Source organism: Podarcis vaucheri, assembly GCF_965113315.1.
Source record: "Podarcis vaucheri genome assembly, chromosome: 7".
In the NCBI taxonomy this organism is placed as follows: domain Eukaryota; kingdom Metazoa; phylum Chordata; class Lepidosauria; order Squamata; family Lacertidae; genus Podarcis; species Podarcis vaucheri.
The window spans coordinates 60,600,263-60,743,768 of record NC_138765.1 but is presented as its reverse complement, the minus strand read 5'-3'; the positions used below and the strand labels follow the sequence as shown (position 1 = coordinate 60,743,768).

The window sequence follows — 143,506 nt, the reverse complement described above, 5'->3', positions numbered from 1 at the left end:
AAAGAAGCAAAGGAGCTGCAGATGCTAAAAGCCTGAAGGAACAATAGCTGGGGAAGAGAAGCAAACTCAAGTCATCCTGGGGGGCACCTTCTTGCTCCATGCTAACCAATTCTGCCTGGGGAGTCACGGGTCCAGAAGGGTTCTCTCCCCCCCCCCTTTGTAGGTATATTCTATAACATGTGACTGCCTCAGTAATGATGGATTTATACTGGACCATCCATACATCAATCCACTTTACTAGTTGTTCCGCAGTGCTTCCCCAAGGTTATCATATTTTTGCTGTCTGGGGAGGCACTCTTTGTGCTACAGCATAAGAAAAGCAGGGGCAATCAGTGCATGCCCCATAGCTTCCTGCTGAAATACTGTAGCAAAAAAAACAAAAAACAACACTTTTATGATAACAAATAATATTCCAAAACAATGTATACAGCATGTATGCATCAAAACAATATAGCCATTTATAGCAATGCATGATAACATCAAATCTCAAGTGCAAGCAAAGAGAAGGATTTCTAAAAATCATTTTTATACCACACTAATGTTCTGGTTTATTTGTTCTGCTTTTGTTGCACTATAACACAAGAGTGCTCCTCCAGAAAGATCTCTGGAGACTCAAAAGAGCAGTACGGGTTGTCTGAAAGTCCTTTTGCAATCAGTCTCACGCTGTTTTTTGAACCTCTGGTTTTTGGCGGTATACGGAGTTGTGCAGCGCTGTTTGCAGACCCCCCAAACGTCCCAGCACTGTGCTTTAAAAGTCCCCAAAACCGGGACATCAATGTGCAGCATCACCTGGCATCACAGTTACTTCAGGTGACTGACAGGTGGCCACTCACCTTGTCAAATTTGCCTTTCCAGGGGTGGGAAGATAAGGATTTGGCCTGCTGTCCAGTAAAGTTTAGTCACCCCTATTCTATAGACAATATGGATCAATAGACTAACTCTGTGTAAGTCAGGTTTGTGTGCCTGCACAGAATATGGATTTGGAGCAGGAATAGCACCATTCATGCCTTGTAAGAAAAGCTACACCTGTGGAAATCCTCTTTTCTGGAAAGCCAAGAAAGGCATAGGGACCCCTATCCTCCTTTCCATCTGCTTACCCTCAGCAGCTGTTCAGAGACCCTTTATGCCCCCCCTCCCTACAAGCCAGGAAAGGGATTTTGGCAGGTCCCTACAATGTCTGCTTTCTTGCTTTAAGACAATCATTAAAATTCCATTTGGAGAGGCCTGGATTGAATCTCTATTACCTCCACTCTTTTTAAAAAGATTCTCCTGGTTTTAGAGGAAACTTTCTGCATGTAAGAACTCTGAGCCACATGGATAAATCATGAGAAGCAGGCTGAGCAGAAGCCCTAAACCAGGGAGATAGATAATGTACTCCAGGAATGCAGGAGATCTACAGGAATCTGTGATCTACATTAGTTCCTTGCTTAAGGCCACCAAGCGAAGGAGCACAAGGCTAATCCTCCGTAGGCTGAGCGGCAGACAGCACCAGTCAAACAGAAAAACAACACATTGAAGGGATTAAGGGGGGGAAACAACCCACACACCCCACAGACAAAAACCAGCATTACAATTTTTGAAAAAGGGTGGAGGAAAATATGGCAAGCAAATAAAGAGCAAATAACTCCCATATTTGCTGAAACCGGCTCACACCGGGGGTGAGCACAAACATCAGTGTATTATGTATATGTGTGTGGTGGATCACCACCACTGTAGCAATGAGGTCTAACACAGGAAAAGCTTCCTGTCCTTCTCGCATCATGGCACAAAGGCGATTTTTTTTCCAGGGGGTGCCAATGGCACAAGGGGCCCTAAATATGCCTCTGCATGCTCACACATCATTTGAAGAGAGCCTTGTATTCTAACCATCTCTCAGACAAGCAGATCTGGCCCTTCTGGCAAAGTGATGCAGATGCCTCCAGCAATAGGTAACTGGGGGAAACAGAGTGCTTGCAAGGTGTTGGAGGGCATCAGAACATGAGGCCAGCCTGCTGGATCAGGGCTGGTGCAGCCGTTAGATGGGGTAAGGCTGCCACCTCAGGTAACGAAAGACCCTGAGATGGCACCCCATGGGCACCTTACCACCTCTGCCGGTGGCAGAGAAGTGCCACAAAATCTTGCAGAACACATGAGATCTCGCTCGAAATCAGCACCAATGCCACTTCTCCACCAGAAGTGGAGGTGGCGGGGCAGGTGGTACAGGCACCAGAGCAGCACTTCCTGTTTCGCCTCAGGTGGCAAAACAGGATGTACCGCCCCTGCAACGACCCATCTAGTCCAACATCCTGTTCTCACAGTGGCCATCCAGATGCCCTAATGTTCTGGTCTGCCCTGACCCCGCAGTCAAGTATGGCACATGTCCAATGGCTAAGTCCTTATTGACAAAGAAACACTTACAGCAGCTCCCACGGTGCTCCGGACACACACACACACACACACTTCTTATCTCTAGGCAGCTGTCCTCAGGTCTGTGCCCTGTGGAGCAGTTGCAGCAACAGGGGGACCATGCCCCTGTTGTAAGCCAAAAATGGCTTATCTCCTGGGTTTATGCCAATAAAAACCCAGAAGCTTGAGGAGTTAGGAGTCCAAGGTTTATTGCAAAGCAATAGGTTACAGTTGAATCGTTCTGCAAAACTGCAGCCACGCCCAGTGGTTCTGGAAGTAGAATTTATAAAGTTCCAAACAAAGGATTTCAATTTTCAGCAATGATGTACCTCATTACCTCATTTTATGTTTAATACACATGCGCAATAAGCACTGGCAATTTATGCTGATTCAAGTTTGATTCTCGCCAATTTCTGTTGGCTAAGCTTTGATTCTCACCTTGTGCTGTTACATTGTGTTAGCATGCAGGTTGGGAACCTGTGTTACATGTAGCCATTTGCACCGTGTAGCAACTTATGTTCTAGCCTTGAGCTGCAACTTTGTGATTCACATATTAGCTGTATTTCTGCCCCAATTGGGGGGGGGTGCGACAACTTGCAAAATCATCAGCTTCATAAAGCAACAGTTTACCATAACTTCCCTATTAGAAGTACACATTATCACATTTATTGTGGCCCTTTGGCTTATGTACCCTCGTCTGACGGATGCACACACACACAGCCTGAGGCTTGTCCTACATGGAAGTCATCTCTGCCGTTCCTCTTCAAACTCCTCCCGATTCTAGAAGACAGGGGGGAGGAAGATGTCGGGGAGCCTACTGGACCATTCCTTACCTGAACAGTCTCTTGCTCCACCACATCCTGAGCACCTCCCTCCATCTCAGACTGCCCTGCCCCTTCCTCCTCTTGCTGCTGTCCTGACTCCTGCCTTGCAGGGAGCACCAAGCCCCATTAATTGCCATCACCCTTCCCTGGGTCATTCCCTTGCCCTCCACACAACTCTTCAGAACCCTGCCAGTCCCTGGCAAGCTGGACATGAAGCATGACTTGGGCCAGCCACTGTCTCTCAACCTAACCAGCTTTGCAGGGTTGCTGTGAGCTTAAAATGGAAAAGGCGGGTGGGTGGGGGGAGAGAAGAACCATGAATGTTATTTTGAGCTCCTTGGGAAAGATGGGATCACATGCAGTAATAAATAAACACAGCAATGCCTGCGTTCTAACACATAGGTAGCAGAGTCATTCAAGCACATTGCTTGGCCCTGCAAATAACCATTTTGGAGGCAGGTCCTGAGCGTGTGCCTTACAGATGACATTATAGCTCTTCCAACAGCAAAAAAAAAAAAAAAAAAAAAAGTTGACGTGACTAAATGGATCAGAGGAGGCAGAACTCATGGTGCAATTATCATTAATAGCCTGTCTTCCGGTTCTTAGCAAGACTCTGGCGCTGCAGTGCTTTACCTGGGTCTCTTATAGATCCTTGAGCTGGGGGAAATCAATGGGACAGGGCTCTCTAATAACAGCAGGCTCTTCTATTATTTATTTATTTATTTATTGCCGCATGAGGATCCAGAGATACTTCCTCCCCCCCCCCTGCCGTACCAAAACAAAGAGGCAGCTAGTTTTAGTCTGTTTGCCTGTTTGATTTGCTAGGGTGCAAATAAGGGCGAGTATATGAGGAACCTTTGGCCCTCCAGATATTGCTGAACTTCAGCACCCACCAAGGATGACATGCATTGCAAGATGCTATTTGGATTCCTTAAAAGAAATTTCCCATGGAAGAGGCACTGAATGCACTGGCCTGCGTAAAGTTGGGCTGCATTAATTCATCAGTCTGATTGAGAAACTTTTTATTGACAGTAGTCTGAGCTGTCCACCAGTGAATGAAATAAGTAAAAGAAGCCACCAGCCTCTTAAGGTGGTTCCTGGTTTCACCTAGCCTAAGAAAGGAGTGAGGAGCGTCCTGTTTAGTAAATCAAAGAAGCCATGCCAGTTTATTCTAGCATCTCTTTTCATTCTGGATAGTGATGTATGGTCAACAAAATTTCTAATGAAAAGTAGCCTAGTGGCGACTAAAATAAAACGGTGGTCAGTCTCCTAAAATAGTCACTTAGCCATGTTTTCTGCAATCAAATATGTGTATTTCCCCCTGGCAAGATAAACCCCTCCAAAGAAAGTTTCCTTGGAGTTCTACCAAATTCTTCTAGCACTGTCATTATGCTGAGAAAGATTAATTTCACTTTAGGATGAAACTTAGGGCTCCTGGTAGCCTTACTTGCAACCCCATATTTCAAAGACAAATTTTGTTTTTTGTTTTGCCTGCCCCCAAACAACAAAACAAAACAGCTTGGAGGAAACGCAGGAACTTCTCTGTGTTTTGCCTTGTCTTCAGTTTGTTAAAAAGAAGAATAAAAAGAGGTTCTCCGTGGCTTTCCTAAAGGTACAAATTCCTCAAGGGCATTGAAACTTCCGAGAGAAGCACTGTAGCTCGAAGATGTTACTTGACCTAGCATAGCACTCTGCCCACCGAGGCCGGTAGAAAGATTATGAAATTTTAATTTGTCTGAGAGCAAGATACAAGAATAATTGGAGCCCAAGTGTCTGCAGAAGGCTGAGAACCAAGAAGAGGATGGGATGCCGCAACGCTGAAGCTTTTCTAGGGCCACTCAGCTTCCCTCTGCTATAATATTAAACACAAAAGCCAGGTATTCCTCTTCAAGTTGCTATCTGGGGCGCCTTTGCAGAATTAGGAGAGGCAACCTGTAAGGCTATATACATGAATTCTGCCTCTCTTCAGGCCTGTGTGTCTTTCATTTCTCCACCCTGGTTTGAGGTTATTGGTGCCAACGCAGAAACAGAAAGGCCTTAAAAGAAAACCTGCGTCAGAGCTGAAGCAAGCAGAAAACAGAAAACTCAGCAAGGCCCATAGCTAGAAATCTTGTGCAAACCAGCTTAATGGGACAGGGAATCATCAAGCAGCCAGCATTTTAAGTAACATAGGCTGTGTAAATACTATACCTTTAAAGCAAATCCAAAGCATAGTCTTACCCACAGAGAATTATGGGCACTGTAGTTTGTTAAGGGTTGCTGGGACCTGTGACTCTAAGAGGGGTAAACTACAATGCCCAGAATTCCTTGAGGGATAGAATATGCTCCATTCCATCACCACCCCCAAACAGTAGGTGGAGCCACAGCAAAGGAGAGGCAGAACAGAAGTACAGTGGTGCCTCGCAAGACGAAAATAATCCGTTCTGTGATTCTCTTCGTCTAGCGGTTTTTTCGTCTTGCGAAGCAAGCCCATTGACGGATTAGCGGATTAGCGCTATTAGCGGCTTTTAGCGGCTTATCTGCTGATCGGATCAGCTGATAAGCGGCTTAGCGGCTTAGAAAAAGGGGGGGAAGGAAAAAAAACCAGCAGGAACTCGCAAGACATTGTCGTCTTGCAAAGCAAGCCCATAGGAGATTCGTTTTGCGAAGCACCTCCAAAACGGAAAACCCTTTCGTCTAGCGGGTTTTCCGTTTTGCGAGGCATTCGTCTTGCGGGGCACTGTAATTCTAGTTTTGTCCCTAGCTACCTCTGCTGAGTTTAAAAGGGCAACACCAAGAAGGAGGAAACAGACAACCAGGGCCACCTGTAAGCAAGAGCAGTGGCGTAGCGTGGGGGGTGCCAGGGGTGCCGGCCGCACCGGGCGCAACATCTGGGGGGCGCGAGTCCAGAGGGAAGGGACAAACAATCAAGGCTTGTTTGCGGTGGGGGGTCGTCATCTCCGTTTGGCCGCCCCCCCCTCAAGGAAGCGGGAACCTCTCCAAGGCGCAGCGCGCCTTCGGTGGAGGGAAAAGAGCCGTGCAGCAGCAGCAGCAAAGCCAGGAGGAGGAGGAGGTGGAGGCGCCGCCTGCCACAGGATCCGATCCGAGCCTGCTAATCGCTTGCTGGGAATTAAGCGGCTCAAAGAGGCAAAGGAAGAGGTGGAGCCGCTGGCCCGGCCGGGAGGAAGCTGGAGAGAGCAGCGCGCCTGGGCGCGGCGAAGTTGGGTAGGTGCGCCCTGGCTGGCTACCCGCCTCCCGGGCTCAGTGCCTCCATGACCCCTCCAGCGGCGATGGGAGAGATGGGGGGGGGGAGTCTGGAGCAGCCCCGGCTGGCCTGCTCCTGCTTCTCCCCTGCCTCCTTCCCGTTGCCGGCGCCTTGATCTCATCCGGATCAGGGACGAAACACGCCCATCCTTTGCTACTCCTTGTCGGGTCACTGCTTCATTTCTCCAGGGAGAGAGAGAGCAGAGGAGAGGTCCCGGGGATTGCCAAGCGCGCGTGACGCAAAGGGCCTGCCCACGCGCAGGCTGAGCTCCGCGTGGCGGGGGCGGAGGGAGGCGCTCTGCACATGCTTAGGAGGCGCTCGCCAGTGGCGTAGCGTGGGGGGTGCAGGGGGGGCCGGCTGCACCGGGTGCAACATCTGGGGGTTAGGGTTAGGGGGCGCAAATCCACGGGTTAGGGGGCGCAAATTACTTGCCTTGCCCCGAGTGCTGACAACCCACGCTACGCCACTGAGCAAGAGTGCAGGAAGGTGGGGACTGGGCTGGCTGAGGACAGAATGATGTTGGCTGGGCACTACCCCATTTGCCCAAATGGATCAGCCTCCACAGCCACTCCAAAGACAGGGTAAAACTCATGTGTCAAAACTGGAAGCTGTGCCTGACAGGCCCCTCCTAGTATGGCCAGCCAGGAGGGCCAATACAGCTCATTTTACTAAAATAAAAATTAAAATGTGTACCTCTGCAAACTGGGGTTTTTTCCCCCCAAGCTTGCTCTTGTGCATAGGTGGTATCATTTTGGCCACATTTAAATGTCCACATTTGAAGAATGATTTCTGTATTAGTATACTGACGTTGTAATTATATTTGCCTTACCTGCTTCTTGTAATTAAGTGGATTTCTTATTGTGACTGTTTAATTTGGGCAAGATTTAATTCTGCTGTATTCTGCTCTGAGATCAGTAATGATGAATGGAGGATTAGAAATAAACAAACACAGGGACAAAGCCATAAAGCTGGAGGGAGTCTTGTAAGCCATTTATCACCATCATCTGTTTGATTTCTTGCTCACCCTTTGCCATAATGTTTCAGGGCAGGTTACAACAATATAAAAACACAAAGTTAAAATACATTCTAAAATGCATAATCAAGAATTCTCGCAAAGGCACTCAGGAGGGGAAGGCCCTGCCCACCTCTGCTCCCCTCTCCCAATTAACCTCTGTCTCCAGGACCCACCCTGTAGGTCTCAGATTTGGGTCCTGAAATCTCAGGATCTGGGATGCTCCTGACTTGGCAACCCAAATTCCTAGTGGATATGAGCCATGCATCTGAGCCATGGGGGGGACCACTAACAATGACACCCCTGGAGACCCCACCAATCGGGCAAGGTTATAAGGGCTCAGGCAGTCCCTGAGGCATCCTGGGCCAAAGTGTTGGGCCAGCCCTGTCTAGAAGCAGGTAAAACACAGGCTCCAAAAAGGAAACTATTATATGGCTGGTTAAGCCAGGTGCTTGCTATTGTAATTACCATTTCCATACACCGTCTGCAGGAGCAGTAAATTAAGCAAGAACTGCTCCCCACAAGAATCCCAGAGGGAGCTGTAACATTCCAGGGCACATACACTGAACCTCCCAGGTGTGTTTTTTAAAAAAGAGAGAGAGAGAGAGAGAAGGCAGACTTAATGAAAGGCAGCTACCCAGATGTAACTGTCCCAACCTCAGGATGGCAAAGCTGTTAATGCCAAAATATATTAGGAACATGGCTTTCCTCTTTCTGGAAACGCCCAGCTTAGAGTGCTTGGAGAGTGCCTGGAACAATAGACAGCATTATCTCCACCAACCAACATGGAGGCCAGAGCTTTTCCTTTTCTTTTTTTAGGCTCAATAATTCAATTTTGTTTGGATGATGGTGGTGGGTCTGGTTTGTTTCAGCATCGCAACAGTAAAGTGGGGAAAGAGTAGGAGCTGGAACAGATTCGGCTCTCCTGTGCCAAGGTGAAGTTTTGCTGAAGAGGCCGGCCGTCAGTCGCCTTTGATTTTACAAATGGCCTGTGATAGGAAGCAGGCAAACTTTGAAGGTAGGTAGGGAGATATCAGAGGCAAGATATCAAGCCCGCCCACATTAACCGTGAAGAGGGTTGTTTGTTGTGCTTGTTGACAGCTGGTGTAACACCGCAGCGGCTAATGTTGTGCGAGCTGTAAGGCGGAAAATCCCTGCATTAAAATCTCACCACAGCCACAAACAAACCTGCTACTATGCTTCATCTGTTGTATCTGTGATACGCGGATAACAACACTCAACTGCCTTTGCATCTTGTTGTGCAAATAGCAGAGATAGAATATGAAATACCCTTAAACAATCTTAAATTCTAAGGGCAGCTTGAGATGACCTGCTTATTCAGCATTTACCGTATTTTTCGCTCTATAACACGCACCAGACCATAACACGCACGTAGTTTTTAGAGGAGGAAAACAAGGAAAAAAAATATTCTAAACGAAATAGTGGATATATGATTTTTGTGGTTCATGCTGTGGCCACAAACATGTGATCTGACAGCGAGTTTGGAGTAGCCCAATGCAAAAATCCTGAGGATCCATGTGGATCCATGCTTTGTAACCACAGAGGAGGGAAGGAAGGGGAACCATGGATCCTCTGCTCACGACTGCAGCAGATCCCCCCCGCCACCCGCAGGCATTCGCTCCATAACACGCACAGACATTTCCCCTTACTTTCTAGGAGGAAAAAAGTGAGTGTTATGGTGCGAAAAATACGGTATCCTAATTTGCCTTCCACAAACGTGACATGATGGTTAGATTGTGTCTGGTCTTTGTTGAGCATTTGTGCAGATTTGTTTAAGGGGCTCTTTTAGGACAATAAACACTCATCCTATGTTCATCCTAGCTTGCTTGTGGAATGTCCACACCAGGGTCTGCCAGTCCATTCTCAAAGGCCTTCACTTTTGCCTGGAGCAGATACCTCAGACCCTGAGCTTTCTTTAAAAAATAAATAAGTTTCTAGTCTTCATAAGAATAAAGTTATGGGGCAAAATGCACAGGTACCTTCTAAGCGTGTTCTGTGAAATGAGAGTGAGTGTGTTGTGGCCACCTGGTATATTTTCCCCAGTATAATACTGAGGAATGTTGCCTGTTGCTCTTAGACAATCTCTCTCTCTCTCTCTCTCTCTCTCTCTCTCTCTCTCTCTGTGTGTGTGTGTGTGTGTGTGAGAGAGAGAGAGAGAGAGAGAGAGAGAGAGAGAGAGAGAGAGAGATCAAAATTCGCCAGCAGGATATAGCTGACTTCCCATTGTAAGCATAACATTGTTGTGGATGCCTGTCTGATTTTGTGTCACCATGGCAGCCATTTGGGGTTATGCCATGATCTCCATCAGCCATTTTGTGACTGGTGTCCCCAGCACACACATTTGAAATGTGCCCTCTGATCCAAAAAGGTTGTCGACCTGTCAGTCAGTTTTCCTGTTAACCATTTTTTCATCCCACACTTTTCAGTGCATTTCCCCATCACTTTCCAAACTGGGAAAGGTGCTTAAAACAAAAAAAGGTAGATTGTTACACTAGTCCAAATACCACTTTGAATGTGCGCTTGAATTCATCCTACGAAGTACTTACAATCTGGAGGCATCCTTATTGCAATGATAACAAAACAAAAAGGCTGCAATCATATGCACACATACTGTGTGTGTCAGTGGCAAATTTATTCAAATCTAGTTTTCCTGGCCAAATGGTGCTGAGAGTAGCTAGCAACATAAAATCTATTCATATCCAGTATACAATAATTTAAGTGACAGTCACGACAATTGTTGTTGCTGTTGTTTAGTCGTTTAGTCGTGTCCGACTCTTTGTGACCCCATGGACAATTACAATGACAATTACAATGTCTAAAAGTGAGCTATCTCCCTTCCAAATACAGTGGTACCTCGGGTTACATATGTTTCAGGTTACATACGCTTCAGGTTACAGACTCCACTAACCCAGAAGTAGTACCTCGGGTTAAGAACTTTACTTCAGGATGAGTACAGAAATAGTGCTCTGGCGACGCGGCAGCAGTGGGAGGCCCCATTAGCTAAAGTGGTGCTTCAGGTTAAGAACAGTTTCAGGTTAAGAACGGACCTCCGGAACCAATTAATTACGTAACCAGAGGTACCACTGTAGAATGAATGAACAAATAGAAATGCCTTCAAATTCTGCCTGAATATGGCCATCAAATAGGGTGGCCTGATCTCCCCCAGAAGAGAGTTCCAGTGGTGGAGACTCAGTGTTCCCAAGCTATAAAATGGGACTTTGTGCTTAAAAGAGCACTTTCAATTTTTCTGTTTCATCCCAGCATATGGTTTATGGAAGTTACTTGAACAGTGTATTGCTTATGGGATCAATGCCCATCCCCTATGTATGACTTGTGGAGGGGTAGCTGGGCACCCCCTCAGCCATCATTTTATATCTGGATTCACATCTTATGCCACAATTGGGTACCTAGTTTAAGTCAATTTACCTCAGGGTTTCAGAACCCTACCACCACCAAAGTAGTTCCTGAAAACCTAGTGTATTTTATTTATTTATTTATGATCTAGGTTTATATTTCATCCTTCAAATTTATTAATGGGGCCTGCTCTTGATACAATCACCCTACTTATATCTGCTGTGGGACTTCTAAGCTAGGCAATGTGAGAGGAAAAGTCATTTGTACAGGAACAAGACTGGGCATGCGCTGCTGTTGAAGAGGTCAGGGGCGGCTCTACCATTAGACAGAGCGAGATATCCACCTCAGAGCAAATAGCTCCTGGCTCCTAGCTGCTCTCTCTGCACCCCCTAGCTAATTCCCATTCACCTGAGCCAGTGCCCCGCTGGCAGCAATGGTTTCTTGTCACTGTTCTGAGGTAACTGAACATGTCAGGTCTAGTCATTTTCTCCTAGCATACCACACTTTTTAAACATGTAAAGTGATGCCCGTTGACACACAGACAAAAAGCATCAATTTCCTTTTTGTGTTCCTGGGGTCCCAACTGGAGGTGCGTGAGTGTCTTGAATCCTTGGCCTACCCGGCAACAAGTTCAGTATGCCAAATCCAAAGTTCAGTTCACACAAGCAAAGTCCAGAAGTCAAGAAACGGAGTTCAGAGTCAAACCTGAAGCACAGTCCCTTAGAGGCCCAGGAGCATCCAAGTCAAGGTCCATCAACATGGGAAGTTGAGCAGCTACAGTACCTCAGCTCTGCTTCCCTTTTGTAATTTGCATGCTGATCGTAGGATCTGGGCTTAACGAAGCATGTGACCCTCACCTGTCTGGAGCCTACCTCAGCTGAGGGATGACACCTGGCCCTTGTCTGCCTCAGCCTCCCAGAGCACCCCTCTCACTGCTTCCTACGGCTCAGAGCCTGCTGTGTTCGTGGGGATAAGACCCCTCTGGCTCTGGTGATGGGTCCTGCTGCTCTGGTTCCTGTGCACTGACTTCCATCCCCTGATCATCCTCCATTGCACTGTGAGTACTTCACCCCTCGCTGAGATTCTTTTCCTCCTCTCCGTCGTCCTGCCAGTTCATGACAGTGAGCAGGGATGAGACATTGGAGACCTGACAGATCACTTGACTAAGATGTTGGCTGTCTGGTAGCAGCGGGGGACATAATCTTGTCCTTTGCCTCAGCCAGCAACATGCCTTAGCCCTACCCTGTGAGAAAAGCCACTTTTTTGCATTTTAATTGAACACAACTAACAAAATAACTTTTTTGCATTTTAATTGAACACAACCAACAAAATAACTTTAGCATAGATTAGGGGGTTTCCAGCCCAGAGAGGCCCACCCCATCCCCAGGTATTGTGGAGACCAGAAGCCAAAGGTTCATAACCAGGAAAGTGCAAACTGTACCTCCTCATTGATTAATACCATTCCTTGTCCTAAATGAGAAACTCTGAGGAAATCGGAGACGACAGGGATCACTGCTAGGTTTTATCACTATTATCTTCCATTATTGCCAGTTCCCCCCCTCCTCATTATTTTGCTCAGTAAGAAGCATGCTTTGCTTTTCCTTTTTTTAAAAAGGAGGGGAATAAAGACAGATTTAAATGAGTGTCTGCAAAACGTGGGTTACGGCGAAGCAATTCAAATAACAAGATTTTTTTTTAATTGCAGAAATAAATGCTATTAATACCTCCTTTCTAATTAAATTCCTTCAGAAATAATACAGGGGTATTCTTGTCCTCCTGCTCGTTCTTCTCCCGTCATCTTTTGATTAACTCTCTTCATGCGCAAGGAATTAAGGCATGACCTCTAACTTTGCAAAAGATGTGCTGTTTTTAATATTAACATTGGCCAGCCCTCTTCACTGTACTTCGGAAGGGTGTTGGGAGGAGAAATCTAATTACACACAATGGGGGTATGATTCATACATTACGAGCTGCATTAGAATGATAGGCAGCGAAACATAACAACATAACACCTTGCCTATTGTCCTTTTTAGTGGATTACAGCACCCTTCCGACTCCATTACAAACCGTTCTCTCTCGAGCGGATACGTTGCACAGATCGCACAATATATATTAAAGCTGCCCGGAGATCCTTGGGGAAAGGCGCTCAATACTTTGGGGATCCCTTGTGCAGAAGCTTTCAGGCCATCTAATTTAAACTTACTCTGAAACTATATTTCACCCTGAAGCTCCGTCTGAGGAGCCAGGCTGCAGGATTCCCCATGGTACGCGGGGGGATGCGGGGAGGCAAGGCGCACCGTGACATATTTTCTGATACTCTCCCTGTATTCAATCCTTCTGGAGGGGGTGTGACAGACCAAATATTGCAAATTTCCTCCAGTGTAATCCCAGTGCTCCTATTAGGAGAGAACATTATGCAGTTTGATGTATCTGGGGCATCAAAGGCCCTAGTACATGCGTGACTTTTTTCATTTGGAGGAGCAGACCCCCTTGTCCTGGACATATTCTCTTTTACCAAAATAACATAACTGAGCAGTCTTCAGCTGCCTGGAAAGGTAAATTTAGCTTTAACAGTGAACGCTTTTAGAAAAACAGAAGGGTCTCCTTTTTTATAAAAAAAACAAAACAAAACACCACCACATATACCTGATACATAGCCTTCTTCCTTTAGTTTAGATCTGTGTATCTATATGACTTTTGTAGTTGCGTATTAGGATTTCAGAACACGATTTTCACATTTTAGCGTAGCAAACTATGATGCTATTTAATTCAGCCAGTTTTCAGCATAATCTACCCCTAATTCAGGGTAGCCAGCATGGGGTCTTCTGGATGTTGTTGGATTTACAGTGCCATCAGCCTCAGCCAGCATGACCAATGGTCAGGGATGATGAGTAGCTGTTCCAACTTACTTAGTGTACTGGGTCAATTATCTGTGGACAGCACCCTCTCTACAATTCTATGATTCACTGCTGGTGGTCCATATTTTTTGTGGGGGGGGGGAGGGCACATTAGCCCAATACAGTCTTGTGCTTTTCTACCAGATTTATTGATGCAAACATTATCTGATGCAATATTTTTGCAAAAGGCAATTATGGGCTTTAGTGATTTCTTTTTACACAATCAGTCTACAGGGAGTAACAGCACCAGGCTTAGCAATGCTTCCCAAGGGGTGACGTCATGTTTGGGTGCTGCTATGGTTGACTGCAAGCAACTGGGCGAAGTAAGAGCCATTGCCTAAGTTGAAACAACTCTCTAACTCAAGCCCACATAATATAAATGGGATGAACTGCGTCTAGTCCTTGACATCTCACCAGCTACTTTGAAAGCCTGTTGAAAGCGTGATCTGCTCACATTTTAATATCCCTCTTCAGCAGAGGCTTAATATACCTTTAGTTCCATGCCCTCGTCCCATTGATGAGAGGTTTAAGGTCAATGCATGGATAAATCCTTTCTGGTTCAGATTCTTAAAATGTGCAAGCCAAATCTTTGGCACATCTGCCTTGTCAGAGGTTAGAATGGAGAAATATCAAGGTCTCAGAAACTTTAACATCTTCTGCCCAGGTTTCATCAGCATTCCTTTAGGTGTCATTTCTTGTGGTTTTGACATTTTCCTTTTAAGAGCTTCTAGTTGTTTCTTTTTCTCAATGTATGTGAATGCTATTGGAGCCTTAGTAAAGGAGGTTGCCTAGAAGTGGGTTTTTAGATTTGCTGTTCTGGTTACTGTGAAAAAGCATTATCACGTATCAATTTTATTTAAAGGGACGACTGATCAGAGTCTGAGTGCTGACAAAATAATGTTAATTTTCTTTAATGGATGGTTGGTGTCTTTTTTTAATGAGAGCTTAATTCTTAGAAGATGCTTCTTAATACAGTGGTACCTCTGGTTATGAACTTAATTAGTTCCGGAGGTCCATTCTTAACCTGAAACAGTTCTTAACCTGAGGTACCACTTTAGCTAATGGGGCCTTCCCCTGCTGCCACACTGCTGGCACACAATTTCTGTTCTCATCCTGGGGCAAAGTTCTTAACCCAAGGTACTACTTCTGGGTTAGTGGAGTCTGTAACCCAAAGTGTTTGTAACCCAAGGTACCTCTGTTCAGGGATCTCCGGGGTATATTTGAAATGGGAAAGCCTTCAGAGTTGGGGGGAGCTGGATACAGCATACGAAACTAAGTGGGGGGTGCAGAGGAAGAAAACAAAAAAGAGAATTTGGAGACGAGAGAGGTGTACTTAAAGCTAGAAGCATCTCTCTGAGCATCTGATGGATCTGCTGCCTGTTTTAAGTGTGCCCAATGTTTGCATCCATTTATGCTCTACTTCTAAATTTGTGAATGAAGCAAATATTACCAATCAAAATGCACATCCAAAACAGTTACACAGAAACACAAGGGATGGTCACCCCAGCAAGTGAATAGCCAGTGCTATTTTTTCTAGAAAATGAGGTGCTGGCGCTCATCACAAACTTCTCTCTTCTTCTTAGAATGGCATTGGTGCCCACCTGAGAGGTGCTGGAGCTCAGCTGATGTGAGCTCTGGCTGAAAAAACCCACAATAAATAGAACTTAGTTTTACACACTCCAAAAGCGAACCTTTTCAAGTATAAGGGTGAATCATGTCTCCATTATTAATTAAGGAAAAAAGCTGTACAGGTGACCCTTTGAAAGATAATATTCACAAGGCTCTTATTGACTGCATTTGGATGTGGCAATAAACCATGTCTTGGCATGATGGGAATGAGTCTAACTAAGCCTTAGGCTCGTGCTGCTCTTCTCCTCTGACAGAGCCATGTAGAGGTGTATGGAAGTGCTCCCCCCTTTCCTTTTTTATTAAGTACAGTTTGCTGTTTTGCCTCCCTTAACTATGGTTTGCCTCCAATCGTTTGACTTTACCCCCAATGGCACACTCTTCCATTGTCTCTCGAGACAGATGGATGCCAACATGCTAACATCTGTATATGTCTGTATAGCTGTCAAGGATAACACTTCGCATGTCTGTTGAACTGAGCTCTAGTCCATGAAAGACCATGTCTGTTGGTCTTTAATGTGCTACAAGACTCTAATTACATTTAAATTTTAACTGTGTAGCATAACAGTTCTGTTAAATGAAATTGGTTGGTGTTTCCTCTTTCCCGTTTAAAGGGGGGAAAGGCAAGGAAGGACCACCCATAAGAAAAAAAGAAGAAATTGTTTTTTAAAAACACTAATAAAGAATTATTTTTTTAAATAATTTCAAGCAGAAAATATATAGGATTTCAATTTTTAAAGCTATTTTCTGCTTGAGGCTATTACAATATTAATTATTCACTTGTGTGGTTTCCAACACTTTCTATGGTGTTTTTTCCTTTTTTGAAAAAAAAACCCAAAACAGTTGATGCAGAATGGGAACAGGAAATTAAGTTTTGAATGTTTCCTTCATAAAAATAGGACCGTTTACTCAAGGTAACAGTCCACCTTCACCTCCAGAGCTTAAGGATATCTGATGAGATGAGTTCATTGGCCCTCTCAACTTGCCAATTGACTAGACATAGATCTGTTTTCTTCCCGCTACATGTATAAATATACTATCATGGAAAGCTGATAAGAAACACCAGTCAGGAAGCCAAGTAAGAACTTGGTTGCCTCTCTTCAGAACAGACAAGTGGCAGAAAAATTCTGACACCACCCAGAGAAAATTAAGTCCAGTGCCACCTAGTGATAAACGCCACAATGATACTATTCATTCATGCATCTTATGAGGCTTAGTGAGCGGCACTCAACCCTGGCTTCAGGCAAAGTTTATTCTTGGCCTCTTTCTTCCACCTCTCTCATCTTCTCCTGCTATCTCTTTCTAGAATGAGAAGATAAGGTAGACCCACACAATTTAAGGAAATTGAATAAGGGTTGACCTTCTGTTCCTAGGTCCTTTCATCTTTGACCCATTTATCAGCTGAAAAGTAGAAAACGGAATAAGCGATGTATCTACGGGTGGAGGGATTGAGATTGTTAAGAATGCAGAGAAAGGAGGAAGACAATCTGAGGTAGACCTCTTGCCACTTGGGTGAACATAGGTTACTTCCTGTTCATATTTCACAGCCCATGGTTTCTTCCTTCATCTTGACCTTCTCTTTTCCCATCCTGTTAATGTCTCAGTTCCTTACACTATTGGGAGTGGATTGTGTGCGGATCACTGTAACTTCTGGACAGGTCAGCCATCTCAGCCTGAGCGCTAACTACATGGATATCACTAATAAGAAGAAACGAATGCATCAAACGCACGACTCTCTTTATCTTCTCCTACCCCTCTCCATGGCACTCGGCTTTCTTCTGCTCTTGTTGTTCCTGCCCTTTCTTTCTTTGTCCTCTGATTTTTTCTTCCGCCCTTGTATAGATGGTTCTGTAACAAGGTAAGGATGGGAAGTTGACTTTTTCCAGGGCTTCGCTGACACTGCCTGAACAAAGTCTGTCTGTTGCCAGCAATTCAAAAGGGAGGAGAGAGAGAATGGCAAGTGTCAGATAAACAGGCATTCACATGCACACAGGGTACAAAACTGTTCCCATTCTTTTCCTGCCCTGGCTCCTAGGTCAGTTGAAGGCAATGTGGAGAAATGATAAAGGGATGCACTTGTGGAATTTCAAAATGGCTATCTGAAAGGCGAATGTGAATCCCGAAGGTCCTATTGTGCAACTGAAAGCAATAGATGCAACACCGGCCCTACCATTTGGGAGCATGAAGCAGCTTCCTCAGCCGGCAGGTGCAGAGCAGAGCTGTGTGTGCCAATGGTCCATGGCCAATATCATAAGGAGTTCAGGCAAGATACAACATGGCAAGACATGAAGACTAGACTTGGACATTAGAACCCAGAGTTGTTGTTGCTTTCAACAACTGGAAGGTTCAAATGCGAGGCCTCATATACTCAGGCCTCCTAAACGACACTCTAACCACAGCTGCTGGCCGTGAAGGAGTACCTTGCTCACGACAGTGATGGGATTGCTTACTCATGAATAGACTGACAGCTCTGGGTTCACAAATGCATACTGTACCATTACTCTGTGGCTTGACGTAGAAGCTTTTGATACCCGTGCTCAGAAGGGCTGGGCATGGAGATGCTCCACCTCTTCCTGTGACAGTTCCAGGAATTCTTCATTGATAACAACCTAGAAGGCCCCTCAAAGGGATCCTCAGGATTGGATCCAGGGTGCCCTATGACCTGTGGAGTATCTGGTTCATCCTGTGAGGACTCTTAAGTCTGCTATCAGGTCAGGGCTGGGCATGACATTTTAATATGAAACTAACTATAGTAGACTTGCAGCTTATATGGTGTTTATGTTCTGGGGATGGCACATAAAGCCAAACTCACGTTTAGTCAAAACTGACCCCACATGAGCAATCTTGCCTTCCATTGCTTTTAAGTTCTCTGCCTTCCCTACCAGGCTCTGGGAGGCTCCCATGAGAGCCTTGGTGAGCTAAGTAGAGAGCTTAAAAGCTCTTTCTGTGCTGGGAAAACCAAGTGCTTAATTTGTACAATTTCAACTGGCCAATCACCAAGCGCATAAAGTTGAAATCACAAAAGTTAAATGCACGTAAGTTGCACCTCAACTGTAATTCACAATTCATTACACAACATGTGACGTGAAACAGCACTATCCTTTGAAGTTCAGATTTTGCAGTGCATTTCTCCAATCAAAAGATGTTTAGGAATGTGTGTGTACTGGAGGAAAATATGCACACAAATGCATATACTAGTGAAAATGCAAAAGTGCATTATCTTAGCATAAATTGCTATCATAAATATGTGTGTATTAGGCAAAAATTGTGTATGGAAATCCATATCAGGAGAAATGCACAGAATATACTGATGAATTTTTATGATGACTTTTTTTTCCAATTAAAGCAAACTGATGCAGAAATGTGCCAAACTCTTCTTAAGACTGGAAAAATGAAAAAATTAAATTGACGGATTTGAGTCCTTATTTCTGTAGCTTGTCATTCCACCAACTGACCTCCCCCAATGAGGGCAAAACAGCACTTGCAGAGTTTTCGAAATCTCTTTAGACAACCTCCTGGGAAGGTTAGTATTGCAGCATCAATCACAGCCCTCTTCAAATTTCCAAACCATTTTTCTAATTATTTTGTTATCTTTTTTCCCTTTTCCTTTTGCTGTTTCTGAGTTAATCTGATTTCCGTCCTTTTTCCTCTATTATCAGAGCCACGTTTACCTTAATTAATTTTCTTCTTTCTTTTGTACCCCTACCTACATGGTATTAAATTTTATAGTGATTTACAAGAGATACAATTTCAAACTCTAATACAACAAATTAAATATTTACCCAAACAATGAAGATTTAATTGCCTTCAAAGCATGTCAGATATATTTATTCATCAGCAAAATAGAAATAAATTTCATATTAAAATACAGGGGTTTATAAGTAGATTTAAAAGCAGTATAAATATTAACAAATTGTTCCGGACATTAGAAATGAATAATATTGTTTTTTATCTTAAAGTCCAATTGTTACTAAGTGCCACAACCCTGGCCTAGGCCTTAAACTCAGAAGAGGAACCTGGGAAGATTAAGTCTCCACCTGCACTCTACATTTAAAGCAATACAGTGGTACCTTGGGTTAAGAACTTAATTTGTTCTGGAGGGCCGTTCTTAACCTGAAACTGTTCTTAACCTGAAGCACCACTTTAGCTAATGGGGCCTCCCGCTGCTGCTGCACTGCCAGAGCACAATTTCTCTTCTCATCCTGAAGCAAAGTTCGTAACCCGAGGTACTATTTCTGGGTTGGGGGAGTCTGTAACCTGAAGCGTCTGTAACCTGAAGTGTCTGTAACCCAAGGTACCACTGTATTATACATCCTTTGTGGGATCCTGGTTACTGCAGTTTATCAAGGGTGCTGAGAGTTGTTAGGAGTCCCCTGTTCTCCTCGCAGAGCTACAGTTCTCAGAGTGGTTTAACTATCGATCCCCCAGTGCAGGTAACTCTGGAAATTGCAGCTCTGTGAGGAGAATAAGGTAAAGGGTAAAGGGACCCCTGACCATTAGGTGCAGTCGTGGCCGACTCTGGGGTTGCAGTGCTCATCTCGCTTTATTGGCTGAGGGAGCCAGCGTACAGCTTCCAAGTCATGTGGCCAGCATGACAAAGCCACTTCTGGTGAAGCAGAGCAGCACACAGAAACACCGTTTACCTTCCCGCTGGAGCGGTACCTATTTATCTACTTGCACTTTGACGTGCTTTCGAACGGCTAGGTTGGCAGGAGCTGGGACCGAGCAACAGGAGCTCACCCCGTCGCGGGGATTCGAACCGCCGACCTGCTGATCGGCAAGTCCTAGGCTCTGTGGTTTAACACACAGCGCCACCTGCATCCCGTGAGGAGAATAGGGATCTCCTAATAACTCAGCTTCCCTAACAGAGTTATCAGAATTCTTTGGGGTGGGGGGAGCCATAACTATTTAAAGTGATGTGATACTGCTTTAAAATGCATAGTGGAGATAGGGCTCAAGTCTGCCATGCTACTGACTGGGGAAATAGACCAGGCTCCTGATACTGAACCTAAGGCTGGTGATGGAGACTGTGCAGAACTGGAACCAGGACCATCACAAGCACCTTCCCCTGCCCCCAAGAATCTGAGTCCCTCTTGCACTTCTGCTGCTGTCCAAAAGCATCAACACGCTTGCACTGGGAGAATGTTAGCTAGAGCCAAAAACCTACAAAAGACAGAGCGTTGCCCCCGTGGCCTAACACGGCCAGCAACAGAGGTGTTTAGATTTGATCAGGTTGGGGCAGGTGGCCAGGGTTCCTCCTGTGACTTTCTGTCTCAGTAACGGCAAGGCCAGCCCAGTTCACACATAACAATGAGTCAGTCTCCTACAATGCAAACAATGCAATGATCCTTAAGAGCATGTGCCCCCCTTCTCATTATCTTTCGTGTGCCAGAGGAGATTGGAATCTTCCCGGTTCTGTTTTAAACAAGGCACAGCTGCTTGTTACATCTCAGCTCAGGGAACTGTGATTTAGTTAAATTTAGCCCAAAGGTGGGGAATCAGTGGCCCTCCAGATGTTGCTGGACTCCATGCCCTAGCCAGAATGGCTGAGGATTATGAGAGCTGTAATCCAAAAATATCTGAAGGACCACAGGTTAAGCTCTAATTCTCCAGCTGTTGAGAAGCTACAACTCCCATCATCCCTGACCTTTGGCCATGCTCAAAGAGGCTGATGGGAATTGGAGTCCATCATATCTGGAGGGCACCATGTTGTCTAGCTTTGCTGTAGCTGGTGATAGCACATCACATCGGGATCCAGCTCTGGTTCCTGACCATGTTTGCATTCTGGTTTTTTTTAACTAACTTCTGAGTCACAGCTGAGCAGGGATTTGAACTTAAGGGATCTCAGTCTCTTCTCTCACAGGCATAGCAAACCCTAATGACCTTTGATATTCCTTCCCCTCCTACAGTTCATCTGCCATATTTGTCAGCTATATTAATTATGCCAGTCTGGGAGCTTCCTAGCAAATGCTGCCACTTGGACGTCAGTAGTTCAGTAATAATGATGACTGACAGCAACCAGTTCCACTTCACACAGGCGGCCAAGTTCTCGTAAGCTTCATTTGACAAGAAAGCTGTTAAACAAATCAAAGGCCTTTATAACACCCCCCCCCCAAATGTTCTAAACATCCACCCACCACACATTTATTAAGAATTCACTGCCATGCCATCATTGGATATTCAGGTGAGAATTTAAGTGAACACCCTGAGAGCCTTGACAGTAATTCAGTATTAGTTAAGCATTATTTGACAGCTGTACAAAGCAAAACCATTATCTGTCATATATTCTGCTGGGACCTCCCTTTAAAAAAACACCTAAGACCAGACTATTGTCATTCTCACCCACTGAACTGCATCCCAGCAGGTGATCCAGGCTAGGAGCTGCCAAGAAAACAAATGGTGTCAATTATTCTAGCGTTGTTCTTTCTTCAGAATTTAGGGGTTCAAACGTCCAGGATAATTGTGGGGGGCGGGGGAGAGAATTGCTTGTGTACATGTTTGTTTCCATTTGCCTCTTGGCTTGAATTGTCCACTCTCTCCTCCAGTGGCGTAGCGTGAGGGGTGCCAGGGGTGCCGGCCGCACTGGGCGCAACATTTGGGGGGGGCGCGTTTGGCCGGCCCCCCTGGAGGAAGCGGGAACCTCTCCAAGTCGCTGCGGGAGGAGGTCTCTCCGCCCCACCGCCAGCCTTCGGAAGGCTGCTCCAAAGCCTGGCGGTGGGGCGGAGAGACCTTCTCCCCGCCCCAGCCTTCGGATGGCTGTCCTGAAGACTTGTGGTGGGAGCAGTGGCGTAGCATGGGGGTGCAGGGGGGGCCTGCCGCACGGGCGCAACATCTGGGGGGGGGCGCGGAAGAGACTCAAGTGCTAAAATCCACGGGTTAGGGGGCGCAAATTACTTGCCTTGCCCCTGGTGCTGAGAACCCACGCTACGCCACTGCTCTCCTCCTCTCTTATCATGTACCGGTATTTATATTTTCAGAACGTAACTCAATCCAGAGCTAAAATACAATCATAAACAAAGTTGTCAAGTATTATTGGCTTTAGTAATGCATTATCAGTGGTTTTGTTGTTGTTGTTTCTTCTAGATGGATGTTGTAGAGATAGGTGTATTACATTCAGTCCACTTACAACCCTAGATTGCAAATCCTTGCTTATTCTCCTTAAACTTCCTCTTTCTTCCTTTCTTACTTACCTCTTTAATACACCACCTTTTCATCAAATGAGCTCAAGGACCCGTACACATTACGCCCCCTCCTCATTTTATCCTCACAACAAACCTGAGAAGCTGGTTAGGCTGAGAGGCAAGTCATCCAGACAGCATCATGTCTGAGTGGGGATTTCAACCACCATCTCCCCCAGGTTCAACACTCTATCCATTAAACCACACTGGCTCACTGGTTGTCGCTTGACTTGCCGGTGTACAAAATAGAGTTGTGCCAGTCCACAGAGAATCTGTATGTTTCTTTCCTTTTAAGAATGCAATGATTGAGGGAGGTTTTTTGTTAAGTGTGATTTGCAACACTTTGGCACCATCTTGCTTTGTGACATGGGTGGAACAGAGTTGCCTGTGCCACTCTAGAAAACAGTAAGGCTGGGAGTGGGCAGTGGTGGCTGGTGCCCTGTGTGTGCACTTTCTAATATTGCCATTGAAATATGTGTAATAGATTTTCCCATCGCAGTGGAATTTGTGTACTAAAGTAAAACAACACACAGCAGCATTAAGAGATTCCTGCATTGCAGGGGGTTGGACTAGATGACCCTCAGGGTTCCTTCCAACTCTACAATTCTATGATTCTATGTATGTAATAAATTTATGAAATTCAGCTGCTCCCCACTCAACCCAAAGTTTCTTTACTTTGTGGTGCAGTTTTGGGCACTATACAGAAAGGAAAGTTTAGAAATGGGGAAAAAAATGCCTTTAATAAAAATTTCTCCAGCTTGCTTGCTCCTTTTTGTTTACTTTTACACACAAACTCAGTGGAACAAGAAAATCAATTAGGCAAAATTAGCTTGCACAGCTAAGCCATAACCGTTTATTGAACGGTTATGCTCAGAGACCTGAGTTCAGGGGATGACCTTGAAATTCCCAGTCTGTTGGCTAGTGGAAAGCCAGATAATTTTGGAGTTTAATGTGTTTGATTTCCAGGAGGATTAAAACACAAAGTATTTTCAGATCATTTCCTAGGAGTGTATAACAGTACTGCATGAATGCAGTTCTTAAAGAGGCCGCAACGCCTTTGGACTAGTTAATACTAGAGATGGTGGGGAAATTCTGTTTGGTTTGGTTTTTAACGCGAACCTACCTAATTCACACTTCCTGAAACAATACACAAACCAAAAACACAGCTATCCTTCAAAATCAGCACTTCTCTGAATTTTGTGATGCAGCTCCCCCCTTTAAAAAATGCACACAAAAATGTATATTAGAGGAAAACGTACATAAAAATAATTCATAAAATAAACTCTATTAATTAAAAGTCATTGCAAAAAGTAATATATAGGGCAGAAGTGAATGCAAAAATGTTGCATATTAGGAGATATTTGCACTAAATTGCTGACAAATTTTCAAAAGGACTTACAAAAAACCAATTTCATAAACTGCTGCAGAAATGTGGGGAACTAAACTCAAGGGTGGAAAAATTATAAACTGGTTGTGTCATTGGACTCTGATCATTCCTCTTGCTTGTCTCAATGGAGGCTAGAGAGTGATATGTAGAAACTAGCTTACTGCAGAAAAGTAAAATTTACAAGTGTTGTTTCACCCAGTTTTTCTTCTGCCTCCACCCACCACTGGTATATGGCTCTTGGAAGGTTGCTCAGAAGGAAATGTGGCCCTCCGGCTAAAGTGGTGCCTTTGCCCCTGAGCTAGGCTCTGCTTGTATATTTATGAATAAATAAAATACTGTAAAAGACCGGTGTGTCTCCCATGAAGGAAGCCAACTCCTGCTGAGTGCTGGTTCTAGAATTTGCAGGAAAATGGGAAGACGTAACAGCATATAACTATTATGTAACTGATTGTTTAATTATATTGCTTGATTAGGGACGAGAGAGAAATCTGGTTCCATCTGCATTTTAATGCAAACCTACTTCATTCATGCTTCCCAAAACTATATGTGAACTAAATCACAACTTATCCTTCAAATACCTATAAGTTCTGCAGCATCAATTACCATCCCCTTTCTGCATTATGCTCAAAACCCATGCCTGTGAGCTGTGTGTGGCATGAGGAGACTTGAAGCACTGTCTTCAGAAAGGCCTGGCTATTTGTAACAGTGGGGTCTGGACAGGAACTCATTGAGTAGAGGTGCTACATTGTCCATTGATGTGTTTTGTTGGGAGGAGACATGAGGCAATCCTGGGTGGGGGTATGCCCCTATTATTGTGAGCTCATTGGCTCCCTCCCTCTGTAGGTGGCATGTGGATGTTGTCACCACACCACAACAGCCCCTGAAATTTGCCTTGATCTGAATATTGCTTCTCCCATCAATGATTGCAAAAAAATGCATATAGCAGGGGGCAGTATGCATAAAAATTAAGGCATTATTGAAAGCAATGTGCAAAAAAATGCATTAAAGGAGGGGGAATTGCTTGCAAAAATATGCATCTTGGTCAAAACTGCATTTAAAAACGTGTTTGTTAGGAGCAATAATGAATTTCCACAAGGAGTTTATTTAAAAAGAAAAAAGGAAAGGAAATTGCTGCAAAATGTGGATAACTAAATTTAAGACTGGAAAAATAATAAACTGAGAGAACTAAAATGGACATATCGTTCCATCCCTGTTCTGGCTCTCTCTGCTGGATAGACTTGGGCTGTTGCACTAGTATCATGGTGGCACAATTCTCTCACCCCCTGTAAGATTCTCATCTGGTGGCAGCATTTTTGCCATTGTCAACCATTGGATTAAATTCACCCACAGCCATTCACCCCCCACCCCAAGTTATCGCTCCATGAAATAACAACATCCTCTCATCCTAGAAAGAAGATTTCCGGGAACCACAATTTCCTCCTTACCGCCATAGCTTAGTAATGTTTTCATGTGGCTCAATTTGCAGCTACAAATGGATGAGGAACTTACACTTGGGATGGGTACGAGTTTTTCTTGTACCGAGACACCGTAATCGCTTGCATCCCAGCGATGCCTCAAATTGTCTAAGTGATGGCGTCTCCGCCAGGCAGATGCTTTGAAGCATAGCAGAAGGTGATTCTAGTAAGATCTTAGCAGGCTTTGGTCTAGGAAAGAGAGGTTTCCAAGGGCAGCCTAAGAGGAGACAGAGTAAGTTATAATGAAGGAACTCCTGCTCTGGAGGGAAGGAGTATTCTGGGAGAAGTGATCCCTGCTGAATACAGAAGGAGTTTCAGACAGCTGTGAGTGCTGAAGGAGAGAACTGATGGTCGTCTCTTCCATGACCACAGGGTCGCCTCGAAGGAAGATGTCGCTCATGGACAACCCAACTCTAAATGAGGCTCTCTCTGCAACAGCTGCAAGATGCCCCCAAAGAAGGGTTCAACTTCTCAAAACTCAAAAAGTGATATTTTCCATTCCCCTTTTCTCACCCACTCCTGCTTGGATTTTCATTAAAGAGGAAAACAGACAGGAGACAGCTTCTTTTCTCCTTTTTATATATTTTCTCCAGCAGCACTTGCCTATCAGCAGCCCCACCCAGGGTTGGCAAATGCAACTGCGTTTGTGTCTTAACTACGGACTTCTGATAACTTTTGGCTAGTGATATTCAGTCCGTTAACAAATCCAATGACCGTGATGCTGTCCTGCAGGCATTAGGAAATGTTTTCATAGGGAAGTCCTAACATTTAATTGTGTCAGCTTTTAAGAGAAACTCAAAACGCTCCTTAAAATAGTGGTTATTATTTTTTAAAAAATAAATTGGGTCTTCCATTTGCATTTACAGCATCACCTGCAAGTTTCCACAGGAACATAGGAATCTGACTTATACTAAGTCAGGCCATTGGTCCATCTAGTTCAGGGGTCAGCAAGCTTTATCTTGCCTGGGCTGGATCAGTCCCGCGTAGATCCCTCCGTGGGCCGTATCACATTCATGTGTGAGCACACATGCCCGTGATTTTCGGTGTCTGCGCATGCCGGTTTAGTGCAGCACGCAAGCAGGCAGCTCGGTTCGGGGGTGGCTCGTGGGCCGGTCAAACGACCTCTGCGGGCTGCTTCCGGCCCATGGGCCTCAGGTTGCTGGCCCCTGATCGAGTTTAGTACTGTCCACACAAACTGGTAGCATCTCTCCAGGGTTACAGCCTGGGGCCTCTCCCAGCCCTACATGAAGATGCTGGAGATTAAACAAGGACCATTGAGCTGTGGTCCATTCCCACAATGACATCACACTAAACCCAGAGGGGGAGCCTGCGGCCCTTCATATCTTGCTGGAGGACAGGTCCTACATGTAGGTTGTGTGGAAGCATCTGACACCAGTCTCTCTTCCCCTCCCTGCATCTACCTGAATTTCCTCAAAAGTTCATACAGCCCCTGTGTATTTTTTTCGAGGTCACCAACCCCATATGCAAACTGTAAACACTTAGACACCCAGGGTCAGGTCACCCATGAAGTGGCCTGAGGCAGCCACCTCAGGTGACAGAATCCCATGGGAGGTGAGATCTCACAGGAGTTTTGCAAGATCTTTCCAGAACAGCTGCCACGCGACTCTAGTAAGTGAGGGGCAGGGCCGGCACTTTCCTGTTTTGCCTCAGGCGGTGAAATGGGATGGACCAGCCCTGCTGCCAATCCTTCCCACATTTACTCCATGTGTTAAGATTCATGTGAGCAGCATCCCTCAACAGGGCTAAGGACATCAATTACTTGTCTTAGAATAACCTCATTCCACATGAGCAGTTTCCCAATATGGGCACATAGGGGTGACTCTCCTAAGAGGAAAAAGTCCTATTTTGCGATGGAAGGAGGCAGGTCTATGATGGGAATAGCCAAAGAGTGGCTGGTTCCATCTGAACTGATGAAGATCCCTTGGTGTCTCCTTATTTGGAAGCGTACAGGTGGAACAGCTGCTGATGGTGGCAGTTCTGGGATGGGGGATGTTAAATGGCAGTTGCAGGTGTTTGGTATGGTCAGCATGTTTGCTTGTTCTTTTTGGTATTGCTCCTTTTAAATGTGGTTTTAAGGTGGTCCATTGATATCAGTAAGATTCATACAACTTGCTTGTGCAGTGATCATGTCCATGCAGAACAGCATCATCATAAAATACAGAGGGGGTCCAATTCCAGTTGGCAGTTCCAGGGATGTCCCGCACCACCACTCCACACAAAGTCCCTAACAAACTACAGTAAGCCCGCAACTTATGAGGAGATTATGTTCTGGGGATCACACCTAAAGCCAATATCGTGTATAGTCAAAACCCATTGAGTTCAATGGCAGATGGGATTGCCAAAGTCATTTTTCCTAGAACCTCATCCCCTTTCCACCCCTTTTAAGTAGTAGTAGTAGTAGTTGTTCTTTGTTGTTGTTGTTTTGCCAGGTGCATAAAGCCGACTGCACACAAGTTTAAATGAACACAAGTTGCAGCTTTACTGTACTGTAAACCCTTTGTCTAAATTCTATAATATTACACCTGCAATTTACCTGGGAGTAAATTTCATTGAACTCAATGTTTTCTTTTGAGTAAACATGTGTGGAGTATTAATACTGTCAATATGCTGTTTTTCAAAATTTCAGGCTGGTACTCAAAATGGATTTATTTCCTCCCAACATCTAAATGGATTATTTATGAAATACCTTTTTGGATTGCATATCCGTACACAACAGAAGGGAGGATGGAACCTGCTTTGTCCATTTTTATTCTATCTTCTATTTAAAAACAAAAAACCTCAATATATTGAAGAGATGTGTGCTTGTGTGTTTCAGGGTTAAATTTTGGAACAAATCTGCATCTGAATAGCCTATTTAATTCTCTCTTATGTCCTCAAGATACACACTGCGTCATCCCAAAGCATCCTCCTCCTTCATGTGAGGATTTGTGCAACATATCTAAGACCCCAGGGAAATAAAGCAGTAAGATCAGGGTGAATCTATGACAGGTTCCCAGGAGCAGATGCAAAACTGCTAAAAGGCTCTGCCTGAGGCCATCTGCAATGCACAACTCCTACAACATCTAAGCCCATTTGGCAGGAAGCAACTGGAAGCCTATAAACAAGTGAGAGTTTTAATTGACCACCATCTGAATGAAGTGAGCTTCTTAAAAATGGACCTTGACCATAGTTAGGAATGAAGAAAACTGTCTTAGACTGAGTCCTTAAGTAGGATGTGGACAGACTGGAATGTGACCAGGGAAGGATGATGTCACGGACTGGCTGGACACAGAGGAATAGTGGGAGGAACCAGCTGGGGAAGAAGGCTCAGAGCCCAGGGATTGTGGGGCGACAATAAGCGGTCAGAGGGAGAAGAGCGAAAAGATCCTGTCAGGTGTCAAACAAAATAAACAACTGACTTTTAGAAGACATCTGAAGGCAGCCCTGTGTAGGGAGGTTTATAATGTTAGGTGTTTTACTGTGCTTAATGTGTTTAATTTGTTGGAAGCCACTCAGAGTGGCTGAGGCAACCCAGTCAGATGGGAGGCATATAAATAAATCATTATCATTGGAGGAGGTGTTGGAAGCTGAAGAGGTAACAGGGTTTAGTGAGCAGGGAGAGTCTGTGGCAGAGAGAAGTCAAGCATCAGAATCAGAGGCAGCTCAAGAGGCAGAGTTGGCTCAGGCTGGTGAAGAAGCCAGGTTTCCCCCCCCCCCCCAATTGTTGCAACAAGCTTCCCTTCCCTCTGGTCTCCCAGAACCAGAAGAGGTATTAAGAGGAAGGAGCAGAGACAGGTGTGTCAGCATAGTTTCACTTTGCTTGGGAAGGAGCCAGGGAGGAAATTTAGGCAGCTGTGGACCTTCAGCCTCCACAACTGCCTCATAAAGGCAAGACCAAGAAGAGTTGCAGTACTCATTAGGCCTGGCACTCCTGAGCCAGCCATGCTTCTTCTAATAAAGAGTTAACTTCACTTACCCCGTGTTGCTGGCTGGCTCCCTGACAGATGACAAATATGGTGAAGGACTGGGAGACCAAGTTCTATGAAGAAAGGTTGAAAGAGTTGGGTATGTTTTGCATGGAGATGAGGTATAAGAGAGGTGATGGTAGGCATATTCAAGTAACCAAAGGATGATGGCCACCTGCTGTGATTTCTTCATGTGTGATTCCTGCATTGCATGGGGTTGGAAAGTACCCTGGGGTGGAGTGGGGTGGGGTGAAGGATCCTGGGCTAAACTGGCTCTTTGGGCAGGCTCCTGCCTTGTCTTCCCAGGTAAAGGACAATACACAGATGAGGACACATTAATAAAAGGACTTGGAAGAATCTCAAGTAAGTTAGCTCAGTGTAAGGTATAAAGGTAAAGGTAAAGGTACCCCTGCCCGAACGGGCCAGTCTTGACAGACTCTGGGGTTTGTGCGCCCATCTCACATCTATAGGCCGGGGGCCAGCGCTGTCCGGAGACACTTCCGGGTCACGTGGCCAGCGTGACAAAGCTGCATCTGGCAAGCCAGCGCAGCACACGGAACGCCGTTTACCTTCCCGCTGGTAAGCGGTACCTATTTATCTACTTGCACCCGGGGGTGCTTTCGAACTGCTAGGTTGGCAGGCGCTGGGACCGAGCAGCGGGAGCGCACCCCGCCGCGGGGATTCGAACCGCCGACCTTTCGATCGGCAAGCCCTAGGCGCTGAGGCTTTTACCCACAGCGCCACCCGCGTCCCTCAGCGCCACCCGCGTCCCTCAGTGCCACCCGTGTAAGGTATAGCTCCCCACAATATTATTCTAGGCCCTAGAACAATTGGAGAGAGGAGCAATTTACAATCTAGGGCAAAGGAAGAGAAAGGTCTTTTACCTGATGACTCTCCTCTGGCCCATCAGCCATGACTCTCCTCTGGCCCATCGATAGACTCCTTTCATAGATAGTTGAAAATACTTAAGACAACTGCTTAGAGATTAGCAGAGACTCTATGTGCTGTATAGTTCCACGTGTTTATTTCTATTACTTTAGCTTGTGAAGCAGTGAGAAATATGTATTGTTTGTATTTTAAGACCCTTGCGAACCATCTCTGTTGAAAAGCAGTTTATAAATAGCATGAATAAAGGCAGAAAAAGCATAATTGGTCAGTTTAAGACACCTGATTTTATATACAAATCCTGTATCTTTGTTGTTACTTGTAAGTGCAAGATTACATATTATTCGTATGATGGTTGCTGGAACAGAAATGTCACCTTTTCCTCTCATGCCTACTACTTTGGCAAATTCGGGAAAAATAGTTTTTCTTCTTCTTCTTCCAGTTAAAGGATGCCCCCTTCTGGAGAAAAGCAAGTGGCCCAGTAAGCTCAGAAATGCAAGAGGAAGAGAACATACCTTGTTTGTGATTAATTTTCAGGATTACTTGTATGAACTACAGCTCTTCTGTCAAACTAAGCTGGCACAGTTTGACAAAGCTGTACTAGACGCAATTGGAGCTGTAAAATACAATGCCAGTGATTCTTTAAAATGGAGATTGGCTGAGCTGTAAGTTCTGTTGGAAGGGAATTTCATGAGGAGAAGTGGGGGGGACGGGGACGGACAGAGATCCTTCTATTGTTATCATATGTAAAATGTAATCGCAAGTCCCTTAGGGATTTGCCATTCATTAAAATGGAGGGGCAGTGTGGCACCCTCATTCTTAATCTCTTCTAGGCATCAGCAACAGTGATTGTGCTAGTCCCCTCTATATGTATCACAAACCAGCAAGCCGTATGTCAGACTGAATGCATTTGATGTGTGTGTGTACAACAGTAGCAACAATGCAGAACATTAGTGGTGGTAGCTCCCCTCCTCCCCACGGCAACAGATGCGTCTTTTGGGAAGCACTTCCTGCTACACTTCCAGGTACGTGGCTACCATTGCAAGGGGACATGTAGAAGTCCTTTCAAGTGAGGAAGGGTATGTAGCCAACCATCCAGTTTAAAGGCAGCCAGGTGTCAAGCTTAATGCCGTGCCTGGTGCCCAACTATATGCACAGTGAGCTCAACAAGACCACTGTCTTCCCCAATAAGCCAGTGCAACATACAGGGGTTATGTTCAGGTTGGAAAGTATTTTATAGGACACTAAAACATCATGATGTATGAAATGCAGTAGGGCTGGCAATTAAATATGAAACAGAGAAAACTAATAAAGTGTTGACACTTGCAAGTGTCCTATGAAAATTTACATTTTGAATGGTAGTTACCACCAATAGTAGTGCATCAGGAAAGAAAACTTTAAAAAACCAGCAGCCCTCAATTTGTTGAGTAGAGGTTTGAAGCAGTTTTTGTAATTTATTATTTTATTATCTCTTGTGTTTTTAAGCACTGAATGCATCCTTGAATATTGCAAAAGCAGACCTAAAGTATTTGTTTCTAGCAAACACTGCAAACACTGCCTTAAAAACAAAAAAGAAAAAAAACACTGTTCCAACTGTTACCATTGGCCAAATATGTGATTTGTGTTTAAACAAGGCAAAATAGAAAGTGGAATTAGAGTATATTATTTCCTGCAATGCTTGAGAGAGCAGTAATGCATGCATATATATATATTGTAATATAAAGCAAGTTGTGGCAATGTTTAGTTTTGCGAGTCTATGGCTAAATGTCTGTGAGACAAGTTATTCCATAGTTTTTCTGAATCTTACAATGCCACATCAGACAAAGTGGAAACTAACTTATCTGGATCTCCTGGAAAAGTGAGTGGCCCAAAGGCTAGCAAAGTATTCATAAAGAGTGTTCAGGTCTGGCTAGGAGCTTACATACGCAGTGGTACCTCAGGTTACATACGCTTCAGGTTACATATGCTTCAGGTTACACACTCCGCTAACCCAGAAATAGTGCTTCAGGATAAGAACAGAAATCAGGCTCTGGCGGCGCGGCAGCAGCAGGAGGCCCCTTTAGCTAAAGTGGTGCTTCAGGTTAAGAACAGTTTCAGGTTAAGTACAGACCTCCGGAACAAATTAAGTACTTAACCTGAGGTACCACTGTATAGAGGAACAAGTTTATCACCAGACAAATTATCTAAGTGGAGCTTAAGTCACAAAGAAATCAAATGACAAACTGGAAATAAGTCATTTATTCGGGATGATATTGGTTTTTTAAAAAATGTTAGTACTGGGAATCTACAATACTGGTATTTCCACAAACACCTATTTTCACTCTGCCACTTAAGTAAAAAAAAGAAAGAAAATACCCAGGAAAGTGTACAACAGAAAACAATACACATTTAAGCTTGTCTGGTGTACTAACACACATTTGTCAGGTGCTGCTGTCTTGCAAGAGGGATGATGCAAGCAGGGACTGCCGTGTACTCCATTTAATCCAGGTGTCCAGTCAAGCTAGGAACTTTGGCTTGGGTACCCAATGATGCTGTGCCTTAGCAACTGTGAAATGAAGAACAGTTAAGTGGTGCAACACTCTTAGCCTTTAATTTTTATAGAACATGTTTAATGTTCAAAGTGGCCTTCTACATGGGAGAAAATAGCCTCTTGTCTGGACTAAAATACAATGCAATGCAATGCAATGCATAAAACAAAAAAACCCAACCATTCCTTTACTTCAGAACTTAGCAGTGCAAACTGGAAAACTGAAACCAGAATAGGGTAGCTGTCACTTTCTGCATGCACTTGTTTTTCCTACAAGCCTCTCTTCAACTCTCCCGGAATCCTAAGGGTGCTGAAAATTCACTGTATTTTCTCATTTAAATCAGTGTACTTCTCTCATTTATATTAGCTTGGACTCAGAGACAGAAAAACCAGGACAAATGAACAGTTATGGTTCAGTCACACTTGAGAACAGCCTGGATTGTGAAGGCTTGGGATCTCACAAAAGTTGCCAATGTGGACTTAAATTTGCACAATTTACTCCAAAAGTCATTTTGGGGCACTTCACGGAATTCTGAATGGTTCTCTTGGAAAATGAGGTAGCGTTGGGGAGGGAGGTGCGGATATGCTCCAAGAGCAGCAATTCCCCCATTTGACCTTTTGAACTTTAACAGACACTGCCGTGATATTTCTTGGCAGTCATGAAGGCTGCAGGCATGGACTGCACACAACCCTGGCCCACATCCACAGGACTGTACAGCTTGGTGTTCTCATACGCTACTTGATATGAAACATGAACTGCTGTTAGTGCAGTATAAAGAATATATGCATGCAAAAAGAACTGGCTCCTAGCTTAGCTCATAAATGAAGTCTGCTTCAGTTGACAATTACTAAGAGTTCAGAGCTTTGCAAAGCTTTTGGACTCAGGAGAATATCTAGAGAAGCAAGAGCCATAACAAGACTGAATAATATTCATCAAGCCAGGGAACTGTATAACTGGATAAAAAGAATACCATAGTGGCCACAGCAATCCTGGTCTTTGAGGCTCCTTATTTTATTAATCTTAGACAAAAGTCATGAACTCTGAAAGAAGTGCCAAAGTGTGAGAAGGATTGCAAACTATTTGTTTAGCACCTCCCTCCACTGAGCTTCAGAATAAAATTTTCTTCCAGCTTCCAAGTGAACACAGTTCTCTAGCCTGTAAATTCAAGGATTTACAGCCCTAGCTCAAGATTCCAATCATTATGAGGTAGGCATGAATGGAAAAAGAGAGGTCTACTTTCTCAAGCACTACCTCTCCCCAGTCCCCGGACCATGCAATCATCATCTGAGGCTCTGCTTTGTGTGCCCCTACCATGGGAGGTCCAGAGGGTGGAAATATGAGAATGGGCCTTTTCAGTGGTGGCTCCCCAATTGTGGAATGCCATCCACAAGCACCACTGTTACATAGCTTAAGTGCCAGACAAAAACCATCTTTCATCAGGCCTTTTGGCTTTTAATTATCTATGGTCCTTTTATATGGATGGACTATATTAATCTAGTTTTTAAAAACTGACTTGTCTTTTAGATTGGTTTTTAATGCTAGTTTTAATATGTGTTTGCACTTATATGTTTAAAAGAACTGCAAGTGGTTTCTAGTTGTCTTGGCAAAAAAAGTGATCAATAAATTTAATTAATAATACCACTTTGAAAGTAGTACAGAAGTTTGGCTTTAAGGTTTTAAACACATACAAAAATAGTAGAACACCCTCCTTAGTCCCCAACGTGGGCCTCTCCAGATATTGCTGGTCTCTGAACTCCCTTCAACCCCAATCAGTGCACAGAGATTATGGTCATTGTAGTCCAAAACATCTGGAAGCACCAGAAGACTGTCCTACAGCATCATGCAGTTGCTGAATTTTGCACACTTAAATTTTGCACACATCTTCTGCAAAGAAGGTCGCCATTAACCCAGGCAATCTCATAAACATCTAGAAATGAGAAATCTACGTTTGAAGTCTTACTGAAGTTGTTCCAAATCTATTGGGCAAGGATGGGGAAGCTTTTCTGCTCAGATAAAGGGCCAGATCTTTATCAGAATTGCCCTCTCAGTCCAAATATGACAAGTGGGTATGGCTGCCTACCAGTCAACACCCTTATGGTGTTCCCAAACATGCACCACTGCTGTGTGAAGAGCAAGAAAAAAATCTTTCCAGCGCTTCACATAGCAGCATCAGGCACTTGGGAACCCCAGAGTTTCCTTCTCACCCTTCCATTGGGGAGTGGTGGGATGACAATGAAGCTTTCTTTCTGTCCTTCAGCTCTGACAAAGGAGAGAAAGCAATCTCTCCCCCCCCCACCTGCCCCCAAGCAGAAAGGAAAGCAACATAACAAGCTATAACATGTGTATATCATTATGCACCTCGTATAATGGATGGAACACTTTTAATGACTTGTTCGCACATAATGCCAAGTTTGACTTGCGATCCTAGCTCTTGGAAAGGAAGTGCCAACCATGATTTGCCAGTTTTTATGCAACAACATAATACAGTTTGCTCCAAGCAGAAAATAGCAAATTGAATCGAAGAGCCGGGGTGGATGAAGAGAAGGGATGCTCAAGGATAAGGCTCCTTCCTGAGGTACCAAATGTGGGTCACCCAGGAGGTATTTGGACCCTTGGTGAAGTTCACCATGTTGCCCACTACTCCATACCCCATTTCATGAATTGGGGAAATGTTTACTGGAAGTGCAAAATGACCACCTTTCATTCCTGTGCATTCAGCACCAAGCTTACCCAGCTCTCACCTGGTGTTGGCAGCAAGCCTGGTCTGCCACTAAGCAGTGGCCGCTTTGCAGGCAGATGTGGAGATGGAGGTAGGTGGACTGGTCTTTTAGCAGACTTTATCAGAAGTGGCGGAGGGTTGCCCTTTGGGCCAGCCAGCCCTGTTTGGAAAGAGGGAAGAAGAAAGCATGGAATGGGGGAAAATGGCCAACATTTCTTTATTAATTGGTTACTGAACCAATACCCTAGAAATTATTATTTCATTTCACTATGGTTGCTATCCTGCCTTTCCACAAATATGCACCCTATGCTGCTAAGATATATCAATGATTAGTATGTAATAATATACCAAGAAGTTGCACAACTAGCAGCTAAGAAGCAGGGTAAGATAGAAACAGCAGCCGAGTATAAAGCACCTACTATTACCTACCACCAGAACATAATCAACTCAACAAGCAGTAGGCCTGTCTTAATAAATGTTTTCACTTAATGGTCAGCGGTCAGAAAAGGCACCAACCAAGGTTCTCTAGGAAAGAAGTTCCACAGTGTAGGTGCAACCACTGAAAAGGCCCTCTCTCGTGTGCCTGCCCAACTTGCCTCTGGTGCTAGCAGATGCAGAGAACAGCCTCTGCTGATTAACTACAATATCTGGGCATGCTCATATTGAAGGAGGTAGTTATCTTCCAGTAGGCCTTATCCAAAGGATTTTTTGTTTTTTAAAAAATTGATTCAAAGAGTGATTTTACACTGCATATGAAACATGTATGTATGTACAATGCATATTTTAACATATCTGGTGGACCAATTAAGTTTCACTGTTAGTTACCCTGGGTTTCTCATCTCACCTCAGGTCTTATCCCAGAGTTAACCATCAACCACACCCACCCTTCTATTTCCATTTCCCCCTGCTTCATTGTAAATCTTTAATAAAACATCAATACAGTTAACAGGGTTACCAACCTGGTGTGGGAAGAAGACCTGCCAACGGTCTTTCACCCAACAAAGCTGGCTTAGCTGAAGATACAGATGACTGGCCTAACACAGAATTCCGGCCAGGAGTTGGAAGAAGGGGTGGGGGTTTGCTTAGAGTCTGGGGGAGAGCACTAGTGCTTGGCCGGACACTTGCTGGATACACCGTGTCTTCAACTGCAACAGCTAAAGCGTCTGTTTCTGCAACAAAGCCTGGTTTAGGAGAACCAAGAGTTAGCAAGCAACACGCAATGATTAGTGAACACCCGATTTATTAAAAGCAAAGACTGCAGTTTGCCTCTGATTTATGGGAAAAACACACTCTTTAACTACCTAGTTCTTTCCCTCAGGGAAATACTTCAGATCTTTTAAAGACGCCTCAAGTTAGATTTACAGACGTAAGTTTTATTTATTTTAAGGACTGAGCTTCCGAACTCTTCAGTTTGCAGAACATAATAAAGGGGTCGGGGGTCAGACATTGTTTTCGCGAATATTAAGATTTCACATTTTAATTTAATAACTTGTTATAAGTGTAATGTCTTTTTGCCACGTGAAATGTGATGGTTACCAGAGGGTGGCAAGGAACAACGGAAGTGCTTGCTCTTTAAGACTGTTTTTCCACACTGGCCTGGGGCTCTTCCATGGAATACTTCTTGCCACCCCATAATGTGGTCGCTGCTCCTTAAGTAGCTTAATTCCCGTCTTCCATCATTAAGAACTTAGCAAGCAACAGTAAAACCCCTGCCACACGATAAAAACACGCAGTTTTCCCCCACTAGTGTATGAATGGGACTTTTAAAAACTGTCTTCTTGCACAGCAGTAACAACATGCTTTGAAGGCCTAGCTGGAAAAAAAGGGTCACTGTGTAAAAAAGAGCTGTGTGCATGCGTGTCGTGTGATGTACATGTGAGAGTCTGGATTCATTTTAACCACCAACACATACCCAGGCAAGACCTGCTGGAAATATTACCCACTAACACCACATTATAAAACTATGTCTACAAAGCCAAAAAAGGGCAAGGTAGTTTTAGGAAGTGTTCACATTCCAGTAAGACGTAAGATTTTATGGCTTGGGGATGGGGTAGGATTAACCTTTACATTCCATATTTGATTATTATTTTTAATATAAGGTTTAACCAAGAGCCAGTTTTAAAATAGTGGGATTTATAGGGACATTCTTGGGGAACAGGTGGGAAAGTAATGAATACCTTCAAGCTTATTTCTCCTGGTCTTCAGGAAGTCACTTATTGAGTTCAATTCTTCCATATACAAATGTTTTCCCTCACTTAACAGAAAGAGGAGATGTCTAATGCCTAGAGGCACATGGTAACTGTCATAGAGATCCCGCTCTAGGTAGTCATTCGCCAGATCAGCTGCTTTGTGTGAAATCTCTGTGCGTTCCTGTTGTTCGCGCTCAGCACAAATTTTCTCAAACGCCTTAGCTATCAGAGCCAATGCATCCTCCATGGGCATATTACGGTGTACTATAGAGAAGAGAGATACCTTGCTTTTTAAAAGGTTACATCAAGACAAAACCAAACACAAAACTGCTGTGTTCCTGCACCATTATTCTGAAGTTCAAAGTCAACGTCTGTTTCAATACGAGCAAATTTATATTTTTAGCTGAATGTTATATGTTCATGATTCAACACAAACATGCTCAGTTCTATTAAGTGTAATGTGTACATTTAACTATTGAGATCCCATTTGTGTGTTCATTTAAAGTAAGTTAATTTCATGCTTGGAACAATTTTACAAAAACTTTTCTACATAGAGGAACAGTTCTAAGAAATTAGTGTTGAAGGTGGGTTTGTTTGCTTTTTAAGATCCAGAGAAAATACCCAGTCCAATGGTTTACTTTATTGTTTCAAACAGAAAGCTAAATCTGAGAAGTGTAAAAAAACACCCTCCAGTAAGATGAAATAAATTTTGCTCAGTGTAAAAAGAGTTTACAACGGTATGAATATTTAATAAATGTAAAAAGTGTTCTTCAGCACATTCAGCAGTTTTGTGAAGCAGTATTAATTTTCAGTTAGAAGTATTATTCCAACTTGTGACATGTTTTAATATTGTATGTGTGTTGAGGAGGTGATCTAGATAGCATATTATGAATGGGGACCGTTTCTGAATGAATCTAAACTTACTTTTGATAGACTGATGAAGCACGATTACGGTGCAAGAGGAAAGTGTTACGTTAGATGGTTCAACAAGAACACAGAATGGGGAACCATCATTTTTAACTTCTTGTAGGGCACGTGTAAGACCTGATTCAGATGTAAGGTATATCATTTCCACAACAAGGCCATGATCCTGCAACCGATGGCCTATGGCTGTTGAATATTCCCTTGAAGGAAAAAAAGAAGAAGCAGGTTATTTTACAAATAATTCCTCCCCAAATATTAGTGCCAGTGTTCTAGTCGCTGCCATTATGTGTGCACGGCGAAGACTCAAGAGTACCAGACTTGTTATGTCAACAGTATTCCTTTGGGATTCAGGCAACCCACTGGAACTGGCAAGAGTGAGCAGATCTGGTTTGGATGGTAGACTTAAACAATAACTGAGCAGTTGTTTATGCAAATGGAAGCTTCAGTGTGAACAAGGCCTATCCCAACTGGAGGGTATAATACAGAGGTTAGGGTTTGAAGCTATAATTGAATGTTAAGAGTGTCTGACAACATATTATGATTTTCAATTATACTTTTAAACTATATGCTCTATACTGACAAACACTTGTTGGTGAGGCAATATTCTTCTTCTTTTCATTTAGTTTTCCCTTATGGGAAACACAGATTTGTTTATCATACCAAACTGAATAGCAAAGCCTTTGGTTGCCTGAGGAATCCATGCAAGCAAGGCTCCGTAGAGTCCTGGACTGGGATACATGGGTTCAATTTTCCAGTTACTGTTAAGCTGCAAAACCGCTTGGCGTCAAGGAACATTTGGACAAAATACACTTAAGTGTGGACTCATGAACACCTGTAAAATAGGAATTTTGGGGGTTTGGAGACAGGTGTGTATGGGAATTTGTTTATCACTGTGTGATTAACTGCACCATAATTGATAATGAGTATGTGAAGACATGTCAACTTTATATTCTGTTATTTTAAATGTATTTTTGAATCCAAATTGGTAGGACAGCAAGAATTAAATGTCAAAGTAATTAGGAAAATTACCACCTGGTTATGGCATTACATGTATTTTTTGACTTTTACTAGCACTTTAGAAACAAAAAACACCTTTCGTGTTATGAAATCATGGCAATGCAACTAGGTTCCCAATCTGGGTCATTCCGTGCTAAATATGGACAGGAAATCAATTTCAAAGGCTTTAATTTTACAACCAAGATAAAAAGATAAAATCATGTGGGCAAAACACCCAAGTTTATCCAGTTAGATGGCATTGAGTGACAGCCAGGGTGATATAATGTGATTAACTATGGGTACCCCAGCCTTTGTAATATATGTTGGTTCACATACCTGGAGCTTCAGCAATATAAAATATAGGTACTATGCACTCTGTATCTGTGATGTTAAAAGTCTGTGTCCATGAAGTGTAAAATGAATTGCCAGTGTTGAAATTAATAGAAAGTACAATATTAGAGAGCTTTAAAGACATGCATTAACCTCAGCTACCTGAGAAAGTATGAACAGTTGCTAACTAACATTTTATACATTTGTGCAAACGTTTTAGTAAGTGTTACTTTGCAATGAGTCTTCTGGATTTAAAAAGGCAGGCGGTCATTCAACCAGAAAGGAAGGTGCTCGTATTCTGAAGATTGTAGGAAGAGGTCTAACGAGAGACCCAAATGATTGATATCTCCAATATATCCCGCTCTATGGACTCCCGAGATCTGCTAGTGATATTAGCAACCCAATAGATGAAAGGCAGAAATGTATTCAACATTTCCATGTGCTACTGGATGGGAAATTAGAAGAGGTCATGGAGATAGCTTACTAAAGCAAAGCAAAAAATCTAATACAACCACCCTATATTTTTCTTATTAGTATAATATCCAAGGGAAAGTTAAGAATATTTAAGGCATGCTTAAACATCATCATGCAGATTCAATATACTTTCAGTGAATAAGGTGTTCAAATTATGCTGGTAACTCTTTCAGTGAAAGCCTACAGCTAACTGTGGCACTTTAAAAGAGATGGCCATTACTTTTTTGACTCAAAATATGCTTGGCCATTATGTAGAGAATCAGAAAATAGTTTTCAGTGGGGTGGTTTAAGAGCAAATTAAGAAGCTCTAGATAATATTATAACAGACTGAAGAGTCAGGTTGGAATGACAAAGTGAGAAAGACTTGGTTGAAATACCATGGAAATTTCATTGCTTAGAAGCAGAAGCATATGTCTTGCACTGATAGACACCCTTTGTATCAGAAAATATTCCGGGCAGGGACCACACCAAAATGTTAAAAACAATGAAAGGTATTAACAAGTAGTTGAGTACAAGACTATAAATATGTATTTTGTTTTAAGAAGAATATAAAAGAAGTAAAAGCTATTTTAAGAAGCAACATAGAATGTTAAATATCAGGTGCTGATATGCTTATTGAAGTTCCTAGCATTCCAAGTCGGCTTACGTAAAGACTCAGCACTCAATAACAGTACAATCTAATTAAACAATCTTACAGGCTGCCAGACTACCAACTTTATGAATACCCACAGTCCTGTAAACCTAGAGTATGCTTCGTGAACAAGATTCATTCAGCTTAGTTTGTCATTCAAACGTTAATCTTAAAAAGTGTTGAAATACTGAGAAAGTGTGTTGCTGTTTTTTAAAGTCTAATTACCAGCACTACATTATGGGAAGATCAAATTTATCTTTGGGCAATGAAGGAAAAGTGGGTTTATAAATGGAAATGTTAAGATTGCAGAATCTCTTAATGTAAGCACTTATAGTAATTAATATACAAAAAAGAGAAACTTATCTTGGTTCATATTGTACATTTAAGATTCAGAGAGGAGTATGGGGTGGGATATATGTGGAGAACTGGTTTCAAATGTAATTATTAATTTCATAAAATTTATAGACTGCTTGACTGTAAAAAAAAAAAAGCCTCAAAGCGGTTTACAGAAAGATACAAGAAAATGGGGGGATACATATATGCAACCTGCTAGTTGATGGATAAAGACTGTATTTACCGTGATACAAATTAACAACACTGCAACACTGTTTAAAGCGACCTTCCTGCTAAGTATAAACTGGTAATCAAAAGTAACAGCTTCAAGAAGCACACGAGTTAAGACCCAAACTGCACTGGATCATAGCAGGCCCACATCTTTAAATGCAGGTCTGCCAAACTATACAAATCAGGGTTGTTGTTGTTTTTTTTTGGGGGGGTTGTTTAAAAGGCACAAAGAGTGTGTGTGGTAGGAGCTGACCTCCATTACTTTTATCCCCACTGCCCATACCACTAAGTGCTTTTCCCAGGGAGGCTCCAATACCAACACAGCTAAGAAGAAAAGAACCTGAGGGAAAGTTTTGGCATGTCCCTTTAATCTCTCTCCTTACATGCAAATAAGGCAGGTCTAACTTTAAAGACACACCCCTGCTGATATCCCATGTAGTACAGGCTTTAGGCTTGCATAACTGTCACAGCTGGTACCATTTCAGGTAAAATTTTGGTACGGAAGCAGAGAAATCCTAAAAAGATTAGCTGTATTTGCTCAAGACCAAATTACACATTAAGATGTTAGTTCACAGCTCAGCTCAAATACTTAAGTACATCTTTAAAAACAAACTTACGCTTGATCCTTGCTGATGGAAACAATGACACAGTCTGAAGGTCGGTCTTTGTCATACTCCTTCTTTAACTGCTGGTAAAACTGCAAGTACAGCTTGTCCCGAAGAACGTCCTTTGTGTAGTCATCATCTAAAGAGATACCCAGACAGGCTGAAGTGGAGTTGCTTAAAGCACTGCACCCTCTCCTTGTTAAGACAATTGCAATTTCAGGGTAGGCGAGTCAATACATTTTAATAGCTCCCAAGTAAACAGTCAGAATTTAGGAATACATAACAGGCATCTTGGCCCACAGGACTGAGATACAGAAGCCAACAATATTTGACATGCCTATCACTGATCATCAGTGCAATCTGCCAGAGAAACTCTCTCTTACCTTTTTGAGAATATTGGTATCTCTCATAATTATCTTCATTCCCTGTTGATGGATGATATTGCTGCCCAAAGAGTTCTTCAAAGCTAACCATACAAGACACAAAAGTGAATCAAGCGGAGTTAAAATAAAACTTCCTGATATTGAAGAGGACTCTCTCTCTCTCTACCTTCTCATATTGGGGCATGTGATTAATGCATAATTATTATTCTTGATGAAGCACACTGTTGGTCACTTAGTGCAATGCTGATATCAGTGATACAGCTAATTGGGACACCAGAAGACAAGGGCATAGTGGGGTGTCCTGGTAATATTGTTGAGGGAGGCATTTGACTGAACATTTGAATCAATGTTTAATAATACGAAGGTATAAAATAAAGAATGAATAAATCACATGGCATTATATATATATATATATATATATATATATATATATATATATATATAACATGTGTGCATGTTATGTGTACCTGTGGCTCTTCGGCTGCTGCCCCCCCCCATTTGATTCAATTTGTTTAGGAGATTAACTGCTGGTATTTGCTTCAAATTGAATTGTAAATCACCTTCTAAACTTTCTAAGCTGAAATTATATAGTAAATAATTAGATGCAAATTAAGAGCACAAGAAATTAGCTTATAGCAGGCAAGACTCTGTTCGCATCGTCTGATTGGCAGCCACTTTCCAACATCTCAAGACAGCAGTTTTACACACCAACTGCTATCCTTCCTTTTCTAACTGGAGATGTCAGGAAATGCCCCTGTGACCTTGTGCATGATGAGCATGTGCTCTACCACGGAGCTCTCATGGCATGAGAAACTATCTTGTCAGTGTGGTGCTGGGCATGCTATGCAAAGGCCACAGCTTCACATGGAATCAGTGAATGCCTAAAGCCACCATCAACTGTAAGAGCCATGTGGGCTGGCTTTAGCAGTTATGCCCAAAGAGAGCTTGAGATCAGCCATTTCTAGCTGTTGGGAATAAATATATTATGGAAATTCAGCCTTTCCTAAAAGCTAAAAATAAAAGTGCATGTATGAACTTTTATATGATGTTATACCCTTAAAGTGAATTCATAAAGAGCCAAGTAAAAAGAAACCATACTTAAATCCTACATTCTAATTGAATACACTGAACTTTCAAAACACTGTTACGTGCTGAATCCATTGGTCAGTATCTGTTTCAAAATAGTATATAGTCCAGTTTTTCTGAAATGTCTCAATATATTTGATGAAAAGAAGAAATTTTAGGACGAGCTTATTTGTTAACATTGGGTTTCACATCTTCTTTGAGCTTTGGGGATGGGGTCAGGTTATTATTCAAATAAGTACTGAGGAAAAACCCTCTAACCTGTTAGCATCTTCATAGTCCTTCGAATAACCCTCTGGAGACGAGTAAGAGCTCTTCTGAAAGGTTTTGTAAGGATTTATGCTGTAAGGCACAAAAATTGTAACATATTTAAGATGCTGGATTGCCATTGTTTGCACCTCTTCTGAAGCTCAGTTCTCCTTTTACAATATAGTACAAGATTGCCAGGTTCATCTACATGCAGTTATTTACCAGAAATCCCACTAGGTGGTTGATTCCTCAGCCAGCTTTGCCTGCTGGCCACTCATGGAAATACAACCACACTCTGAAAAGAGAAAGTGTGATAGGCTAATGAGCTGCTCCACTCTACTGACTCTTTGCCCAACTGGTATTGGCTCCCTATGTTTATTTTTCTACCCAAAAAGGTGACTGTCAGAGAAATTGTGTACTCTTTCCCCTCAAAACATCTTCTTCACAAGGAAGGATACCTAGCTATCTATGTTCTCACACCAGTCCCAGATAATTACATGTGTTAAGAGAGGTAGACTACGGAGAAAACAGTCCTTAGCAAGTGTTGCCAATAGTAAATCACCGAGGCAATTGATGAGGAATATTGCAATCAACGGAAGATACAGCAATTCCTCCACTTGACATTTTGATTTCAGCGTTTGATGATACACCCTTCAGGCAAAGGAATAAGATTCTTAAATATTATAAATAAAAATATTTCCCAGTAAGACAGGTAGGTGTTCATTGTAGTACATGAAACAACTCACGTACAGAATTCAATACAATTTTAAAGGTAACTAAAAGGCTTCACTGGATTAGCAGCACCAAACAAAGCCAAATGTAAATTACTATTTAATTTGAATGTAAATAAAAAATTTAATCAGTGCTATTATTAAAAGGATTCAACTTGCCAGGAAAACATTTACTTCATCCTGCAATTCCCAGATATGACAGTGTTTGGTATACCAACCTCTACCAAAACATGGCTCAAATTAGGCATTCTCTTGATCCTAAATGTTGACTACCATTGTGTTAGATGGTCCATGGCCATCACTTAAAAGATTGGGAAAGAGCTATGCCAAACGACTCTTAACATGCAGACACACGTCTTTGAATGGATGTATATCGACTTTGCTTGCATTTATATCCAAGCGCAAAGTTAGCAAATTTGAGTACAGTCATACCTCGAAAGTCTAATGTTTTGGCTACCAAACGCCACAAATCCAGAAGTGAGTGTTCCGGTTTGCAAACGTTCTTTGGAACCTGAACGTCCGTCGCGGCTTCCGATTGGCTGCAGGAAGCTCTTGCAGCCGATCGGAAGCTGCGCCTTGGTTCCCAAACGTTTTGGAAGTCGAATGGACTTCCGGAATGGATTCTGTCCGACTTCTGAGGTACGACCATATGTGCATTCCAGAAAGGAATAGGGTGCTCCTTCAATATAAAGAGGACTTGCAAGAGAACCACAAAGTTAAACAACTGACCTAGGATAACAAATGCTAGAAGGGTAAATCAGAGAAGAAGCTAATTCAAAATAACAACAACAGCCCAAGCAATGTCTCCTTTTTATATTTAAATGTAAAAAGACAACCTAACCATCAAACTATTTGAAGGTTTTTTTTAAAAAGTATTTTAAATGATTAAAACATTGAGGATTACTTACTCTAGAAGTCGTGGAATCCATCCAGGTCTATGCCTAGACCCAAAGTGGAAAAAGTAGGTTAACTTATGCAGAAGATATGCTGCAAGCATCTGTCATTATTTACATCACTGTAGAAGTAAAAGGTGCAAATTGTCTTAGAATATGAAGACCTTATAAATCCCAAATGCTTTAAGACAGAATGATAAGCTGAAAGGATAAAATATGAAATTATATAATTTAAAAATGGCTGTAGAACAGAAGCCAGTGTTGCCTGTATTAATATTCTTTTTTATTATTACCTACCCTTCACCCTAAAAACACAATATTAAAAACAATTTTTAAAACTTAAAATCAGAAAAATAAGGTGCATGACTCACATACGCATAGAAGTTATAGAGTAACTCAAACATAATAGACTTTCAACAGTGTAAAGAAGAAACTATTAAACATCATAAAGATTAAGAGAAGAAAAATAATAAGAGATATGATGATTTAAGGAAGCTGCAGCATGCTACTCATGTCATTGAATTATGTCAATGATTCCCTTGAACCACTACAATGAAGTATTATATTTTAAGTCTAGAAGCCATATCACGGGGAAAGACACAAATAGTGCAACCACCCTTTCCTGCCCCCTTCCAGATGAACTCAGCAATCCAGCTGTGCTACACATATTTGTTTAAGCTGCTGGATTTGAAGTCTGCACAGGTTGGGTAGAGAACCCCATCCAAAAGAAAAAAGGACAACAGATGTATAGTCTGGAAAGTTATGTCAAGTATCAGAGACAGCATAAGGATGACAGCTGCTTGGTCTTGCCTCATTTGCTGTTAACTATAGCTAAAGGACAGATAAAAACAAATTCAGTTCTGATGAAGAAACTAGCTTAACTTTGAACATAAGAAGCATCATTCTGAACCCTTTAAGCAGAGCTTCCATCTAAATACACAAACATATAAAGCCCAAGACGCCAAGAAACTCAGTGTTCATTATACTGCCCAACAATGTAATGGTACTAAATATAGCACACAACTCCAATCCCTTACTCCAAGTAAAGTTACTCTTCAAGTAATCCTTGTTGGTACAGAAGTGTCCCTCTGTGCAAGACATTTATTTGGCATGCGCTAGTTGATGTACTGAAGCAACTAGAAAACAAGGTGGGATAAACCCCCCCAGGACAAGCAGTGTTGCCAAGGATTATGTGATAATAACAGCCATTTGCTGGTGCAAAGCAGCAACAGAGAGCTGCTTTTTCATGTAAGAAATATACTTGAGGAAACTACTTATGAGGTTCCATCTTAAAATGTCAAGGTTATCTCATCAGTGCACCAGTTGCTAGCAACGAGCTGAGAAAACTATTATTAGCTTCTAAAACAGAAGGGAAATGGTAGTATTATTCAGTAAACCCAGTACAGCAAATGCTTTTTCTTCTCACCAATAATTTATTTCAACTGCCTCAAATGTTTCGTACTAATGAAAGAGTCTCATTTTTTAAAATTCCACTTGCTTTCCTCATCTCACTCAATTCTAGAAGAGGGAGTAGTTGCAGAAGGCCAAACACTGTTTGGTGGTTGTTTATAACCTCACTGTGTGGTTACCAGTAATCATGGCAACTGATCATGCCATGAGATAAAGGCTTCAAGTGGAAGCCCTTTAAGTGAATCTGGCCTGTAGTTTCTAAAGGTTTTATAATTGTACTCACATTTACGTGCAGATTTCTGAATGACATCAACGGGATTATCTCTTGTATTATTAAATGTCAACTTCAAAGTATTTAGCAGAGCACTTAGAAACATATACTGTGTTGCTTTTAAAAGGAAATGATCATTAAATTGGGAGTAAAGCAGGGGTAGGGAAGTTCTGCCCCTCCAGATGGTGCTAGACCAGCTCTCATCATCCCTGAATATTACTCATGCAGGTTGGGGCTAATGGAAGTTGGCATCCAATAACATCTGGAGTGCCACAGATTTCCCACCCTTTGACTAAATAATTAAGAGCATTTTACTAACTCTGAAGTAGAAGTAGTAGTAAAACAATTTAACTACAGCTTCTGGGATTATTAAATTCCAACCAATCATTTTTAACTGTAGAAAAACAAACAGATAATGCAATTTTATTTTACCTCTTTTCTGGAACAGGTGTTTGTGCTTGATCCGTAGTTACTTTGACCCACGAAGACATTTCAGTTTCTATATGAGGAGAAAAAACTATTATTTTCATCAGGGTGAATTATTTCCAAAATAAAAATATTTCACAGACCTTCTCTTCACATGACAACCATTACACCAATAAAGACACAGTTAACCACATGTTTCCTTCAGACTATCACTTTATTCCTGAAATGAAACAAAGGCCAAATGCTCAAGACATTTTTTTACTCCAAATTAACTTGTTCATTAACTATATACACCTCTTCACTCACAAAAGAGTGAAGGAACTGCAAAAAATATTACCAGGATACTGGGTCAAGTAGACTTGCTTTCTAATGTCATTTATTTTGAGGGAGTCTCCAAGTTCACATTCAAAGTCTATTGATATTTAGTATTAGAAATGTCTTTTCCCAAGTCAGGTTAACTGAAAGGTTTATGAATTTAGAAATTCCCCCATGGTATGTGACCTTCTTGAAACTATATTTTTATGTGTTTATGTACCACGATAGTCTAGCTTACATGGGATATTCTTTGGGGGTGGGTAGATCCCACCTAAATGAAGAGACAGGTTGTGGACTGAACTTTCTGTTCTTTTCCACTCCAAAAAAAATATTGCTTCTCCAATAAGGAATGATGCCTTATGTTTTTCCATCACAAGAGCGCACAAAAAACACACTCTTACCCTCTCTGGGGAACTTCAGTCCATAAAATGCTGCATATAATTACAGGCTACCAGTTCAAACACGATTACATACATTGTGCAAAAAACACACAAAGCAGCACAAATATAGATTAAGATAGCAGGGAGGGATTTGGAGATTCTTTGATTAAGCAGAGGAAGAGGACATGTAATACAAATTCTGCCAAATATATAAATATTGTTACAAAAGCCGGGTGCCTGCCTCCCTCTCTCTGCCAATGGGTGGCAAGAGCCCATGGCTCACACCTGGGGCAAGAAACTCTGTTATATTTTAATGTCCTCTATTGTTCTCTTGATAGCCTTAGCTTAGCCAGGTAGGTTTGCATAAGCCAGCCCAGGAATTTGCTGTTAACAACTGCAATTAGTCCTACAGGAAAAAGCAAGGGATAGTATGCAGATGATCAGCATATGTAATGAGACAGAAATCCAATCTCTATATTGAGACCAGGTCTCCCCATAGTTTTCAGTTTAGTGGTAAGTTGACATTCATCAACTTCTCTTTCAAGTCTGTTTCTGAAATTCTTTTGTAATAAGACAGCTGCTTTGAGATCCTGTATTGAATGTCCTGGGAGATTGATGTATTCTCCTACTGGCTTCTCTGTCTTGTGATTCCTGATGTCAGATTTATGTCCATTTATCCTTGGATTCCTGTTCACTTGTTAACAGTCGTCAACAGGTTTACCATACCCATTGTCAATCACCCATCTCCTACTATGCTCCTGAGAAAAACTCCACCCCACCCTCTCACTATATATCAGGGTCTGGTGACTTCTGTTTCAGTGTATCTGAAGAAGTGTGCATGCACACGAAAGCTTATACCAAGAACAAACTTAGCTGGTCTCTAAGGTGCTACTGGACAAATTTTTTTATTTTTTATATATATTTTGACTGTGTCAGACCAACATGGCTACCTACCTGAATCTAATACCTAGAAAAGGCAGCTTAAAATAAAAGTAGCAATGGGTGGGTGTTGGGAGGGAGAGCAGGAGTGGAGCGCTTCCCACTCTAAAGCCACAAGGGTCTTTTTGCCAAAATATTTTTTATTTTTTAGCCAAAAAATTTCAGTATGGGTGTGGAGGAGAGGAATAGGAAATGGTTCACGTTGAGTTTCTTCAAAGGCTCATCGTTGGGAAAGATTTGCAAGAGTCTCATTCTGTTTTGCATTTTTTATTGTAGAGTATCTTAACAGTTTTGCTGTGGATTGTGCGTTTGTGTGCCTCCCCAATACCAAATGTTATTGAAAGCCAGCATGGTGTAGTGGTTACAGCACTGGACCTGGGAAACCAAGATTTTAATCCTCAGCCAGTCACTCCCTTTCAGCCTAACCTACCTAACCTACTTCATGGGGGGGGGGTAAAAAGGGAAGGAGGAGGCGGCCTAGGTACACCATTTTGAGCTCCTTAGAGGAAAGCTTAGATATAAAGACTAAAACAAACAAATAATGAGCCGATGCACCACTGCAGTTAAGCATGTGAGACTAGAAACAAGAAGACCCTACTCAAACCCACCCCCCCAAAAGCAAAAGCTCTCTGGGTGAGCTTGAGCCTGTCGCATTCAACTACCTCGCAGGACTGTTGTGAGAATAACATGGTAGCGAGGAAGGGAGGAGGAGGAGGACCATGTTATACCACCCTGAGTTCCTGGCATAAAGAACGGGTGAAGAAAAACACAATGGTGATTATAAACAACCCAGAGAGTAATGCGGAACAAATATGCAATCCACTTCCCCGCCTCGAATCGCCGTCTTGCTACCCTCTTCGCAGTCGAGCCCCCACCCCCACCCCCGTCCCAACTCACACGTTCAAGGCTTCACGAATCTTCTTCTTCCGCCGCCCCCCGCAACGGCCTCAACCTTTTCTCTCCCTTCCCGCAGATGAAACACAGTCAGGAGGAAACTGGGAGGGAGCGCGGCCGGGGCGGCAACAACAGCGGTGGCAACAACAGCGGCAGCGGCGGCGTGAATCAAAGGCAAACACGCTACCGCCCATCCCCGGCTCCTCCTCTTCCGCGGGGCGGAGCATCCTTCGTGCGCCTGCCATCCCGAGGGCCGAAAGCGAAGGGCGGCCTTTACACGCGCACAGCGCCCCCGGCGCCGCGGCTGAGCTAGGCCCAGGCCTGCTTGGTTTCCATGGCAACGGCACGGCAGCCTGCGGCGTCTCCCCGGCCTCAAAACGCATCCCTAGGCTCGCTTAGCTGGCTTGTTGATTCGAAATGTTCCTCAGCCGCCTTTCTTCCAGTGGGGCTTACAAAGGACAGGAACGTCATTCAGTCAAGAGTGCGAATACAGTACAAGAACAACAAAGGATCTAATCCTGCCGCCTCTTCCCAGTCCTAGTCCAAAACAGTGTTAAGAAACTTATATATGAAAGCTAGGAGCTAAATGGCACCTTAAACCTAGGTTGTGGGCGCAACAATGGAATGTCTAGGTGTGCTTTTTTCATAACAAGAATAGAAAGCTGAAAATGAAAGAACTGCCCCTAAAATATTATGTTCGTTTTTCACATGGTCTCTAGTCCTTCCCCTGCTCAGCCCCCTAATATTCTTAAGAGGGTCTCTTCTCCAGTCTTCAGAGTAGCTGGAAGTGGGGAGGCAGAAAAAGGTCCCCCTTTCCTTCCACTCTGCAGTTTTAATCTGAAATCTTAGGCGCAGTACTGCGCCCAGAACTCAGAATCTGCTCCCGCTAATGAAATTCCCTGTCGCAAAATGCCCCTAGAACAATGGGAGTTTCAAACACTGGTCCAAAATTATAAGCAACTAGACCAGTGTTTTTCAACCTTTTTTGGGCAAAGGCACACTTGTTTCATGAAAGAAATCACAAGGCACACCATCACTGTGTGCGGAGAGGGAGATGTCAGAGCCCCGCTGCTCTCTATGGGGAATCGGATGAGAGCGGACCGCCTGTCCGCTCTCATCCGATCTGATCCCCACCCAGGATGGATGGAAAATAGGGTGGACACAGTCCAGCGCCCGCCTAGTGGGCGAAAATTTGACTTTTTTTTAAAAAAAAAATCTTTCGGATTTTTCAATTTTTCCCACGGCACACCAGGCAACATCTCGCGGCACACTAGTGTGCCACGGAACAGTGGTTGAAAAACACTGAACTAGAGGACATGGCTGCATGGCTCCAACCCTGTTTTTGCTTCATCCTGGGGGTATAAGTTCCAGTGAGGTTTATTTCTGAGTTAGAAGTAACTCAGTCTTGGTTTAGCCTGAGTTAGAACTTACTTTAGCATTAGTTTCTTTTTAAAAAAAATTAAATTAAGCTAAATAACAATTAAGCTATCAAACAATTCAGCATGACACAGCAAACCTCACAAAGGTCAAATCAGAGATCCCTTATTTTATAGTGAAGGCATTTATTTAGTGCTTTTAGTGAAGACTGGCAAGGACTGTCTTAAATTCTTAATTTTTAAATGGTGCCTGGGTTTTTCTTTAACACTGTGGGATAAACAACGGCAGCAAATAATGTGCAGCACCAAGAAATCCAAGCATTGTTGTTCCGGCTGTCTCTTACAGTAGTAGACCTGGCTAATAAGCATAGTAGTGGTGCTGATAGTGGTAATAATACCTTATAGAAGTTTAATGTGATCTTTTAGAATTTGTTTGCATTATTTTGTGAACCACCCTGGAAGTGCAAATAACGTTCATCGGCCAATTAACTGTCAGTGAAACCTTTGCAAAGACACAGCAGGAGACGCTGGGTGGTCGACGGCACAACGCTACTGACCGTTACGCATGCGTATTCTTCTTTGCCCTTTCCCTTCACCTCCCTTCTTCAGCCTCTTGCCCATACGTAGCCTGTCCAATGAAGACGAGGTTTGTTGGACGGCGGGCGCTTGAGGGGGGAAACTGCCCAATAGAAAGAAGCGACGCTTTCATTGATTTGAAGGGAGTTCGAGAGCTTACGGCGCTACATGGAAGGGAGGAGGAGGAGGAGGAAGAGGAAGGAAACCATAGACTTTGCGTCTGTGAATGGTGGTAGTCTGCGAGTTCTCCTTATTCCCTGCCCCTCACAATGAACTCGCTGGAACAGGCGGAAGGTAATTCGGGGTTCCCTTGAGGCGGGGCGGGGGGCGTCATAAAGGCACCAGCCTCCCTCCAGGGAAAGGACATTTTGCCTGTCCTGTATCCTCCTTTTCTTCCTCTCAGTGTCCCCAAACGAGTTTCTGAGGCAGTGAGCCGCCGCGGAGGAGAAAGCAAGCGGCTGGACTTGCCAAACTTAGTCTTCCCGATTAAATTGTCCTCCCGCTGCAGGGCTGACAACTATCCAACTGGCCCATGTGGTTGTACCTTGAAACAGCAGACTGGTCCTTGAGAGACGAGTCGTACCGTGACAGTCTTGTTGGCATTGGGTAAGGATTAACAGATGATGTTGCTGTGGCATAAGCTTTTGTGAAGTGGATTCAGGTCTGCGGAAGCTTACACCATAATAACATTTTGTTAGTGCTGTACCCATCAAAGCCAGTTTACCTGTGAGAGCGCCTCACCCCCATATATGCCCACTTGACCAGTCTGCGGTACTAGCACCATTGCAGGTGCCACATAATACCCGTTCTGCATTTATAAGATCTTTTTAGTGTAGCAGCACCTACACTTTGGAAATCCCTGCCTATGGATATAAGGCAGGCGCCTTTCCCTATCCAGGCATGTAGAATGTTGATGTATGTTTTACAGTAAACTGTTTTTAGTTTATTTGCTTATTTTATTTTGGAATATTTTGTATAGTTGTTTTTAACTGTTTCTACTGATAATTTTATTTATTGTTTTATTCTCTTTCTAAACTGATTTGATTTTTTAAAAAATTAATAAGTGGTATAGATTTTGTGAAATAAATAAAATAAATAATATCTGTTCAGCACCAATTCATGATCTTCCTTTTCCAACAAGCCTCTTGAATTGAGGGTTTTGTTGTTGTTTTTAGATCCCAATCTGTATCCGTAGTGGAATTTAAATTGTTTTTAAATACAATTCCAATGTTAAATGACTTCCAGAGGTTTCATGGAAAATGATACTGTACATAGATAACATAAATAAGTGCTACAAAACACTTTCCTTTTTAGGCATCAGTATAAGACAGTATTTTATTTTATTTTTATCTCCATGCCTTCAAGTTGCTCCTCAATTGCTTTCTGCAAATCAGGTGGTTGTTAAAAGGAGCACAAGCAAATCTGTAGAGTTTTTTGGAAGACACTAGTAACTGAACTTTTGTCAAAAAGAACAAAATTCCTGAAGGCAGGGTTTAGGGGATATTTCACAGATGGTGCAATATGACCTTATTTTAGACCTATTATTGGTACTGTTTATTGTTGTTATAGAGGCAACTATGCTGAGTGTTTTGAAAGCCGCCTCTTAATGTCTGCAAAATGTGCATGATGGGGATAGTCAAACCTTTTTTCAATTGTGTGCTGCATTCCCTTTGGCTAAACTGTGGAGAGCTGTATGCTGGTGGTCAAACCTAGTGAATGTGTTGTTGATTAACTAATCTGGAATAAGGTCTGCCCTACTTCATATTTTTCACTAGTGTAAAGTAAATTTAAAGCAGTCTAACACCACAATCCAATACTTGTCTACTCAAAAGTAAGCCCCATTTTGTTCAATGATGCTTACTTCCAGTAAGTATAGTATTTCAGTAAGTCTAATTAGATGGTTGCCTTTCTTTCTTTCAGATCTCAAGGCTTTTGAAAGAAGGCTTACTGAATATATAGCTTGTTTACAACCAGCTACTGGACGCTGGAGAAGTAAGTCAAGCTCTCTAAGAGCAGTACAAATTTGCCTATAAATACTTCGATCAAATTGTACCTACATAGTGTAGTATTAACATTTCAGTAGCTTTTATGATATATTTGTGATGCAAAATTCTGCATAAGAAAAGAAAATATATGATAAATAATACTGTCTTACTGCCAAAGAGAACTATAGTGCAGTGGTGTCCTGAACTTCTGAAAGCAATTATTTTTAGAACTAAGATGAGGACAGCAACTTTTTTTTTTTTTTTAGCATACCAACAATCCTATAAAGTAGGTTAGGCTTAGAGATACTTCCTCAAGACCCTTGTGATTCCTTTACAGCTGAGCAGGGTTTTATTCTGGATTTCCCACATGAAAGATCTCTGTTTATCTGCCTATGCATCTACTATGTGTTCACTGTATGTTTGAACACCTCTTAAGATATTGCCACCAAAATTTGCATGATGATTCCTGAGATCAAGGAGCAAATATCTATATTTGAATACAATTGGATTCTATTTTGAACCAAGATGGCAGACTGAACCTTTCAAAACTGAACTTTTATTTATTTATTTATTGGAATTCCACATACAAGGCTGCTAGTTAATGAATACAGTCATGCTAATTCTAGAAAAACAGAAGTCCTCTTCAGACATTACTTGCGTGAAGAAGGGCAAACTGTTTTAGGGCGTAACTTCTGTAGCGGAGAGTCTGCTCTTTGAATGGAGGCATGCTTCCGTCTATGGAGCAGCACTCAGTGACAGAAATTGTGCCCCAACACATTAGGGATGGGGCTAAATGCACAACACTGCAGCCCCCTTTACTGTGCTTCTATTTTTCATGTGAGGAATGCCTGAATACTGCTATAGTTAATTGTTGCCTATGGAAGAGAGGTTACCTCTGCTCTGAATACCCATGTGTTGGAGAAGTATTTATTGAACTTGGAAATTTGCAACATATTTAAATTACTAGCCAACCTAATAAAAGGCAGTTCTTCCAACTTTTTGTGCCTATTGGAAATTGCATAGAATTATCTATTGATGGCTGTTCCTGTGCAGATATTTTTTTAAAGGATGAATGAGGTACAGGAAGTGCTGTTCAATGAACTGCAGGTTCCACTTATTTCAGTGGAATGTAAATCGCCCAATTTAGTATGATTGTCATGTTCTTTGAGAATAACTAAGACCTTTTTTAGAAGTTATCCCTTATATGCTGTGCAAATATATTGCTTCTAACATTTTCCTTTTCCATTAGTAATACTTATAGTCGTATCAGTCTGTACAGCAACTGGTGCCTGGAACTGGTTAATAGATCCTGAAACACAGAAGGTGGGTAGTAGCATTCTCAAATGTCTTGCTACTGTGTTGCTTTCCTATTTAATCTACTTGAACTTGTGGTATAAATTCATGCATAATGCTATGCATATATTAACAGGTTTTATAGACTGCTGGAAAGTTCCCCATGGTATCCTATAGCCGAACCTAGACATCGTGTTTAGTGTCAGTGCAGTATTTCTATCCTTCAGGGTGGACTAGAACAATGTTTGTGTCACAACCAGCGATCTGGGATTGCATCATGATTTTTGGCTTGTTAGGTTATAGCTTAATCTAGTAGCTAGAATGTTCTTAAGATCATATCTATGTGCCTATTCTTTGGGACACTGCCAGCCTTCATAATTGCAAAGGTAGGAAGTTGGGACCTTTATGTCAGTCAGAGCTTATGAAGAGCCCTGCTGGATCAGACCAGAGATCTGCCTTGTCCAGCATCCTGTTTTGACAGTGGCGAATGAGAGAGAAATCAAATCTGTTACTTTATATATTAATTTCTAAATTAATAATTTATTCCCCCCTTATATTAGTGTTAAAATTAGTAACTTGTATGCCCCTCATTCTCGACTGTAGAATATGCTTCTTTTAAAATCAAAATAACTTCTGTAGGTTGAAGCAGACTTGTGGACAGATGCCTTAGAGGTTAGCAGTGGTGATTCTTTTGCTGAGTATTGTGCTCTCCAATGAAGATTTAAATATTTTAATTGTATTAATTTCAAGCTAATAATGTATTAATAAAGTGTTGTTTGGTTTTCTCCTAGGTTTCTTTCTTCACATCTCTATGGAATCATCCATTCTTCACAGTTAGCTGTATTACTCTTATAGGTTTGTTTTTTGCTGGAATACATAAAAGAGTGGTGGCACCCTCAATGTATCCTTTATTCAGTACTTGGCATATGTTTAACCATTATCACACTGGCAATAATTTCAATTGAATAAACTTGTAGCTACTGTTCTATTTTCTCTGAGAACAGAGTCAAAGAACAGAGAGAGTTTGAACAGTTTTCTTGAAAGGGGAGTATGGACCTAAGCTCCTGTACTCCCTCTTTGTGGTGACATGTGAATAAGGTCATCTTCTCTCAGGGTGGGGCTTTTCACAACATTATGTGTGACCCTACAGCCACTCTGCAAAACAACTCTATGGTAATTGTTCCCAGGATATAGCTGGAGTGCAAGGATAGCCACAGAACTTTGCTACCTATTACTTTACTGATTAAAAAAATACAGAGCATACAACTTGGGTGGGGAATCACCACCCAAGGGCTGAATGCAGCCCGAGACTTCCCCTCTGACCTTCAATGCCCCTTCTCTCTAGTGCAATCACTTTGCTTTGCTTTGCCCTGACTCTAGAGACTGGTATGTTTCTTTGATGTTTTCTGTTCAGCATAGCAGCGCGATGTCGAACAGTCCTGGCAGAATACAACATGTCCTGTGATGATGTAAGTGGCTTTGGTTTCCCTGGCTGAATGTGTCTCCTCCCCTATTAATCTTCCGATACACATTGTCTTACAGCCTCTATTGTCTTTAAGTTCCCAGTTTACTCTATGTGCTTCTAGTTTCTTCCTCCCATCAGTGGGCTCGAGGTGGTCTATTCTGCATGGGACTAAGACATTAAGGATCTTTTTGCCCGATATCCTTCTATAAGAAGTGGCATAAATATTCCTTATAATGTTGCTAGTAGACAAACCTGAGTGCCCTCCTTTTCTGACATGAAATCCTTAAATTATTAAGAAATGAAAGATCAATCAGGGTGAATATTGTGCTATCATTGGTCTGCAGCATGCAAAAAAATTTAATTCTATAAATTCTGTAGATTAATTGCACAGGGGACTGGGAACCTATGATTGTAGAATTATTCTACTAATAACTGACCAATTAGATTCATAATCCTTACAAACAAATTCTGTTCTCAGTTTCCACTCTTTAAGCTAGACCAGCCTTTGTTAACTTGGCTCTCTCCAGATGGCTATGCTGACTGGGGCTGATGGGAGTTGTAGTTCATAACATCTGGACAGCAAGTTGGCGTAGGCTTAGCAAGACGATGGAGAAGTAATCCCAACATAGCAGGAGTGTCTGTAATGTGAAAGTTATTTCTTTCTTCCCCAGACTGGAAAACTAATATTGAAACCCCGGCTTCACGTCCAGTAACCCACCATCTCCCTTCAACTCTACTCGCTGCTGTGGAAATGTAAGAAAAGAACTTTGTTTGAGAGAGTGAGGCCAAATAGGATTGTGGGGTGTTGAGTTGACAGCAAAAGCGTGAAAACATCTGGTTTATTTATTCATAATTTCCTTGCGTTTTCTTATCTGTTTTATGCTTTCAATTCCTTCTCTGGCAGCAGTAAGCTGTAGCCTTCCAAATGCTGGGTGACTCTGACTCCCATCAGCCCCAGCAAACACAGTCATGGGTAAGGGATAATGGGAGCTGTAGTCCAATAGCATCTGGAGGGACACAGGTTCTCCAACCCTGCCAGACAGTATTAGTATGTCTCTGGGATTTCATCTTCAGCGAGGTGGGAACCTCTATTTAGAAAAGGACTCAATGGGTTTTATGATGTGCAAATCACTGTAAATAGAAAATGGAACCAGTATTTGAAGAGATACTTAAACCTGCCATTCACACAGCGTTTTACCATTACATTTGTTCATTAATCATGGCTATCTCCCTCCCCACCCAACGCTGCATTTTATATATAAAAATTATTCTGGCAGAACTCTTCTTGGTGCGTATTACTTTGAAATTTGTCACAAAAGCTCCTGTTCTTCAGTTCCTTGCATTGGCAGTAGCCTATTTTCAGCAAATTCTATGTTTAGGCTTTTAATATTTTAAAACCTCTGTGTGTTTGGGGCATACAGTAATGATGTATTGTATCTGAAATTTACACTGTGGTAGTTTTGCCACGAAACTAGTATTGCTCAACTTCAGATTACTTGATAAAAAGAAAGTGCCACAAATGTAACAAAGCTCAAGGTAGATTCAGACTTTCCTTTGGGCCCAGTCTGGCATAATGCTGCCTGATTCCTTAAGCATCATTAGGCAACCTGCAGACCTCTGTGTGCTTTCCCCTCTCACATGAAACTTCTTTTCAGTTTCTGAGCTAGCGAAAGTTACTGCTTCCTTGGTGCCAGCGTTTTTGCTAACCACATTTGGTGCCAAGCCAGTTTGCAAGCCTGCTTCGAATCCCTGCTGCAAACTGTGGTTTGACATTAGCTAAGGTTGGCAGAAATGTTAGCATAATGCATTAATTCACTATGCAGTGGAGCATAAGCTGCATTATTGATATTGCAAGAGAGGGTTAGATGCCCGGAGGAGGAGGAGTATGCAAAGCTGTGGCACGCTATCTGATTATATGAGCAGGCAGCATGACACTTAATGCAGGACCATCTATTTCCTTCCCTTTGCCCAGTTGGATCATCCTAATGAGGCATGACAAATGCATAGTAGCCACTGAGTCAAATTCTCTATCCTTAAATGCCTGTGGAACTTGGTGGGTAGGGGATGACAATTGAAATATCTTTGTGAAGAAGCAAAATCAGCCATCTGAATCTACCTTTATTACAGAAAAGTGTTAAAACTTAAAAGTGGCTGTTACGCATAGTATGACTTTGAAATACTGACACAAAGCAATTTAATTTTAAATCCTTCCTGTGCCTTTTCACAAGACCTGTTTCAAGCTATTTTAAGAAGAGTATAAAACTTTAAAAGCACAAAGCAACTGGCAGTGTAGAAAATGCTGCACCACAAGGAAGATTTTGTACATACAGGAAACCAAAACTACACTTGTGTCAATGTTTAATTCTCCTTTGAATGCTGCAATTAAATCCTGTGCTCTCGAAGTCTTCTCTGCATTTCTTGCTCCACCTGTGTTTTTAAGTGCTGTAAATTTTTGTAGGAAATGTGTATAAAATAAACATTTTATTTATAATGATATGTTTGCTGGCATTTGTATTTGAAATCGCAAGTATATAAATGTTAGGAGTGCTGAAATCTATTAATTTCACATTTAATGCTTCTCATGTTACCAACTTTTGAAAATTCAGTTTTTAAAAACTCTGCTTCAGATATATAGGGTTGGTCAGCTTCTGCAATTCTGCATCTACAGGACAGGTGTGGAATTTCATACAGTACTGTAGTTGTATTCCTGAAAAATTTCAGACAAGATCCTTAACAGCCATGACTTAATTGGATGAGACCTTTAAATTGGATGAGACCTTTATCTAAATATAGTCATATGAGTTTCCTCATTAATGGTATTCAGTAATATCTTGGGCTTATTAGGACAAGTATTTGGTTCTAAATGCTGACCCATTGACATAACATGTAAGAGAAAGTCTTCCATTAACCATAGTTTCCCGTGGCTTCTGAAATATGAAACGCTGTCTAAGGGGTTCAGAACAAGCCACTGTGGTTTGAAGTTGGTTTAATGTCTTGTCTCGTTCTGAAGCCATTACTAACCAGTTTCCCAGTTTGGTGTAAGTGGTAAGCTATAAATGTTAAGGGAAGACTTTCTGGTTTGTTTGCCATGCATGCAACCCCTTCATACAAGATAACAATCACCTAAATTGGCAGTTATTAGATCCTTTAATACTGAAGCAACTAAAGGAGGACTTAATGCTTAGTATTACAGTACTGAAAATCTTTTTAATATCTAAATTACAGATCATGTGAAGATGTAAGTAAGACCTTTGAACATTGCATAAATCTCAATTTTTGTTTTTCTAGATCATGATAGGTTCTGTTTTCATTTGGTTTTAAGTCTATACAGCAATGTTATGCGTTTGGGTTCATGTTGCCACCAGCTTGATTCCAAAAAATCTGCACTCTGGCTTTCCTAAGTTGCAGAAACTTTCAAGCTGCAGAAATCCAAACTATGGCCTCCACAAACCTCCCCCCCCCCAATTGCTTAGGACAGTCAGTATGAGTCTAAGGGATCCCCCTGGTTTAATTACTCAGCTTGACCACAGTAGTTCAGAGATCGGTAACTTCGATATTTGATTACTGCAGTGTACTCTCTGTGGGGCTTCCCTTGTACTTGATCTGGAAATGGTACTTAATGTAGAATGCTGCAACACAATTGCTGATGGGTGAGACCCTATCAATCATTTAGTATATCAGCACCTACTCTTTGGAACTCCCTGCCTGTTGACATCAGACAGAAGCCTTCGCTGTACTCTTTGGCACCTGCTTAAAACATTTTTGTTTATGCAAGCCTATCCAGAAATGTAGAATGCTAACATGCATTTAATCTTTTCATGCTTACTGTTGATTTTTGAACGTTTTAAAATAGCTGTTTTTACTAGTCTTTTGTTGATAATTTTACTGTTTTGATTTTATCTTTCACAAACCTCATAGAGGTTTTATTACAGTCAAACACCACATAAGTATTGTAAAATAATAAATAAAATAAACTTCTGAAATCTTGAGAGGGGAGGAATGTAACATTTGATGTACTAGTACCAAATTATTAGCTTTACAAAGTGTTTATTCTTGTTTGAATTTTACGGCTGTTATAATATAATGATCTTCATCAGAATCGGGCCCATGCGATCCCAGGGGCTAGTCTGGACATGTCTAACTTTCCGTAAGCATGTAAATGAACATTCCCCTTCCCCTTCTGGATAACTGAAACCGCCAGTCTTCCCCAGCCTTTGCTTGCTGCAGTCTTACATTTTGAACCGAGAAAATGGAAGAGGAAACTTCACAGCAGGGAATATGTGGGAAAGATTCTCATCAAGACAAATATACTGGAGAACTTGGGGTATCATTTCTCCTCCTTCTGCGCAACGAAGCAATTTCCTGACAATTCCATCGATTTTTCCAATACTGACACTGGCGGATCACCTAATATGTGGTATAAGAGACCTTTCATTTTCTAATTATTTTCTGTGGGGAGCAGCTTGCATTTATTATTTAAGTGTTCGCTTTGCCGTACTGCATAAATAGAAACTAATGCTTCAGTCCTGGGCTCAGTTTCCTAGGAGTAAGTCCCAGTGAACTTGCTTCCGAGGAAATGTGCATAGCACTGTGCTGTAAGATATGCTTGAGGGGAACACGTGTTGTTTCACAGGCTTCTAAAACCTTAATAACGTGAATGTTTTTATTCAGTTTTAAGCCTATGCAGCAGTGTTCTGCATTTGGGTTCATGTTGCCACCAGCTTGGTTCTGAAAAACTTTGCAGTCTGGCTTTCCTAAGTTGCAAAAACTTTCAAACTACAGAAAGCTCACCATGGCTGCTGTCCACAAACCTCTCTTTTTTTCTTTCCATTGCTTAGGACAGTCAGTATAAGTCTTAAGTTTTTAATGTGTGACGTTTTAATGTATTTTTAATCTTTGTTGGAAGCCGCCCAGAGTGGCTGGGGAGGCCCACCCAGATGGACGGGGTACAAATAATAAATTATTATTATATTATTATAAGAAGACAGTGGTTTTCAACCAGTGCTGGAGCACCCCGCGGTGCCTTGAATGATGGTCAAGGGTGCTGTTTGGCAACACTGGCCTCTGTCCCTCTTTCCTTCCCTCACATCTCTGAAGCCCTCTCACATCTCTGCCTCGCAAAGGCTTGCACAGCAGCTCCCCAGGCGAATGGTGCCTCTAGGGCTGACCAGAGGGTGCTTCCCAGGCCCTTGTGGGGCAGTGGGAGGAGGCACCTCTCTGGGGCAGGGTGGGCCCTGGGGTGCCTTCCAACTTTGCCATTCTAGGATCCTGTGATTAAGGCGCCAGGCGAAAACGCTTCTCTTCAACCAGGCATTGAGCTCAGGGTTATTGCTTTGGTTTTGTTTATGTATTTTGTGTTCTCGTTTTTATGTTGTGAAGAGCCCTGCGATCTTCAGGCGAAGGACAGTATACAAACTTAACTACTTAAATAAATAAATAAATAGTGTAAATAAATAAATAAATAGTAGTAGTAGTAATAGTAATAGTAACAATAAATAATAATAATGGCACCTTGAACTGTGACATAATATTTCAACACCCCTGAAATGATTACGTAGAAGCGGCTGGTGCTATCTATTTGCAAGTCTGTACAGTACTTACTTGGGAGCAAGCCCCTCTCAACTCCAACCAGCGTGCTGCGGAGTTAAGCACGCAGCTGGATGAGCTGGGGGGAAAGGCTTTCCCCAGCTTATTCTAGCTAAGATGCTTCTCCCTCCGTCTCCCAGCCGCTTCAGGCTGCAGCCCGGCCCCCAGTGCAAGCGCATCCGGGGCGGACGTTTCCCGGGGAAGCAGCAGCAGCGGCGCCTGCGCCGGAGCCGCACACGTGGGGGTGAAGGCCAGGCCAACACGCCCCGGTTCCTCTCCTCGCTTTCCTTGCCGTGGAAGCGTCCAGGGTTTGCAAAGATCATGGGCAAAAGCAAGACCAAGCGGTTCCGCCACGAGCCGTTTTCTCCAGCGGGGACCCTGAGCGTGCAAGACGGGGAGGCCGGAGCAGGATCCCCGGCCGCGGAGTTGCTGGAAAAAGTAAGAGCGGGGCGGGGAGGGAGGAGGGAGAAACCGGATTCCGCCTCCTTCCCTCTCCGAGCCCGAGAGCGAAAGCAAACCGCCTGCATGCATAATCGCCCGCCAAAGGGTTTCAACTCGGGTTGCCAACTTACCAGGAAGGACCCGACCTGGTCTGCTGCTGCGCGCGCTCCAAGGGAGCCTGAATGGAGGTTGCCAACTGACCTGGCCTGCTCCTCCCCCCCCCCGAGAAATCAGCGAGTGAAGCTTTTGATAAAGGGCGTGAGGCTGAAATGTGATCGCTTGCTCGTGCCCTGTAAGAGAGCAAGCTCTTGATAAAGGCAGATACAGTACAGGGTTCAACTACGAACCACGAGGAACAAGTGCTTGTTGCTGCTGCAAAGAATAAGTGCTTTATTCTGTTGCCTATGGTCTGGTAACCTCTAGGTTATGTTATTGTTGTTGTTTAGTTGTGTCTGACCCCATGGACCAGAGCAGGCCAGGCACTCCTGTCTTCCACTGCCTCCCGCAGTTTGGTCAAATTCATGTTAGGCTGTCCAACCATCTCGTCCTCTTTCGTCCCCTTCTCCTTGTGCCCTCAATCTTTCCCAGCACCAGGGTCTTTTTCAGGGAGGCTTTTCTTCTCATGAGGTTATATTACTGCAAAGCATTATAGGCAGAGCTGCCTCTAAAGATGGTTCGGCTGGTGTAGAATTCAACAGCCAGGTTGCTCACCAGAGCAAGATGGTTTAAGCATATAACACCAATCCTGGCCCGACTGCACAGACTGTTAATAAGTTTCCAGACCCGATTCAAATTGCTGATTTTGACCTACGAAGCCTTAAACGCCTCAGGGCTTCAATTCGTCAAAGTCCATCTCTTCTCATGAACTGACCCAGACCCTGCGATCCTCATCTGAGGCCCTTCTTCATGTGCCTCCTCCATGATAGGTCTGGAGGGCAGCAACATGAGAACGGGTCTTTTCTGCTGTGGCTCCCCATTTGTGGAACGCTCTCCCCAGGGAGGCCCGCCTGGTGCCTTCCTTCCATATCCTTAGGCACCAGGCAAAAACATTCCTCTTCTCCCAGGCCTTTGGATAATCAAATAATTCATGGCTTTTTAAACACTCTGTGTGTGGGGTTATTGTTTTTGTTTGTCACTATGGTGTGTATTTTTGAGCTTTTATATTGTAAACTGCCCTGGGATCCTTGAATGAAGGGCAGTATAGAAAATAAATAAATAAAATCTGTCGGCGTCTCCCACCCTGTGGTGTTCTAACCTCCCTCTGTGTGCCTCTTTCTAGCTTCAACACCCCAGCGCTGACATGCGAGAATTTGCCTGTGCCAGCATCTCCAAACTATTGCAGCAGAAACAAACAATCCCAGCTTTTCTGCAGAGGGATGTTGTCCGGTGTTTGGGTCCCATGCTGCTTGATCAGAGTTTGGCAGTTCGAGAGACAGCGGCAGGAGCTCTTCGGTGAGTTACAAATGGTGGCAAGCTGGAAGAACAGACCACGAAGAAAGCAGTGTTTGAAGCATGCTCAGGAGGGCATGTGGGTGTTGGGCTCTGAGAATTCATGAGCATCTTGTGTGCTGTTTCCCCCCCACACACACACACACACTTAAATGCATAAGACCATGTCTTGTTCAGTCACACCATAGAGCCATCCAGACGCTACAGAAGACAACCAAATCAGGGAATGGAGATAATGAGCCTTTCCCTGCTGTTATCCTCAGCACATGGTATTTTGAGATATACTATCCCTGAACAACGAGGCTCCATTTAGTGATGGCTGTTAGCGGTTGATGAATCTGTATAATCCTTTTTTTTTAAAAGCCATCTAAGTGGCGATACATTTCATAGGCGAATTACACCAAGTGTAAAGAGTACACCCCTTAGGAACATAGAAAATTGCCTTCTACTGAATCAGACCATTGGTCCATCTAGCTCAGTATTGCTTGCACTGATTGGTCTGGTTATACCAATATGTCCCCCGGACAGAAACCATTGTAGCCTGTGGTAGATAGAGTACTAGATCACAGCAGTTGTTGCTTTGAGGCAAATAGTCTCCATGCCCAGTGGCAAGCACATAAGCCCATCCTTCCCCCCTCTTGCTTCCCTTTTATATTCAATCTTGTTCGTTATCTTCCCTTGTTTATCATCATTCTGTTTCAAGTATACAGGCTACGAGCTCTATAACTAAAAGAGTAGCATTCATGGATAAAGGGGAGGTGCAAGCAATGTAGGAGGAACCCCTAGGTTTTTGTAGAAGAGCAAAATAAACTTTTTGGGGGGAGAACCTCAGAAAAAACTTCCCAAAATGACCCAGTGAGACTGAGTGCAGTGTGGACAGAACGTCGACAATATGGGGGAAAGGGATGCAATGGAGGGGCAGGTACCCTGAAAAAACATTAGACACTGCAGTATTTTGTTGCAGATCCCACTTGCTTGATAGCGAGAACCAGATTTTCTGTTACTTTGCAGAGGCCCAAGAGACTAACAGCAGCAGCATAGTTTGCCAAAGTTTAATTATTAGAATACTATTTTATTTCCAAATGTTTTGTACCACCCAAGTGACAATGTATGCATCTGTTATTCAAAACTTTTGGTTCTTGTTTTAGTTGAAATTTCTCTGATTGTGTATTGTTGTTGCTACAGATGATGATGATGATGATAATAAACCTTAATCCGTTATAACTTATTTTAACAAGAATCTGAACCCAAAGTTTTTTGCTCTTGTTACAGAAATCTCAGTGCTTGTGGGGGATTCGACGTCTGCGATGACATGGTCACTAAAGATATCATGACTCCTCTTGTAGCTCTGTTGAAAGAGGTATGTAGCCAGGATGATGGTGAAAGAACTGAGCAGTGAGCCAGGAAGCTGCCATTTCAAATCCTACCTCCGCCATCAACTCACTAGGCAGCCTTAGGCTGCTTTCATACGGCACTGACCAAGGAGCGCCCATCTAGTCCAGCATCTGGTTTAGCACAGTATGCAAGCGGGCAGCTCAATTCGGGGGCGGCTCAGGGGCCGGTCAAATGACCTCTGCGGGCCGCTTCCAGCTCGTGGGCCTTAGGTTGCTGACCCCTGGTTTAAAACAACTTAAAATCACAAAAATTGGGTGGGTTCTAAAATTATATACACCATGTGCTATGATACTACTTTAAACAGTCAAGGCTTTCCCCAAAGGATTCTGGGAGCTGGAGTTTGTTACGGGTGCTGAGAGTTGTTAGGAAGCCCCTATTCCCCTCCCAGAGCTATACTTTCCAGGGTGCCCAGGATTGGCTGTTAAACTACCTCAGGAATGTGGTACTATAGTGCTTTTAAATGTGTGGTGTGAACAGGGCTCTAATGCCTTCTTGCCACTAGGTGTTTGCTCTGATTTGTTCTCCTTTTGTTCTGCAGTGTCGAGCCAGACTTGAGGAGAGCAACGGCTCTCTGAAGGAAATCAAAGATACACACAAGAACTGTATGGAAGATATTGCCAACGAGGCTGTGAACCTCCTCTGGAATGTCTGGTGAGCGCCATCTTGAAATACTTGGTGTCGGAGCTGGGTCCAATTCTGACGGCCCCACTGGCCATGGTGGCTGCTGCTCACTGAGATTGGTATGGTGGAAAGCAAGGAGACCCACAGTAGGCAGGGCCAGAACCAGTGAGAGGCAGAGGCAGCTAATTCTGGTTTTGTATCCATCCTTGTCCCCTGCTGAGTACTACAAAGGCACAACGCCAAGACCAAGGAGAAACTGACAGGCATGGCCACCCCCTGCACTCTTTGTAAATAAGAAGGCAGGTGGAAGGTTGGTTGGTGGGGGGCAGACAGCGCATGGTGGTTGAGCTATGGAACTCCCTCAGGAAGCAGTGATGGCCACCTATCTACATGGCTTTAAAAGAGGTCATGAGGTGAAGAGGGAGCGTATACCCTGGTATTTCCTTGCAATGCTAAAATGTGGTTTAGCCTTACATTGCTTCCTTTGTTCTAGGACCAAAGAAACATACATATTTTTTAAAATTATTTTTTCAATGTGCTTGCCATGCTAAATATCCTTTTGTGTCTTTGTTAGCGAATGTAACAGTACAGCAGTCTCAATATTCAACAAACAAGGTTGCTTGGATGTTGTGCTCCAGTATCTGAAGAGATTTCGCAAAAATGTGGACTTGGCTATCGCAGTGGGTGAGTAAAGGGACATGTTTATGGGAGGTTTTCAGCTGCAGAGAGCCTCTGTCAGGTGTCTCTTGCAGATATGAAACACTCTCAGGTCCACTGGTTCTGGGGTTTCTGGGCAAACACATCCTCCAGAGCCTCTCAGCAAGCTAGTACAGTGGTACCTTGGGTTACAAACTCCTCAGGTTGCAAACACTCCGGGTTACAGACTCCGCTAACCCAGAAGTAGTACCTCGGGTTAAGAACTTTACCTCAGGATGAGAACAGAATTTGCATGGCGGCGGCAGCAGCAGGAGGCCCCATTAGCTAAAGTGGTACTTCAGGTTAAGAATGGTTTCAGGTTAAGAACGGACCTCCGGAACGAATTAAGTTCGTAACCAGAGGTACCACTGTATTGAATCTCTGGAAGCAGCTTCCAGTGCCACAGGTAGAGCTGTGGTTGGCAGAAACCTGTTGCAGCTGAAGAAACTTACACTGTTTTATTTATTCTTTAGCAGCATTTGTATACTGCTTAATTGTTACATGAAATATAAAATGCAAATATTAAAATTACTGGTGGAACTCGAAAGGTAAAAACAAGTTAGGCTAATTCCCCCCCAATATAAATAAAATCAACAGCTTAAAAATATACATTATGAAATAATATGGTATATTAAAATACATGCAAATCTTGCCTAAATAGACAAACAAACAAAATATTTTATGATGCTCCAGAGACAGTACAGAGAAAGCAGCTGCCTTATGTCATTGGGCAGGAAGTTCCAGAGTGTAGCTGCTGCCTCACTGAAGGAACAATTTCTTTACAGAATTCTTTGCAGAAAGAATGCTGTATGGCACTTGTAAAAGTGACAGTTCCACAGATTGAATTGGTTGAGTGGGCATATATGGGTAAGATTATCTTGATGCATGTGTTTTAATGAGTGACATCTTGGAATTGCAGTCTCAGTTTAAATGCTTTCCTCTATCTCCACAGCATCCTGTTTACAGGCTGTGACAGAAGATAATCCAGACCTGCTGTCATCCTTTGATTCTTCTGCACACCAAGTTCTGGAAATGATCTTATTATCATCAGAGAAAGGCATGGAGGACATTCTTTTACGGACTCTGGTGGCAGGTAGGTTTCAACTGGGTAATGAGTACGGTGTTGTAGCAGTAGCGTAATGGGAAATTCAGAAGTGCAGGGCCCCTTCATAATAGTCACATCTACTCTCCCTTCTCCTGAATGCCATTAAAGAGGAGGACTGCCTGATTTTCACTGGGGGTTCCATAGCTGGAGTTCCACCACAAAAAAGGCCCTGTCTTGGAGCCATTCCTACCAATGTGATCACAAGCAGGGCCTCTCATCCCAGATTTCAGATCATAAGGTACGGGTAGAGGCACTTTCAAGGACTTGGGTTCCAGTTCACCTAAGGGCAAATACAATATTTGTACCTCATCTTTATCTTTCCTGATCTGCATATTCAGCAGAATGATGCGATAGCAGCTGTTCTTGTACTTGATTCCCTTCTGGCAGGTGGGGAAATTGCAAGTGTTTTGGATGTTCTCCAATGTGGGAACTCCCTGCATCAAGAAAATTAGAATGTCAGGGGGATAGCTAGCCTAGAACTCTTCTCCTGGGTGATTTTCTATATGCAAGGAGTTGTTTTTCATGGAGGAGCACTTGCACTTTATTTGCTCTGCAGATACTATAACCAGGGTTTATGGCCTTTATCTATGTTAATCTCTTTCTTGTTTAAGGTGTCACTTGGAATATAAGGAACACCCTGCCATCTGGTAGCCAGGCGAGCACCATGAATGCCATCCTGAAGATTTTCTCAGAGTGCTTAGCCATTGATGCTGGTGAGATGATTATTCAGATGAAGGAAGCAGAAGTGGAAAGGTTGAAAAGCTCAGCTGAACCAGAGGCTGAGGGAAATCTGGGCGATGGGGACATCTCAATACTTAATAATGATGAGGAGATGGAGGAAACTCCTAAGGGAGCCACCAAACAAGAAAGTGACATTTCAGATCTACTTCCGGTAAGTGTCACTGATCTTAGCCCTAGATGTTGCAAGCCAGACTTTCTCTGCTGGAAAAAAACACATACAAAACCAGTACTGTTTACATGATTTGGGTGCTGGGGGTGGGGGTGTTTCACTTTTCTAAAGGAACTGAGTGTAGGGTGAAGGATGGTAATAATTTTTTTAAAAGCATCATCATCCTTGGCCAATTTGGTGATTTTTAAGTGCTTTTTTGGTTAATATTACATGCTTTGTGGGTAATATTTCTGAATGATGATGGTGATTGGTAGTACAGTTTGCTGCTGAATGTGGGATTTGTATTGTGTTTCTTATATTGATTCTTTTTTGGGGGGGTAGAATTTGTAAACTGCTTAAGGATTTCTATTGAAATATGAAGGAGCACATAAAATAAATAAGTAAATCAGCCATACTGCCTGGGGCTGATGGGAGTTGTAATCCAACTGCATCTGGTAGGCCCCATGTTGGCTATGCTTGGAGGTAGGTAACCCAGTGCCAGATAGGGCTACTGTCTCTGTGACATATGAGTTGGTGGCACTGTGTTGCACTGGCATCGCTCCTTCCTATGGGTCCAGGTTCTAAGATTAGGGCCACATTCACACCATACATTTAAAGTGCCATGATACCACTTTAAACAGTCATGGCTTCCTCCAAATAATTATGGGAGATGTAGTTTGGTACGAGTGTTGAGAATTGTTGGGTGGCCTCTACTCCCCTTCAAGAGCTGCAATTCGCGGAGTTGTTTAACAGTCAGTCCCTCTTCACAGGGAACTCTGGGAATTGTCGAACTGGGGTGGAAATGGGACGGGTCCCGTTAAACTACAGCTCCCAGAATTCTTTGAAGGGAAGCCATGACTGTTTAAAGTGGTATCATGACACTTTAAATGTGTAGTGTGGCCTCGCATTGAGGGAATTATGTGTCTACCCCATGGCAGTCGTACTGTGGAGTCCTGCAGGGCATTATTCTATCCTGAATGCTGAATGCTGTTATTTATATGCACATACACATGCTGTTATTTATATACACGTACACAAAGCCGCTGGAAGCAATCACCTGGCGATTTGAGGCTCTTATTTCTCCGTTACCTCTGAATCAGGCTGCTTTATTTGTTTTTATGCTATTTTTATTGGTTTTAGGTGGCATTTTTTGTGCTAATAGATATTGTTTTTATACTGTACACAGCGTACACCATGTAGAGATTTATTAATTTTTTTACAGAAAGTTGTTTAGAAATGCCTTTAAATAAATAAAACAAATGGACAAATAGCATGACCTGGTATATCAAATATTTATTGTGTTATTTGCTTTGTAGGGCAGTAAGCAGGAGGTGAAGCAGGTGGCAGCTTTACTCTTAGCTCAGCAGACAGCCCTGGAAATCATTGTTAACATGTGCTGCAATGAAGGTATTTCTGTTGCCCTCTTGCTCAGGTGGTATCTGGGCTTCTGTTTCCTTCCTCTTGTAAAAAAAACAACAACAAAAACCCTCTCTTTCTGGCCCTGTCTGCGCTGTACATTTAAAGCAGTATCATGCCACTTTGAACAAATGATCCTGTTGAGATTTTTTTTAATGCCAGAACTGCATGTTTTCAGACCCCTCCGATGACGAATGGGAAGAGTTATCCAGTAGCGATGAAAGCGATGCCTTTATGGACAACTACAACGAAGGTGGGAAGCTTCTGTCACCCCTGTGCCTTTCGGCTGAGCTGCACACAGCACTCCGGAACCACCTTGTTCCCAAGAAGGTAGAGTCCTCCTCTTCCCTCCCCACCCCACCTGTGTGCCAGGGTCCAGATGATCACGTGACCAGTTAAGTTCTGTGGAATTGCATTTCTGGAAAAGTGCTTTTGTGAAACTGGGATGTGGAGTTGTGGTTCACTTTTCATAGAAAGAAGTCTACCTATGTATCTTTTGGTAAAGTAGGTATTAGGAAGGCAAAATCCCTTTTGGGGTGGGACTTCCCGCCTCCAGAAAAAGAAAACCCAATGGTGGCTGCAAAATATTGGCTGGCTGTTGGAGGGGAAATGCAAGGAAGTATCCTTCATTGGAGGCAAGGAAGTATCCTAGATTGGAGGTTTTCTGCTGTTCCAGAGAGTAATGCCCAGACCAAAGAATTTGAATTACAAGGAAGGAGATTCTGACTAAACATGAGGAAGAACTTTCTGGTGGTAAAACTCACCTTCATTCGTGTACTTTTCACTGGAGGTTTTTAAGCAGAGGTTGGCTGGTCATCTGACAGGCATTCTTTAGTTTTCATTCCTGCAATGCGGGGGGTTGGACTAGATGACAGTTGGGGGTTCCTTCCAACTGCAGTTATATGATTGTAGTCCATCATCTTGTTTGCACAGTGGCCAACCAGATACCTGTGGGAAACCTACAAACAGGATATGAGCACAAGAGCACTCTCTCCTCTGGTGGTTTCCAGCAACTGGTGTTCAGAAGCATTACTGCTTCCATCTGTAGAGGCAGAGCATAGCCGTTTCCTCCATGAATTTGCCTTTTAGAGCTATCAAAATTGGTAGCCATTACTGCTTCCTGCAGGTGTTCCATTGTTTAACTATGTGCTGTGCAAAAAAGAACTTTCTTTCCCCTGTCCTGAATATTCCTTCCTGAAGTCAAGGATGCTAACGTAACTGTTGTGAAGATTATCAAGGCTTTGTGCAGTAAAGCCCTGAAATTCTGCATCAAAGCAAGAAATGCTCAATTCCACAACCTGTATGAATTACAAATTATGCAAAGCAAGAAAAATGCATAATTTGCATAATTTATCCTGCCATTAAAACTGTTGCCCTTGCACCTCTTTGCAGCCATAAGGATTAGAAACATCTTTTGTTTTTTAAGGAAACTGGTGTTCTTAGGAATTTGAATTTTGTACTTAGTGGTGGTGAAGCATAACAGCTTTTTTCTTTTCCTAGATACTTGAAAAAACTGGGTTTCCCAACAGTGTTGCTATTGATGTCTGCATGTGCAGTCCAGCTTGGAAGCCACTTATTAAAAAGTAGGAGTTAATTCACTTTTGTTATGTTTCTAGTCATATTATTAGGAAAGCAATGTGTCTCCTCATTTGTGGGGTTTCCAATGTGATCCAGGCTCACTGCTATTGAAAAAAAGAACTGGGACTAGACGGGCTTTATTCTTTTCTATTAAGACAAGAGCACTTTTGTTATTTAAGAACTGTCACTTGAACATCTGAGCACTTGCCTATTTCATGGCCGTCACTTTTTTATATATACAAGCAGTCTATTTCAGTGACCTGTATTGCTGCACTTCAGTTAATTTTTCCTTCCCCCCGCCCCACAACCCTTTGAAAACACTTGAGGTGGGTTTTTTTTGGGGGGGGGTGAGATTCTTGAAATTTAGAAAAAGCATTTATGTAAAACTTAATTATTTACTTTTCTATATAGGGTACATAAAAACAATCCACAAAAATGGGACAATGAAAATTTATCATAAAACCAAGCACTACTTTAGCATGCCTGCTGGAACAAGCAAGTCTTAGTTATGTTCGGCAAGAAAGGTGCCTGTATAATCTCAATTGGGATGGAGTTCCACAGGCATGGTTCCACTGCACAGAATGCAGGACATTGGCAATATATAAGGGGCTGCTCTTTTGCTCATTTCTTATTTGCACTGTCTCACCCTTTCCTACTTTGAGCATGCCCACATTTCAGTGGAGGCCGGGGTTGGGCACCCTTCCTCCCATCTGTTCTGAATAGAGGAGGGGTTTCCAGAGCCTCCTGTGATTGAGTACAGCATTGTCCCCGAAGGGACAGACATCTCTCTCTCTTTTTCTTCTATTTTGGATGTGGCAACCATTATGCCATACCTCAATGGCAGCCATTTTGTGTTAGGACATGGCTCCCCCCCCAGCAGCCATTTTGTCATTTCCCATACCTCCACAGGAACCATTTTGTGGCTAACACCCACAAAATTCCACTGGCTCAGAAAGGCTGGCAATCCATGATGGAGCACATAGCCATGTAACCCCTAGGAAAATGGGGGTTGGAAGATCCATTCTTTTGATTGGGGGCTGTACTGTTGGTGTTCCTCTTCTCTGCTTTATGGCTCCTGATTAGGGGCTGTGCTGAATGTTCCATTTTCTTACAGGTTGAACATGGTCCAGTATAGAGCGCTGACCTGTCTCCACAGCATTTTGTTGGTGTCTGATGTGGAATGTCTTGGGGGTGCTTCAGTGCTTCAGTCGCTCTCCCAGCACCTGTCCCAGTTAATATTTTCTCAGCCAGGTGTGTTTCATGTGCTATGGTCATGGCTACCTCAGCAAATCTCTGCCCTTTCCCTTCATATTTCTCTCCATTTGCTTCTCCTTCCCCCACCCCACATCCCTCTGCTGTTCACAGTTGCTACCAGCATCCCACTTTTATTGTATTTCCTTACATCGTGCTGGTTTACACATGGACAGTATGGGGTTTTATTTATTTATTGACAGCAGCGTTTCTCAAACTGTGGTTTGTGAAGCTTCATTCTAGCAGTCCATGATGTATCTGTGAAGAACACTTAAAACTGGAATTCAAATGGCCGTACAATAAAATGAATACGAGAAGTGAAAGAAGCAAGAAAAGTAAATTTAAGAATCATAGACACACACCCTAAAAACAGCATAACACAGCAGGCAAACAATTCTGGAGGAAAACTGAGAGCAAGAACATACTGGATGGCAGCCAGATCAGAGTCCTGTTGAAGTCTGGACACTATCAAGGAGGAAGCCACACAGATGTCCTGGGGCAGGGAATTACGCAGCCTGGGGACAACAGAACAGAAGAAGACCCCTACAGGAGAAGTCCAAAGGCCCAACTCTTGTTTCCCACAGTGGCAAGGCCATGAGCAGGACATGGGGCAGTGGATCTCTTTTACTGACATTCTCCATCAACACCCATATTTGAGGTGTTCTAAGCCTCCTATGCCTGGCGTTCTCTGGCCCATGGGGTCACAAAGAGTCAGACACAACTAAACGACTAAACAACAACAACAAAGCCTCATTTAAACTTGTTGAGCGTAAACTTAAAAAACTAGCCGGCTGCCTTAGAGCACCACAAACACAACTGAAAGTCTTTTATCAATGAGTCATGTAGAAAATCAGTTTGCATATGGAAGGCAGGCCCCCATAGCCAATGTTGGTTAGGCATAGTTTTCTTGAAGACCTTGGCAAATGGTCGTCCTTTGAATATTTAAGTAGAGCTGGTGGGTAATTTGGGGACGAGATTGTGATGAGGTGGGGGTGGCAAAAGTGTGTAGACAAATGCTGAACCTCTGTAATGTGGGGCGCTACTCAAAATAATTAAAGAGTGTTGAGAATCACGAACAAGATACCATATGTGTTTATCTCAGTGAAATTTGCCTCCATGTAAGCGTGTGAAACTTCTTGGGTTTCAAGCCCTGAACAACTTCATTGGGATTTTTTCCTTTTGTGCAGAATTTTCAAAGGAAATTGAGTTCCTGGAAGCTGTAACCAGCGCCTTGCGAGCCCTTTTGCAAACGCTGGCGTCTAATAATATATCTCAGGTGAGACTGCTTTTTTTCCAGGGGTGGAGGTGCCAGAAGGGGGATGAACTGAGAAAACTGGGTGAAGGAGAAGTATGGAAAGGCTGTTCTCCTAACATGCAGCCAGTGTCTCCAAACATGTACAGAGTGCTTTTTTTGTCTGTATCCGTTGCTTCTGTTCAACCTGTTTGTAAGTAGCTTGAGCTGCTAGCCCTCCACTTTTATATGTTCGATCCCTTAAACACTTGAATTAAAAAATGTTCTTTGGCATTTGCTTTTAAACAACTTGGAGGCTGAGTGTTTTATCTCTTCCCCTCACCAGTCCCAATTTTTATTCTTTTAAACAGAGCATGTCTCCTGAGCAGCTGATGACTTTATGTGAAGCCGGTATTCAGAATACCAATGTTAGCGTCCGAGTAAACGTGGTTAGCATTCTAGGAATTGCTGGCAGTGTGCTGGCCAAGGTGGAAGACACAGCAGAAACACTAAAGGTAAAACTTTTGTATGGAAATACCCATCTCTCACTTCTGGCAATGACATTACTGCTTGTAAGATCTGTAGTGATTTTTGGGGTACCTGTTTCTGTGTCATTTCAGATGATTGGGAAATTCCTCCTTGACGTTGCAATGAAGGATCCTTCCCTTGTGGTGGTGGGGGAAGCTCTGGATGCCCTCTTTGATGTGTTCGCTGACGGTAAAGAAGCCGAAAAGGCAGGAGAGCAAATAAAGTTGTTATATGCACTTAAGGAATTCCAGCCAGTTTTCAAATCGCGGGTAAGCCTATTTTATTCACTGTGAGAGGGAAGTACTTGAAACACTAATATGGTCTGTGACTTCACTAATGCCACCAGTTGGGAAAACTTGTCTTTATGGCAGTTGCATCCAAGATTTATATTGAATACCTAAAAAAAAAAAACCTTGTTGAGGGGAAAAAAGGAGACAGCAAGTTTCTAGTCCTCATTGGTTCAATAATATCTCTCCAAAGATGGAGGCAAGTCAATGTTGTGAAGGGGATAGAAGTGTTAGAATGCTAGTTGTGAGAAAGGAAGGTGTTTGGTTCCCCCCTTCTCTTTTTGTTGAGCCCCGTTCTGTCATCATAGACCTGACCCAGCTCCTTGTCGGCATCTCATGAGAGCCGTTCTTTGGGTCTGTCCTTCTTCAGTGTCATGTTGCTCTAAGACAAACTTGCCTAGCTTTGCCCAGATAATCAGTGTGTGCTTCTGTCACAGCTGAACAGAGATTATTAAAGTTGATCAGGTGGTTTTTATTAGGTCAGGCCAGTGCTAGCTGTTTGGAATCTTGGAGAATTTGGCTTTTTGTGGGGGTTAAATTTTAGGTTTTGAGGGGTTAATGCAAAGGCATCGGCTGAGAAATAATTGCAGTGCTGTACCTGCCAGCCCCAGAGAACATGTTGCTCTGGAACACAAGGAAGGAGCTTGTCTGCCAGCCTGGGAGACAGATGCTGCTTAGTCATTTCCTAGTCTGCCGAGTCAAAGTGTACTAGTGTGGGTTCTCCAAGGAGGAGAAAGGACTAAGGGGTTGAGTGTGCACCTATGTGTTCATCACTGAGGCGGGGGGACTTACTTCTGAATACTAGTTGCTGGGAGCAACAGGAGGGGAAAGTATTCTTGTGCTCGGGTCCTGCTGGCAAGTTATCCTTAGGCATCTGGGTGGCCATTGTGAGATCAGAACTCTGGACCAGATGAGCCATTGGCCTGATCCAGCAGGCTCTTCTTATGTTCTTAAGGTCAAGTAAAGACTTGTGCATGTGTGAATGAGCCAGCACACACCAGCCAGCACTTCCAGACCTTTCCTATCAATCGACACCGGCGTGATCAGTGGTGGGAGTTCACACATTCAGTTCACATCTAAACCATCTATTCAAAGCAGCAACATACCAATTCAAACCATCAGCCCCCACAAAGATTCCTGGAAATTGTAGCTTGTTTAAGGGTATGGAGAGTTGCTAGGAGACCCTGAACAAACTACAGTTCCCAGGGTTCTTTGAGGGAAACCAGGACTGTTTAAAGTGGTATAAGAGTGGCTTTTGAATGGATGGTGTGGTTGAGGCCTTGGTTGCAAGTTATCTATGACAAAAGTAGAAAGCAAGCCCTAGGATCAGCACATGGCAGCTGTTGAGGCCTCAGCATCCCTGTAGACACAACTCTGGTGCCTGTCCTGAGCCCTTCTTGAAACAAATAAACAAACAAAAAAACCGCACCCACAATTGGCTACTGTAATCAGCAGTGACCAGCTTGGTTTAAAAGCTGTCGTTTTAATTTCCCATAATGCCTACACTAGGGCATTATGGAAAAATTTTAAAAGGCGACTTTCAGCTTCCCAGTGCTGTCTGCTGCTGATGACATCAGATGATTCCACTAAGACTCACCTACACAGAAAGAGCTCCATTGATTAGGAGGGGACCCAACAGAGGGCCTTCTACTATGGGCCTCCTCAAACCTGGAGCTGGTCCTGTTATTTGAGCATTGTACACGTGTGAGTCGGCCACTTGGGTTGTAGCCCCCTAAGAGGTACTGAGATTTGACCAACTTCAACTAATGAAAGTAAATCATGTGTGTTAACTTCAGTAGGTCTGCGCTGAGTAAGACTAACATTGGATACAACCTAAAGTGTTGAATTATCAGAGGGAGGGAGTGCTCACCAGGATTATGATTATTATTTACAGTGGTGCCTCGCAAGACGAAATTAATTCGTTCCGCAAGTTTTTTCTTCTTGCAAGTTTTTCGTCTTGCGATGCACGGTTTCCCATAGGAATGCATTGAAAATCAATTAATGCGTTCCTATGGAAACCGCCTTCAGACCAGGTCCGGGGACAGTCCGGGGACAAGGGCTTTTCTTCCCACCCCCAGCATTTTAAAAAAACCCCGGGACAGCGGAGGACTTCTCCGCTGTCCGGGGCGATCTTAAAATGCTGGCGGGCGGCATTTTAAAATCGCCCGGGACAGCGGAGGTCTTCTCCACTGTCCGGGGCGATGTAAACCCCCTGGGAAGGCAGGCAGGGGGGACAAAGACTTTTGCCCCGCGCCCGCCTCCAGAAGAGGTCCTGGACCTCTTCTGAAGGCGGGCGGGGGGCGAAAGTCTTTGCCCCCCCCCGCCTGCCTTCAAAAGCCGTCCGGGAAGGCAGGCAGGGGGGAGCAAAGACTTTTGCCCCCCGCCCGCCTTCAGAAGAGGTCCTGGACCTCTTCTGAAGGCGGGCGGGGGGCGAAAGTCTTTGCTCCCCCCCGCCTGCCTTCAAAAGCTGTCCGCAATAGCGGGAAGCTCTTCCCTGCTATCCCGGACTGCTTTTAAAATGCTGGCGGTGGGGAGCAAAGCCTTTCGGCCCCCGCCGGCCTTCCTGGACCTCTTCTGAAGGCTGGAGGGGGGGAAAGGCTTTGCTCCCCACCACCAGCATTTAAAAGAGGTTCCCGGAGATTTCCCTATGGGCTTTCGTCTTGCGAAGCAAGCCCATAGGGAAATTCGTCTTGCGAAGCGCCTCTAAAACAGAAAACCCTTTCGTCTTGCGGGTTTTCCGTCTTGCGAGGCATTCGTCTTGTGGGGTACCACTGTATTCCATAGTTTTATACCCCACCTTGATCACTAAGATCATCTGCAGGACACTGTTGGACATTCCATGTGAGGCTAATTTGACCATAACAAGAAACCAAGCCTTTAGTGCAGATCTTGCTAAATTGTGTGTCGTGACGCATTAGTGTGTGTTGGCTGCAGTGTGTTGGCACGTCACACAAATGCTCCCTGCGCTCCTCCCGGGGCTGGAAAAGGGTTGATTTAACCTCTGGTTTGCTAGTAAAACTGAATTACTGTCTTGTGAAATGATACACGTCTAAAAAGTGTATCACCAACGTGGAAAGTTTGGAAAGCTCTGCTTCAGTGTCATCAGCCCAGTCCTGTGGAACCCTTTGTCACTAGAGATTCAGCAGGCACCTTCTCTTCCGACTTCTAAATGCCTGCTGGAAACGTTTCTGTTCTGTCGGATTTATACAGGCAATTGAGAATACATCTTTCCATAATAGCTGCTTTCTGATTTTTAACTTTTTGCTGCATGGTTCTATGTATAATTGTTGTAAACTGCTCTGATTTTTTTTAATGAATAGCTGAATAGAAATATTTTTAATAAATAACTATATCCCTGATGGTGAAGCACTGCCCATTTTAAGCTTGTGACCCATAAACTACTATGATATCTGAGTGAAGATAATTTAGTTATTCTTCCAACTTGTTACTTTGGGCAAGAGACATCAATGCCCTGATTTTGAAAGGACTGCATACAGCATCTCCTTTTGCAGAGGAGGACTGTGGGTTTTTGTTTGTTTGCTTGTTTGTTTTTGGATGGTTTAGGATTCCTCTCTTGTAGAATTTCAACATAATAATCTGTCTTTTCCCTCCCTTTTGAATTGCAGATGCGGAAAGAAGGGAAAGGACAGTACAGCTCAGATCAATTATGTGTGCTTGACAATGTGAAACTGAACTTAAGAAGATTCATTGCCTATCAAGAGAAATTGGAGAGAAAATAATAATTTTTGAATAGGAAAAAAAGACTGTAAAGCTATATTTTTATTATTGTTTGTTAAGTACTTTAGCTTGGGATTTTTCTATAGCACCTTGCAGTGATTGGTGGCAGGAGGAGAGTTAAGAAATTGTGGAGTCACGGAGCTGTTAAAACTGGATTCAGCATCTGTAAGTGCCGTACCATTTGATTTTGATTCAGTGTTGACAGTAGCCAGAATGTGCCCTTAAATACTGGAAAAAAGTATATGTCACCCATCAGTTTCTCAAGAGCCAGTATCAGATTTTAGGAGTAAGCTCTGCTGAAGGCCTAATGTAATATTCCTAGTCTTCCAGCCATCATTAGAAGATTGGGAAGATCTTGCGTTCCTTCCACTCTCCCTATTTCATCTGCACATGGCGTTCCTCCCTGCCCCACTTTTCAGACATAATTAGAGGGTAGTGTTGGGCCATGGTTAGCTCAAACCAGAGTTTACACACCAACTTCTAACCATGGCTGCCAGCTCTGATTTGATATAATCGTGGTTAATGTTAACACTGGTGCAGACATTAAAAGGGAAGTGAGAGAGCATGCAAGCCTGTGGAGTACTCATACTCTCTTAACCAAGGTTAAATAATCTAGACTATTACATCAGTACTGGCTTGAAATCTCTGGATTTTATTTTCATTGTGTGGAAATATACATGCCTTCCATGTACAAAAGCATTGTTCTGCAAAGGAAATGTGAATTTAATTTATGCTGGAAGACTATTAAAAAGGTATGCTTTTATAGACTGCTCTGAGGGTATAATTCCCTGAAAAACCAATATTTGCTTTTAAGTTGATCTACTTTAATACACTTAATATTCTTGTGGATTAGACCCAAGTGGCTTTATCCTAGGGGTGGCTTTGTGCCAACTACATATTAGCTAACTGCACTGCAAAAACATACCAAGATTCTTTCAACCTGAAATATACTCTTTGCCATATGTATCAGGCTCAGACTAGCAGGTGGGGGAGCCCTCCCTAAGTACCAGTTTTGATCCTATAGGTGCCAGCTGTACGCAAGGTTGGAAAAATATTTCCAGCATCTCCTTTTCTAGGCAGCGCCTTGCTTGGGATTTTTCCAGCCTGGGCTATATAAATGATAGATTGCTATCGACTGCTACTGTTGAGCAGCTACAACAGGTGTGACTGTTGTCACTCTGCAAAGTCACCCACACCTGTCACCTTGAAATGTGTTTGCTGAACTGTTGGGAAAATATAGATAGCGCAAAACCAGCTCGGGATTTTCTTCGAGTCGATTAAGTGGATTGAAAGCAGGCATTAACAGAAAGCAGCAGGCTAGGCATGTTGAGCAATAGAGTCGTGCGGCACCTTTTGTTACCATAAACATGTGTATGTAGAATGTCGGCTTTCGTAGGCAAGTGACTACTTCCAGCAGCATCAGATGAAAAAGGGTATTTCCTTCAGAAGCTCATACAACAATATATTAGTTGGAGTATAATTCTGGCCTCTGTTTGTGGACGGGAGGGCATGGAAGCTCCAGGAAAGAGAATATGCTGTGCTGGCATTCTTCCTGCCTTACCCAGCTCACAGGGTGTCCAGCTTTAAAGCTGCTTCTTCTACCAAGGCATCAACTAGCACTGGTCTTATTCTGTGACGCAGTTCTACTGGCTCCTGACAGGTGTGCAGCATGCATGTGTGAACATCCAAAGAGCCCTGCTGGGTCAAACCAAAGGCCCATCTGCTCCAGAATCCTGTTCCTACAATGTCCAACCAGGTTCCATGGGGATGTCTACAAGCAGGATGCCACATGTGGTCAGGTGAATTGAGGTTTTGGGCGGCCGTGCCCTGGTGTATCAGTCACCTGGATCCTCTGCACTGCACCTTCCATACAGCAAAGGATTGTACACATAGGTCTTCTAAGGTGTCAACTTGCAGAAGGCTTCCTGAGCAACACAGCTGAAGAATCCTCAGCATATTATTCTTTTACCATTTGTAGCATAGACTGTTGTCATATCACCTTGAAACTGTTATATACCGTATTTTTCCGTCTATAAGACGCCCCCGTGTATAAGACAACCCCTATTTTTGGGGACTCCGATTTAAGAAAATGGGGGGAGATGGCCCCCGTGTATAAGACACCCCCAAATTTTGGACATTATTTTTTAGGGGGAGGACCTAGTCTTATACATGGAAAAATACGGTATACAAGGGTAATATACAGAAGCCAAGACAATACACTATATTTTGTTTCTTAATACCCCCCTGCCCAAAAATCTATGAGGGTTTTTCTTTTTAAAAAATTGTGTATTGTTGGATAGAGAAAAAAGGCTATTTGATCAGTGTCTCCCCACCTTGCATAGAATAGGCAATCTGGTGATGTTTCAAATGGGTGGGTAAATGAGCCACATCATAGTGGCTCACACATAGTTTAGTGTTTTTGCACTAAACTTGGATGCATATAAATAAATATTTTTAAAGTATTTGCAGTTCTACTAAAATATATATTGTGGAGATTACAAGTTGGAAAGTTGGAAGGGTTCTGTTTAGTAAACCAAGTTTTAACTGAATAGTATTTTATTTGAAAAGTGATTCAGAACCGTTAAGTATTTGTCTTTAAGTTGTGGGGGTGGAGGGGTATGGCATGAATTGCAATCACACAAAATACGTAAAATATTGGAAATGCTGAAGCCCTGTAATAATGGGGAATTTCTGATTTGTGTTTCTATCCCTGGCTGACAATAATCACACGACTCCAGATCTAGGAAATAAACTGTACCTCTAAAGACATGATAAGCTGACCACCTTAGCCCCGCTTTCATAGGGACATTTTCTCTCCACAAACACATTGCTAGTTCTGCATGAGGGTGGCAGGAATCAGAGAGAAAATTCTTGGCGGTGATTGTTAAGTGTTTGCTTTCTCTGCTTTCCTTCTCTTAAACCTTTTGGGTTTTGCCATGGTATGGTGAGAAAGGAGTAGAAGTTGCAAGCGGTGTCTGTTGACAATATCAGACAAAGCTGTAGGTAGCGTGAAGGTGCCACCTGGAACTTGTTGCTCTGAAAATCTCAGCATCAACTTTTCTGGGATAAGAGAATCTCATGCTGAGGATTTACAGAGGCCATGCCTCTGTCTCTTCATATTGTTCTGGCTGATAGCACTTTCATGTTGCTAAATACAAACCACAATATAAACAGTACCTGCTGCTGGCTAATTTCCTGCATTGTTTTGGTCGGAGGTGCAACACATTTAGAAATCAAGCTTCCACTTAGTACATTTTTACACACCATCTGCTCAAAGCAATTTTAATCATGCATTCAGAGATGGAAAATCTCTGTGAGCCTTTGGTAAGCGAAACAATTAAACCTTTTTTTATATACAATCAGAATGAGGAAACTCGAATGAAAACAAAGCAATCTCCCTTACCCAGTTAATTGAGACCTGTGTTTATTGCTTCACTACCTTTTGCCCGTTTGCCCTCCGACGAAGAAATGACCAGTCCATAATTTTAATGGTAGGTTTATTGTAGCTGTGAGAGACAGAATAACAACAAATTGCTTCAAAGCAATTTGATGTTATTGTTGGGGCAGGTTCCCTGGGAATCTCCATAGGACTGTACTTCAGCTTCCTTTTTATTCAGTGAAGCTTGTATGTATGAGAGAGAGAGAGAGAGAGAGAGAGAAGTTATAGTATCCAAATTGTAATAACTCTCACCTCAGATTCTTATTTTGATCAGACCAGATGATATGCCTTGCTGAGTGAAGGGTTTGGATGCTCAGTTTGGGCAAGACGAAAAAGGTCAGTGCTTCTAATGGAATATATTTGTCTTTTGCTACTGAGCAACACTAATGCCTTGGGGTGTGGGGTTCACCTTACAATTGTCATGTGAAGTCTTTGGCAATAAGTGTTTCCCCGCCCCTCATCTGTAAAACAAATTCCCAAGATTTGGGTGTTCGACAATTTTTTATGGGTGCAGTTTTCTTCGTAGCTATCTGCAATTTCTGCAAATGCCAGATTAGATTGCTTCCAGGCACACCACTGTAGGTGGTATGGTCTAGCTCAGGCTTGCTCAACCTCTGCCCTCCAGATGTTCTAAGACTACAGTTGCCATCATCCCTGACCACTGGTCCTGCTAGCTAGGGATCATGGGAGTTGTAGGCCAAAAACATCTGGGGGGCTGAGGTTGAGGAAGCCTGGTCTAGCTCAGTGAAGGGGAGCGTGGTCTTCTATATGTTGTTGAACTAAAGTTCCCATCATCCCTGACCATTGGCCATGCTGGCTGGAGTTGATGGGAGTTCAAGTCTAGCAACATCTAGAGGGCCACAGGTTCCCCATCCCTGTCAAGTGCAGAATGCATTTGAGTGATAGAGGGACACAAGCTACAAGTAAATAACGTAACATTTTTTGTTACTCCTTCAGATCTTTTCAACTAGACAAACTACTTTGTTTATGTGGCTTCATAGTGGTTAAGATTCTGTGAATTATTTTTGCTAATGGTTTTGATGAACTTTTGTTTGTGGAGGAAGGGGTAGCAAGGTGTTCTCCAGAAAGGACACTCACATATTTAGCATTTAGTATGCTTTTTAAGGCCTGAAATTGCTGACCTGCAGAAACTAGTTCAGGCCCTGAATACTATGTTGAACATTATTCTTATTCTTAATTTTTTATTGAATTTATATACTGCCTGTACCCGGAGGTCTCAAACAAATGTGTTCTGAAACACATTACAGTGATACCTCAGGTTAAGTACTTAATTCGTTCTGGAGGTCCGTTCTTAACCTAAAACTGTTCTTAACCTGAAGCACCACTTTAGTTAATGGGGCCTCCTGCTGCTGCTGCGCCGCTGGAGAACCATTTCTGTTCTCATCCTGAAGCAAAGTTCTTAACCTGAAGCACTATTTCTGGGTTAGCGGAGTCTGTAACCTGAAGCGTATGTAACCTGAGGTACCACTGTAAATCTCATTAGTTCTGGAACAACTGCAGTATTTTCCTGACTGTTTCAAAGTGCTGGTTTTAATATTTAAACCCCTGTACACTGCACAATATACAGGTACTATTTCTGGGTTAGCGGAGTCTGTAACCTGAAGTGTATGTAACCTGAAGCATATGTAACCGAGGTACCACTGTAGCAACTATAGAAGTTTGCACTTGAACAAGGACTATCCCTTTAGTCAACCAGACAATTTATCTGGTTATCTAATACATCCACCAGTTTTCTAATACATCTACCAACACTGTCTTCACTTACTTGCATGCTGTATTGCTGACCTCAGCTCTTTGGCTGCCCCTCCCAGCATTTAATAAGTGTGTGTGTGTTTATATAACACACATTTCTCATGTTGATAATAATGGTTCAAAAAAAAAGGGACCCGCAGAAGTCCCTTTTTTGAACCTGACCTTGTGATAGTGGAAAAGGGGTGCCCATTTATCATTTAAAAGCTATTTGTGGGGGTGGTGTGGGGACAAAGAAGTAACCTCAATGGATGTTCCCATAGTAAGTCTCATTCTTTCATTGCCATCTAGTCTGGGCTATACACTTCTTTCACTTTTGTGAATAATAGCAAACATTTTGTATACTACAAAATATGTGAACATGATTAATAAATCTGGGAGGAAAACTCATGGATAAGAGCAGAAAGGGAAGATAACCAAAGCACAACATGAAGAAACAATCAAGTATCTGAAAAAGGAAGGATCACTCTAATGGCAGTGAGTTTGAGGATGACCATATTCTATAAAGTGAATTAAAAAGCAAAAAAAGGTGGAGAAAGTCGGAGCCACTGTGTAAGTCAGAAAAAGGCATAATGGTTATAAGCCAATCTATGGATTGAAAGAAGCTGGGGGAAGGTGGGAATCGGAAGATAAAGCTGGAAAGTAAAAGGTGCTATGGTCTATGCATTTCTGGAAGCAATGTTGTAAGACAAGCCTGCAGTGCGGTTGACCCACACTGAATATAGCCTGTTAGTCCAATACTACAGAGAGAAAGAGTTCAATAAAGCTTGCTTTCCTTACCTGCTTGGGATCGTAAAAATGAGACTAAAGGGGGAAATGGTGCACTTTTATCACAAATTAGTCTCATTTTATTGAATTTTGCAAAATTAGCCTCTTATTACCAGAGGTAAATCATTGTTTCCAGATGGAAGATAGAAAGTGGCTTTATATTGGTCCATGCCGCTCAGTATTGTCTACAATGATGGCAGCTCTCCAGGATTTCAAATGAATGTTTCCCAGCCCTACCTGAAGATGCTGGGCATTGAAGCTGCGATGCTTTGCTACTGAGCTGCAGCTGTAATATTATTTCCCATTTAATTAAATGATTTTGTCAGGCTTGGTTATTGTTCTGTCTTGACCAAGTCCTTAAATTTAAAACAAAATTGGGGGAGCTGTCAGGACCTGGGAATGTGAATTTGGCAAACTGTTATCTAATCCTATATGTGTTGGAGAAGTGTAGCATTAGCAGGTAAGTAGAGAGCTGAACAATGCGCTCTACTCATTGTCAAAGTGACTATCTTTAGTATTACGGTACTTCACAAGTTCCACAGAGGAGGCATGGTATGAAAAACCAATTGGTATGGTGGATAGAATGCAGGCAAACCTAAAGGAGAGATGGCACATCTGTTTATGAAGGTAGTGGACACAGACAGCAACTGAAGGAGAGTGTGTGTTGTCTCCCCAGCAAAAGGTTTGCGTGCATGGAGATATGTGAGAGGAGTAGGTTGTGAGGATAATGTACAAAGCCTCTTACAATGTAAAGTGACATAAATGAACTATTAGAGCAGGATGGTCTAACATACAGTCAGAGGGCCACATGAAGCCCTCAGTGCCTTTTTTGGCAGCCCTTGGAAACATTTGACACCCTCCCCACAGCTCTTGCACTGCCTTCCCAAAGCCGGGAAAACAAGATTATGGGCTTTGGGGAAAAGGTCATAGGGGCCTCTAGCCTAAGGTTACCAGACATCCCCGTTTCCTGGGGACAGTCCCCAGATTTACAAATCAGTCCCCATACAAAATCCATTGAAGTTGAAAAGTGTCCCCGCATTCATTGAAAAAGATCTGGTAACCTTACTCTAGCCTCCTTTCCAAAGCCTAGTTAAGGGAGCCAGTGTGGTGTAGTGGTTAAGAGCGGTAGTCTTGTAATCTGGTGAACCGGGTTCGCATCTCCGCTCCTCCACATGCAGCTGCTGGGTGACCTTGGGCCAGTCACACTTCTTTGAAGTCTCTCAGCCCCACTCATCTCACAGAGTGTTTGTTGTGGGGGAGGAAGGGAGGGGAGAATGTTAACCGCTTTGAGACTCCTTCGGGTAGTGATAAAGCGGGATATCAAATCCAAACTCTTCTTCTCTTCTTCTTTCCCAGCTTTGGGAAGAACATGGGAGAGCTCTAGGACCCTGCCTGACCCTTGTGCCTCCTTTTCAAAGCTTGGCGCCTCACTTATCCCTTTGGGAAGGCAGCATGGTGGTCTGGTGGGGCGTCAATTTTTGGCCTCACCGCCTCGCCCTCTGCACAACAAGGCAGTGTGCGGTGTGCAGGTTCCATTTTGAAGTACTATTGTGGTCCACTTGGAATGAGAAGTTAGACTGCCCTGTATTAAAACAATCATAGGGTTGGTAGGGGTGACAGATTTGGGGTTGGGGGAGCATGAAGAAATAGCAGCTTGTCAACAAATCAATTTATTATCTCGTCATTGCAGGTAACTCCCCTCTGAAGAAAGGTTGTGATGTCTTGGATATTTTAGTTTAGAGAAAAGATGAGAAAGAGGTGTCATGATCAGGGTCATAGCTAGGGGTGGTGAGGTGGGCCTCCACCAGGGGCCCAGGCGATGGGGTGTGTGTGCAAAATCGGCTAAAATATGTCCATAAATATAAATATTGATTATTGCCTCATAAGAAATGTTTTTCAATAGAGAGTGAACTGAAGGGGGGTGGAGGAGAGTTGGAAAGAAGAGATAATTTGTCCATGGCTAGGGGGTGCAATCTGGACGGTTCTGCCAGGGGCGCAAGATCACCTAGCTATGGCTCTGGTCATGATAGAAGTTTATAAAAGTATACAATGGCATGGAGAAAGCGGATAGAGAAAAGTTGTTTTTCCACTCTCGTAAATAGTACAATTTGTGGACATCCAGTGAAGCTGAACAGTGGGAGATGTAGGACAGATTAAAAGAAGAACTTATTCATGCAGCACATAGTTAAACTATGACACTTGCTCACATACGTGAGGTAGTGATGATAGCCACAGACCTAGATAGCTCTAAAAGATGAGACAAATTCATGGAAGTTGGAGGCAGCAATGCTTCTGAATACCAGTTGCTGAAAACCACAGGAGGGGAGAGGGCTCTTGTGCCCGAATCCTACTTGCAACAGGATTCCCACAGGCATCTGGATGAACAACAGGATGCAGGAATAGTTGGGTCATAAATCTGATTCAACCAGAGCTTCTTTTGTTCTTACAGGAGTACTGTTGCTAGGATTTTTAATGTTCAAAGCACCAGCTAGTTATGGTGAAGCTTAGGCTGAACAGCCGAAGCACGCCGCTGGTGTAGCTCCCTGAAAGTTTCTGCAGCATTAAGTGAAGCAGTCCTTTTAAGGTGCCACAAGACTACATTTTGTGTTACACATTTTAAATGCCTCGGGTGTGTGTGTGTGTTCTGATAAAATGGCCTCTAGTCCACAGAAGCCCATGCCGCAATAAAATCAGTTTCAGCGCAACCCTGCGCCTGCCCCGCTCAGGAGTGAAGTCCTTTCCCGTTCAAATGGGACTCGGTCCCAGTTCAGCGCGTATACACAGGATGGCAGCCCAAGTCCTCGAAGGCGCCGAGAGGTCTCGATTTTGGCGCTTGCCGTAACCAGGACTTAACATGGCTGCACCTCTGGACTCTTGCCATGATGGGAGTTGCGTGATGGCCCCTTTCACGCGGCGGAAAGAAATGGGACGCGGGGGTGGGGGTAGGACGACACGACCAGCCCCATGATCCCGGGTCAGCCCTTTTAAGGGCTCCCCCTTCTGTGACCCCAGAAACGCGCCTTCCCCTCCTGCGGGAGAACGCGGGAGCTTCTTCGCTGTGTCTGTGTGTCCCCCCACCCCATCCCAAGTGAAAGAACGACGTAAGAGCTATTGTTATATCACGAAATAACGATGGTGATGGTAACAGTAATAATCTCGAAAGGAGAAAAGAAGCGTGCGTGCTCAGTGTACAGCGCGGCCCGTCGCCACGGTGCGACTGCCATGGTGGAGGATGTAACTCCATGGACTGGAGCGCGCCTGAGGGGGAGAAGGACGACGACGACGAAGGCAGAGGCAGGCCGGGCCTAGCCGAGCCCTGAACCGCGCACGCTTTCGGCAGCAGCCAAGCCCGGCCACAGCGCGGTTCTCCCTCCTTCGTCGCCGCCGCCGCCTGCTCCTCCTCCTTCTCCGTCTTCCTCCCACGCCTTTATTACGCGCGGCCCGTGCGGCGGCGGCCACCTCTTCGCCAGGGCCCCGCCTCGCTCGCCGAGAGGGGCGGGGGTTGCTGTGTGCTGGAGGCGGCGGCGAAGGAGCAGCGATAGTGGGAGCAGCCCAAGCAAGGAGGAAGCCACTCAGCGCCCGGCCGACCTCTCTCGCCCCGGACCGCCAGTCATTTCACTGGGCAGAGGAGGAGGAGGAGGGCGCCGCCGCCGACACAGCGCAGCGGAGGAGAGTCTCCCTTTTCTCTCTCCATTGCTCGCCGCCGCCTTCGTCCGCCCGCCATTAGCGCTGCGAGCCGGTGGGCGCCGCCGCGCTCTCGGCCGGCTGGGCTGGGCCGGGCCGGGCCAGGCGGGGGAGGAGTAGCCGCCGCCGCCCAGTCTCTCGAGGGCCGGGTCCCCGTTTGATGGATCCCCGGATCGCCTGGTTCCAGCCAGAGCAGCTCGGCCCCTCGAACCGCCTGTGGATGCAGATCTGGGAGACCACGCAAGGGGTCCGCAATCTCTACTTCCAGCAGCAGCAGCAGCAGCACGAGCAGCAGCGCGCCCAGCAGCAGCAACAGCAGCAGCCTGCCTCGGCCGCCTCCAGCAGCAGCAGCAGCAACACCGCCGCCGCCGCCAACCCCGGGGTCGGCCCGGCCTCGCCGCCCGGCATGTCCCGCGGCCCCCGCTGCGACCCTCAGCCCGACTTCCTGCCGCTCGAGAGCGCCAACTACCAGCAGCAGCACAACCACCACCACCTCCACCGGCGGCAGGCCTCCTCGCCGCAGCCGCCGGCCGCCACCGCCTGGGCAGGCAGGCCCGGCGCCCGGGCAGCGGCTGCAGCCCCAGCGCCTCCTGTCGCGGCCGTCTCTTCCTCCTCCTCCTCGTCTTCTTCTATTTCTTCTTCCACCGCCGCCGCCGCCTCTTCTCCTTCCCCGGCCGCCGCCGCCTCTTCGGCAGCTGGCCCTTCTTCGTCTTCCACTTCATCGCCGCCCGCCGGCTCGGGTTCTTCGGCCGCCAGCAACAAGAGGAAGCGCGACAACAAGGCCAGCACCTTCGGGCTCAATTACACCCTCCTGCTCGGGCCCGCCGGGGAGAGCGGGGTCCCGGCGCCGGGGGACGGGCCCCTGGGGAGGCCGCAAGCTGGCCCGGACGAGCCCGCCTACACCGGCACCCCGTGGAAGAAGGCGAACTACAGCCAAGGAGTGGTGGGGTGAGGAGACCAACATGGCTAGCGCTTCTTTCTCCCTCTCTCCCAACCCCCAGTATCTCTTTTTTCCACCGTGGAGAGAGGCCTCGGGAAGGGGATCACATCGCGGAGGGGGAAGTGGGGTTATGGTAGGGAAAATAAAAGGGGCGGGTAGTGTGACTAGGCCCTAGTCAAGGTTATAAAACGGTGGAGCAGTTGCTTCCCGGCAATGTGTACTTAATGTATCGATTGGTAAGAGCAAGTATTCCAGGCAAAGGTTCATTCGTTCACTTTTCCTTTTACCTCCTTTTTTCTTTTTAAGTGTTTCTATACCTTTGAACCTAGAGGTAGGTCCCACAGGTCGAGTCCCAGGTGCCTAGGGTGTCAGAAGTTACTCAGTGGCCAGGCTGTGCTATTCCACATGTGCTGGCAGATTCTTCCTTCTTTTTTAAGGATCCTTTCGCATTGAGGTTTCCATAGCTGTGCTCCAGTGCTGTTTGAGGGGGCCCCCATTGCTCGTAGGCTAGCATTGAGAAATACTGGACAGAAGTAGAAACTTGGCCAAAAACTCACACCTACAAGCTGGGGTGAAGAACTTGCGGCAGTGATACCAATGTCAGGAAGGTGTTTGGGATGCTAGCTAGGTTAGGCTGGAAAATATATGGCGGAGTAGGTTTGTTGAAGGATTGTTCTTGGGGGCTAGTCTGGATTACATGATTGCCACTCAAGGCAATGCTGTTGTGCCCTTACTTTTTGGCATTGGGGCAGGGGACAGAGTTGTCTTGCTGCAGAGGTCTGAAAGGGCCTGGAGTGTGTTTGGGGATTGGCCAGATTTGTCAGCTGTTCAGGTTTGAATTTGACAGAATTTGGGGTGCAGTTAGCATAATGGCCATTGGGTGGGTGCATAGGGGAGAACATGTGGCCACCAAGACCCCTGTATTACTGTTTTATTTTTTAATCTGGAGATCCACAATAACTCATATGAGTTGCGTATGTGAGATTCTTGTAGCATTTTTCATTTTATTCTGCAGCAAATGATGTGCTTTAATAGGGGGTGGTCTCTTTAAAATGCTGTCTGGCAATCTTGGCCCAGGAGCACATGGCGTGGGAAGCAAGAATGTGTTCCTGTTCCTATCTGAGATGCAAGTCAGTCTCTCTCTTTCTCTCTTCCTTCTCTCAAATTGGGATGTAGTGCACCCCTTTCTTTGTTTCCTTTGAATATGGGAATTCCTCTACCATTGTGTGCTATGTGCATCCAAGTTGAAATGCAGGAAGGGGGGGGAGCTTTCACATCTCCTGTTACGCAGATTATATATTTTTGCTGTGGTGTGCTATTTGGTCATTGTACATGTAAAAGGGTGGAGAAGCACTCAGGTGCATATTTTTTTCTATGGAGGGAAGAAAATTAGTAAATGCATGCTACTCATGTTCTTGAGTACCACAGCAATAGGTGCACATGTGCACGGTATCAAAGGACACGCTGAGGATTGAGTCTTTCTGTGCTGTCGCAGCATGTGTTCCAATGCATGGTAGTGCGCGGGCCAGGAAGCCTACTACACACAGAGAAAAAGAGCATGGCATTCAGGGGCTATACATTTGGGTTTTTACCAGGGACTGTGTGTTCAACACATCAGGGAGGGGATGTTACCTCATCTATCGGCCTGTGCAAAGACTTGATTTTCTGTACAATCCACATTTTCTAAAGAGAATCTTTGTCACTCATAATGTTACATTATGCAAGGTCCCAGGAGATAGGTGCCTTTCTGAATACAAATGTTTTGCCTGTGTGCAGTACAAAGAGGGCGTGGAAGTAAGTCATCTGCGCAGTTGATGCACAACTCCTCCATGGCACGTTACACACACATTTGGTAAATTAAATGTAAGGTATTTCAATGTGTCTTAAAATGCCCCACCTGTGCACAAAGCCCCATTCTTGTGCCTCCATCATATCCTGTCTGCTCTTTTTGCTTTTATTTTTCGACATTGCAAGCATTTTAAAGTTCTCTAGGAAGTAGCCGTGCTGCCTGTTTCTTCTGTGCTTGGGAATTTTTTTAAAAAAACTGTAGTAGCATTCCACTTTCACTGTGTTTTAGTACACTTCAAATGATTTTTACAGCGATATGTAACATCTGTCAACAATGTGTTAGTCATGCCCATTTAGTTTAGGGGGTCTGCTCTGGGTAGAACTAACATTAGTTACAACCTGCAGTGTTCAGCAAAACAATTTGGCCTTTGGCGTTTCAAGGTAGTTTGCAGCTTTTACTTGTTTGATTTGTGTATCTTTAATCGTAATAATCTTGTGTATATATGGATTTTTACCTCGACTTCTCATTACTTTCTAATTTTACAAATGCTGGTGCCATTGCAGAGTCAGCTTTATTGTTTTTCATTGCAGGGTGGACACATTGTCCCATAATCACAGAAGGTCAGAATGTGTAGAAGAGAGAATATTTTAGCTGCATATTTATTGCTGGCATTGCATGTGGTTTTATTCAGGTAGCTGTATATGTCTCTCTTAGAACCTGCTTCAAGGCATGTGGGCCCCATATGAACCTTTGCAGTAAATGTAATGTTACCTCTGAAGTGCAAAGTGTTTGCTTAAACTGAAGAAAAGAGTTCCAGTTAGAATTCCCAAACTTTCCGTTGACAAATCTTGTTTCAAAGAATGGAACTCCTGTAAGTTTCTCCTGCAAAGCAGATTATGAAAAATCACCTCCCCTTCCGTCTTGCAGACAGGTGTAGAAGTCTTACTTTGCATTTTTATAATATAATATCAATTACTATTGTAGAAATTTGTAGTTTAATGGACAAACCTTTTCTTCATGTGCATTGTTTTCTGGGGAATCCTGTAATTTTGAGATAGGCTTGTACTGTACTTCTGAAAGTGGCTGAGGCTTGATTGTCTGTTAGATGTTGTTTTTGTGCATTTCTTTAAGTACTGTCCTCTGTTTTAGTGTGGGTATTAAATTCAGTAGTTTGATGCTCTGCGATAAACATAGTTTAGATCCCAAGCCATAGTTTGTGCTTCCAAACATGTAACCAAATCATGGTTTAGAGCTGTGTGTCTACTGTCATTTAGGACCATAGGAAACTGCCATCTATTGAGTCAGACTGTAGGCCAGGGGTCTGCAACCCGCAGCTCCGGAGCCGCATGTGGCTCTTTTACATCTTTGCTGCGGCTCCGGGGCGGATACTAGCGAGGGGAGGAGGCGCATTGTGCGCCCCGACACTCCTCACTGTGGCGGGCGCTGTACTGGCTGTGACGTCACATGGGGGCGGTGCGTGCGTTAGTCACGCACCGTCCCGACGTCACCTTCCCGCCCGCTGTCAGATCGTGGCTCCAGAGATATATTTGTTTTAAATGTCACAATGGTTTTGCGGCTCCCAGTTGTTGTTTTTTCTTCGGAAACGGGTCCAAGTGGCTCTTTTTGTCTTAAAGGTTGCAGACCCCTGCTGTAGGCCCTTCTAGTACAGTATTGGCTATACAGACTGGCAGCCGTTCTCCAGGACTTCAGACCAGGAGTCTTTCCTATCCCTGGCTGAACAGGATTTTACCTGGGACATTCTGTATGCAAAGCAAATGCTCTTAACATGAAGCTACAGCCCTTTCTATCAGCTCATCGCTACTGTCTCTAGGCATAGCAGCCCCCAGATGCCAAGCTGTAACTATAGTCTGTCCATTCATACATCACATCATATCATAGTTCAGCTCTTTTTCTGGGGTGGATGCAAGGAGGATATTGGAAGTTTTGCTTAGTTAACTGTGTTCTATTATTTATTTTATGTATTCAGGGGTATTTATACCCCACCTGCTAACCAAAGTTCTTGAGGTGCCTAAGCTCAGAATGTGGTTTGTTACAACTGTGGTTCGGAAACAAGCCAGGATCATAAACCACATTTTGAATTTGGCTTGTTTCCCAAATAATACTTCAGACTAACCATGTAAATGGAAATGAAAGCTTTTGGTCATGCCAGAGGGTAGAGCTAACAAGCCCAAGGGTCATGCACATCTCTAAGCCATAGTTGAACATTACGTCCAAATGCAACCACAGTTGGGCATTGGGTGTTGAGAAAGCATAGGAAAAAGTGTGTGCTACTCAGATGCATTGACTTGTGAGGTAAACTACGGTAATATTGTGCTCTGTAGTCGCAGTCAGAATAAGGCTGCATAAAAAAAACCAACCTCAAGATAATCATCACCTCAGATTAGTAATCATTGCTCAAAGCAGATCTCATGATCTTTCATTTTGGCAACTCCTGTGTTGACCTAAGTGTTATAATGATGATCATTTAAAATGTAATCCTAACAAAAATATGATTATATTTATAATTTTATTATTTGTTAATACGCACTACATCTTCAAACCTTTGCGGATAGCTTTTGGATGTCAGAAAACTGGTCAGTATAATACTTGTGGACAAAATCTTCTGATGTTTTTGTTATGGTTGTAGAGAGCCTTGTAGGCTATCTATTCAAACTCCCTGTTCATTGCAGGAAATCAGAGCTTGAACATCCTGTATGGCAGAACCCACCATTCTCTCATGGGCTTCCATGTTGAAATGTTCCAACTGTTGTGTGTATGTCCTAAACTCTACTTTATCACATAGTTATTTATTCTTATAGCACATTGTTTCCCTAATAACTTGTCTATTTTGCAAAAATAAATTGCTTTCATGGTGTAGCATTATAGATACATGATTACCCACTGCTCTGGCCAGCACTCTGATCCAATTACAGTGGTACTTCACGTTACAGATGCTTCAGGTTACAGACTCCACTAACCCAGAAATAGTACCTCGGGTTAAGAACTTTGCTTCAGGATGAGAACAGAAATTGTGTGGTGGCGGTGCGGCGACATTAGCTTCAGGTTAAGAACAGTTTCAGGTTAAGAACGGACCTCCAGAACGAATTAAGCTCTTAACCCGAGGTACCACTGTATATCTGTCCTGACTGCAGTGTTACAAGATGCTAGCAGTACTGGCTACTTAACCTTTTAGCTTGCTCTGAGTAGTATTAGTATCTTCTGCTAGTGATGCTCATCCAGTTGCAGGTGTTGGTTAAAGAACAGTCTTACATTGGGTCAGGCCATTGATCCATCTAGTCAAATGCTGCATGCCTTGACAGCAGTAGATCTCCAGCATTATGGGTATAGATTTATTCTGTGATCCGCCCTGAGACCCCCAGGTATAGGGCGGTATATAAATTCGAATAATAATAATAATAATAATAATAATAATAATAATAGGTTTTGCTCTGCTATCTCAGATCCTTTTAAGTAGCAAGATCAGAGATGGAAATTTGGACTTCATACATGTGAAGCGTGTTGTACCCCCTCCAAGTGAATCAAAACTATTTCCTACCTGTACTGTCTCTCAAGCTGATCAGCCCTACCACTTACTAACAGTCCTCCTCCAGGACTGGAATTTCAGTGAACTCAAGCAAGCTTAGCTTCCTTCCTGGTCACCCATCAAGCTACAGGGTCTGGTTTAGACATAGGAAAGACATGTTGTCCAGAGTTTAAAATAATAAATTGTAGGATTGGAAGGCCCCAGCCTTCAAAGCAGGGTCATCTCTTTGCCAAAATGCAGTTGAATTTACTGGCCACCATTACCTGTATTTCATGGAGAATATAATCTTGCAGTACTTTTTTGCCCATAAAAGTATTGTACTATGTTCTTTCACACCACCCATTTTAATAATTTTCATTTTAAAAATAGTTTTTCATTATGCTTTGAATTTATTATTGAAGGTTCAGAAATACATGAGACAGTAGCTGGTTTAGCAAGGTGCATCAACAAAATGCATGTCTTAAAATAATTTGTACATACCACAGAGCAGTTGAACCCATTCTGTATTGCTGACTAATGGAACAGCTGTAGACAAGGCGATAAAGTTCTTATACAGGGATATCCAGAGAGGCTCCTGAGTAATGTCATCCATTAGTTGTGTACCAGTAAATTGAAAGGTAAGACAGTCCATTTGAATCTTTGCACAATAATCCAGTATCAGTTTTCCTCACCTGTCTAATGGTATGCTTCTTTTCCACAAAAATTGTTCCTCAAGCGGCTCACCACATATCAAATTAACAATAAGTATAACAATTCAAAAACATATTGGAAATGGTCATAATGTCAATAGGTAAACAAAAAAATCCATACAGCACTGTATAAAACAAGACAAGCTGAAAACTAAACAGAGAATGATGCCTAGCAGAGAGAAAATGTGTGTTGGGCGGGGAGGCGGAGAATCACCATTCCAAAAGGGTGTTTGTTCCACAGAGGTTCATTGTAACTAAATTGCATGCATTGGATGGGAACCACACTCTCATGTGTGGCAGTCGGTTCCTTCCCTGCTCTCATGTGCCTCTCCTCCCCTCTCTGAAGGTAAAAATTGCAGCTGCTCCTTCAAGCTCCACATGCAGTCATAGTTTTAATACTGCTCACATTCTCCTACATCATACATTGCTTTCCAGACACTTAAGAAACCACAAGCCAAATTTGACCACCTAGACTTTTGCCTGATAGCTTGTTGCCCAAGGAAGCCCTCCTCCTCTTTGCCCTGCACTTCATACCAGCCTTGATCCAACAACTTTCCCTTAACAGCAACAGCAAAGAAAAGACCGTGTGGACAGGGATTCCCTATAACCATGTTATCCAGTAGTAGCTCTCACACCACGTGGTGGCCAATAACTTTCACATTTGCTCATCAATTCAGGAGGCAGGTAGGGCTCTCGTGGTAGTCTTTGAAGTGGCAACACCACTTCCCTTAATTCCAAAAATACCTTCTAATCTAAATAGCTGCCTTAGTAATCAGCATTTATATTTTATACAATTTAGTGACAAAAATAATAATGATCTCACTTTATTATGGCCTGTTTCTGACATTCTATATGCGGAAATCTAGCAACATAGAATCAGCTGTCATGCTACTACATTTTGAAAACCCTTTGGGTCAACTGTATATATTTCATTATTCTCCAGAATGGTACGAGTAGCTATTAGGGTGATTTTTTGGTAGATTGGCAATATATGAAAAAGTTCACAGACCCATCCATTGATATTGCCTTGAGATTTATGGGTATAGGATGGTATAAAAATTTAATAATAATAATAATACCAGTAACCATTTTTTACCCAAATTAAATCACATTGAACATATTACTGCCCTACTCATTGTTTGATGACAGAGTACTTCAGCGTATTTCCCCAAAAATATTTATTTCTTATTGTTAATTCTACCAAAGCACATCACTTTTACTTTTACATTTACTTTCTCTAAATGTAATAAAATTAATTTGCAGTAACCATGCATTTTTCCCCCATCCAGAGTTCATTGGCGGAAATGAGCTAATTTTCCAGTATTGTAGTGCAAGTAAACATGAAGTTGCTAATAGATTGGAGACAAATTCATCTTTCCTTCCTTCAGCATAGTTCAGCAAAAAAAATCAGTCCACTTTGGAGAAATGAGATGGTAACAGTCTGAAATCTCTTTAATTTTCTCATTTTAAGGCCAAACGCATAAACTATATGAATATTTTGCTGTTTTTATTATTTAATCTCCAGCAGCATTGGTATTAAACATTTTTTTTCAGCACTGAAAGAGGGAGACAACACTATGTGATAATAGTTTAGTGTTCAGTAATATGAACATGACTGTGAACAGTGTTAGAAACTGGGATAGGAAAGCTAGGAGCCAAACGTCTTCTGAAACCTGGATTGTGAGCGCCAAAACAGAATGTCTAATCACCATGGGGTGGGTGTGTCAGCAACACTTTTTATTTATTATTTTGATCAAAATGAATTAATACGCAATTCACTTAAGTGACACATTGTTAATATCACATTTTTAGCAGAAATTGTTAATACATGTTTAATTTGGTGTTTACAGTAAGAATATCAGTACCATACTTCAGTTTTCAAAACACTCTACTCTTTATTGTTAAACTCCTTAACTTACTGCTGATCCTTAACATATGCTTTGAGGCTTCAAAGAAAATACATTTCAGCAATTCTTGAGTGTTAGCCAGGTGCAAAAAATGGCACCCAGATTTTTGGAGGTACTCACAAATGGAGAATGTTTAGGCGCAAAATGCACCTGGCACCTTGCTAATTTCAAACCCTGCCTGTGAGTAATCAAGAGGAGTAAATGATAGGGAAATCATTTCTCCTATTTTAATGTGCAATAGGGCCCAGGCATAGAACTAGGAAATCTGTGTCTGACTCTTCCACTGGAGTGTGTGAAATGGGTTCTCTCCCACTAAGCTATGAAGTCTCCCCTAAAATGCATACCTGAAGGTGCGCAGTCTCTTTAATTCCTGCCCCTTCCAGAATACTTCAAACTGCTGAATGGGTGTGCCCCATCCACAGCTTAACTACCGTATTTTTCGCTCTATAGGACGCACTTTTCCCCCTCCAAAAATGGAGGGGAAATGTGTGTGCATCCTATGGAGCGAATGCGCACTGACCCCTCTCGCTCTCCAGGCTTCAGGGATAGCCACCTGAAGCCTCCGGAACACAGCGGGAGGCCCTGCTGTTCTCCGGAGGCTTCGGGTTCCTTTTGCTGAAGCCGGGAGAGCAAGACTCTCCTGGCTTCAGCAGAGAGGAAGAGCGAGGGGGGGGGGAGGAGGAGCGCAGTCCAGGTTCCCTGTGCAGCCGTCTTAGCCCCATGCCTTGCCCCGGGCGGCAGCGTCACGGTGCCTCTTTCCTCCCCGGCAGCGCGGCCTACAGGGAGAAAGGAAGAGCGAGAGAGGGGAAGGAGGGGGAGCGCCGTCCAGGTTCCCCGCGCAGCCATCTCGCCCCCTGCCTTGCCCCGGGCGGCAGCGTCCCGGTGCCTCTTTCCTCTGCGGTGGCTGTGGCAGCGGCGGTAGCGGGCTCTGGGGGGGGGAAGGAAGAGCGAGAGAGGGGGAGGAGGAGGAGCGCCGTCCATGTTCCCTGCGCAGCTGTCTCGGCCCCGTGCCTTGCCCCGTGCGGCAGTGTCCCGGTGACTCTTTCCTCCGCGTCAGCCGTAGCAGCGGTGGCGGGATGGAGCGAGATGCACAGGCAGGACAGGCGGCGGCGGCCCGGGGAGTGCAGCGCGTCAGCCACCTCCCCTGTCTGGCCATTCATCGTTTTCTCAACGCTCCAGTTGAAAAGGTCACTTTTTAAACAAACAAACAAACCACCGGGAGCCCAGTAGGAAGTTGTTTGAGCTGACATTCTCCGCCCGCCCCCGTCCGGGCTGGGTGAGGCAGGCAAGCGGCGTGTCTCTCTCTCCCCCCTTTCTGGAGCGCACGGCCAATTTGGGAGGGAAGGGATGCTCTTCCGGGGTGGGGGATCCACTCCTGGTTGACCACCGTTGCATTGGGGGAGGCTGCGAACCTGAACAAGGAAGCAGATCCTGTGCGGGGCTGCACCGAGGAAAGGCGCGCTGCGTCGAAGGTTCCTATTGAACTCAATGGCGCTCGAGCTTAGTTCGCGGGGCCAGAGGACAAGCCTCTCTGGTCTACTCAGAAGCAAGTCTCAGCGATGCTGAGGGAATCTCACTCCCAAGATAAGTGTGCCGGCTGCTGCAGCCTCAGGCGCAGCAATCCAACTGTAGCTGCACTTGATGGCACACTTAGCTTACGTGGGAACGAAACCAAAATCAGGGACGGCGAAGCTGTGACATTCCAGGTGTTGCTGGGCTACAAATCCCATCACCGCTGGCTGATGGGAGCTGGAGCCCAACAATATATGGAGGGCTACATCCTCCCCACAACCTATATGTGGAAAAGAACTACAAAAAGGGGGGGAGAGAGATACTAGGCTATCAGAGATCGCAAAGCTCTTGCAAACTATTTTTAGCTGAGCTGAGAACTGGTGGTATCAGGAAATCCTTAAACGTGCTCATAAACCATGCAAGCAGCTTTAAATTTCACTTCTGCTTTTTCTTGAAATAAAGAGACGCAGGACAAACTAAAAGGGAACTCTGCACTGGTGGGACATTTAAATGTCTTGCTTTAGCCCTTTTGCAAAGAGGAATTTAAAATGCAGCATAGATTTTTCTGGTGTTTTCTTTTTTTACCACCCTGGCATCTTTCATGTTTAATAAAAGTGTTCTTGGTGAAATATGGAAGAAGAAAAAAGCAGAGATGGAGAGCTGCGCAGTGCCTCTTCAGCCAAGTGGGAGGAGAAATGGAAGGGGCTCTATTTCTCCTGCCGCTTCGCTGAAGGGGTGCTGAGCAGAGAGGGGGAGAATTTCCCCCCTCTTGTTCTCCCCCTCTAAAACAAGGTGCGTCCTGTGGTCGGGAGCGTCCTATAGTGCGAAAAATACGGGTAGTCCTTTTAAGGGTTGATCTGTTTTAAGGGAACCATTTATCTTTCCAGTCCCTCTGTACCCTTTTAAAGGAATCTTGAGCTGGAGGGTATTGTGGTCAGGATGTACCCCATCTGTGTTAGGCTCCAGCTGCCAATATGAATAGTCTTGTGTTGTTCCTGCACTCTGCTGTCATGCTTTCAAAAGTTACAGGGCAGCTTGAGAGCAATGCACACATTTAGGTGTCAGCCTTCCTTCCCTTTATCCTTCCACACCTCCCCATAGGTTTCTTGAAACCTACGTGTACACACATACACAACTTTTTCTGCATACCTGGAGTGCCTCTTGTGTTTGCAGGAACTTTTCTCTCTTGGAGGCTGAGTTTTGCTGTTGGTAGGCAGGGGCTGCCCACTTCACAATTAGAAGAAATGATGTTGAGGTTTTTCATCATTTCCCATATATATTCTCAGTCTGAAGGGCTTTTGAATTAGCTACACTGTTAACAGGGGTCAGCAACCTAAGGCCCATGGGCCAGAAGTGGCCCGCGGAGGTCATTTAACTGGCCCATGAGCCACCCCTGAACTGAGCTGCCCACTTGTGCGCTGCGCTAAACCAGCACAGCACAGGGACCTGCTTCCGAGGTGTCAGAAATGGCATCTCCGCATGTGCAGACGTTGAAAATCACAGGGGTGCTCGCACAATCCGGCCCACAGAGGGATCTCCGCGGGACCCATCCGGCCCAGACAAGATAAACCTTGCTGACCCCTGACTATTAATTTTACCTTTCTCCAATCCTGTTAACGTGTGGCAGATTTCTAGCACTGGCTAATCCATTATTGCTATCAATCTGTTGGTGCCAAAAAGTACTTTGCAGACTTTCACCTTCAAGCTAGCTAATTACCAGCAAATCTGATAATGCCACATGTCCCAAGGTAGCAGTGCTTTTCTTACTGCGTTTCCCATATAGAGTAACTTAAAGCCTTCAGATGGTCCCATTTTGGGTGTAAGCTTTTCCATAACTTTTATAGCAGTTACCTTACTCTTTCTGTGCCAGCTATGTATTTATATTCAAAGATATATGTGTACTAGCCTTTCAAATAATTTTCAAGGTGTTATATATATTAATGAGATGTAAAACAATGTGAAATCCAATAGAAATATTTTTTTTTAAAAAAACTGAACACCATAAATGACACAGCAGTTGATAAAGTTGAAGCCAGAATTCAAATGTGAGCAGCAATAAAAGTTCTAATGATTGAAGGTCTGGGCAAATAAAAAAGTTTATATGGCAAGTAAAGGTCATGAAAACGGGTACCAGGTGAGCCATCCTGGGTGGGGGAGAAGCATCCTATAGCTGGTATACCAGCACCAAAGAAGCTCTCCCCAATACCCACTTGCCTCGGATCATTATAATGGTCATTCAGGTTCATGTGGCAGCAGATTCCTAGGTTTCATTCGGTATTCCAGGGGTCAGTAACCTTGATGGGCACATTTGGAATTTTGAGAAAGTGTCACAAAATGGATGCTATGGGGGTGTGGCATAATACAAAATGGCAGCCACATCTAAAGAAGCAGAAAAAGACAAATTATGCGAGTATTTCCTGCCCACCGGCACCCTTCTTTAATAATGGGGGGGAAAGGCACCTATATCAGCCACCACTGTACTTGCTCACATGGAGAAGTTCTTTATACCTCTCCTCTGTTCGGAGTGGGAGGGAGGGTGGATGAACAAACCTGGCATCCAGTGAAATTCAGGCATGTTTAAGAGTGTGTGGTCCATGTAGGAGAGGGCGAGCCGGTGCAAGTAGGAACTGAGCAGAAAGAGTAAACACTTTCTGGTGCATTGTTGATTTTGGGGGGGTTATATTTACAGAGACCTTTTGCAGGTACCATAGGCAGTACTGGCTTTGGTGCCTGCAGGTGCCATCTTAGTGACCCCTGCTGTATATTATGCAGTGTACAGGGGTTTAAATATTAAAACCAGCACTTTGAAACAGTCAGGAAAATACTGCAGTTGATCCAGAACTGATGAGATTTACAGTGGTACCTCAGGTTACATACGCTTCAGGTTACAGACTCCGCTAACCCAGAAATACTGCTTCAGGTTAAGAACTTTGCTTCAGGATGAGAACAGAAATCGTGCTCTGGCGGCGTGGCGACAGCAGGAGGCCCCATTAGCTAAAGTGGTGCTTCAGGTTAAGAACAGTTTCAGGTTAAGAACGGACCTCCGGAACGAATTAAGTACTTAACCCGAGGTACCACTGTATTTATTTTTTAAAAAATAAGATTTTATTAAAGTGTATCTCATAATACAATAAGATAAAAGAAACCAATCTAAATAAAAAGAAAAACACACAGAAAAAGGAAACAGAAAATGCAGAGTCCTCTCTTAACCCATGTCTCACACTGAGTGATGGACCCTCGTAGCTCTTACCTAGGAGCTTTCCTTTCCTTCTCCCAGTCTCTCATCCTGGAAGGTCTTCCCTTCCCTGCCTCTCATTCAGGGTCCTTCCACCAACTATCCACCCCCTTCATGTGTGTGTAATCCTTAGACCCCAAAAATGGCCCAGAGTAGGGGACACCAAAGGAAAACCTAAAAAGAAAATAAAAAGAAAAGAAGAAAATAAAAAGGACTTCTGATTTTCTGTCTGTCAGTTACATGCAAGAAATTATTCAAAATATCCACTTTACAATGACATCCAACTGATCTACTTTCTGTTAGGCAATATTTCCTCAATCTTCTGACCCAAATGTCTTGGATTATTTCCTTTTCTTTTTCACACAAATGTCAGCAATGGTTTTTCTCTTCTCAAACCTATCTGCTTTGTCTCCAATAACCTCAACAACCATTCCTCCGTATTAAACAATAAGTCTTTCCATCTTTGTCCACACAAAAGTCTCTCTGCTGTAATCATATATTGAGATAATGTTTGATAGTTCTTTTCTTGTTATATAGTCTTTAATTCACACCCAAGAACTGGTGAGATGTGTTCCGACTGGCCAGTTACATGTTCTGAATCAACTGTAGTAGCCTAGTCTTCAATGATATGTACAACATCCATTAAATATGACTTGGATGTTATGGGTCACAATGACCAGCCGGGGTTTATCTAAAAGGGGCTGCAACTTGTGCTGAGACCTTAGCTGCTGAAAGGCCTTTTGTACAAGAGATGCTACTCAGACATTTTTGAAGATACTTTTGAAGCCTCTAGGCTAGTGTGGTGCATGCCGCAGGCTCATAATGTCTTCCTTTGTCTACATAGAAAGGGGGAGTTGAGCCTGGGATCTCATGAGGAATCATGGGAGTGGCTCATCCCAACAGCTACCATTGAGGTGATGCTTTTGTGGCCAGTTACGGTACATAACCTGATTTAGTTGTCCTATTTCACTTCACAGGCAATACTTTCTCCTGAAACGGGCATCTCTTCTGACAGGTATAGCCCTTTCGACAGAGAGCTCCAACAAGGGAGTGATGAGGTGCAGCTATCACATAAAATCAATGGTGTGATAATTATGGATTTTATGGTTTAGGTTTCGTTAGTTTTTACCTGCTGATAGAATACTCACTCACAGCAGAAAACTGCCTGTGTTGCACAGTTGTCATTGACTTGTCATAGTGTGGTTCCGGTTATAGAATGCATTATGCTCCTCTGTGACTTCTGCCATGTAAGCTACTACACTTGGATGCCACTCTGTCTGTTTGTCTGTCTCTTTGACTGTCCCATTCAGGCAGTAACTAGTCTCCTTTATTACAGTTTATTTTTGTGACTCTATTATTGTGAGTTCTCTTCCAAAAAATGGGAGCTCATAATGTGAATGCAGTTGTACTTTTACACAGGAGCAAATTAAAAACAATTATAATGAAAGTCTGGCTACTTGTACATTGCTTTTTCAACAGATAGTGTGAATTATTCCTGGAGAGCCAGTGTGGTGTAGTGGTTAAGAGCGGTAGTCTCGTAATCTGGTGAACCGGGTTCGCGTCTCCGCTCCTCCACATGCAGCTGCTGGGTGACCTTGGGCCAGTCACACTTCTTTGAAGTCTCTCAGCCCCACTCACCTCACAGGGTGTCTGTTGTGGGGGAGGAAGGGAAAGGAGATTGTGAGCCGCTTTGAGACTCCTTAAAAGGGAGTGAAAGGCGGGATATCAAATCCAAACTCTTCTTTTTCTCTTCTTACTGCACCGGGGAAATGAAATCAACATTGCATTATGTTCTATAAGGCTACAGGCCATGCCAGTCTTCGTTTGATTGTTTCCCTTTGCTGATAAGGAAATATTTATCAAAATCTTGATACTTTTGCGTGTGTACATGGAGCAGGGCAGTTAATATTTGAATATTTTTCTTTATAGTAGCCTATGCTTTTGAAATCCGCTTTGAGCAACTGGATTTCGCTCAAATGATAGCTGATAGCTGCCGAATATTGAATGCATGTGCCCTGGTGCAAAGATATTTGGTTAGTTGGCAACCCATATTTCTTATATGGTTGGTAGTATGAGGCCAGTCAATAGTGGTCTTCAGAAAGAAGGGCTTTTCCTTAGCTGTGAGGAAAACCCAGTTATTGTTGGACCTGAAAGAGAGTAGTATTCTTCTGGGATACATTGTAATTGTTGTTTGAAATGTGCAACCATCTAGGTCATTTGTGCTGGCTGGTCATGCAGTCATGGATACTGAGAAATATGTGTTGATTTTAGTTTCCAGGTCCTAAATCAGGGGTAGGAAAAGGTTGGCCCTTCAGAAGTTTCTGAACTTCAGTTCCCATCAGTCTCAACCCACATGACCAATCAGGGATGATGGGAGTTGTCATCCAGAAGCACTTGGGGGCACGGCGGCAGAGGTTTCCCAGCCCTATCTAAATGAAAGAAGTGGATTGCTGTCTAGGAAAAATGTGCCTAAAGACTGATTTTATTTTTTTTTAAAAAAAAAGATTAATTAGATGTAAATCGTTAAATCAACTACTATGCCTATGAACAAAAATACTCACCTGATTGCCTGTGGTGTAGAAATATTGCTTTCCGGTGACTATGGTTGTCCCTAGTTTCTGACTGCACTTTATGGCTGGGGGTGGTGGTGACAGTAGACAGGGAGAGAGAGGTTGAGCACTGCAAACCCTGCTCTGTTTGTCCACCTGAGCAAACACCGTAGGATATCTTGGCTGCACTTTCTCTTCCCCACTCTTGCTCCAAGTATAGATGGACACAGAAAGTCCGCTCCATGTTCATTCATAACAAGGAGGGCTATCTTCTTCCAGCCTTTGAGTCTATAACCATAAGTTTGAAAGGGTGGAGGAGCAATTGTTGTTAGACATGAAAACAATGTAGTACAAATGGTAGCTGTTGTCCTCGGACACCCCCTTGTTTATTTAGCTAGTCCTACTGATTAATGTCAATTAATTTCATTGATTCTACTCTGAGTAGACCAAGCATTAGCTACCACCCTTTATTTTTACAAGGCAAGTTTTCTAATTTTCAAAGTAATTTATAGTCTTCATATTTGTACCTGTAGAAGTAGGACTATTGTTTCCATTTTACAGATGGCAAATGTATATCATGGCAGAGACAGGAGTCAATCTCAGGTCTACCAGATTCAAATTTGCAATACTATCCACCCACTCATGTTTGCTTTCACTGTCCATTTGGCCTTTGACATTTTATTTCATGTTCAACTTGAAATTTGTGCCCTACAATGACCTTCAGGGCAAATTCCAATGTTGCAAAGTTTCATAACTTTACAAGTGTGCAACTGCTGTTTTTGGGGTGTGCGTATACGTACAGGGTTGCAAACTGAATGAAAAGATTGTGATCTTTTGAGAAGTTACTCATGGAGATTTTAATTGTATTCTTATATGCCCAGAGGAGAGATGAATAGCTCAAAAGTTATGCATACTACTCTCCATCATGTTTCTGCAAGTGGAAATATTTTCAAGCAATTGGCAAGGCATGGTTATAGAAACTTGGCCTTCCTATATTTGGCAGTACTCCTATCTTTGTTTATTACTAGAATTATATGGCTACTTATCAACACATGTTCCCTGGGTAGCATACGGGGCAGAGAATAAAATGCAAGATAATAATTACAAGCATCAAGAAAGATAATAAAATGCAGCATAGAGCTTTTTAAATAGCTCAGTAAAATAAAACACAATGAGAGCCCAGAATTTGCAAGTTTAAAATGCTAGGTGTTTAAAAGGCCTGGATGGCTATGAAGATCTTCACCTGCTGCCCAAGAAACAATAAAGTAGGTACTAGTAGGGCCTCTATTTGGAGGTTATTCTACAACAAGTGTTCTACAGCCAAGAAGGCCGTCTTCCTAATAGTCACTTGTATCACTTTACAGGGGCACACAGACTCCAGTTCCATCGGCCAGCATGGCTAGTGGTCAAGGACGATGAAAGTAGGAACCCAACTCCATCTGGAGGGCCTCATTTTCCCAGCTCCTGCTTTAAAGTTTCAAAACACCACTTTAAATTCAGCCCGGAAACTAGTGAAGCTGATAAAACACTGGCATAATGTAATTGAAATGGCCAGCTCCAGTTAATAATCTTATGGTCCCATTTTGAACCAACTACAGTTTCTAGATAATCGTTTAAAGGCATTGCAGTAGTTGGAAATTACCAGTGTGTCTGTAACCGTGGCCAAGCTATCCCCATCCTCATATGGTCATAACTGGTGTATCAGATGAAGGTGATTAAAGTTGTTTTGAACCACATAAGCTCCTTGTGCTTCTAGTGACAATGTTTGATTCCCAAACACTCCAGAACAGCAAACACTCTGATCCTTTGTGGGCAGTGCAGCCCCTTTCAGAACAGTTTGAACACCAACAACCAAGAAACACCCACCAGCAATACCTCCTTGTCTGAACTGAATATCAGTTTAATCCCTATCCAGTCCTTTACTGTACTTTAGCACTGCTTCTAGAAGTGATAAGTCAGTGTATGTTCCGTGAATCAAGTGTACACCAAGATTTCTTCCCTGACCCATACAAAGTCCTGCAGTTGTATGTGACAACTCGCTCCTTGGCTGAAATCTATTCCAGACGAAATTTCTTGGCAGGCAGTATGTAGCCTGTTTATGCCTAGTTTAGAAGGTTTCAGCAGTGCTTTGTCTTACTCATTTTTGATGATTTTTCTGCAAATTGAACATCTTTCTTAATCCTTCTCCTTTCCCGAGGAACTTGGCATAGTAAGAATGAAAAACTCAGCTGACTTATCCCGCTGGGCAACACACTGAGCTATGTAACCTTCCAGTTCTTACATTCCCAGGGATGAAATTCCTAAATGACCTTGTCAATTCTTTGAAATGAAACTTGATTACAATCTGAGCTTTGGTGTAGTATTAAAAGGCTTACTAGACTGTTTCAACATCAAATATCAGTTGATCAAGATTGCCCAAACATTTCTTTAAACTCTGCTTTTAATAATAACACAGTTAAGAAATGTAGTTCAAAATAGCCAAAATAGGTTGAGTCTGTCGCCACAACCAAATATCATGGCTTAAAAGGACAAAATTGAGGTGCAAATCATGATTTTTTGCTTCTTTTGGCCATAAAATTGCATTGATACACAACTAGGGATGATTGCAAATCATGTGGTCATTCTCTCTCTCTGGTAGTTCAGTATTAGTACAGGGGAATCCCTGCTTCCACAGGGGTTCCTGGCTGCCACACGTGCCAGTGGGATGGGTGCAAATCCAGTCCATCCCGCTCTGCTGTGTTCTGCTCCCACCCTGCTCCCTTTGAGTGCTGAACACGGCATGTGTGCCAGCAGTCATGCACATGCTGATCGCACACGCAGGTGGGAAGGTGCCTGTATTACTTAGGAGGCATGGCAAGAAATATTTTAAATCCTGTTATACCAGCATCAAATGTATAGGTGACAAGCTTACTACACAGAGATGATGAAATTCATAAGCTTCAGTGGCAGGGATTTTTCCAGCTCTGTTGTTAACAATACCAGTGCTATCTAATCCTGGTGTTAAAATTGAGCATTGGTGATCATATCTATACTTTTGTCAGGAGTATGTACTGCTAATAACCATTAATTATACAAGGCCAGATTTCCCCCCAAAAAACCTATTATTGAAGTTGCATGTAAAAAAGATGCATTTCAAGATACGACTATTGACTCAGTATAGAATTTATGGGGAAATCTGCTTTTAAAGTGGTGGCATTTATTTAAGCATTTCCCTTGAGTCTAGCTTTAATGAAGAAAAGATCATTCAAATGGAAATATTTTGTGAGGTAAGACGGTGAAGGTTAGAGTGTCGGACTAGGATCTGGGAAACCAGGGTTCAAATCTCCTCTCAGCCAGGAAGCTCCCTGGGTGACCTTGAGCCAGTCATTGCCTCCCAGCCTAACTTCCCTCACTAGGTTGTTGTGGAGATTAAATGAGGACAGGGAGAACCATGTACACCACTTTGAAGTCATTGAAGAAAAAGGATACAAATGCAATGAATGAATAAACAGCATGATAAGAAAAACTATGCAAATAGCTTACATAGCAACTGTTGAAAATTATGCTTTTTTTTTTTTTTGCTTAAGTTATATAAGAATTAATGCGGTAAATACTGTATTGGAATTGTCCTTCAGATCACTGATATGTTGGTTTCTCTGTTCTCCCATTGGTGAAAGTAATATTTAAAGAGCTGATTTTTGTCTGCTGAGACCAAAAAATAAAAATAAAAATTTTGACCCTTCTCTAGCTAAACTTAGTTGTGACTAAGGCTCAAACCAAATGTAATGGGCCAATCATGTTTGCATTCATGTGTGTCCGCTAGTCACACTTAAAGCGAATGTGTGTGTCTTTTCACCCCTTTCTTTATTATTTTTGTATGAAAAACAATGTGTGGGCATGGGGAGCAAAATCACACACCCCACCTGCCCTCATCTATTCAAGCAGCATTTTCACCAGCCTGACTCACTTTTCTTAATTATGCGATGGGTTGAGAGAAAAGCACTTGAAGCATCAGAGCAAAGTGAAAATGGTGGACTAAGCACATGGGGCTAAGCTTCATTCGCCCCTTAGTTCCATTTCATGTGGATAAGGCTTTATATACAATTTGTGCATTTCTCTGGTGGCATGCAATTTAGCCCCAAGTTCCATTGAAACCAGTGGAAAAAGTTAGTTGCCACTATTTTTTGTGGGACTTTTCATTGGATTTGGGCTTTTAAGTTCAAGGTGTGTTAAAATGTGCTCCTGAGTTTGAAAGGCATAGTACAAAAATAGAGTGCACAGCAAATTCTCAAGATGAGCTGTGAGTCTGGCTTCCTCCCAAACAGACATGAATACTGACAAATTGAATGCTGACATAGCTGTCAGTCTTGACTCTTGCATGCTTTGAGTAAGCTATCTATATATTTTTTTAGTGTAAAACTGCTTCAGGCACTGGCGGGGAAGGGGGACAGAGTTTCTTGGTGTCAATTTAGGGATCAGGCAGTTGATGCAGTGTGTAGCCAGTTGCTGTGTTAAACTTCCATGACTGGTTTTTTTAGAGCCTGAACCCAGTAACCGATAGGTGTGTTTGTATTAAACAAAAGCAATTTTTTTCTAAAAACATCACACAGGTCTTTTCACTAAAAGTAAGAGATGCTTCTTTGTGAACGACAAATCTCATGGCCTTCAGTGAGTCTTTCATGTAATGATAATAACTAGCTAAAGGCTTTGTAAGAAACTCTTACAAATTGCTCCAGAATTCATTTATATTCAGTATTCTTTAAACCCAGCATTGCCTTCAAAATGACTTGCAGGCCGCTTACTTTTCTACAGCCGTCTTTTTTGAGTTTGAAATAATACATTTATTGTGCAAACTGCACTAAAGGCAGCTTGGGGAACCTTTTATGAAGTTGAAATAAATAAATAAATTGTCCAGTAGCAGTTGGTCTCTAAGATGCTAAAGGTAAAGGTAAAGGGACCCCTGACCATTAGGTCCAGTCGTGGCCGACTCTGGGGTTGCGGCGCTCATCTCGCTTTATTGGCCGGCGTACAGCTTCCGGGTCATGTGGCCAGCATGACTAAGCCGCTTCCGGCAAACCAGAGCAGTGCATGGAAACGGTGTTTACCTTCCCGCTGGAGCGGTACCTATTTATCTACTTGCACTTTGACATGCTGTCAAACTGCTAGGTTGGCAGGAGCAAGGGACCAAGCAACAGGAGCTCACCCGTCGCAGGGATTCGAATCGCTGACCTTCTGATCAGCAAGTCCTAGGCTCTGTGGTTTAACCCACAGCGCCACCCGCGTCCCCTCTAAGGTGCTACTGGACAATTTATTATTATTATTTATTTCGACTGCGTCAGACCAACACGGCTACCTACCTGAATCTTTTATGAAGTAATACTGAAAGTATTCTAGAACACTTTTGTTTGAACTTTTAACATCTTGGAATTATATTATTTATGTAGGTTTCTTTCTTTTTTAAAAAGGGAAACCTTAAATTATAATGAATTATTAGTGAGGTAGCAGAAATAGTTGGGGTTGGTGCAAATGACCCTACAAGCCGGGCTCCACAGCTGCTGTCTGAGCTCGGAGCTCTCAACATCCCCTTGTTGGTTGAAGCTGCTGTGCAGCCATTATAATTACTTTATTATTTATTGAATTTTTATAACGCCCTATACACGGAGGTCTCGTGGTTGCCTCCTGTCTGCTTGTCTTTCTGTTGCAGGAAAGGCGACCGGAGTCCTTGCTGATTTAGCTACTGGGCAGCTGAAGAAGCTTCCTGCCTGCCTTTCTTGAGGAAAAAGAGGCATAACAGTTGCTACCTTGGCCATTCAACCATGCAGTGGTTCAACCAAGTGCTGCCCTTTCCTGCTGGGTGATTGGGGAGAGGGTTTGGTTCTACATTGCCAGTGCACTCCAGGTGCCTCACCAATGCACCATCCAAAAAGACCCCGGCCTTCTTCCCAAGCTTGGAGCTTGGGAGGGGGCTGGATATCTCCATGCACCTGTTGGGGCTGAAATTACGCAGCTCTACAGTTCAGGAGCAAAGCTGGGGGCTCACCATTCTTGCCAGACGTTTACAGCACACTTACCATGTTGAGGGAAGATGTGGAAGCACGATTGCTATGTTGTTCTTATCAAAAAGGCTCAATCCTTCTGATGAATTTTAATTTTGTTGAAATTAATCTTGAGAATTAAGACAATGTGCCACTCTTCCGTTTTCTCTACGATTCCAGTCCATGCAATACTGGCGGCACTGTTCTTGTTGAATGGGTGCCTCTGTGGCAGACATCTCTGATCCGGAAAAGGAACACAAGTAGCCATCCGTGTCAGAGATTGTTGCCTAGGACAAGCACTGCTGTCTCCATAGCCCAACTACCTTTCATACTGAGATATATCGCTGGGTTTTTTTTGTTTTTTAAAAAAAGGTAAATTAAGAGGTGGCTGACTCCAGTGTTTCAAAAACAGCAACAGCAGCGGCAGCAAAAGAAAGAACTGTTTGGTGAATTCTCCAAATTTACATAAACCTTAGTTAACATTGTTCAGTTATAATATTGCATTAATTACATTTCAAAAATACATTGTTTCACAATAAAGGTTCACTAGTTCGTGTCTGTATCTAGGAGATGTAGCAGATCTGCTGATAATGTATCTTTTTTGTTCTAGCAAGAGGTAATGCTTCCAAAATACTTGACCAACATGTTAGGATGTTTATCTTTGGTAAGTTTTAAAAGCAAGACTGAGGGAGTTTTTTAAAACAACAACAACACACCAAACATTTTGATGTTCTGATTGAGGAAGTAAAACACCCTAATCCTCAAGATTCCCATCAGTCCTAGCCAGCATGACCAGTAGTCAGGAGTGAAGGGCAGTGTAATCTTTGAGGCGGCCCCTGCAAGAGCATCTGCCTGGGTAGTGGTGCCTGCAACAAAAGTGAGGTGGAGGCTGAATAATAATAATAATAATAATAATAATAATTTATTATTTATACCCCGCCCATCTGGCTGGGTTTCCCCAGCCACTCTGGGCGGCTTCCAAAAGAATATTAAAATACTATGATACATCAAACATTAAAAGCTTCCCGAAACAGGGCTGCCTTCAGATGTCTTCTAAAAGTCTGGTAGTAGTTGTTCTCTTTGACATCTGGTGGGAGGGTGTTCCACAGGGAAGGTGCCACTACCGAGAAGGCCCTCTGCCTGGTTCCCTGTAACTTGGCTTCTCGCAGTGAGGGAACCGCCAGAAAGCCCTCGGTGCTGGACCTCAGTGTCCGGGTAGAACGATGGAGGTGGAGACGCTCCTTCAGGTATACTGGACTGAATCCAGCAACTTATCTGTAATTGATGAAGCTCATCATCATGTGTTATACAGCACTGCCTTGTGTTGAGGCAGAATACAGTGGTACCTCTGGTTGCGAACGGGATCCATTCCGGAGGCCTGTTCTCAACATGAAAAGAGCGCAACCTGCAGCGGCGCATCTGCGCACACACGGGTTGCGATTCGCAGCTTCTGCGCATGCGCGTGGCGACATTTTGCGCTTCTGCGCATGCACGAGCAGCAAAACCTGGAAGTAACCCTTTCCAGTACTTCCGGGTTTCCGCAGGACGTAACCTAAAAGAGCGTAACATGAGGTATGACTGTAGTGTCCAATAGGAAACTAGTTTGCTCCCCAAAGGAAGTTCATTTTTCTGCCTTTGTGGGTGGTGTGCAGCAACATCTGGAGAACCACAGGTTCTTCACCCCTGCTATAATTCAGCCAAGTTTGACATAATTGGAGGAATGTATACCATGCTAAGGGGTGCGGGTGGCGCTGTGGGTAAAAGCCTCAGTGCCTAGGGCTTGCCGATCGAAAGGTCGGCGGTTCGAATCCCGCGGCGGGGTGCGCTCCCGTCGTTCGGTCCCAGCGCCTGCCAACCTAGCAGTTCGAAAGCACCCCCGGTGCAAGTAGATAAATAGGTACCGCTTACCAGCGGGAAGGTAAACGGCGTTCCGTGTGCTGCGCTGGCTCGCCAGATGCAGCTTTGTCACGCTGGCCACGTGACCCGGAAGTGTCTCCGGACAGCGCTGGCCCCCGGCCTATAGATGTGAGATGGGCGCACAAACCCCAGAGTCTGTCAAGACTGGCCCGTTCGGGCAGGGGTACCTTTACCTTTACCTTTATACCATGCTAAATGACTGTCAGTTTATTGTATTTTATGCTGTCTTTTTAAAATACACATGTCCCCATTATGAGCTGTGCTAGAATTAGCATTTCTGTGTTCAACTTTGGATATAAAGATGTACTTTGGAAACTATAAGTGGCACCCAGTGCTAGTCCTACTTAGAGTAGACCCATTAAAATGAACAGACGTGGGTAATAGGCCATCTGCATTTTGAGAAGATGACTTTCAGTCAGTAAACTTGCTGCCAGTGCAATCTCCATACTCTATGTCTATTGTGGAATAAATTATTTAAAGATAGGAACCTATCTGCCAGAATTAGGAGAGAAGCAAAATCACAAGACATGGCTTTCTACCCCAACATGCATTCTTGGGCTGAAATAAGTTTAATGAGTAGCAACTTGAACTTTAATCAGTTGGGAGAAACTGACTGCTGAAAGAATAATCTTCTTACTGCTGTTGTGTATTGACATGTTTGAAAATCATATGTTTCTGGCTATTTCAGATTAACTATTAGTGCTGCTATGCAGGATTCTTCAAGGGTTTGTTTGTTTGTTTTGTTCAAATACAGTTTGTGTTCATAGGTAGTAAAAAAAACCTAAAAACTTAAGATTAAAAAAATTCAGATTCATAGGTGTCACCATCATATTTTTATGCACCTGCAAAATATTTAGTCCACACCTTAAGACGTTTGACTAAAGCCTACAAATTATAGAGGAGACAATTTCCCATTTGTCCCCAACCCAGTGGTTATAGCAAAAGCTAAAAATGCATTTGAAAAATACACATCCAGGCATTTTGGCCAGTTGTGAATCCTGTGTGTTTGCCAAAATTTCCTTTGTTAGCATTAACATTCAATGCCAACCTTTTGTGTGTGTGTGTGTGTGTGTGTGTGTGTGGTGAATCTTTATAGCTGAGCAGAGTGTGGCTCTCAGGCATTTTGTATGTTTCTCAGGGTACTGAAATTCAGAGAAAAAAATACTGGTTTTTGGCAGATACCCTAGAAAATGCTAGTTATTTCTGACCAGCACTGTTTAGCAAGGTTTCCTGAATTAAGAGTTGTACTTACTATACTTGAAAGAACCGTTTATATCAGTGGCTGCTAGTTTTGTATTCAGAAGTATTAAGTGGAAGTTGAAAAGAGAAGGGGGGGGGACTTGATTGAAACTGCTAATTGGATCTCCATTCCTCCATGTATCAATCCAAGTATTTATGAGTGAACTAGGATATAGTTGTTTGTCCTACAGATTGTGGGTTCTGAATGTTGAAGGACGACAGAAGACCCAACTGACTTGTCATAGATGGTCTCTTTAGGGCTTCCTTGGAGAGAGGAAGACTTACTCTATTGTTGGGAACACACTTCTACACCCTTCTTCTGATGTTGTTAGTAGAAATAGGTTTTAACACTTTGTGGTTGGTTTTCACCATAAAGGCTTGCTGAAATCCATAATAACTCTTGTTTGGAATATGGGGTTGCATTTGATGCCCTATTGTCTTTTGAAACATGAAGATGATTAAACTACTTTAACTTAGGAAAGCCAGTTAATTATCTAACCAGCTTTACTGAGTTTAAAAAAGTAGTTAAATCCAGGTTGTCTACCCCAGACTAGAGCAATGAAATTTACAGTTTGGGGGAACTTAACACATATATTACAGCAGTTCTTAAAGAGGTAATTTTTGTAAGTATCAAATCTCACATTGAACTGCTTTAATATTGACAAATGTCCCCCAAACTGCAGATTTCATTGCTCTAAGCAAGGAGCAGACAACCTGATGCCCTCCAAATGTGCTGGACTACAACTTCCATTATGCTGGACCATTGAAGCTGGCTGTGGCTGATGGGAGTTGGAGTCGAGAGCATCTGCAAAGGCTGCCTACCCCTGCTCTAATCTGTGCACGGCTGCTGCTATTTGGAAATTTAGAAAACTTGTTCATTGGGTTAGTGTTACGTGTGAAGAAGTTACAAATAAAACTATCATGGTAAAATAGGCCTGAGTCAATTGAATTTTATTGATGTTCAGTTATATTATTTATATCGTTATATTTGTAGATCATTGCAGCTTCACAACTTACCTGTGAAAGTAGATGAGCCTGAGAGAGAGCAACTTGGTCACCTTTTAAAATTATCCCTCTGCTGCTAGAATTAGACCTGAAATGAGTCTCTAATACAAGGCTTTTTGGAGTTGAGATGGGATATTTTTGGCATGGGGGTCACAGCTGGAGGGGGAAATGGTTAGCCCTCACCTTCCCAGCTGTGACCCGCCCCCCAGGTCCCCCATGCTTCAGTCAGCCTTGAAAAAAGCCTTGCATTGACTGCAATATAGGGTGGAGGAGTAGGGTGAAGTGGGGAGCCTGGGCCCATGCTTAGTGCAGATGCATAGTTGGCAACTCATAAACTTGACAATTGGAGCACCTTTAATAAAACAATTGCTCAAGTAAACTCTAAACGGTTTGGGGTTTTTTGGCTTAGTTCCATATCTTGATAATTCCCATTGTTTGTGTATCATGGTGACTTGTAACATTTTCAAAAAATAGAATACTTTTCTTATAAGCTTCTCTTTTTATTTGCATTTTTTCTTGATTCTGAAACTTTTGGAAAGCTTTGCATGTTTTCACTTATGATGAAGTGGACCACATAGTGAAAAAGGGGGGGAAATTGTTTTCTGAACAATGTGATATGTAACCTGTGTGCTTTTTAAAATTAACTCAGGAAAAGAACTCCTAGAAGAACATTGTAGACATTCCATAGATATAGCTAGTTAACTCAAAAGAAGTCTGCTTTTTCATCAAAAGGAAGCAGTTAGATGCACTAGTTCTTGCTTGAGAAAGGGAGAACTGTGGGTTCTTGTGGAGTAGACAAAAAGCAACCAACACTAACTTGGCCAGAATTTTTTGCATTCTGTATCCTGTGGCTACAGCATCTCTGGATGTATGTGTGTGGCTAACCATTTATATTTATCCCAGAGCCTGATGTGGGTGACTTCCATGCTCTTTACGCTCAACTTCTCCATAATTTTTAATTTTTAATAATTTTTAATCGGGTATAGACTAAACCAGGGATGGGGAACCTCTTACCCTGGAAATGTTGGATTCCAACTCCCATTAGCCCCATCTTGTATAGCCAATGGCCAGGTAGGATGGAACTGTGGTCCAGCAAACATTTTGAGGGTTCAACTGATGTTACACTGGCACAAAATTTAGAGTAGGTCCCGTTCCCTCTCCTTCAGTCTTTTCATCACACCCTTTCCAGGAAGGTGTTCCTGCAGACATGCAATAGGTGTAAAAGCTGGCATATATTTATTTAACTTATTTCCAAACTACAGTTTGTATAATTACCTGGAACATAGCCAAGCTTTGAGTTACTGCTCAGAAATGTGATGTAAAAAATGGCTATTCACCTGTTGTCGATAGCAGAGCTTTCCTCATAGGGATGACACTTCTTACTGGAAGAATCAGGCAGGGTCCTCAAAAGCCATTTGCCTAAGAAATGGCTGCCTTGGTCTGAACAGTCATAAAGGTTGGAAAGTTGGTATGGGGTTGCCCGTATACTCTGAAACTCTGAATTGATACCTGGGGTGACACCTTTGCGGCATTGTTTTTTGGCATGTGCTAAAAGCTTTTACTTTTTTGGGGGTGGGGAGTAGATCAGCTTATTTTTACCATTTTTATTTGTATTTTTAATGTGTGGTATGTTTTATGTAAACTGCTTAGATGTTTTGATGATTTAGTGGCACGCAAATCTGGTTAAATAAAAAAACCAGAAGTCCTGTTGAAATCTGTGGGACCAAAGACACAACTACACTTACCCAGCAAAGATTGGTTTCCAAGTGTGAATGTCTGGATGAGGGGCAGTTGTGGGTTACCTGTTAACCCCAGGATTGCCTCCTTTCAACCCACACCTCCTGCACGGCCTGCTTTTTATCTCAGAGCTTGAAAAAAATAAGATGAACATTGTCCAGTGGAAGGAGTTGCAGAGATGAATCTTAGGGTGACAAAAGTATTAAAAGAGCCCCTCCTGCCTGCTAGTATCCTGCCTGCTAGTATATCTCTGCAAATACTTCGCCTCAGCAGAGCATTTTGAGGCAAACACTAGTTTGTACATTTCCTTTTCACTTTATGAGTTGTAGGTCTGCTCTTATAAGTGATTTTAAATTGGTTGAGACTGTTATCCTTACCAGACTTGGGCTGTAATCCAAAGCACACGTAATGTGGATGCAAGTCCCATTGAACACAGTTGGACTTACTTTCAAGTATGCATGTACAGGATTGGTGTTAAAGATTACAACTGAGACACTGTTCTTATTTTAGTCATATTGCTGTGTAATTAGTCTAACTCATCTCTCTCTTCTTTTTCAGTCTTCATGAAGAAATCATTGATTTCTACAAGTACATGTCACCCAGACCTGAAGAAGAAAGAATGCGAATGGAGGTGGTGAATAGGATAGAAAACGTTATAAAGGGTCTATGGCCCAATGCTGATGTAAGGTTAACAAAATTCTGTTGTACTTTACTATTTTAAATATTTCTATGTCTGCTTGATGATTGGGATGTTCCTCCCCCCAAAAAAACAATCCACAATTCCACAACTAGAAAATGTAAGCCCTAGAATGAAAAATATGTAAATGAGGCAAATATGAACAATTTCAACCTCAGTTGATATTAAGGTTATGATTTGTTGTGCACTTATTCTCAGTGTGTTAGGAGCATATTAGAAGAAAGAACAAATTCCTGTACTGAATGGAATATCACTGGAGATTGGAAGCTCCAGCAGCCAAAGTTTAGCAGCAAGACTGATGCCTGGTGTTTTTGTGTACTAGGGGTTGTGGGTCCGCCAATCACCCCTTACATTCCATTTCACCACTTGCATGCAGCAGTTGCCTTCAAGGCAACTGCGTAGAAGGAAAGGGAGCAAAGGTAGAGAAGAGAGATAGATATGCCCCCAAATAATTGTAAAACAAACAAGCTGCTGAATTTGGGCTATGATGAGCTTTGGGTTTTATTCTGTAGCTGCATATATTCTGTGACTTAAGTGATTTGCAAAAGAGTAACATGTAAGCAAAACTTGGGGGACTGTTTAATATGTCCTTTACATAAGGTAGTGAAAGCATGCTCTGAAAGCTGGTTGAGAAATTCATTTAGTTGCTTACTGGCTTAACAGACAAACCATCTTCGCTGGCAGGAAGAGCACCTGTACAAAACCTGCCTGCCCCTTCCCTCTACTCATTCCTAAATCCATACTTTTCCTGTTAACTTGATCCAGTCATACTTGCCGTCCACATCTGGATTGAAATGAAAACACTGCAGTCTTATATTCCATAGAAATATTTCCTGTGGCTGCACAATTCATAGAAAGCTCTTGAATCCTGCCTCCTTTTTAGGGAAGAGGATTTCTTTCTTTCTTTCAGGAGTTTGCGTACACTCGGTGTGTTCAAGAAAAAAGATAAAACGGGATCGATGGCATTAAGCAAGCATTTATTAAAACTATGCCTTTATTTATAGAAGCCAGCAATTGTGTCATTTGCTCTCTTGCTCCAGGGAATGTGCTTAGACGGAAACATTCCTAGTAAGTGAGAACTGTTCTTGGCATCAGCCGGGCTCCACCATAAGAGTGGCTGAGAGAGGCTTTAATTATCCAGGGGTTGGGACGACAGCACAGCTGACATGAAGAGGAAACATGTTAGATTGGTTTTGAAAAAGAAAGTAAACCTTGTTAAAAAGAACAAACAGTACACCATCGCATTTTAAAACTCTAAATCGTCCTTAGCATGACGCCATGCAGTTTCCTGCATAGGAAGCCTGGCGCATGCTTACAAACACTGTTATTAAATGTGGGGTGGCTAGGAGGGTGTGCACATGCCAAGAATCTTTCGGCACCTATCACAGTGACTCTCCCATGTCCACCAAGGAGCCTTGGATCAGGAGCGCAGCTAGAGTTATGCCTGGATTTGCATCACAGAGTCCTCATAACTTAAAGGGATTTCTAATCTCTGCACACTAGTATTTACAGTAAGTCCAGGATCAGTCTTATCACTGATCATTTCTACATAGCTGGTTCCATTGAAAGAGAGTTTCGATTATAAGGTGGCCCAGGGTCCTCAAAGCTGAGCAGAATTAGCTCTCTCAGATAAAACCTTGTGTTGTTTTGACCACATTGACTTCACATTGTGTATTGCGTAATTACGATAAGAGTGTGTGAAAGTTCAGTACAGGAAAACCTGCTGGAGGAAAGAGTTTGGCCTCTGAAAACTGACCGGAGGAGCCATAGCTCAGTGGTTCAGGTCATGTTTTGCATGGAGGAGGCCCGTGGTTCAATCCTTGATGCCTCCAGTAGCAAGAATCTGGTAGAAGGTAAAATATTTCTCATTGCCTAAAATCCAAGAGAGCCACTGCCAATCAGAATAGACAATCTGGGGGAGTTGTGCAAGATGGATGGATCCTGGCTTGCTTTGTCTGTTTCAGTAGAAGGAAGCTTCATAAGTTGATTTGGCAAATGCTGTGCTCCTTCTTAAAAACAAAGGTTGAATATGCTTTACAAATCCTGCGGGAAAGGGGTGGGACATAGGATTGGCTATTTGGATCCCGAAAACCACTGGGTTCAAAATAATCCTGAAGGTTACTTCAGGTTCTGCAGAAAACTTGTGTGCTGCTGCGGCCTTCCCCAAAGTGCACATCTTGTCGATCTAAATTGTAGTTTGGAGAACCTGCAGTTACTGTGATTTGTTTGTGCTGGAGCTGTTTTCACACTGTGTGTGTGTGTGTGTGTGTGTGGTGACTGTGTTTTCTCTGTTCTGCACAGCTCAGCATGATGATGACACAAAATGTCTAGCTAGCCAATCTGTTTGAAGAGAGCTTCTAAATTATGGCACGTGAAGGATATCATTGAAATTCAGAATGTTCTTACAAATAGATGGCAGTAGGTACATTGTAGAAGGCTGGCATAACCTGATCAGACTATTTGCCTACCTCAGTTTTGTCAATTGTAGGTGGCACCAGGTGCCAGCTCTCAGGCACCTGATATTTTTATTTAATTGAACCTGGAACCTCCTTCATGCAAAACGGATGCTCTCACTGAGCTTTGGCTTCTTCCCATTTGTCCAGTCTGGGGGGAATGGATAAAGCTATACTCATCTCATTTCCCAAGTGTGGTTGAGAGCTGACTTTTTCTTAATATGGGCCCCATCTATGCTATCTAAAGCAGTATCATACCAGTTTGAACCAAATAATCCTAGGAAATGTAGTTTGATAAGGGCACTGAGAAGTGTTAGGTGATACTTTCACCTTCCAAGAGTCCCAGTTCTCAGAGTGATTTAACAACCAGTGACTCTTCCCAAGGAACTTGAGGGAATTGGAGCGCTAACAGCTCGTGGCACCTTCACCCAACCACAGTTCCAAGGATTGTGCGGCAAGCAATGACTGCTTAAAGTGGTATGACGCTGCTTTAAATGTATAGTGCAGATGGGGCCATAAACAGAAACTAGGTTTTGAGTTGTAAAGGCATCAATAGGAGCAGTTTATTTCCCCCTCCACTTTCAATTATTTTTGTAAGGGTTTGTAAGTTTTAAAAATTGAGTATAGTGTCACTGTTCTCAATCATTACCATTCAAGTGGTATTTGGAATATAACAGTTATCTAGTTTTGAAATAATTTTGTTAAAGTGCCTACTTAATAACATGACTTTTTAGAATTAGAAATCAGCTGCTATGGTGTTGAATATTCAGAATTCAAACTCGTCCTATATTATTCTTCAAGCATTTCCAAAGTCTGCCAGTTGAGGGCAGCCACATTCAATGTTAATATTTTCTCCATATGTTTTTGGTGAAGGATTTTAACTTCCTACTTTCATGCTTTTTTCCAGGTACAGATATTTGGAAGTTTTAAGACTGGTTTATATTTACCTACCAGGTTAGTAGTCTTTAATTGCCCCTTATTCTTACACTGAATATCACATTTTTCCTTCCCTGCTTATATTTAACTTGTAAGTCATACTGAAATTGCATAACAGCTGTTTTGATGTTATGGAGATGAAAAGTTATATAATTTCACCGGAAAGCAAATTTGAAGTTCAAGGGAGTCAAAGTCACTGTCAACATCACTTTCCCTTTCCTGACTTGGCTGTTGACAGAAGATAGTCCTGCACATTTATAAATTATTGTTTCTAATTATGTATTTCCAACCTTTATCAGTGGAAATCTGGCCAATGTGACTTGCAAGTACAGTCAGAATACAATAATAAAACCGCAGTAAGATTTATTGAAGCTCATCAGAATCCAGGAGAAGAGAGTCTAGCTGGGTCAGACACTTGGTTTATCTTTTGTCTAGTTCCCTCAATCTCCTGTTCGTTTCAGCAAGACATTTTGTGATCCTGTGGAGAGGAGAAGGGACAGTCTACTTGGAGTAGGCATTGGTTGGTATATTTGCATGCCTCCCTTACTGTCTCTCACTCCTTTCCACAGGGCAGCTTGTGTCAGGCAATGCCCTGAGTAGATACTTCAGAGACAGCTGCTTGAACTGTCATTTAGTATTTGACCTAGATGATGCTGTGCAATAAAATACCTACCTGCTTACCTACCTGGCCACCTGCTGTGTTCTAACACCGGGCTGGTGATGCATTTAAGCTGGAGGATTAACTGATTTATAGATGCTTCTAACCCACATTTCAATCGTAAAACTCCTTGGGATGGTTTAAAGTTAAAAATCACAATAATAATAAATTCCAAAAACAAACAATGACAGCGGTGTCAGAAAAGAATAAACACAGAGTAGAAGTAGCAAAATGAAACCATTAAAAGCCATGGGTGTGAGTTAAAAGCTCAGGTAGGTAGGATGTACTCAGGCTGGTATTTTAATGGTAACAGTGAAGGCTCCAGGCAAAGCTCCCGCGGAGGGAATTCCAAAGATGGGAAGCTGCCATAGAAAGGGCCCTTTCCTGCAGTTGATACTCGCTTTATATCTGAAGACAAGGGAATTTGGAGAATGACCCCAGAAGGTTCACTTGGGTAATGATGGTATTTCAGGTACTTGCTCCCAGATTCTGTAAGGTGGCACAGGGGGTGGGTTGGAGCTATTTGTGTCATCCTGTGCCTTTGCTGTGGTTATGATTTTGTACATTCCCTTCGCATTTAGTTATATCGCCTCTGTGGCTGTGGTTCAGGGAGTCATAGTGTGTTTCCCGCCCCACCCTATCTTGGATCCTGCAGCTGAGAAACACTCTGTTCCTACAAAGTTCACCATAACCTGTGAGCTGGGAGATATTTGCCTGAGAGACTTGGGGACTTCAGAGCCATAAGCCACCAAACTGCCAGGGATATTAGTTTGTATATTAGGAGGTGGCCATAGAGTGCTGTTTCTTGAACTCTCACTGCCAAGAAAAGGGCTTTGAGTCACTTCTGTTCACTTCAGAAATACATGGCATGAACAGGATTTTAGATCCCTGCCCTAGAAAAGCTTTGTGTCAAATATAATCACAGTTCTGTGATTAAAAAGAAAGGTCTTTCTGAATTTACTTCATAGAGAATCGTCTATTAATTTGCTGCCTCTTAATTTCAGTGATATAGACTTAGTTGTGTTTGGGAAATGGGAGACGCTGCCGCTTTGGACCCTGGAAGAGGCTCTCAGGAAACACAACGTGGCAGATGAAGGTTCAGTAAAGGTTTTGGACAAAGCAACTGTAAGTTTTTTTTCTCTCTCTCTCTCTTTCTCTCTGCTTTACTAAAATTGGGTATTCTTTAACAAATAGAAAAAGAAAAAAGAAATACACCAAAGGAACTTTGTACTGTGCAGCTGCCCTTGATCTCTGAAAGTTGCAAGCCGTATCAGTAAATTATTGTTGATTGCTGTTGCTTTTTAAATTCTCTGTATCTATTAGAAGTGGGTCCTCACACATGCAAATAAGGCCAGAAGATTGAGGGAGGGGCAATAGAGTAAGAATGGGCTTGGTAAGGAAGGTTCTCAGCAAAACAACTATGGGGGAGGCTGAAGAACACAAACCATGAATCTTTTTTTGTGGGCACACAGTTACTGCAAATGTTGCCAGTGGGACAATTTGCAGCATCCTTTTAAAAGAAGCCTTCTTTGCTTTACTGCTGTTCTTGCGCCAGAATCCAGAGAACCACACAACTGGTTGTGCATGCCCAAAGGAGCCCAAAGGTTTGCATTTCCCAACAAACACATCATTCTGCACAGCAAAAGGACTGCCAAAACCAGTTTGGGAACACCGCATTGGGGGTTGTTGTCATTGGTGGTCTGCAGTTCAAAGAAAAGTCTGGTTTCAAAGGGCATCCTCAAGCCTCTGGTCACAAGTGTTGTTGCATTCTGGTCTCAGTAAACAGCCAAATAATCTAGACTTTAAAAAAAATTTAGAGACGAATCTCAAATCCTTGATGTACCGTATTTTTCACCCCATAGGACGCACCGGCCCATAAGGCGCACCTAGTTTTTTGGGGGGGAAATAAAGGGGGGGATTATTTTTCCCCCAGGCGCGGGGCTGGGGCGGGGGAAGCCCGAGCTTCCCCCGACCCCAGCCCCCAGAACAGGCAGCTCTCCGCAAGCCATGGGAGCCCAGCGCCGGGCTCCGACCGCTTGCGGAGAGCTGCGCGAAGCCTGGAGAGCGAAAGGGGTCGGTGCGCACCGACCCCTCTCGCTCTCCGGGCTTCAGTGAAAGCCTGCATTCGCCCCATAGGACGCACACACATTTTCCCTTCATTTTTGGAGGGGAAAAAGTGCGTCCTATAGGGCGAAAAATACGGTACTTTAGCGCTATGAATTTGAGTCTAGTTGCTATTGCTTTTTTCAATGATATTTCCTCGAATCCTTACATGTGAATTCAGCTCCTGATGATAAAGCCACATTTTCTTTCTGAAGTAACATGAGAAGCACCTCTGGGATGTGAATGGCTTGCTTCTTATGTCAGGCCTTATGTGAAGAATAGCTTTATTCTGTGGCCTCCTATCTCCCCCTGCTGCCTGTTCATGACTGAAAAGCAACTGCTTTGTGATTGGAGTACTATTGCATCCCCCCATGGTTGTATAAAGGACCTCTTGTATGTAGCAAAAGGCTGAGCTCTGTGAAGATTGTTTTGTTTTAATTTTAAGTGTGTGCTGTCCTTGTCTAACACTAAGCGTACAGGAGAAAGAGAGTTCACTCTTTGAGATAAATGTGTTGTTTTGCTTTTTCCTCAGGTCCCTATAATTAAACTGACTGATTCCTTCACTGAAGTAAAGGTTGATATCAGTTTTAATGTACAGAATGGGGTAAAAGCTGCTCTTCTCATCAGAGATTTTATCAAGGTTAGTAGATACATGGAAACATGGGCTGGATCTAGACACATCAAAGAAGCGTTTCAGTAAAACGCGCTGCAAACTTTGTATGAGAAATCGGGTGAGCAAAATCAGAACTCCACAGCACCTTCTGGTGTCAGTGTTAGAATGGATAAACAACGCGTATAAAGTGCTTTTTCTTTGCCAGTGTAGCTGAGGCCACGGCTAAGCTTCAAGAGGTGTAGGCAACAGATTTGAGGCACATTCTTGAAAATTCAAGTTGTTTCTCCTCTCAATTTCTTTAAAAATACAGTGGTACCTCACAAGATGAATGCCTCGCAAGACAAAAAACTCGCTAGACGAAAGGTTTTTCCGTTTTCGATTTGCCTCGCAAGACGAATTTCACCTATGGGCTTGCTTCGCAAGACGAAAACGTCTCGCGACTTTGTTTCCTTTGTCTAAAAACAAAGACATGTTTTGTTTATAAAGTTAATTTATTTTCCCTTCAATTTTTGAACTGCTCTTTACAGTATGTGTGACTTTAAAGAGCAGTTAATAAACTGTTGTTGTACCAAATTTGGCTTTGTTTGGACTTTTTTTGACCATAGGAACGCATTAATTGATTTTCAATGCATTCCTATAGGATTTCGTGATTCGCAAGACGAAAAATTCGCTAGACGACAAAACTTGCGGAACGAATTACTTTCGTCTTGCGGGGCACCACTGTACATTGTATTTCTGATGGTCTCCATATGTTGTTGGACTCCTTTCCCCCCATCAGCCTCAGCAAGCCTGGCCAGTGGTTGGCATAGATGAAACTATGCAGTCCAATAAAATCTGGAGAGCATCAGGTTGGAGAAGGATGCTGCTAGAAAACCTCATGCCAACCGTGTTTAAAAAAAGTGAAAACAATGAAACAATTGAGAGGGCCAAAGCATTTATATAGGGTATCTCCAATGGTAGATTTGCTCTAGTAGAAGCTCTTGCAATCTGCCTGCCTTTCTCCAGGCCTTCCTACATTGTGTTGTCTCCCAAAAGCTTCTCCTGATTGTTTGAGAGCTCTCTGGTACAGTGTGATCTGTATTCTGGTGAAAAAGAAGCCTTAAAATGGGAAATGGACTTAATCAGAGCCTGTGAGAAGTTGTATGGAAAGGATGGTGGTCCTGGGGTCAGACCATGAGGCGGGGTGAAGCAGCCACCTCAGGCGGCAAAAGCTCAAGCAGTTGCACCCCATCCACCCCAGCCTTTTTGCTGCCACCGGAACACACACACACACACACACGGCACAGTTTTGGGAAGAGGGAGGCGTCCTGGGGCATGACATTGCTGCTTGTCTTCCCCACCCTGGGAAACACCCCCTCATCTCAATGAGTTTTGGTAAGAGGGGGGCATTCTGACAGCAAAGAAGTGGTGGGATGGGCGGAGTGGCAGCAGCAGGGGGCAGGAGGTGGCACATTTCTGTTTCGCCTCAAGTGGCAAAAGGGGACGGGCAGTCCTGCAACTACAACCAAGCTGAACCTGCCTGCATGCCAAGGCTATTCACAAAAGAATAGAAATGGAAGTGTTAGCTTTTTGTTTGCCAAAGTGGTCCTTAGCACTCTGGGGCCAGTAAGAAGGGTAGTAGAGTCCTACGAGAGGGGCAGGTGGGGCTTGCCAGCCTGGGAAGGTAGCCCATCTAGGAGAAGCACAGCTCTGATCCTAAACCTCCACTGCCTTGTGGGATATCTTCAGGAGAAGGAAATGCCAAGGAGTAGACCCTACACAAACCTGGAGTAGAGTCCCTAAGACGTTTGAATGGCGCCTTGTACGCCTCCTTCCAGCAACACATGCAGCTAAGCTGGTGCCAAATGTATTGCTCTGCTTTCATTTGGACCACATCAGCAAGGCTGAGAGGGGCTTCTTATCATCTGGGCTGCCTAGCACCTCCTTACGCACTGCTCAAGCTTGCGTCCTGGGGAAGTCACTCCGGTGCTGCTAACGAAGCGGTTTGACTTCCACCCCGGAGGCACACTCCATTGTCTCCCAAGACAGAACACCTGAGCCTGAATGGTGTTGCTCCTTGTTTTTAATTGTTATATCACTAGATGGCACCAGAGGATAGGTGTGGACCTGTCTGTGTCTCTTCCCCAGTTAAAGTAGACTTTTTGAGCAGTCTTCCAGGTTATATTATTATTTATTACCAAATTTGATTGTACAATTAATGCAAGCGTTTGGTATTTCATACTATTTCCAGTGTAGAAAGCTCTTATAGCTTTAGCATTGGATGAGTTTCCAGAGGAGTTTTGTTTGTTATTAGACAGACAACAGGTTGTACCTTTTATAGTGTGTCTGAGAGTGCCTGTAAGGTGGCTTAGGCCAATAAGTATGAAGGCTGATTTCACATTGTGTCAGCAAACTGGAAGTTAAAGTTCAGTGTGAGAAGGAATCTAGAAAACGAACCGTACAGGCTTGTCCACTAGTCATGCTAGTCCATTATCTGTTGTTTCAGCAAGTAGCAAATCAGCAAATAAATTGGCAGGGCCTTTTTCTCTTGCAAGGTATGAGTACTTTGAACACCACTGAGTGACAGTTCACTTATTAAGCTGTCAATATCTGCTGAGATCACAGACCCATATTCTTTGTGGAATACAGTGGTAACTCGTGTTAAGAACTTAATTCATTCCAGAGGTCCGTTCTTAACCTGAAACTGTTCTTAACCTGAGGTACCACTTTAGCTAATGGGGCCTCCTGCTGCTGCCGCGCCGCCGGAGCACGATTTCTGTTCTCATCCTGAAGCAAAGTTCTTAATCCGAGGTACTATTTCTGGGTTAGCGGAGTCTGTAACCTGAAGCATCTGTAACCTGAAGCGTCTGTAACCTGAAGTGTCTGTAACCTGAGGTACCACTGTAAATGGAAGTCTAATTCCCATCTCCTTTTTCTCCCACAGAAATATCCTGTATTGCCCTATCTAGTTTTAGTATTGAAACAGTTCTTGTTGCAGAGGGACCTGAACGAAGTGTTCACAGGTGGAATTGGATCTTATAGTCTTTTTTTAATGGCCGTCAGTTTTCTCCAGGTAAGTTGGGAGGAATTATTATATGCTAGGTCATGAATGGCCTTTCCCTTCTTTTAAGTGTAATATCACTTTAGGGTACACAACATTGTAGTCCACCCATTGGCTGTAATAAAATAATTACTATAAAATTGCATATAATGGAACTTAGTATGCTAACTAGTACTGCAGTTAAATTTTTAGGGGGTAGCAGAATAGCTCTGAAGTGGAATGAGCACTGCTCTAGTAATAGCAGTTCTGAAACATTCACTTGTTTAAACTAATTATTTGCTTTGAATTATTTAGTACCATTTCTCCCAGATGTTTTGGGGATATTTTTCTCTGCAAACTAAAAAGGCAAAGACACATAAAGGAAAGGGTGTGGAGGGAAGAAGACAGAGGAGGAAGATCAGTGTGATAACATCAGAACAATGTAGTGAGGTAGCCTCACCCCAGATACGCCCATTCAGCTGCTTTGATCTGCTGAACTGCCACTGTTATGGGTGCTACATAATTCTTGTTCTGCATTTTGTTAGAAATTGATCTTTTATTGTGGCAACACTTAACAATTTGGAACTCCCTTCCTATTAACATCCGGCAGGTGTCTTCACTGCACTCCTTTCAGCATGCCTGCTTGTTTTTGTTTAGGCAAGCCTGTCCAGATATGTAGAATATTGACACGTGTTTTAGTCTGGTTTTGCATATCCCAGGTCCCAGCTTCAGCTCACTCACTATTCAGTGTGCTTCGCTCACAATCTGGTTAGGTCTTTTTTGTGTGTTAAGTGTGTATGTTGCAACTTTCCTTTTCAATCCTTCAGAAGAATCCTGTGTAGGTTGATCATTTATTTTCTATTTTATAGATTTGGGGCAGGGGGCAGAGTAAGCTAATGACTTGCCCAGACACCCACAGAGTCTGATTGGAAGGCTTGGGGCATTTTGCATTGGAAATAATTGAGTGATGGGATATGTGCAAATCTTTTTGTGTTTTGTCCCCTGAGCCAGCTATTAAATTGGTTGATTCTTTAATTTCACTATTGATTTTAGTGTTCACATGGATTGTAAAGGAATCTGGAGATTTTTTAAAAGCATTTTTTGTTTTTGTTTCCCCCCCAATAGCTACATCCCAGAGAAGATGCTTGTACCCCCAACGCCAACTACGGTGTCCTTTTAATAGAATTTTTTGAATTATATGGGCGTCATTTCAATTACCTGAAAACAGGAATCCGAATAAAGGACGGTGGCTCATATGTGGCTAAGGATGAAGTGCAAAAGAATATGTTAGATGGCTATAGACCATCAATGTTGTATATTGAAGACCCACTGCAACCAGGTATTTGGGCTTTTCACTAGGCCATAGGAAAGTAAACAATTTCTATGGAGACTTTTAACCCAAGGATGCAACAAAGCAGCTGTAGTTCCTGAATTGTGTACAATCTAGTTTCAGGTGATTCCCAACAAATTGGGGGTCTAAATGGTACAAAATGTAGTAATATAAAACTGGTATTAAAAAATGATTTTATATCACAAATATATATATAACACAGATGACCCACGAGGATGACCCTAAGACCAAAATGTGTCTGAGTTTATTTTAGAGTTGAGTAATTTCAGGTTATGTTTGTTTGGAATTGTTTATATTATATAGAGTTTTAGAGTTGAGTAATATATATACATAAGCCAAAAGTAATAGCACATATGTCTAAAAGTGACCCACCTTATATACACATGCTCACATATTTGTATACATACATACACACATGCTCTCTCTATGTGTATAATGTGTGAAATTTGCAAATATCTATATTGTGTGTTTTAATATATTGCCATTCTGTAGCTGCAACTTGTACAGTAGAAGCTGGAAAGCAGAAAGCTGATGAATTATCTCTATGTATATGTATATGTATATGTACATGTAGATGTAGATGTAGATGCATATCCCTCACCTTAAGGATCACTGAGGAAGACCATAAAGTCAAAAAGCATTTGGGATTGTTTTATTGAGTTGAATAATTTCAGGTTATGTTTTTAACTGTTTTTATATTTGTGATATAAAAGTGCAATATTTGTGTAATAAAATTGCTTATTACTTCATTTTGTATTATTGGGATATTTAGATCCCAGTTGATTGGTAAATTACCTTGTTTTGTTTTGTTGGGACTAATTTCCTTTTTGCAGTGTAAAATCATATTATATTCAGAGAAAATGTTTACCCATAACAATCACCCTAATGGATGTTTTCTTTTTTTAAGGTAATGATGTTGGCAGGAGTTCTTATGGTGCCATGCAAGTGAAACAGGCCTTTGATTATGCATATGTTGTTCTGAGCCATGCAGTATCGCCAATAGCTAAATATTATCCCAACAATGAAAGTGAAAGGTAAACATTATATGTCCCAAGTTGGATCCATTAGTGATGTCACTCTCCCCCCCCCCCCGTCCTTTAAAAATCCAGTTAACCTTTCCTTTCTCTTAAAATGTTCACAGTATATTAGGAAGAATTATCAGAGTAACACAAGAAGTCGCAACATACAGAGACTGGATATCAAAGCAATGGGGAATACAGAATAGCACAGAGACATCATGCAATGGTAAGATTTTCCTATATGTAGGCTTGCAAAACCCTTGCAGCCAAAAGTTCACTTTAGATCCTGGCAGGGAGGCCTGTAATATAGGTATAAAAGCTTCTTCCTATTCAAGAAAGTTTGATTTGCATTATGGACAGTGGCACAAAAAGCTTCAGGCATAATGGAGCTTGCTTCTTAGTAAACATATATAAGATTGCATGAACAGATACAGAAAAGCAGAGGCAAGAAGCCTGCAAGCATAGGTTCATGATCAAGAGAGAAAAAGTTGACTTGATAACTGACTACTTTGGTAGAAAGAACACAGGGAGTAATAAATAGTGACATTCTCAAATAGAATAGAAGTTCCATAAGCAGTATAAGATACTTTGGGTTGTATCTGGCAGATTTTTTTCTCAGAGTAGGCTTGCTGAAGTCAGCGAATGTGATTTAAGTCCATTAATTTGAGTGGGTCTACTTGAGTATGACTTACGGTAGTTGGGAGTTCTCATTTTAAAACAAGTTGTTAACCCTCATGAGTTGCAGACTGAAATGTTGACAGCAGAATCCGCTGAAGGCTTGATCTGGCAGTAGTCCCTTCTGTTGTCATAACAAGTCAAAAAGAAAACCAAAGCTGCATAAACTTAAATTGGCCACTCACTAAATCAAGGCCTGCTATTCCCAGATATTCTGAACAGCATAAAGCCTGTATGGAAGCATGCAGACTCTGATGATCCAGACTACGATATATTGAAAGCAGAGAACAGGAGGTAGAGGAGAAACTACAGTGTCAAAGATAGCTGAAAGAAGTGCAGTTGACCATTCTTTTCAAACCACCTGTGGCTGATACCCTGTGCCCGTTTACTTAAAAGTAAGCCCCATTGAACACAGGAGTTGCTTCTAAGAAAACATGTTGTTGGGTTGCACTGGAGGGGTGAAAGAACTGTTGCAGGCAATTTACTAAATACTCCTATTCAGCAAAGGTTGATTTGTTTTATTGATATAGACCTAGGCCCCAATTCTAAACACACTTACTAGATATAATGGAGTTTGCTTCTGAATAAATGTGCATAAGATTGCACTGATGGATACAGAGAAGCAGGGTGGAGAAGCCTGCAAGGAAAAGAAAAATCATGGTCCAGAGAGACCTGAAAGGTTATTTGATAGCTGACTATTTCAATGTAAAGAACTGAGGAATAAAAATAAAAATGAATTGAGATAAATGATCATATCTATACCTTGACAGAGAGTCCCTGTTCTATACAGCATGTGTCAAAACATGAGTCTCTGAGGAGTGTGTGTTTCTGGTTAGAGAGATAATGCCTTTCTCCCAGGAGTAGTATGTGTTATAGAGAACCACTCTGCCAAAGAGTTGTTTGTGCAAATCATGGATTTTAACAGAAGTTTTAGCAAATTCTTTTGACATAGCATTAACTGAAAAGTTCCGTGTCTGTAATAGGCACTTGGAGCACTGTGTCTCTGACAGCAATCTTTGTTACGTCATTTATTAGTACCCATAAATACTTTATGCAACTTTCCCAAAAGCTCAAAAGTAGTGTACAACCAACAAAATGCTCCCAAGTTTTAAACTTTAAAACAACAACATTTCACTTAGCTTTCCATCATGTCATCCTCTTTCAGTTATGCTATGCCAGCCTTGGTGTGTCTTTAATGTAGCAAATCTTATTAATCTGTCCTGCCTTGCACAAGCTCTGTCAGGATGAAGCAAAGTTAGATCAGACCAAGGCTTGGATAATTACCCATAATCTTTTAGAAAAACTTAACTGGATTCAACTAAATACCCCCCAATCCAGCTAAAGTTAGTACAGTGGTGCCTCGCAAGACGAAAATAATCCGTTCCGCGAGTCTCTTCGTCTAGCGGTTTTTTCGTCTTGCGAAGCAACCTGATTAGCGCTATTAGCGGTTTAGCGGCTATTAAAGGCTTCGCGGCTAAAAGGCTATTAGTGGCTTAGAAAAGGGGGGGGGGAGCGAAAAAAATTGCAAGACTTGCAAGCCCATAGGGAAATTCATCTTGCGAAGCGCATCGAAAAACGGAAAACCCTTTCGTCTAGCGGGTTTTTCGTCTTGCGAGGCATTCGTCTTGCGGGGCACCACTGTAATGAAGAAATCCCTTGGGGAGTAACAGATCTACATTAGTTGTGTTCATTGTGTTAACACCGGTTTCAGTAGTACATAGACATGACAGAGTTATTTGGTTAAAAGCCATGGTCTCAGATATGACTGGATTGCTGCCCTGAATGCTATTTAACACCTATTGTCATTCAGGGCTTTGAAACAAATTAAACCCGTCTTGCATTTCATTTTTGCACTAAATGCATCTCAGCTGCAAGCATGATGCAAAAGTGGAAACTGATTTCCTTTACAACCCATTGTTGGTCTGAGAAGGGAGCACAGTGTGTGTTCATCTAACACAGGGGTGGGGAACTTGTGGCCCTCCTTATGCTGCTGGTGTACATTTTCCCCCAGACTATTCACCATGCTGGGTGGGGCTGGACCTCATATTCCCTGGAATCCAAAACTCTCTATACTGTTGTGAGCAACTTCGTTGTTGTGAAAGAATGCTTATGTGCTCACTATTCTGTACTTTTTAACAGGTAATGGGGTGACCTTGATAGACAACCAGCAGTTGGACAAATGCAACAATAATCTTTCCGAAGGGAATGAATCACTAGGGAAACCTAGAAGTAAAACAGAGACACCAAGCAAACACTCATCAAATTCTTCATCAGGCCCTTTATCATCGTCATCTTCTACACTCTCCAGCTCCAGCGACGTAGTAAGTATCATGCCCTGGCCACTGTCCCATTGGATTATTGTAATGCACACTAGCTTCCTTTCAAGCAGTGTAGTTACCCCAGCTGGTCCAGAATATAGCAGCCAAACTATTGTCTGGAGCTATATGGAAGGCCATATTATGTAATTCTTGTGTTGTCTTCATTGGCCACTGTTTCCGGGCTCAGTTTGAAGTGCTGTGGCTCTGGTCTTTTAAAATAAAAACCTATGTTGTCAGGGAACATGGTATCTTGGGAATTGCCTTGTCCCATATGAACCCATTCAGAAACATTGCTCATTTTCTGAGGCCCCCCTTGTGGTACCACCGCTGGCAGAAGTTCAATTAATGGGAGCAAGAAAAATGACCTTTTAAAATTGTGGCATCCAGGTTATGCAATGGCTTCCCCATAGAAATGTGTCCACCCCTCCAGGAACACCAGCTTTTAAAAGGGCTCTAAAGACAGCCCTGGTTGAAGGGACATTTTAGTTAAAGATTTCAGACTTGGATAAGTTATTCCTTTTGTCTGTTTTGTATTGTTCTAATAGTCTTTTTTATAGTAGTATTCCTCCCCCCCCCCCTTTGCTGCTTTGTCTTCATGCAGAGAAAGGCAGAATCAAACTGCTTTGCTCAGGAAAACTCCCTCCCTCCACCACAAAGTTGTTTTGTGTATTTAGGGATGGGCAGCTTTGAATTTTCCGTGCCTCAAACAATATCCTTATAGCAAACAGTTTAAAAATGAAACAAAATTGTGAAGAGTTGCAAAAGCATATTTGTTTGCACTCAGTTATAAACTCATTCTTATCTTTTAGCTCCCGAAGGCTGTGCTTACATTATCAATTAAAACAAGACATAATAAAAAAATGAGATACAAACCTGTGAGAGGGGCAAAAAAGCATAGGACAGTTCAAAAGTTTGGCAAAACAGAAAAACATGTAGCGAATTAATAAAAAGCAAAGGCGAAGGCTAGTAGTCTGCCTTCTTCAGAAGAAGTTCTGAAATCTGGATGCCATAGTCAAAAACACCATTCTGCCAGTCCCAGCCACCTAAACCTCCAAGGCAGTGGGAGATGGAACATGGCAGTCCTCTGAGAAGAGTGCAGAGGGTGGTTAGTGACGCCGGGGTTTATGTGAGTCTGATCTTCAAGGAACATAAGTTTTAAAATGAAACAAAACCATACAGAGCAAGCACCTCTAAGCATACTTTAAAGCAGCACTTTTGTTCATGCAGCCCAGCGATTATAGCAATATCTGCTTTTCTATTTTATGTTCTTAGAAACTATATATGTTAGTTTCAGTGGATGCCCTAAAATTTGGTGAGCGTTGATTGCTCACATGGGAATTCCAAAAACCACAAGATGGAAGTTTAAAATGTCCAGAAAGGGATATACTTTCCCCTACTACTCATACAGTAGTGAATGCTCGCAATAATTAGGCAATTGTCAGGATTCCCTGGTGTACCCTTGCACACACTTAGCATCTCCCGGACTGTGATGCTTGTACTTCTCAATCTGGTTTCAATATGATGCTTTTGCTTTCTGTCTTTTGGGTTTGATATAAGCAGCATGTGCTTGTACAGCTGCACTTGTAACTGGCAAGGCATATAGCTCACCAGCCGTGTATGGTGGCCCAACAGAGACTAGGTGATTCTCCAGCTTTCACTGCCTGGGACAAAAAACTAACCCAATGGATGCTGAAGCTCCCAGCAGCCCTTAGTACATTGCTGGTGGGTCAGTAGTTGTGCAGGCCTAGCCTTCTAGATCTGGGTTTCCTGGAAAGTGTATTGGCATCTGCAGGATATGAAAGAAATTTATGTTTGTATAGGACCTGCCTCCTTAGGCATTCCTGGTGCCAGACATGAGCCAAAATGATCAGGACAGTAAATATTTGCCAGACTTGCATTAGCCTCTGAGATAATTAAAAAGAGGGGAAACGGTGTATGAGTTGGGATTGTCTTAAAGAGCTCTCTCTCCTCTAGCCTCATGGCTTCCATAGAAGCAGATTATCCAGAAAATGCAAAAAGAGCTAATTCCTTAGGCCTCTCTAACATGATAAAAGCTAGTTACATAAAGAAAAGGCGGGGAAGTATTGCATTTTATGCAGCTGTTGGTGGGTCTAAAATAATTAGATGGATGCTTGCATCAATCCAGCATTTTAAAAGCTCATTTTTGTGGAGAATATTTGCATAGTACATACATGAAATGTGATTTGGGAACATTCCCTTGGTACACATGTGATTCTCATAGGTCACTGGATCTGGGAGCAATAAAGGGCCCTTATTGCGTCTTATTTTTGAGAGCAGTAGTCCCTTACCTGGTTGTAGTTTTGAAGGTGCTGACCATCTGAAAGAACTGGCCTCTCCTGTCTTTCCCCTTAACTGACATGTTCCTGCTGATGCCTGTTTCCCAACAGGAGTCTGATGGAACACCATGCAAAACCTCTAAACAGCTGGGCTGCCGCCAAACTACAGCAAACAGAATGGCTACTCAGGACATATCACTGGGATCCACGCAGTTGAGTGGGAAAATACCAAGTGGCCAAACAGTGAATGCATCCAGTGTTGTAAACAAGTCCCAGGTTGGTAGGGCATTGGGCTCAATCACCTTGGTCCCCTTCCTTCTTCCACTGCCAGCATTACTATCCTTAAGTGGCATCCCCACCCCGCCCGGGATTTCAGTACAGCATTTTGTTGCTTGCAGAAATTCTGTAACCTCAGGCTTACACAAGCTAGCATATTTTCCCATGAGGTTGAAATCTGGAGGGATGGGGTCTCTTCCCTCTGCCCCTGCCTCTTCAGAGATTGGTGGTAATGAGGAGGCTACTAAAATAAGACTTCTCCAGCAATAGGAAAGGGATCTATAAAAGGGGTTTCAGTGGTCACAGAAGAAATGTAGAGAAGTACATTTTTAGGCCATCGTTCTGAGCAAATGTCTGTCCAGAGCGACCTACAATTGAAACCTAAGATAAAAAATAGTGCAAAATTCAAAACTCTAAAAGCTCAGCTATTGTAAGTCATCAGCACCTGACACAGAATGTTCTGCGTATATGCTTTGAATCGCTATGATGTGTTCACACACATTTTATGGGGTACCTATGTAACATCCTAAAACGGTTGCCTTATTTGCTTCTTCAGTTTTTTCTAGGCCACAGAGAATCAAACGTATTTTGGGATCAATGGAACAGTAACACAGTCTTTGCAGGTGTAGATCTCCTTAGGGCTGTTGCGTATTTTTATTTAGAGGCGTTGTTTTGACAAGTGCAGTGGTGCATTAGGGTGAGGCTATTGTCATTCACCTAGACCACAGCATACCTTCATTGAGATTCCTGCATTGCAGGGCATTGAGCTAGAAAGATGACCCCTAGGGGGTCTCTTCCAGCTCTATGATTCTGTGATTATCTTTCCAGTGAACATCGTTTTAGCTGTGTATTTTTTTTCCAATCAAGTAGCTATTTTAATTACTACTTATTCGCCTATATTTTTTTAAAATATTTGATGGCGCAATAGCACAGAAATGAAAATGCATTTTCTAGAAATTATTTTAAAGGGATTAAAAAACACTGCCTTTTGCATCTTTCCTGTCAGTGCCATGCCATTTTATCTTTAAAATGTGGATGTGCTTTTGCTCTTCCTCCTCCTCTTTTTTTAACATGATTGGAGTAGTTGCACAATAGTGCTGAGATTTTGAAAACTCCAAGCCAAAATTTTAGACATCACTTTTAACAATTGGTCAGTAGTTCAAAAAATGGCATTTGCCCACTAGCTTGAATAGCAAGTAATTGAGGTGCATTCAAAGAGATTCTATATACCCCCGAAGGGTGAGAAGTCTGTTGAGATTCCGTATGTAGCTTATAATGCAAGATTAATTATAAAGCTGCTAGTAGCTGCTAGTTTGGAGTAGCCCTGGAAACTTCACATAAACCTTCCTGATCTGTATGTGACTTCATTCCTTGTGTGAAGCACCACGGGCTGCTTGCCTCTCCGCTCATGTAACTGTGGCTCATGTGTTGCGAGAGCAAACGACCTGTACGTAGCGAGGGTGCTCACACTGGCTTTCTCGTCTTCTTCTTTGCAGCACGGATCCACGAGGTTATTCCGCACTTCTTCCAACAAAGGCTTCCAGGGTCCAGCAAATTCAAGCCATGGCACCTCGGTCATGAACAAACAGCACCAAGGCAGCAAATCACACCAGTTTTTCCACGGCAAAAAGAGGAAACACAAGAGGGACGTGGTCCTTCCAGACCTTTGTAGATAGTTCTCCTATCTGACAATTTTGACTGTTCTTCTGTGTGCAATGATCTCTCTCATGCTACAAGAGTAAGTTGGGACAGTGAATCCCCAGACCTCATCTGGAGTCTCAAAGGACTATGGTAACGTTGATTAGCAACGCATTTTAGTTTTTATTTTTTCCAGCTCGCCACGGAACAGATCATGAAGACTGATAACGGCAAAAGGGGGGGAGGAGGGAGCAGCAAAAGGCCACTTATGTGGCGAGTTATATGCTACCACAGGGTTGTTTAGGATATAAAAGCTTGAATGTAAAATAAATATTTCCCATCAGCTTTTATGCTGACCTGTAGGGGGGGTAGTATTCAGTGTGTTTAAGGGGTTGGTAATGAACTAAAATAAAAGGATAAAAAAGTGAAAAAAAATACTATATTTTGAGGGAAGCCCAAAGTTCAAAGGAGAGTGAGTAAATTCACGCATGATAATTTTTAAATTATTTTTGCATATATTTACCATTTTATTGTGTATCTATAGACGACCATATAGGAAAACTGACATTTGTAATAGTGGATTTGTTAATACTTTTTACATAACATTGCCATTTAAATTGTAGAAACATCCCCCTCCTTTTCCCTCAGGACTAGCTTAAAAATAATAATAATCTGAACTGTCAGCTGAACATCGGACAACGTAGTGAGTTATATGGCTCAGAAATTGTGGTGTGCTTCCCCCACCCCCCCCTTAGCATTGAAATGATTTAGTAGCACATTTATGTGTCTGTACATGTTGCTTCTCTGAAGGAAAAAAGGCAGATAAGATGCAGGGGCGCAAAGACTTGTTTATAAAGTGTAAAAATGCATCATGTGTCAACTTGGAGCTTGTATTTCCTCTCGCACGAGTGGAAAATGAACTCTTCACCTTCTTTCTGATGTGCCATCTTCTCAGGCAAAAAGGGTTATTCCAGGTTAGTTTTCATCAGAAACCTTAGGGTTTTTTTATTATTATTTGATAGGAAACCAAGCTACTTGAGGGGGGGTAGGGAAGGAAGCACTTTGCTACATGAAGGAAAACATCTCAAGTTCATTGGTGATGTCTACATTTTGGGACCTCCTCTAAACCTTATGTCTTTTTTTGTGCCTTCATCCCCATTTTTTTTCTCCTTTACCTTGCAACTTTGTATCTTTTTCTTAAAAAAAACAAAAAAACTTGAGAAATGGAACTGTTAAGGCAGTTGGAAAAAAAATAATCCCTTGTTATCTCATTCCTTTTTCGGTATATTTTTAAATCCACTCAAAGAATTAAACGGTCTTCAATAATGGAAATAAATTTGTATTGCTGTCTAAAGAGCTGAAACCTTTTTCATATCCAAGTACTTCTTTGTCAAAAATCTCCCACCCCCACCTTTTAAAAACATTTGAACATTTCCTAAGCTCAGCCATGCTGTGGGTTTTAAGACTGACAAGAAGTTCATGCGATGAATGCAAAATGGGACATGTAGGTTTGTAGTCACTTGCATTGTTTGCAAAAAGGATTTGGAGCACTTTAATTGATAGAATGTAAAGTGACTTTTACTGTAACATTTTTCTTTGAAGAGGAAAGTGTGTTTGTGTGAGTGAGTGAGTGAGTGAGTGAGTGAGTGTATTCAGTATGTAAGACTGTGTTCAGTGTATCCAGTCTGGAGAATGATGATGATCCTTTTATGAGGAATAATATTAGCTTTTAGATGTTTTCTTTTATAATTGCAGACCAACTTGACCTTTAATAAGCACTGATCTAGTGCAAAAGCTTTTTAAGTAAAATAATGCAAAACGACCAAAAACTGTCATCACTGAAAACTTAATAAAACACACACTCTTGATGGTAAAGCATTTATTTAACTTCCAAGGAAATGGAGGAGGGAAACACAACCTAGCCCACCCTAATGCTCAAAAACACTAAGCTTAAAGGAAAAAGAATGTTAACCTGTCAATGTTTTCAATTTTAGATCCATATTCTGTTCTGATCAGTTTTTATCAACAATATTTTTGTTACTATAATTTGCTGCAAGTACATTATGCATTATTGAAAAGTATTTATTTTGAATTTTAAAAATGTTTTATAACTGTGTAGGCCTACCTTCACTGCTTTGGGAACAAATTCTAAATTATAGTAATCCAGTATTACTAGCTGCTGTTATCAAACGCTGTTACAAATGTGTAATACATCGATCTGTATTACTTAACCACACTGAAGGGTTGTTGTTATTATTTTTATCATTATTTAATTTTTCTTCTTCAAAGAATCACCCTCATTGTTGGAAACAAATGTTCTGTCGGGATGCAGAGTTTGGTGTTCCAATAAGCATGTGATTATTTTAATGTGGTGGTAGCGGGAAGATAATCTTGATTCCGTTGGGAATCTTAGGTTTGCCTCAATTTATGGTTTTCATAAATTTTAATGGAAAATTAGCTTTTCCTGGACTGCTCGAGTTTCATTTTGTAAACAGTATATTTCTTAACAGAAGACAACATCGAAGAAAAAAAAGCATGAAGGAGAAATTGAGGTATTTACTTTGCCTCAGATTACCAGCATTGTATTCATGAAACACTGTATGTCTAAGCAAAACTTTTATTTAAACTGGACAGTTGAACTGTTCGCCTTTTTCAATCTGAAGTAAAAAGAAAATAGCTTCGAGTTTTGCCTGCTCATTTATCTTGTACATTTCATCTCTGTATTCAACTCAAGGCTAATTCCTTTTTTGAGTTTGAATACTTTTTTGTGAACATTTTGTGGAAATATATATAGATATAAAATAAATGTTTAAACACCCACATTTTTAAAAATCATTCGTGACATCCATTTTCTTTTGAAAGGCATGCGATACCACTCCCACCCCCACCCCATATCCACATGCGCACAATCTCCAGCCACCCACTGCAAACTCCAAATGGCCAGACTACATAGGAGCATAGGAACACTGAACGAGACTCGGCTGGCCTGTATAGCTCAGCGTTGTCCACAGTGACTAGCAGCCCTACCTGGAGATGGCACCTTCTGCATGCAGAGCAGATGCACCGCCACTGAGCTATGGACCTTGCCCTAAAGACTACACAATAGTGGTGGTAAAGTTGGGGCTGAGGGATGGCATGGAACAATCCCAGGAGTTGAGTGGCAGCCGATCCCCTGGGCGTGAGTCCTGAGACTGTGCGGCACGGCACATACCTGCATTTACCCCTGTTCACTCCTCTGCTTGCATGATCAGCAAAACAATTGCAGCTTCCTGGTTTAACACAAGCTTTCCATTCTGTACAAACTGGAAGGTAACAGTTAATGGAGGCAGGGTTTGGAAGCAAGCTTTAAACCAGGGTCGGATCCTGGGTTTTTTGTCTCCCAAAATAGTTCTTGCTTCTCAGGAAACAGGAAGCTTGTTTGTGTGCTTGCTCTGGTGCTCGTGAAAGAGGAAGAGTGAAGGAGCTGATGCTCCTGGGCTGATTGAGCCAGGATTTGATCTCTGAAACATGGCTGCTGTGCAAATCATCTACTGTAGCATATGGGATGTTTCATTTTGAATTTACTGAGACTGGCAGCAGCACAGTACAAGAATGGCAAGTAGGTGTGTAGATCTTTTTATTATAGGGAAGCCCACATGCTTTTGACTTAGCTGTATCCACAAATGCTACAGCAACCGCACGGCCTTCAAGTTGCCTGCTTATTGTATAGTACATTTTATTTCCCACTCCATCTCCTACAAGGGCCTTTATATCTGTTGACAACCTACTTTGAGTGCAGTAATTGCAGAAAAGGGTCTATAAATAGACCTGATTTTATTTGTGCCTGAATCCAAGAGGCCAGGGAACATTTCATAGCCAAACTGTCTCCTTCAGCCTTGCAGTTAATGGGTTGGCAAGGAAAGCAATTTTTGTGCATGTGTCACGCATGTGGCCCTGGTACAGCAGTTCCTTGTTGAACTCTACTGTGTGCACAGGGCCACCTATTAAGTGTATTTTTGCTGCTTTTTTTGATGAAAAGGTGCATCTCTCTATGCAAGGAGAAGCCTCACCATAGGCAAGGAGGACTCTGTAAGCAGTGATATGTATATGGAGCAATAGACCGTGGTGGGGGTGGGGGCACTGTTTGTGATCAGAAAATCACCTGCAGAAACAAGTAAGTTGCATTATAGTTTATGTTACGCTAGTTCTGTTTTTAACTATGGGTTATGCAAAGAAACAATTCTTTCTAGCTCAAGAGGAGGACCTTTTTCTGCCTCCCCACTTCCAGCTACACTCTGAAGACTGGAGAAGAGACCCTCTTAAGAATATTAGGGGGCTGAGCAGGGGAAGGATTAGACCATGTGAAAAATTAATATAAGATTTTAGCTGCAGTTCATTTTCAGCCTTGCATTCTTGTTATTTAAAAAGCGTGCCTAGACATTCTGTTGTTGCGCCCATAACCTAGGTTTAAGGTGCCATTTAGCTCCTAGTTTTCATATCTCAGTTTCTAACACTGCCCTCAACCCATCCTTCATAAGGCTTGGTTTCTAGACCCTTGATCATCTTGGTCCGTCCCGTCCCCCGTCCCCCGCACACATTCATTAAACCGGGGGCCGGGGTGAGAACTGGGCACATTACTCCAGCTGGAAATATTATCTGAGGGTTGTCATTCTCACAAGGAACTGAGACGTTATATAGGGATGGTAACAGTCTCAACACATGGTTATGTCAATGTTCATATCTAAGTGACTGCAGTGAGCCATGGAGGTGTTTCTGGTTAAAGAGATAAGTCCCTCTTTCTAGGAGCAGATCCCCTGCTTTACACTCATCTGAGTGTGCATACCATGATTAACAGAAGTTTTGGGAAATTCACTTGACCTGGCATGAACAGAAGGTAGCTGTTTTGCCTCTGCACTTCGCCTGCTGCTACTTCTTAGATTAAGGGGGGGGGAGTCTGTGTGTGTAAGCAGAACAAGTGCGACATCAGTTCATGCTTTTAGTTACTTGCTCTGGCTCAGGATGCTGCGCCTGTATACAGTGGTACCTCGGGTTACAGACACTTCAGGTTACATACGCTTCAGGGTACAGACTCCGCTAACCCAGAAATAGTACCTCAGGTTAAGAACTTTGCTTCAGGATGAGAACAGAAATTGTGCTCCAGCGGCGTGGTAGCAGCAGGAGGCCCCATTAGCTAAAGTGGTGCTTCAGGTTAAGAACAGTTTCAGGTTAAGAACGGACCTCCGGAACGAATTAAGTACTTAACCCGAGGTACCACTGTATTGCCTTCTGAATCAAGTATTTATTTTACGTTCCCTGTAGTGGGGAGCCTGTGGCCCTCCATCTGCTGTTGGATTTTGACTCCCATCAGCGCCAGCACTTACAGCTAATGCCCACAGATGATGGAAGCTGTAGTCCAGCAACATCTGGAGGGCTGCAGGTTCTCTGCCCCTGTTTTACACATCACATCCATCCTAGATTAGCCTCCAAAACAGCTTGCAATTAAAATCCATACAAAAGAATCAACATAATATGCATACATGGTAGCATTTTTTGCTATCTTCTGTGGGCCACCAGGGCCAAAACAATGCAGGTGTGGATAACAAGGAGAAAAGCTGTTGGCAGCAAGGCTTCCTTCAGAAAATGGACGAAGGCATTTGCAAAACTGCAAGCAGACAATAAGGGATGTAAAAGAAAGAATCTGAGGCATGTAGTAAGTTTTTAGCTTAGTATAAAATGATTTGCTGTTCTGGTCGCCTTGCCCCGAAAGAATACTGTACAGCTGGAAAAGGTTCAGAAAAGAGCATTCGAAAGGATCAAGGGGGTGGAGCAATTCACCTATAAGGAAAGGTTCCAACATGTTGGCAGAGACCCTGAGAGTCACCTAGTCCAACCCCTTGCAATGCAGGAATCTCAACTAATGCGTCCAAGACAGATTATCATCCAAGCTCTGTTCAAAAATCTCCAAACAAGGAGAGTCTACCACCTCTCATGGGAATCCATTCTACTGTTGAATAGCTCTTACTGTCTGAAAGTTCTTCAGAACGTTTAGTCAGAATTTCCTTTCTTGCAACTTGAATCCATTGGTTTGGGTTCTAGCCTCTGGAGGAGAATGCAAGCTTACTCCATCCTCCATGTGACAGCCCTTTAGATATTTGAAGGTGGCTATCATATCTCCTCTCAGTCTCCACTTTACTAGGCTAAACATACCCAAACGTTCCTCATAAAGCTCAGTTTCCAGACCCTCGATCGTCTTGGTTGCCCTCCTCTGTAGACACTGCAGCTTGTCAATATCGTCCTTAAACTGTGGTGCCCAGAACTGGACACAGTATTCCAGGAGTGGTCTGACTGAGGCAGAGTAGAGCAGGACTATTACTTGCCTTGATTGAGACACTATACTTCTGTTGATGCAGCCTAGAATAGCATTAACTTTCCCCCACCTCGCTGCATCACACTGTTGACTCATGTTAAGGTGTGGATCCTTTTCACTTGCACTATGGGCAGTCCAGGTGTCCCCCATCTTATATTTGTGCAGCTGGTTCTTTCTGCCTAAGTGCAGAACCTTAGATTTGTCCCTACTGAAATTCATTTTCTTCGTTTCTGCCTAGCTCTCCAATCTGTTAAGGTCATCTTGAATCCCAAATCC

At 43.0% G+C, this 143,506-nt stretch overlaps 4 protein-coding genes across 5 annotated transcripts; 3 read left to right on the top strand and 1 right to left on the bottom strand.

Annotated features, from left to right (window-relative positions):
- Positions 1-32,476: 32,476 nt before the first annotated feature.
- Positions 32,477-48,658, bottom strand: LOC309537833 (uncharacterized protein). The gene is made up of 11 exons (XM_082232972.1): positions 48,640-48,658; positions 47,666-47,732; positions 45,568-45,600; positions 43,941-44,021; positions 42,597-42,679; positions 42,226-42,352; positions 38,614-38,813; positions 37,678-37,953; positions 36,460-36,681; positions 35,523-35,660; positions 32,477-32,798 (listed from the first exon to the last, which is right to left on the bottom strand). Exons 2-11 carry the CDS (start codon positions 47,722-47,724, stop codon positions 32,749-32,751), a joined length of 1,269 nt encoding a protein of 422 aa, XP_082089098.1. The 5' UTR covers positions 47,725-47,732; positions 48,640-48,658; the 3' UTR covers positions 32,477-32,748.
- Positions 48,659-52,126: 3,468 nt separating this feature from the next.
- CNEP1R1 (CTD nuclear envelope phosphatase 1 regulatory subunit 1) lies at positions 52,127-59,376 on the top strand. Its single transcript, XM_082233047.1, has 6 exons — positions 52,127-52,433; positions 54,060-54,131; positions 55,374-55,447; positions 56,209-56,318; positions 56,832-56,886; positions 57,554-59,376. The coding sequence occupies exons 1-6, from the start codon at positions 52,409-52,411 to the stop codon at positions 57,593-57,595; spliced, it is 378 nt and encodes a 125-aa protein (XP_082089173.1). The 5' UTR covers positions 52,127-52,408; the 3' UTR covers positions 57,596-59,376.
- Positions 59,377-62,570: 3,194 nt separating this feature from the next.
- On the top strand, positions 62,571-79,858 carry HEATR3 (HEAT repeat containing 3). Its single transcript, XM_082232912.1, has 15 exons — positions 62,571-62,906; positions 64,189-64,361; positions 65,631-65,718; positions 66,292-66,404; positions 66,949-67,058; positions 68,023-68,163; positions 68,787-69,067; positions 70,381-70,471; positions 70,659-70,810; positions 71,981-72,063; positions 73,173-73,309; positions 74,497-74,585; positions 74,912-75,055; positions 75,161-75,337; positions 78,982-79,858. Exons 1-15 carry the CDS (start codon positions 62,586-62,588, stop codon positions 79,093-79,095), a joined length of 2,214 nt encoding a protein of 737 aa, XP_082089038.1. The 5' UTR covers positions 62,571-62,585; the 3' UTR covers positions 79,096-79,858.
- Positions 79,859-88,174: 8,316 nt separating this feature from the next.
- TENT4B (terminal nucleotidyltransferase 4B) lies at positions 88,175-139,567 on the top strand. 2 transcript variants are annotated; one of them, XM_082232910.1, is made up of 12 exons: positions 88,511-89,702; positions 117,390-117,513; positions 120,889-120,935; positions 122,580-122,700; positions 124,211-124,318; positions 127,215-127,343; positions 128,436-128,649; positions 129,569-129,695; positions 129,803-129,906; positions 132,495-132,676; positions 135,082-135,246; positions 136,743-139,567. In XM_082232910.1, exons 1-12 carry the CDS (start codon positions 88,915-88,917, stop codon positions 136,920-136,922), a joined length of 2,289 nt encoding a protein of 762 aa, XP_082089036.1. In that variant the 5' UTR covers positions 88,511-88,914; the 3' UTR covers positions 136,923-139,567. The 2 variants fall into 2 exon arrangements, with proteins under 2 accessions (XP_082089037.1, XP_082089036.1); XM_082232911.1 differs by lacking the exon at positions 135,082-135,246 and having other exon boundaries at positions 88,175-89,702.
- Positions 139,568-143,506: the final 3,939 nt, after the last annotated feature.

Coding starts and splice junctions, on each gene's coding strand:
- LOC309537833 (XM_082232972.1), bottom strand. CDS start 47,724: ATGTCTTCGTGGGTCAAAGTAACTACGGATCAAGCACAAACACCTGTT. Junction 36,682..37,677: donor CAGGAGAAATAAGCTTGAAG/GTATTCATTACT, acceptor CTCCTAAACCAG/GCTTTGTTGCAGAAACAGAC. Junction 32,799..35,522: donor AGGCTTGCTGCCAACACCAG/GTGAGAGCTGGG, acceptor TTCATTTCACAG/TTGCTAAGGCACAGCATCAT.
- CNEP1R1 (XM_082233047.1), top strand. CDS start 52,409: ATGAACTCGCTGGAACAGGCGGAAG. Junction 54,132..55,373: donor AGCTACTGGACGCTGGAGAA/GTAAGTCAAGCT, acceptor CTTTTCCATTAG/TAATACTTATAGTCGTATCA. Junction 56,319..56,831: donor AGAGTGGTGGCACCCTCAAT/GTATCCTTTATT, acceptor TTTTCTGTTCAG/CATAGCAGCGCGATGTCGAA.
- TENT4B (XM_082232910.1), top strand. CDS start 88,915: ATGGATCCCCGGATCGCCTGGTTCCAGCCAGAGCAGCTCGGCCCCTCG. Junction 124,319..127,214: donor TCATCAGAGATTTTATCAAG/GTTAGTAGATAC, acceptor TTTCTCCCACAG/AAATATCCTGTATTGCCCTA. Junction 128,650..129,568: donor TGAAGACCCACTGCAACCAG/GTATTTGGGCTT, acceptor TCTTTTTTTAAG/GTAATGATGTTGGCAGGAGT.
- HEATR3 (XM_082232912.1), top strand. CDS start 62,586: ATGCTTCTCCCTCCGTCTCCCAGCCGCTTCAGGCTGCAGCCCGGCCCC. Junction 65,719..66,291: donor TTGTAGCTCTGTTGAAAGAG/GTATGTAGCCAG, acceptor TTTGTTCTGCAG/TGTCGAGCCAGACTTGAGGA. Junction 70,472..70,658: donor TAACATGTGCTGCAATGAAG/GTATTTCTGTTG, acceptor GCATGTTTTCAG/ACCCCTCCGATGACGAATGG.